The 110,741-nt window shown below is 38.3% G+C and overlaps 4 protein-coding genes across 8 annotated transcripts; all 4 read left to right on the top strand.

Moving 5' to 3' along the window:
• The first annotated feature begins 18,599 nt into the window (after positions 1-18,599).
• Positions 18,600-31,994, top strand: si:dkey-119m7.4 (uncharacterized protein LOC560629 homolog). The gene is made up of 10 exons (XM_052585761.1): positions 18,600-19,232; positions 20,300-20,403; positions 23,530-23,684; positions 23,995-24,163; positions 24,306-24,432; positions 25,902-26,008; positions 26,615-26,826; positions 27,564-27,672; positions 28,964-29,170; positions 30,737-31,994. The coding sequence occupies exons 1-10, from the start codon at positions 18,888-18,890 to the stop codon at positions 30,807-30,809; spliced, it is 1,608 nt and encodes a 535-aa protein (XP_052441721.1). The 5' UTR covers positions 18,600-18,887; the 3' UTR covers positions 30,810-31,994.
• Positions 31,995-38,186: 6,192 nt separating this feature from the next.
• On the top strand, positions 38,187-89,057 carry fynb (FYN proto-oncogene, Src family tyrosine kinase b). 5 transcript variants are annotated; one of them, XM_052586277.1, is made up of 14 exons: positions 38,188-38,397; positions 53,986-54,048; positions 66,724-66,989; positions 70,037-70,133; positions 73,513-73,611; positions 74,776-74,879; positions 75,169-75,318; positions 77,501-77,665; positions 78,140-78,295; positions 81,584-81,763; positions 82,953-83,029; positions 83,408-83,561; positions 84,410-84,541; positions 86,531-89,057. In XM_052586277.1, the coding sequence occupies exons 3-14, from the start codon at positions 66,734-66,736 to the stop codon at positions 86,737-86,739; spliced, it is 1,779 nt and encodes a 592-aa protein (XP_052442237.1). In that variant the 5' UTR covers positions 38,188-38,397; positions 53,986-54,048; positions 66,724-66,733; the 3' UTR covers positions 86,740-89,057. The 5 variants fall into 5 exon arrangements, with proteins under 5 accessions (XP_052442235.1, XP_052442237.1, XP_052442234.1 ...); XM_052586274.1 differs by lacking the exon at positions 78,140-78,295 and adding an exon at positions 41,597-41,696; XM_052586273.1 differs by lacking the exon at positions 78,140-78,295.
• Positions 89,058-94,079: 5,022 nt separating this feature from the next.
• Positions 94,080-97,679, top strand: ndufaf4 (NADH:ubiquinone oxidoreductase complex assembly factor 4). Its single transcript, XM_052585730.1, has 3 exons — positions 94,080-94,294; positions 95,076-95,155; positions 96,946-97,679. Exons 1-3 carry the CDS (start codon positions 94,162-94,164, stop codon positions 97,258-97,260), a joined length of 528 nt encoding a protein of 175 aa, XP_052441690.1. The 5' UTR covers positions 94,080-94,161; the 3' UTR covers positions 97,261-97,679.
• Positions 97,680-98,219: 540 nt separating this feature from the next.
• On the top strand, positions 98,220-103,741 carry gpr63 (G protein-coupled receptor 63). Its single transcript, XM_052585766.1, has 2 exons — positions 98,220-98,696; positions 101,877-103,741. The coding sequence occupies exon 2, from the start codon at positions 101,963-101,965 to the stop codon at positions 103,196-103,198; it is 1,236 nt and encodes a 411-aa protein (XP_052441726.1). The 5' UTR covers positions 98,220-98,696; positions 101,877-101,962; the 3' UTR covers positions 103,199-103,741.
• Positions 103,742-110,741: the final 7,000 nt, after the last annotated feature.

The following is a 110,741-nucleotide window of genomic DNA, read 5'->3' as shown; positions in this document are numbered from 1 at the left end:
TTAAGAGCTTAGATGGTATAGGGTCTAACATACATGTTGTAAGTTTAGATGATTTAACAAGTTTATACAATTCTTCCTCTCCTATAGTAGAAAATGAGTGGAACTGTTCCTCAGGGGGTCTATAGTGCACTGTCTGATGCGAAACTGTAGCTGACGGCTGAATGGTTGCAATTTTATCTCTAATAGTATCGATTTTAGAAGTAAAGTAGTTCATAAAGTCATTACTGCTGTGGTGTTGGGAAATGTCAACACTTGTTGAGGCTTTATTTTTTGTTAATTTATACACTGTATTGAATAAATACCTGGGGTTATGTTTGTTTTCTTCTAAAAGAGAAGAAAAGTAATCAGATCTAGCAGTTTTTAATGCTTTTCTGTAGGATATGCTACTTTCCCACCAAGCAATACGAAATACCTCTAGTTTTGTTTTCCTCCAGCTGCGCTCAATTTTTCGGGCTGCTCTCTTTAGGGTGCGAGTATGCTCATTATACCATGGTGTCAAACTGTTTTCCTTAACCTTTCTTAAGTGTAAAGGAGCAACTGTATTTAAAGTGCTAGAAAAGAGAGAGTCCATAGTTTCTGTTACATCATCAAGTTGTTCTGAGGTTTTGAATATGCGAAGGAATTCGGATACATCAGGAAGATAACTTAAAAAGCAGTCTTTTGTGGTAGAAGTGATGGTTCTTCGATACTTGTAACAAGAAGTAGAATTTACAATTTTGGCTATATGAAGTTTACACAGAACTAAATAATGATCTGAGATATCATCACTTGGCTGAATAATTTCAACACTATCAACATCAATTCCATGTGACAGTATTAAATCTAGAGTATGATTTCGACAATGAGTAGGTCCTGAAACGTGTTGTCTAACACCAATAGAGTTCAGAATGTCTATAAATGCTGATCCCAATACATCTTTTTCATTATCGACATGGATATTAAAATCACCAACTATTAAGACTTTATCTGCAGCCAGAACTAACTCGGATGTAAAATCACCAAACTCTTTAATAAAGTCTGTATGGTGCCCTGGTGGCCTGTATACAGTAGCCAGTACAAACATAACAGGGGATTTATCATTAACATTGGTTTCTCTGGATAATGTTATATGAAGCACCATTACTTCAAACGAGTTATACTTGAAGCCTGCCCTCTGAGAAATCCTGAAAACGTTATTATAAATTGAAGCAACACCTCCCCCTTTGCCTTTTAGACGCGGCTCGTGTTTATAACAATATTCTTGGGGGGTGGACTCATTTAAAATAATGTAATCATCAGATTTTAGCCAGGTTTCTGTCAAGCAGAGCACATCTATATTATGATCAGTTATCATATTATTTACAAAAAGTGTTTTCGTAGAAATGGATCTGATATTCAATAAGCCAATCTTTATCATTTGTTTATCCATATTGCATTTGTTTTTTATTTGTTGAACCTCAATTAAATTGTTAACCTTAACTTGGTTTGGACGTTTTTTGTATTTTCTAGTTCGTGGAACAGACACAGTCTCTATAGTGTGATATCTAGGTGAAAGAGTCTCTATGTGCTGAGAATTAACTGACCTCTGTGACGGGAGGCAGCTAGCAGACGGTCGGTTTGGCCAGTCTGTCTGCTTCCTGACCTGGGCCCCAGTTAGTCAAGTATAAATACTAAGACTATTTGCCATATTTCTAGACAGAAGAGTGGCGCCACCCCAGGAGGGATGAAGACCATCTCTTTTAAACAGGTCAGGTCTGCCCCAAAAGCTCGTCCAATTGTCTATATAACCTATGTTATTCTGTGGGCACCACTTAGACATCCAGCCATTGAGTGATGACAATCTGCTATGCATCTCATCACCACGGTAAGCAGGGAGGGGACCAGAGCATATTACAGTGTCTGACATCGTGCTTGCAAGTTCACACACCTCTTTAAAGTTATTTTTAGTGATCTCCGACTGGCGAAGTCGAACATCATTAGCGCCGGCATGAATAACAATCTTACTGTATTTACGTTTAGCATTAGCCAGCACTTTTAAATTTGCCAAGATGTCAGGCGCTCTGGCTCCCGGTAAACATTTGACTATGGTGGCTGGTGTCTCTATATTCACGTTCCGTACAATAGAATCGCCAATAACTAGAGCACTTTCATCAGGTTTCTCAGTGGGTGCATCACTGAGTGGGGAGAACCTGTTTAATGTTTTGATCGGAACAGAAGAGCGGTGTTTTGACCCACGACTACGCTGCCTCACCGTCACCCAGTTGCCCTGCTGCAGGGGCTCTGCTGGAACCGGACAATGTACAGGAATCCCTGAGCTAGACGCATCCAAAGCCATATCTAGAGCCCTAACATTCTTACTGTCCTCAATTAAAGTTTGGATGCGTGTCTCTAATTCTGAAATCTTCTCTGTCAGCCTAACTGTTTCCCTGCATTTATCACATGTGAATCCCTCATCAGCGACAGAGATAGATAAACTGTACATGTGGCAAGAGGTGCAAATAACAATTGTAGGAGAAGCCATTACTCACCGTGCTTGATGAAATATTCTTACTGCGGTTGTTTGATGAACTTGTGAAAAACTCATCAGCATAACAGTGAAAGCTAACACCATGTTTCCTGATGATATCTCCCAAGGGTAACATATAAAGCGTGAAGAGTAGCGGCCCTAGAACTGAGCCTTGAGGTACTCCATACTGCACTTGTGATCGATATGATACATCTTCATTCACTGCTACGAACTGATGGCGGTCATATAAGTACGATTTAAACCATGCTACAGATGGACTGATAACAAAATCTTGCAACTTAAACACTTTCATAATAACCAACCAATAAGCATTACACTACTACACCACATGAGAGAATCCTATACGGTCGCAGTACAAACAATGCAATGTAGAGCTGTAATCGGGCCTTAAAAGTTAGGCCCGACAGGACCCAAGCCCTACAGGTTTCGGCCCGAGCCCGACAAGTACATTTTGATTGACAGCTTTTTTAAAGCCCGAACCCGTTTACAGCCCGACATTATTCAAATGTGCGCACGCACACAGCTCTTTTGCCTTTTGCCAACAATGAGCAATTTATTCATGTTTTAACATAATTTACTCATAACTAACGTAGACTAGACCACTTGGAAGTTGGAATAAAGAAATAAAATAAGTCCTGTGTCACATCGTAACATCTTAGCATTCTAGACATAGGCTCATTTAACCTATAAATAGACCAACGCACCAATAAAAACGAGTCATTTAAAAAAAAAAAAAAATTAAGATAAATTTTAAATTAAGATGGGTATTTGGCAATAACGAAATTAAGATAAAGGCTCCGCCGGATTTGCTTTATTTAATAAAAGAATAATGCCAACATTAGCGTAAACACTCTGTCAACATTATGCATTTAAGACTAGTTATCATTTGAAAAACCTTTACTCACAGAGATTAGGCTAGGTCTATATGTTTATGTGGAGGAAAATGATTGAATCCACTGTAGATGTCTTCAGCGCGCTCCTGCGCTCACTGATGGTGCGTCATTATTCACTCATTATTCTCATTATAAGCATGGTCAAAACTTTTCCACACCACAGAGTTTGTTTTAGTTGCTGGTGCAACCAAAACGTAATCACCAGAGGCAAGCGTCCGTTACACCTGCTCAGCATTCATTTACGCATCTTTCTCGTGCTAATCGAAACACATCACATGACCGCTCGTTTACCTCGCAAACCGGAGCGCAAGCCCGAGCCCGGCCCGAGCCTGCGTAAGATGACCCCGACGGGTCCCCGACGGGTCCCCGACGGGTCCCGTCGGGTTCGGGCAAAGATCTTCAGCTCTAATGCAATGTCCATTGCTTTGCCACCAACACATTTACAAAGTTACCACAATTAACATACTCTTTTGGGTTTAATTGATCTCGGATGAGCCCCCATTAAATGTTACGTCCCTCTTAAAATGGTCTAGGGGTAAAAGGAGTAACATTCAAAAATTATGTGGTAAAACCTGTAAAACTGATGGAGGCAGCAAGAGACAATGCAGAGACACTAGTTGCCAACAAATGTGATTTAGTGTAAAACGTGAAAATCCAAATAACTACCAAAAAGAATATAAATCATTAAAGAGACAACCAATATATACAAATATTTACAACTCAGAAAATAAACAAAAAGAATACAAATAAACCCAAGAGAAAGAGGAGACTAGTGACGCCAAAAGAAAGAAAGAAACAAAACAAAAGCACTTCTAACTTATTTTAAACCTCTAACCTAACTAAAGAAAAGAAAGCAAATCTTCAAGCACCAGGCGCCATAAACTTCCCTATTCTCAACTAATAAAAAACCAAACATACAGGGGGTGGCGTTCACCTCTTACCTAGGGTGTCTAAACAGATCGAGTTACCTAAATGTTGCACAATGGAAGTCGCACGACATCTTTCCTATCCACCTTCCTCTTGGGTAAGGAGTAAACGTCTTAGAGCCTAAGCTCAGCAAAGCTCAAAGAGCAACGCCATCCAAGTCACAAAGTGACAAATAAACAAACAAAATAGCAAATCAAAAAGAGGTAAGGTAAAAAGAAAAATGTCAAAACAAACTAATTGAAATTTGGCATAAACAAAGAAACAAATCAAATCAAGAAACAAGTAACATAACAGCAAAAACCCCAGGAAGCAAAAAGGTCTCCAGTTCACTTCCTTGCACATCCTTTTATCTGATGGTGGAAACTTTACTGGCACTGGATAGGTCGGTGTCACATTGATTAATGAAGACAGACAGCTTCCAGAGCCAATCAGCAGACAAGGGAGGCACCTAAGAGATTGACAGCCAAGGAGGAAAAGAGCGAGAGAGAGAGAGTAGACACTCACAGGAATATTTATGGATGTAACAGATTAGTTATAATGCTTTTTTCCCCCTTTATCAGAGGGCGCGCGTTAATAAAGAGCACAACGCAGCCCCCACATGCAGACTCGAGCGGAGCTGATTATTTTATGAAAAACAATGATTAACCATTCAGTAAGATGCAAATTATCATGAAGCCGATGCAATTCGTTTTCAAGCACTTTATACTTTTTTTTTAACCTTGAAAACAGGATTTCCAGTACCCGTATGACTCTGTACAACGCGATAGTATAAAGCGTTGACTGTTTGGAAAGGTGCGCGCAGTCAGCGAAGGCTCCCAAGTGGAGCCAGGCGAAAGCATAAATCATAAATTATGGAACGGCAGGTCTAGCATGATTTGATACTGGAAACTAGATAAGCATCAACAAGTAGCGAAGGGAGCTCTTTTGTAACAGCTAAAAAAGAGCAGCATGCTCCTTTAGCAGTACGGTGTATGGTCAATACTCAAATTTAGGCAGCAGCATTGGCCCTTGTCCAGATAACGTTTAGCATTGATACGGGCAAAATTTACAATATGTACATTTAAGTATCAAGCAATTTATCGAAACACTAGTTAGCTTAAGCAGAAGCATATCACTGATTTTCACTAAGTTTAATGAAAGCATCCCCAATAGATGAGCCTGAATCAGCAGCCCGTTTTTATCGAAAGTTTGACAACAGATTAACAAGACTCGTTGGTAAATGTAACTGGTAGTGTTACCAGTGTGGTAATATGATAGCATGCCTAGCAAACATAACTGAACAGTTAGCCTTGGACAATGAGCAATGTCTAAAGCATGTTAGACAAAAATAGCTTTATGAGCAATACAAATGAAAGAAACTGCTTAGCTTCGTGAAGATGTCCAGAGATGAATTAAAGGTGAAATGGCCAGTTGTTCGTGGAAGCTTTGGTTCTTCTTGAATATCTTGCTTCTTCCACGGGCAAAGTGTCTATATTAATTGCCTGATCACTTCCAGTCCATCGCTAGACAAACAATAGAAGAATGGCATCTACGCTAATATTAGTCTGTTTCTTTCTTATTCCGAGGTCACTGTAGCCACCAGATCCAGTCTGTATCCAGATCAGAGGGTCACTGCAGTCACCTGGATTCAGTACGTATCCAGACCAGATGGACCAGATAAAGACCTTGTCTCAGATGACCACCAGGACAAGACCACAGGAAACAGATCATTCTTCTGCACAATCTGATGTATGCTGCAGCCTGGAATTTAACTGCTGGTTTCATCTGGTCAGAGGAGAACTGGCCTCCCAACTGAGCCTGGTTTTTCCTAAGGTTTTTTTCTCCATTTTGTCACCGATGGAGTTTCGGTTCCTTCCAACTGTTGCCTTTGGCTTGCTTAGTTGGGGTCACTTCATCTACAGCCATATCGTGGACTTGATTACAAATGAATGCACAGACACTATTTAAACTGAACAGAGATGGCATCACTGTATTCAATGATGAACTGCCTTTAACTTTCATTTTTGCATTATTGACACACTGTTTTCTTAATGAATGTTGTTCAGCTGCTTTTACGCAATGTATTTTGTTTAAATCGCTATATAAATAAAGAAAGTCATTCGTACCCTAGGACAGCTTATTTTCAGAGTAAATAATCATAGATCAGGTAATTTATTTCACCTCCCACTTAATGAAGCAGTTTGAAGCAACTTTTTTGTGGAAGTTGGTATTTAGGCCAGTGGTTCCCAACCTTTTTCAACTCGCGGCCCACACAACCAAACACATATGTTTATGCGGCCCACTGCAAAAAAATTAACTGACCCCGCTATTGTTGGGTTAATAACTGTGACGACTGGGTGAAGGAGGAGCTGGAAACAAGTGTGAGTCAACAACTTAATGAGAATTAAACAAACAAGAGTACAAAAACAATGCTGGGAAGACAACAATCCAAGATGGTGGGGAGACGGTGAGTAATCCGGATGGTGATGGTGAGTTGGCAGCAGGAGAGGATGGCACATGAACTGTGGGAGATCGAGCCGAAGGTAAGTTGTGATGCTTTGTGGAAGTGCAGAGAGTGGATGAGGTTGCGGGGAAAGACACGGACATCCAACGCAAATAACACAGATGCAAGAGATATAGATTAGACATGAAACAATGTTCTCACAAACACAAGACGTGAGACAAGCCAATATATAGGGAGTGTAATGAGTGACAGCTGCTGCAGATGACAATTAATGGAGACGCCCACAAACTAATCAGTGCAGACGCAAAACACACAGACTTCACCACAAAGTGCAAAACCCAGTTACCAACCGTGACACCTCTGGACAAACGCGTGAGCAGAGGGGACCACAACCTCAGATTTCAGACTGGGAAAGACTGGTGGCTGGTAACCTAAACTGCACTGAAATGGAGAAAGGCCCATAGCTGACACTGGTAACGAATTGTGAGCGTACTCCACCATAGAGAGTTGTTGACTATAGGAAGAATGATTCTTGGAGACGAAACATCACAACGTCCCCTCTAAATCTTGGTTGGCTCGCTCAGATTGTCCGTTACTTTGGGGATGATAACATGAAGACAAGCTAACTGACACTCCTAGCAATTTATAAAACTCTTTCCAAAATTTGGATATAAATTGAGATCCACTGTCAGAAACATGAAGCCGAAAGATGTGATCTAGGACAGTGACCGCTGTCTCCTTGGCTGTCGGTGATTTGGGCAAGAGAATGAAATGTGACGCCTTCGAGAACCGGTCCACTACAGTCAAAATGACTGTCATGCCATTAGAGGGTGGGAGGGCGGTAACAAAATCTAGTGCGATGTGGGACCAGGGTCTCAGAGGGACAGACAGCGGTTGGAGGAGCCCATCAGGAGGTCGGTTAGATGACTTACCACTTATCACGAGCCATACGTGGCCACAAGTATCATTGTTTAACCAACCCATTAGTTCGACTTATCCCTGGGTGACAAGCCACGTTAGAGCATTGACCCCACTGGACGACTTCGGACCTTAACTTCTCCGGCACAAATAAACGGTTCGGTGGACAACTGGGCGGAGGCGTTGCCCCGTGTAAGGCCGCCTTGACTTCGACTCGACCTCCCATACGAGTACTGAGACCACTAATTTCTCAGGTAAAATACACTCGGGAGTCACCGGGCACGCGGAGGTATCAAAAAGACGTGATAAAGAATCGGGTTTGACATTTTTGGAACCCAGGAGGTACGATAAAGTAACTTCAAAGCGACCGAAAAAAAGTGCTCCCTGTTCCTGGCACAGGCAGGACAGGAATGTCCAGGTAATGTGCAAGGAGTGAATCGATGAAATTACCTTCGGCTCCGAAGTCCAGAAGAGTGTGACAGTCGTGAGTGTGATTCTCCCACCGCAGTTTCACTGGAAGGAGAGTCAGTGATGTAGTTGAGGACTTCCCAGTGGAGATCCCACCCGATAGTAGCCTCAAGTTTACCACCGGGCTGGCTCTTTTACCGGGCAGGAGAAGATGGTATGTCCTGAGCCGCCACAGTACAGACATAGTCCTTGGGACCTCCACAATTCTCTCTCCCTCCGGGACAGCCAAGCTCAACCCACCTGCATGGGTTCGTGGTCGTCGACGGGACCGACCGCGTTCTCTCGACTCGAGCGCCCCCTGTCCGGAGAGATTGTATGGTGCGTAGGACTGGTCTGACGCCCCAGGCGATTAATCCGTGCATCAACTCGTAAGGCTAAGTCAATAAAGCCGTTGAGAGTGGGGGGCAGCTCGAGGAGGTAGATCACCTTTTCAATACGGTCAGCCAGCCCATGCAGGAATCGATCCCACTGCGCCGCCGTGTGCCAGCACCCAAGAGGAGGCAGCCCTCTGAGTGGAGTGGGCTCTCGCCCCTAGGGGGTACAGCTCGCCTTGGCATTAGTACAACAAAGCAATGGCATCCACTATGCAGTGGGCCAATCTCTGCTTGGAGACAGCCTTCAATTTCTGCTGGCCTCCAAAGTAGACAAGGAGATGCTCAGAGATTCTGAAACTCTGGGTGCAGTCCACATATATGCATAACCCTCTTTTGGGACATAGCAACTCCAAGGCTGGTTCTGCCTCCTCCAGGGGCAGCACTTGCAGATTCACCACCTGATTTTGGAAGGGAGTGGTGGGAACCTCAGGCATGTATCCAGACTGGCGTCTCAGGATAATGTGAGAGTAGGCCGGTCCAAACACAAGGCATTTTTTAATTCCCAAAAATGCTTGGAGGTACCCGACCTTCTTGATGGAAGAGAGTGTGATCAGAGCACTGGCTTAAGAGACAGGAACTTCAGCTCAAATGAATCAAGCGGCTCAGAGGGACCCCTCTGAATTCCAACAGGATAAAATAGAGATCCAAGGAGGGTATCAGGGGTGTCCTAGAAGGATTCAGTCTTCTGGCACCCCTCAGGAACCTAACGATCGTGTCATGCTTTCCCAGGGTACCAGCCGTCCACTGCATCGTGATGTGCTGCGATAGCAGCAACCTATACTTTCAAGGTGGAGGGTGACAGCTTACGCTTCAAACTTTCTTGCATGAAAGAAAGTACAACTTTAATTGAGCATCTCTGGGGGTCTTCTCAGTGAGAAGAACACCAATTCATGAACAGACTCATTCCTCGTAGAGGAATCACTCTAGCCTGAGTGATAATGTCTACCACCACTGGGGCTAGGTCACTTAGGTCTGCTGCATGGTGCCTTATGGTGCCGCATTGGCCAGACAATTGAGCTCCCCTGAAATGTGGACTTGTGGACATTGGCAGAGGCGTAGAGAGTACACAACTTCATTACTTGTCTCAGCGTGGAGCAGAGCTGGTGTGGCGGACAAATGAGGGTGTCCACAGCAATGAGCAAGATGAGACACAGCCCACAATAGAATGGTGACAGCTGGAGGAACACATTGGGGGAAAGGTGCTGTATGGCCTCAGTCTGCTTTTTGCATTGCTGAGAGCTGCTCGGCACAGCCCTTGACAGCATTGCCACAAAGGCCAGCCTGGGAGATGGGAGCATCAAGAAAGCACACTTTGTCAATGTTTCTCATCTCAACCAGGCTGAACCAGAGATGGCCCTCCTGGACCACCAGAGTGGACATCGCCTTCCTGAGGGACTGCATTGTGACTTCCGTCACCCAGAGGGCGAATTAATTTGCCATACGCAGCTCCTGCATCAACCTCTGGCTAGTTCTACCCTCGTGCATTTGTTAAGGCCTTGGCTTGGTGAGCTTTCAGGATTGCCATGGCATGCTGGGTAGAGGCTGCTTGGCCTGCAGCACTTTATACTTTGGCAGCGAGAGCTTCCGACAGATTATAGGCTTTGGACGGGGGATGCGGACAATTCCTGTAAGTGGTGGCGCTTTGCTGGCACAGGTGCACCGCAATCACTCTCTCCTCCTGGGGAATCCCGACACACACCCTAGCCGCCCCGCCATAGAGGGTAGGGAGGATGTCCCCATCCACCTCTAGGAAGAAAGGAACCAGAGCCACGTTGTGAGCCGCACCCTACATAGAGGAAACCAATTATCCATGTGTTTATTCACCTCCAATCTGAGGCTCACAGCTGCTAGGGCAACCACTGCCATTAACTCTGGGTCAGATTCAGAAGTGGCGACGACACCCGAGGTGTGCAGCCCTGCTTAATCTTCATCCACAGAAATCAATAGACCATTCCCCGATGCTGCAATCGACATCTGACCACCTGGCAGCACACCAAATTAAATGATCCCAGCCCAGCAGAATCACTCAGCAGCCGCACAGGACAAATGTTGCAGAAGTAGTGAGAGGTCCGTGGTCTGTGGGACATGGCCCGGCATAGAAGCTCTCACTGTCATGCTCAAATCTCCCAGAGCACTAGCCGGTGATGCTCTGCTCGTGGCAGAGAAACCAGGATGGGTAGTGACAGAGGGGTCTGCTCCTTTACCTTTAAGAATGGAGAGACAGTGCAGTCAAGAACCATCCACGAAAATGTCTTCAGCATGCTGAATGCCCAGACAGTTATGCCTTTTTTCTTTGTGTGAACATTTGGGCAGCGGTATGCAAATATTCCCACATCATGACGTAGATGTGGAGGCATATTAGAATGAGCCGTTTTTGGTAGGAGCGGTTGATTCTTAACTTTTATAAAGAATATTTTTTTGGATTTGAGACTTTATTCTTTGCAACAGATTTTCTTTGTGCATCAAGAGATTGTAACACTACAAAGAGAAAGAAAAATTGAAATCGCATGAAATGAACCCTTTAAATTCAAATCTTTGTATGGAAACATAGATATTGTTTACAATGCATGCAGCCACCTGTTATATTAAGAGGTATGATGTTTCCAGTCACTATAGACAGTTAGCGAATCACAACACACCAGGCCAGCTAACCAGTTTGAGCCCACTTCCAACCAGGAAATCAAAAGCCAGTTTTTAGTAGAATGGAAAAGGGGTGAAGAATAAAGCTAAAATATGTGAAAAAATAAACAGACAAAAAAAAAACTAAGCATGAAACCATGTTACAGTGCACTCCAGAAACACAACCAAGCCTTTGAAATAAGCTGGTAGACAACCCATTTAAAATTAGCCATGAAGTTATTTTAAAGTAACATAAATCACAATAGTTGTTTTGCCAGTTACCATTTTTTGAAGCAGAAACTGCAACTAAAATTAAAGGGAATGCCAAATGAATTTTTCATACGAAGAAAACAATTGATTGTTTTAACTCTAGATATAACATCTTAATCTAATAAATACTCTTCTTTTACATAACCTCATGTTATGCAGTCTACCCTCTTTCATAAAGTCACCAGGATGATGTAAAGCCTTGGATAACACTGTCAACTGTTTTCATTTATCCATGTTACTCAAACTTGTGCAATGCCAGTATTCTTCAGTGGATATAACTGCTGGAGGATGTTTATTATTGTTATTGTTGCCAAACATTTTTTTTTAATCATTCTTATGGTTAGAGATTTAAACAAACTTCTGGCCCCATGTACTAAACTTCTACACCCAGATTTTATTAATGGTACATGAAAATGTGAATTGTTAAGGAGAGTGCTCTTACTTTTTTTTAACAATCTGACTGATAGTTTTAACCTTGGTAAAAGACATAAAAAAAAGTTTTGAATTTTGTTATTTAAATGTTATTATTTTCTTTTCTTTTATTCTCCTCCTATCTGTCTTTGTTCTCAAATATTTTGCTGCACTGAGATACTGAATCGGCAGCACTGACTGTAATGGTTTCTAAAGAAGGCCCTTCTGTGGGGATCTTATATTTCACATGCGAGACACGAGATGAAAGGCTCCACCGGCAATGAAATGTGAGAAACGTGTCCAAAGCAAATGCCTTTGGGAGATGCTTCAAAAACATGTGAGCAAATTATGAACATTTACACGCACACATAAAGCTCTCTCACGTGCATGTCTCACTGTTACACAAGCAGCAGGTTTGTGCGCAGGACCGTGAGGAGCAGAAACGTTTAAGAAATGGCACAAAACACTCTGATATATGAATTGCTACCACACCCAGGAGGCTTCCTGTTGGCTTTCTCTATTCAGCTACAGAGATATCAACTGGAGATGATTAAATCCTTGTCATCACTACTTGATCTCAAAACAACTTGAACTCAGACCAAACACAAATCCAAGGTTCCTTCTCAGTATTCATTTAGTTGGGCTTGTTTTACATTAGATACATTTGACTAATAAGTGTACTCGCAGTACACTTAAAATAATAAAATACATGTGTACTTACATATGTAGTTGCTCGGTTTATTGACTGATTGATTAAGTGTAGTTTCCTCAACAAATTCTTATTTTACTTATGATTTGTTCACCCTTGTGTTGTTTTAAGCCTATTTGCTGTTATTTTTCTGTGAAACATAACAGAAGAATCTTCTCACAGTTCTTTCCGTACATTGTTTTCATATCCATAAAGTTTCAAAGAGGACTGTAAATGTATTGCAAAGGTACTTCATTCAAGTCTTCTGTAGTTATATGATAGCATTCTGTGAGGAATTAAATTTTCTAAATTCACTGAAAATCTTCTCCTCACTATAGATCACATTTAGTTTGCATTATCCACTGTCCAGATGAAAAACAACTTGGGCTACAACATGATGCTTTATGGGATTAATAAATAATCTTTAAAGGGGGGGGGGGGGTATGATATGACAGCATTTCAATTTTGGGGTGAATTATTCCTTTATGTATGCATGTATGTATGAATGAATGAATAATAACTGACCAACCTGTGTCTGTGTATGAGTGATGTTTAAGTTCCTTTATATGACCAGGCCACTCGTCCCCTCTTGAAATGTGATCACGTGTATGTATACATAAGCTACACATTACTGCTGTTTTGTAACTCTTGCATAAAGCTGAATCTTGCCACATGGGGGCAGCTTGAACCTCATTGTGTAATCTCGCTAATTTTATGACAGCTATTTTATGATAGCTAATTCATATTGTCTGCATATGTGTTATTCTGCAAAACCTTTGCCACTTAAGCATTTGCTGCTTTTGGGGTTGGATACAGGTAGGGGTAGGTTTGTTTATGGGTAAGTAACAGTCAACTACAGTAATAGTTTAATTATGGAGGTATATAAAGATCAGTTATAAGAGGTTGGTGAGTGAGTTTAATATTATTTTATTCCTTAATATTCTCGCTAAATCAAAACATATATGTGCTTGGGCATTAGTTTTGTTCAGCTTATAGGAAGGTCAACATATGTGACAATAAATAACTGATTTTTTTTTTCAAACTGGTTCATTGAAATAAACCAAAAGAACTGAAAACAACTTTTTCTCTATTCCTACAACAATGCATATTTTAGAAAGTTTTATAATTATTATTATCATTAGAGAGCATTATGTTTTGTGTTTTTAAGAGTCAAAAAGTAAGTTGTAGCAAACACTGACACATGTAGTCTGTAGTCTGTCTGGCATTCAGTCAGAGAGGTTTTATCTGATGGAAACAGCTCTAAGCTGTGTCACAACTACAAGTCTTAACAACTTCTCAATTGTTTAGCAACAGAGGAGGCTACAAACATCTCAGTCAAATTTTAATTAGGTAAGCTTTTCCAGTTTGGCCTCAGGGGGATTTCTGAAATCCCATCCTCTTTTGCCTTAAAGCAACTACTATAATTTGCAAAGGCTGAAAGCAGAACAAATATAACTATATTAATAATAAAATAATATAAAATAAATAATACATTATATTGGTAACAAAATAATCCAAATAAAAATTATAAAAATTGGGGCATACTATTTTATTGGGACTCTCCATAAGCTTAATAGTGTTTAAACTGTACAAACTGTATTTTACACACCTACACCAACCCTACACTGAAACCAACCCCTTACAGAAAACTTTGTCCATTTTAGATAAAAAAAATAAAAAAATAAAACAGTTTAGTAAATTTAGTATGTTTTTTTTAAAACCTTTTGAAATATGGGGACACAGAAAGCATCCTAATAACCGCCTGCATATTGTAAGACCCTTGTCATACCCATGTCATTATACAAATTCTCATACAAATCCTCATAAACCACACACACACACACACACACACACACACACACACACACACACATAGTTAAGCTTTTATCACTGAGAAGGTACATGGATACAAGAGCTGCACCTTTATTCCGTCTTATTCATAAGCCTTATATGACTGACTTGCAGGGTAGTTGGTGTTAAAAATTCCAGTATAATTATGTCATGTCCACCAGACATTGATCATAACTGACAGATTTTTTGTTCATAACTGTGCAAATAGGCTATAGCATTTCCCAAAACAACTAAAATCATCAAAGAAAATGCTACAAGAGGGGTATATATATATATATATATATATATATATATATATATATATATATATATTTTTTTTTTTTTTTTTTTTTTTTTTTTGCATATCTTAGATACAGATTGATTCATTTTAATGCAAAGATCTTTAACCCTGCTCCTGGAGACCCACTGGCCTGGAAAGTTTATTTGCAAGCTGCTTTACACCTTGTTGTGATTTTTAAGCAGTCTCGAAGACCTTTATTAGCTTGTTCAGGAGGGTTTGGTTACAGTTGGATCTAAACTCTACCAAGAGCAGGTTTAAAGAACTGTGCTTTTTATGTAAATGACTCGTGGGTAATCCTTGCATTCAAAAGTACAAAACTATTTGAAATAAATTATTGTGGGTGCAAAACATCTAGTTCACAGAACCTTAACTGTAAGAATTACAGCAGAAATACCACAGGAAATATCATAAACAATTTGGGAGACTTTAAATATTGATTTGGGGGAAGTTTGTGAAAGAATTCTTTGAAAGCACATTACTTAAAGGTCACTCAGACCAGTTCTGACCAATCCCTGTACGATCATTGTATTTATTTGTCTTTAGGCTGAATTCTGAGCATTTTTACTCCAATCCTTAAGACTTCTTGTGAATATGCTCACTTTCAGTTGGGTCATTAAGAATGAACCCTCTATGTTAACTCACAGTATCAGTTACTTATTCTGTATTTTGAACTTGCTTAACCAAATCAGACACAACTTCTTCTTCTTCTTCTTCTTCTTTTTAAACAAACTTTTCTTTGTTACAAAAGGTGCTTGGATGCCATGTGTTTTTTGTCTTGGAGATCTTGTTGCTCCCTATTAAATTACCTGAACCATTTAGAAATAGGACTCTAATCAATCGGGATTTGAATTCTTTTAACACACTCTATAGTCTCCGTCACTGGGTGACTTTGTTATCCGACTTGATAAGTGTTTTCTCCTGAAAACAAACTGAGAAATTAACCTGACTGAAACTGTCACCATACTGACAAATGCTAAAAAAGAAAGTACTGTAGGGAGTACTTGATTATTTACTGTATATTTAATTATAATTACTGACTCATTACTGAAATTGCAGCATGAAGAAATTATGCAACTGCTTTGTTTGACTTTTTTTGGCTGCCAGTTTTATTAGCTGTCTTGTGTCAGTAGTAGCACAATCAAAAAAGAGCAAATCAAATTGTTAGTGAACATGCATATTATAATATTAAACATGCTCCATTGCAAGACATCTGAAGCATTACATCAATCAAAAAAAAAAAAAAAAGCTTAACAAGGTGTTTACAATAAAATTGTAAATGATCATTAATCATCATGTAAATTAGGTCATCCTTTAAATGCAACCTATTTATTTACCCTCTTCACTTGAAACCAAATAACTGATTACACATACAACATACTAGAGAAAGCTGACTGCAGAAGTGGAGGAAATGAGTGAAATGTCTATATTAACAGTTGCCCTGGGTTTACGAAATGGCATTAAAAAAAGATAGTTGTGCATGCTAACCTTCCTTATTTCTTCTTCTGTTGTTTGTTGCACATGTTAATGCACTGCTGCTTCTCACTGGTAAATTACTATTGTTGGTTCCTTCGTGCCTTCTTGAATATTTTAAGTGTCACTCAAAGCAGGAAGTAAGTTGCTTTATGCATATTAAAATGATCTGTAACTAAAACCTAGTAAAGATAACTAATTATATCTAAAGTAAACTACTGGATTTTACAGTGCATGAAAAGTTGGTGCATTTACTCTCTGTTTACCAAATTCTCTTAATTTACGTCCATTCTGTACATTTCTAAAGCTTTTAAAACAGAATGCAGCTGCTGTAAGTTTTGACATGCTGTATTCCTGTTAGAAGCTCCTGTGTTGACCAGCCTACGACAGAGAAGGTCTGTTTAAGTACTCTGAACGCTGAAGTATAAGGAAGTATTTCACCCCTGCTGAGAGGGGCTACAGTGCGGTTCCTGTTGACCGGCATTCCAGTTCTCCTGTGTCATTCGATTGTAATTCACAACCATTTTAAAGGAGTTATATAATATAAATTAAATTTGATATGTTATATAACGTTTACTAATGGTTAGAAATGGGAACCGTGTTGGTTTAAGAAGAACTTGCTCTGAACTTATTTCAATTTTTGATGTCAGACTTTTACACATGCCTACAATATTCTGCATTCAGAAACTTGGCCCAGCTATGACGTAAAAAAAAAACAGATATGGGTTAGAGTTCATTATTCCTGAAAGTTTGTCAAACCTCATGATTATTTTCAACAAGAGAACTTGAGAGCCGGTTATGGTGCAGTTAAAACCATTGTATTTTTAACCTCAAAATCAACTCCACAAATTGCGAGTGGTCACTGCTCCTCATTTTACAATCAAAGGGGCTGCTTATATAAAAAAGCTTAGGTCTCGCACACTTTGGAATGACTTATAAAATAATGACAGAATTTAAATTTTTGTAATTGTTTTCACAAGAAATGTGTATCTATTACATCTATCTCTTGTTTCACATCACATCTTACATTTATTTACCTTCGCCCTCGACTGACACAATGCCTTGGAAAAATGTATGTCAAAAAGTTGGTCAAAATTGTTGGTCATGATAGAAACAATGCAACAACCAGGTGATTGGTAGCTGATGATGTAATAATAATTTGATAAATGTTGATGGATTTTCATATCTAGAGATTGAAGGTCTGCGTTTTGAGACAAAGATGAAAACATATATAACATATCCTCCCATAATTGAAGAAACACCCTTTCATTAAGTCAGTGTGGAAGGGTGGGTGGCTTAGCCCACACGCACGCCTCTCTGAAGAATGCTGAAAAACAGCAGCCACATGACTCCCCCTTAAATCATTTCATCTCCCCCTCTATGATCCTGCTAGCCACCATCTTTTGCATTTTTCTCAACATCTTCTGTCTAATTGACCTATTTCATCCTCAAACTCTTGACCCCCCAAAAGAAGTGACAAAATAAAGGGTAAAAACACAGGTAGAGAGGCAAAGAGAGGTGGATCATTACAGAAGAATAGCCTCAGTTTGTGTGTTTGCTTGGTCCTTAACTGGGTCCCTGTAATGCATCTCATAACAGATCATTCAATTAATATAAAATAATTAGTCTTTCGTTAGATTAATCTTATATGCAATTAAGTTCAAAGAAAGCACTTTTGGGAAACCATCACAACAAAGAGTTAGCAGATATTAAGCAGACAGTCTACTGATACTCTAATGAGATTTAGTTGTCATGCAGGTGCAGAGTTAGTTATTGTACACAGATTGCTCAGAAGCGACCATCAAAATAAAGTGTTACTAAAAAGTTATCTTTCATAGTTTAGGATCTTTACTTAAGGGATTTTGGTTCCTGCCTTTAAAAACCCTAGTCCCTTCAGTTATTGTTTTTGGGTCTACTGGTTTCCAGTCTCTACGGTTTCCAGTCTCTACTTTGGATTATTAAAGACTTATTTGTGTTATCTCCAGCGTTTCTTCGTCCCCTCCTAGAGGAAGATAACTATTGAATTCATAAGCAGCAAATGATGAGTTTATTGAGGAAAAAGTCATAGTTAATAGTGAGAAATTGTCCCCAAACTAAAGTGTGACCCCTAATTCTTATTTGTAAAAGAATCTAGTTATGTTGGAAAGAGATGACAATGCAAAAATCAGACTTCCTTTACTTTCTTTTGCACTTCCTCTGCTCTCTCTCACCCACAGACATACAGTTTGTGAATGAAAGTAAAATAAAGAGGAAGAAACAAGTGCAGGGGGGAGGCTGGTGAGAAGAGGAACGAAACGGTGCCTTTGAGTTTGTAATGCAGATGGAGAGAGAGTGTGAAAGTAATTCTTTCCTCCTGTCAAAGATAATCCCTGCCCCTTCACTCAATAGTCCCTCCCCCTTGTGCTCACTGGCTCATTTCAGATATCTGGGTCACTCCCAGCCCTCCCCTCCTTATATTTCCCTCAATCAACCCAAACAGTCAGAACTCCGCTGCTGAGCTCTTCGTCTCTCCTTCTCCCTCCCTCCCTCTCTTTGCTACAGGTGTGAGGAGACCTACACCAGCCATTCCCACGCGCCTGTCCCTCCTAGCCATACCCATTTCATAGCATTAATAATATCATAATACCGACCTGACATCATCAGGAGCATTACTTATATGTGCACTAACACACCAACTTCTGCCGTATCCTAAGACTCGTGGGCCCAGTCATCATCAACTCAATAGATGCTGTGTAAGTTTTTAAGAAGTGACATTCAAGGAAAGGCAGAATGAATTTTGACGAAGTCCTGGACCGGATTGGAGGGTTTGGACGCTTCCAGAAGACGCTTTATGTGTGGATCTGCCTGCCACAGATCTTCTTGGCCTTCCACATGTTGGTGTCTGTCTTCACTGGGGCTGTGCCCCCTCACCTGTGCAGATCCGAGGGTGGCGGCCCCAGGCTGGGCTTCAACTTCAGCATTGCTCCTGGGGAATCCTGCACATCCGGTCAGGATGGCCTTCTGTCCCAGCTTAATCACAGTCTTCCAATTACTGAGCATTCGTCCACTTCAAACGGCTGCATGGGGGGATGGGAATTCAGCAAGGAAGTCTTTCTCAGCACTGTTGTCACAGAGGTGAGTGCTAATCTCAAAACATCATGGTTGTATAACAGGATGTGGTAGTTTTGTGATGTAACATGCACAGCGTTGCACTTTCTTAACACATCTCTCTTTCTGGTGTTATCGGTGCCGGTCATGTATTGTAGTTTAGATGTTTTGGGGTCTAAGTGCATTGAGAATTTCTGGCCTCCCGTGGTGAAGGCATCTCAGATGGCTTCATTAAAGTGGTGTAGCTCACAGGACTGCAAGACAGACCAATGGAACTACATTTCTTTTTGCAACATGTGACCAGAGAGATGGGTTGCTCACAGCAGGGCATCCTGGCAGAACCTGCTTTGATTTACGAAGATTGGATCTTTGCCCAACCTCACAACGGGGGCTGACTATCTGATATGTCTCTCTGCTTTACAGCTGCAGTGTTTTTGTGTGGGTGGGTGGGGGGCTTGTGACCTCGAGGACAGAGTTTCTAAAACAAACTGCTTCCAAGATCCTACCAAAGGTATTTTTGTGGTGAAGACAGATAAGAGTTAGTTCCAAAATATGATGCTGGAATAATTAAGTAAATTTATTCAGAAAAACTGGTTGTCACTATTGCAGTATTTCATGGCCCATCTTTATTATATATATATATATATATATATATATATATATATATATATATATATATATATATATATATATATATATACTGCTAAGGTACTAAATGAATCTTTTAGGGGTAGATAAGGTACAAGGTTGTCCCTTTAGAGATACTGCAACAGTGACACACTGTTGTATTTCGTAAGGGACAGTTTTTGCACTTTTTACTGACAGGGGGCTACTTCAGTCCTTCATCTAAATCCAGTTTAATAACTGATTTATATATGTTAATAAGCTTGACAGTAGTAAGTCTAGATGGATGATCAGCAGGCTACTGTAGCAAATGGAGAACTGATTTTGAAGAAAGCAGGCCATCTTGACCAAGCTGGTTAGGACTGATAAACCACCTTGGACTGACAACAGCTAGCCATAATGTTCCACAAACCACCTGATTATTATAACACTGATTTATTTTATTTTGACCTTGTGACCTTATTTTACAGTGGGACCTTGTGTGTGAAAATGGCACTTTGAACAACATTGGATCTTCTATCTATATGTTTGGGCTGCTGGTTGGAGCTGTTCTGTTTGGCGCCCTCTCTGATAAGTAAGTAGAAGAATCTCAAGGTAATTTTCAATGCACAAAATCTCTCTCACACATCCCAAACTTTCCATTCCAGTGGGGGGTGGGGGTGGGAGGGGTCGGACAGGATCAGAAATTCAAGGACTGATATCAGGTTAGGTTAACCGTTCTGATTGACACAAACTGATTTATGATCTGCGCGTGCCTGGACAAGAGCTTAAACACCAGGTTTTGGAAGTTTTACATAAACAGGTCTCAGAAAATCTCTGAACACACCCTTTTAATAAGCTGACTAATATGTCTGTAAGAAAAACAGTTCATGCTCTGTCACACTTCTGAGACGGCTGGGAAGGCTTCTGTCCTGTATGCAGACTTCTATTTCTGGTTTTATTTACTGATATTTATAGAGAGAAGTGCTGATTTGACTAGTAATGTCTTGTTCTAGAGCCAAATCAGATGAATTCTGCAGTATTGGAAATGTACTAGTTTTAGAAAGCGGATCTAATAAGCAGCACATGTTCACATTTCAGAGCTGAACAGACAATAGCTGCACTGTGGTGTGAAAACATTAACTGCTGAATGAACTGAAGGGAGAATGTGGGATGGAATGCTCTAAAATACTGGAAAGTCTACAGATGTTTACATGAGACCATCCACTGTATGTGGTTCTAAACAGGTTTTTCTTCACGACCTAGATTATACATTGAATCCAAAACAGAACTAAAATAGTTTATTGCTTAAAATTGAACTTTGATGGTTTCATGCTCTTGGCAGCCAACAATTCAGCACACAAACAATGTTGCGGTTGGCACAAATCACACTCCAAAAAATGCTGGGTTAAATACAACCCAGAGCTGGATAAAATATGGACAAACCCAGTGATTGGGTTGTTTTGACCCGACGGTTGGGTTACTACGCAAAAGATTGAGTTAAACATTTAAACCCAGTAGCTGGATTTGTCCATATTTTACCCAGCTCTGGGTTGTATTTAACCCAGCATTTTAAGAGTGCATGTTTATCAACAATGCAAGTAAACACATATTTTAATATAATCTGGATTATATGTTTTCATTTCAAAATCAGAATCAGAATCAGAATCAGAATGAGCTTTATTGCCAGGTATGTTTACACATACGAGGAATTTGTTTTCGTGACAGAAGCTCCGCAGTACAACAGAATGACAGCGACAGAACATAAAACACATAATAAAAGAATAAAAAATACAAATATGTAGACAGTGAATGACAATATACAAATGACAATTGTAGGCAGGTATATTACAAAGTGAAGTTATGTATGTACATATATATTGTGTGCAAGATTTAAGTGTATACTAAGTATGTGTGTTAGATAAATAAAGTGTGTGTGTATATAAATATAAAGTGTAGTGTGTTCGCCATTGTTGTCAGCTGTTCATAAGATGGATTGCCTGAGGGAAGAAACTGGTCCTGTGTCTGGTTGTTCTGGTGCTCAGTGCTCTGTAACGTCGACCAGATGGCAACAGTTCAAAGATGGAGTGTGCTGGATGTGAGGGGTCCAGAGTGATTTTGACAGCCCTTTTTCTCACTCTGGATAAGTACAGTTCTTGAATAGATGGGAGAGTTGAACCGATGATTCGCTCAGCAGTCCGGACTACTCTCTGTAGTCTTCTGAGGTCAGATTTAGAAGCTGAGCTGAACCAGACAGTTACTGAAGTGCAGAGGATGGATTCAATGATGGTGGAGTAGAACTGTTTCAGCAGCTCCTGTGGCAGGTTTAACTTCCTCAGCTGGCGGAGAAAGTACAACCTCTGCTGGGCCTTTTTTACGATGGAGTCAATGTGAATGTCCCACTTCAGGTCCTGAGAGATGGTGGTTCCCAGGAACCTGAATGACTCCACTGCAGTCACAGGGCTGTTCATGATGGTGAGTGGGGGGAGTGCAGGGGGGTTTCTCCTGAAGTCCACGATCATCTCCACTGTTTTGAGGGTGTTAAGCTCCAGAAATCATATAAGTACTCCTTGTTACAGACTGTAGCACAAGGCACTTTTGTGAATGCACACATTAAAAACAGCCAGTCTGCCATGAAAATCCTCTCAAATATTAGGGTTGGATGCATGGCCTTTGAAGATGATAAGATTTAAGATGTTACTGTTTGCATTTTTACATGTGGCAGGCTATTTTACTCAAAGCGACATTGCATTCAGGAGGTATTCATTTGATCAGTCCAGTCATTACCTGGGAATCAAACTCATGGCTTTTTTTGCTATATTGTCAGCAACCATTATAGAACAGACCAGACCAGTATGACCCTTTTGAAAAATAACTTTAGAGTAATACTCTAGCATATTTTTAATGGATATCATAAAAACATTACCAAAGTGTGAACTGAATATAATTTTTCCACATACAAAATTATATTGTCTCTGGAATAAAGTTTAACGTTGCATGTGGCGACTAGCATTTATGGTAAACATAATGTTCATTGAAACTTGTATGTCATGTGGTGAAATATACACATTTGTAATGATGAAGTTGCTTATTATATGTGACCATGGACCACAAAACCAGTCATGGGGGTAATTATTCTGAAATTTAGATTTATACAACATCTGAAAGCTGAATAAATATGCTTTTCAAAATATAGAAATATTGAGAAAATCGCCTTTAAAGTTGTTTAATGTCGCTTCCAAATTAACTTCCTAGCAGGGCATATTACTAATTAAAAATTAAGTTTTTATAAATTTATGGTAGGATATTTACAAAACATCTTCATGGAACATGATCTTTACTTAATATACCTAATGATCTTTGGCATAAATTAAACATTTACCATTTTGCCCCATACAATGTATTGGTGGCTCTTGCTACAAATATACCTGTACGACTAATGACTGGTTTTGTGGTCCAAGCTCACGTACAGTATAAATAAATAAATATATATATATATATATGTATATATATATATATATATATATATAGGGAGAGAGAGAGAGAGAGAGAGAGAGAGAGAGAGAGAGAATATGATATGAAGTACAAGATCACAATCAATAATCTGTTTTTCGCAAGGGTAGACCCATGCACAACTATTTTCTAGTAAATATATTACTAAGTGAGCTTGGTCACACAGTAGTGTATATATGTAATGACGCACAGTTTTATGCTGTTTCAGGTATGGCCGCAGAATGATCATATTGATTGGTTTAGCAGTACAGGCCATCTTTGGAGTGGGGGTCGCTTTCGCCCCAAATTTCTACATATATGTCCTGCTTCGCTTTGTGGTGGGCATGACGATTTCCGCAGTAATCATGAATGCATTTGTGTTGGGTAAGTAAGAGATCCACTGAAGGCCCCAATATTTTGACTTGTTATGCTTTGTAAAGATTTCTGGAACTAGAGAAAATAGTCTGTCAGAAATAAATTGTATTGAGCATTTTTATTTAAGCAGCAAGAGAATTTTCTTAATAATAAGAATATGTATTATTTTGCGTTGCACTGTGGTTGAGTCAGCTGGGTCTGCGATAATATTTAGTCTGAGACAAGGCCTAATACAGTGTCTAATTCCACTGGGATTTTCAGGATTACTGTGAGTGTATCCTATTGTCCAATTTGTGCATTTTGTCTTTTCACTCTGCAGGCACTGAATGGACGGGCCCAAAAAACCGCATGTTGGCAGGTGTCATCACAGACTACTTCTTTGGTTTTGGCTACATTCTGCTTGCAGGGGTGGCCTATCTCATCCGAGACTGGCGTAAGCTGCAGTTGGCCATATCTGCCCCAGGCTTCCTCTTCCTGTTCTACATCTGGTGAGCTGCAAACATAAAAAGGCCACAATGTGTCTTGTGACTTAAGTGTCCGAAAAGGACCAGGTGCTTAGGAGGCTGCTGTCGCATATGTTCTTGCATGTATTCTTGTTATATATTTATGTTTATTTTTGTGAATTTTCAGGGTGCTTCCTAAGTCTGCCCGTTGGTTAATGGCCAATAACAAGCATGAAGAGGCGCTGGATCTGATTCGTAAGGCAGCACTTATTAATGGCAAACCTTTGGTAGACGATGACATTGAGCTCTGTCAGGTACGGCATACTCTTAGTTTCATGTAGTGGAGAAAATATCTGAATCTTATTGCAGCTTATTCTGGCCAAGAGCTGCCCTGACAAGAAGAGACAATATTACTAACATGTAAATTGAACAAACTCAAAATTTGTATAAAACTTATTTTCAAAGAAGAATTATAGCATCTGTTCCACTTAACTCCTCCTGGGCTTTAGGCACTGCCCATGGGCAAAAACACATGGGGTTGGATTTAAATGTGAAATTCAGCTAAATATATGTATTTTTAAATAGTTAAAAATGTGTCAGCTTTCGTCATAATTTTAAAACCTATATGACTTTCTTCTTTGGAGGACAAAAGAAAAATAATGCTCTGATCACTTTTTATCCATGCAATGCAATGAATGGAAACCAGAGCTTCCAAAAAAAAAAGCATCTTATATACCCAGGATTTTCAAACAATCCTTAGAACCTGCTTCAGACAGTGTTTAACATGTGATCCTGTGGCTCAGTGGTAAAGCATTGTGTTAGCAGTGCAAAAGGTTGTGGGTTCGAATCCCAGCGGGGAAAAAATGTATGATCTGAATGCCCTTCAAGTTGCTTTGGATAAAAGCGTCTGCTAAATGTATAAATATAACAGAGCTAAATTACCTCATTAGTAGGTTACTGTACTCCATGACCAGAGCTGTTTGCATCTAATAAGGAGCACAGCCATGATGTAGAAACTTATCTTTTCTTCCATATTGTGATATATATCTGATTATTGAAAAAGTTGTTGATTGGAGGAAGGCAGGTCTGAATACTAGCTTGCTGACAAATATAACATATGGAGAAGTCTGGAAGTAAGGATAGAGATGATGAATGGCACATCTACCACTAACCTTAACCTTTGAGGCCACTCTGTTTGTTCTTGTGAATTTGTGAACTTTTGTCTGTATTGTTACTAGATTCACTGTATTCGACTTTGAAAATGAATCTGAGGACTCAGATAAAGAAAGATGAGTTAGAATACAATGAACTAGTACTGCATTTATGAAACTCCAATTAGTTCTTTTGCATCCTTTTTGTGTTTTGCGGAAGTCCACATTTGTTATAAATAAATGTAACATAAATGAATACACTGAGTACTTGTTCTGTGTACCATAGAAAAAGTTATACAGGTTTGGAACAACTTGAGAGTGACTAAATATTTGGAGAATTTTTTGCTATATGTCTGAAATGTTGACACTTTTGATCACCAGCTATAGGTTAGCTTGACAACACCCAAAACAATTTGGACCAGCTAGAAACATGTTGCAAGTTTTGCAGTTTTACATTTTGTAAAACAACTAGATTTTCCAGTAGGGCTATGCACATTTTTTTTTTTTATATTTTATCTGTGATGTAACAGCTCTCTTCAGAAAGAAATATTTAAATCATTCTTAGTCTCCAACTTGTACTACAGAGTTATCTAGTCTGAGAATACTTGAAATGTGTTTTTCTTGTTTCACAGAGCCCTAAAAACTCAGAGATACAGCAAGAACTGAGGAGGTACACTGTCGTCGATTTGGTCCGAACACCCAGAATGAGGAAACAGTCCCTAATTCTCTTCTACTTGTGGTAAAAAAACACAAAGCTAACTGCAGAAACCCAACATGAATTCAAATGAGTGATTCAGAAGTTGGACAATATGACCCACTTTTCCTATATTCAAACTTCAGGTTTAGAATTCTCAATCTAAAAATGAAAAAAGAAGAAAATATAGATGAATTTGCCGTTAAATTAATGAGAAAAGGAGTTATGTGTATGATGTGTTTTCAGTAATTTAGCCATCAATAAGAGAGCTATTAACAACATCTTCACTGGACCTGCAAATTATGTTATGAATTTGTGAGTAATGAACTTTATGAAGGGATGGATGACTCTAAAATTTTCAGTCTGAAGAACACTTTCTATTTTTTGCCTTCAGAAGTAAAAGGTCCAGTTACATGACTACTTCATATCAAAACACTATAGCAATTTCTGTTCACAAAAACTGTTGAAGAAATTTCAGGGCTTTTCGGGAGTGGGATTTCCAGCATTTTCTGTTGTGGCTCTCGTTTCCCTAAGTTTTGCATGTTTCTCTTTTATATTTCATAATAACTAAAACCAAAACTTCTGCTATAGTTCTGAGCTTGGGCCATTCCCATATTCATTCGTTGTGATATTTGATTTTGTTTGTTACAGGTTTGTGAATGTCCTGGTGTACTATGGGCTGTCTCTGAATATTTCAGACTTTGGTATGAATATCTACCTGACGCAGATGATCTTTGGCTTGGTTGAGATGCCAGCACGAACCATTACTCTCTTCACCCTAAACCGCTCGCGCAGGATATCCCAGTTAGCATTCTTGGCAATAGGTGGCCTGGCCTGCCTTCTTACCATATTCATCCCAGATGGTAGGTGAAAAACCAAACCTTTACTTAACTAAAGCTCTAAAATCATGTGTACTTTTAACATCCGCCTTTTAATTTGTGCTGCTGATTATAATCGATTTTGTTCCAGTTAACTTTATTTTGCATCAATCTTACCAGACTAAGTTTTCAATCTTCAGAAAACTTTAGTTACAGTCATTATACCTTTGACGTTAGTGTTTCCTTGGATCAACTAGTTTTCAGAGACTAAAAGAGCCAAGAACTGCCTATTCTGTAGCAGAAACAATTACAGATTGGACACCAGCTTCGGTGGAAAAGTAGCATGAAAGAAGAGCATCAACATGTTTTACTAGGCACTTCATCCCAATATTTTAAGGAAAAGGGAACACAAAATCCATAACATTTTGTCAGCACTGTCTGATGTCAGAATAGTGGACAGGAATTTCTGTGCAATAGATGCAATCGCACCTTCAGTGCTTGGCCCCTAATAAACAGACCACAGGCTCCATTTGATATAATTTTGTCATAGCTCCACAGTGTTCATGCCATTGTTTGCTACTAAGCCACATTTATCACATGTATCACAGTTCACAAACTGTTTACATAACTCACTAACTAAAAGTGATGTCATGATTCAAATGAGGATTAAGAATGAAGATTTGTGTGTGCCATTTCCCCTCAAAGCAATTGGAAAACAAAACCAGAAACTATCTCTTTCTGTCATAACAAACCTCATCCATTCATGATTGCTGTCTTCACAGATCTGTCTATTGTTCGCACTGTACTTGCCATGGTGGGCAAGTTTGGCATCACCGCCTCGTTGTCCATAGTGTACATTTACTCAGCAGAGGTATTCCCAACAGTCATCAGGTACGCAAGGTCAAGTGTTTTATAAAGTGGCATATCTTTATACTTTAAAGCTGTATGACTTTCTTTCTTCATTTTCAATGTTGCTGTGGCTCAAGTAGAGCATTGCAAGGTTGTGGGTTTGATTCCCAGGGAGCACGTTAGGTAAAAAATGTTAGCCTGAATGCACTGTAAGTTGCTTTGGATAAAAGCGTCTGCTAAATGCAAAAAAATGCATTTTTATTTTTGGATGAAATATTTATTTAAGAGGAACACCATCTTGGTTGGAAGACCTGCGATAAAAGCTTAAATCATCTAAGATCAGTAAACTCTCCCAGACTCAACAGGCTGGTTTAATCAGTTTTTTTTTAGGGCATTGGCACGACACACTACCCAGCTAACAGAATGATGTTATAAGAACGTTCTCCAAATACTGAGTGTTGGTTCTGGGAACATAAAAAATGTCCAGTGTTCTTGATTTTAGAGGAACATCATACCTTTTAAAAAAGTTACTCTAATGTCAAGAAAACTGACATCTGATGTTCCCAGAACCAACACTGAATATTTGGAGAAAGATATTATGACAATGAAACTTGTCATAGCTCTGAATGGACCACTCTTGCTAACAATTTTGTAATTTATGGCCAAACGTGCCCCGTCAGATTTTTGAGCCAAGTAGATATTGAATGCAGCTTTCAAAAGACAAAAAAATTGTGCTGAGCCAGCGACAGACGTGTTTTTACAACACTGCGCATTATAACCAATCACACACGATTCTGTTCAGCTTATGAATGCAATGGCCAATCAGATGTGTTATCTGATGAGTCATCGCTTATATCGGTGCTTTCTTCACTCGCTCGCTGGATGAATACCTCTTTCTGGTGAATTCTCTTGTCAGAAACAACAAAGTGCAGATATGTGTACGAATCTTTAAGATATTGATTGCACAGTATAAACAGCTTGAGTGATTTTAATGGGAACGCTTGAACTCTAGACTGTCAGTGAAAATGTTCTTTGCTCTCTTTCTGTACAATGAAAGATTAGTAGCCTAACTTGCAATGTTTTTATTCACAGTAACTTTCAATGATTAATTCACATTTAATAGAAAGTCAGTCGTATCAAAAATATGTTATGAGATGACACCCAAACCTGTTACTTAAGTTAACGAACAGGTTTTTATGCATAGTCAATAGATTACATTATTAGGCTATTTCACCATCGCATATTAACTAACATATTGTATGAAGGTATCACATGACGAAACCAGTGTTCAGTTGAGATGTGAGATACAGAAACATATCTTTCTTTTTCTCAGACAAAATGGCATAGGCATGGGTTCGATGTGCGCACGGGCAGGCGGAGTGATTGCACCCATCATCTACCTCTTGAGAAACATCAGCCGTCACGCCCCCATGGTAGTATTCGGCCTGTGCCCGCTCGTAGGTGCCGCCCTCACTATGTTTCTGCCTGAGACAGCACATAAGCCCCTGCCAGACACTATAGAGGATGTGGAGCACATAAGGTGAGACACTGCAGACGTATGAGTACCTGCCCAAATATATTAATCTGATCACACTTTATTTTGGGGACCAATTCTCACTATTCACTAACTACAGTATTAACTACTACTTTTGCATCAATTAACTCTAATAACCACATCTAATTGTCTTATAATCTAATTAATTAGATATGTGGTATTTATTAAATGCTAATGTTGGATTTCAATCAGCCATCATGATAAATGTTTTTGGAGTCACTTTGATTTGCATATTTGACCTGTTTTTTTAACATGTCAGGTCAAGTCACCTTTATTTATATAGTGCTTTTAACAATACAGATTGTGTCAAAGCACTTGACTGTATTAAATTGGAAAATCGTGTGTCAATAATGCAAAATGACAAAAGTAAACACTCAACTTTCAGTTAAAGGCAGTTTATCAGTGTCATCATCCAGCTCAGTTCAGTTTAAATAGTATCTGTGCATTTAAGTCCTTTTACTTGGAAAGCAGTAGCCTAACGTACTCAGAAAATCCAGTAGGGTGGGTTTTCCAGGAAATGCATGTACTCCACATGCATGTATAACCTTTATTAGTCCCCCCCACCCACCAGGAAAGAAGTGGTGCACAAAGTTATTTTTATTGTTTCTCATTAGAAAAAGTCTTTCATTTAAACCCATGACATCACAGTTCAAAAAAATGCGGTCCTGAAATTCAACTGATACTTCACTCATTCAACTGTAATATGCAACAGAAAGTTTGAGACCATAAATATTGATAGTCAAATATTTTTTGTGCCCTTCCACTATACAGTATGAAGTCAGAATAGATTTACCAAACCCTTGAACATTTAATGGCCCTTTAATGGTAGTCAGTTTATGGATGAGGACGTGTGCAATTTTGTCAAGTGACACCACATTTATTATGCATTAAATCTCTTTGTTTATATAAAATGTGTTTTTCTGACACTTATAGTATAAAAACAGACATGCTAAAATAAAATAAAAAAAGATTTTCAACACATTTCTCTCAGTTGTACTGATAAACATTTTGATGTGCTATACCTTTTTCAAATAAATAAATAAATAAATAACTTGGATGGAAACGTATCTGCTGTTGATAACGAATGGTTTCCTCCCTAATCTGCACATTCTCCCCCAAATCCACACAGAAATGCTAAAAACATCAACAGATTGCATCTGGGCCTTGTTTTCATTTCCCCTTGGAGATTTCATGAATGTGAATTCCAGTAGTTTTATTAAGATTTGAACAGGTATTGGGAGGTTAATTTCTTGCTGTTTTGTGTGCTTTATTTGGACGCTTACAGTAGGGGATGCTAAAATATTGCCAGCACCCTCACAAGAGACATGTTAATAAAACATTTCTCTGCCTAAGTTTGGAGATTTTTCCCCCTTTCCTGTTTTTAATAAGGAAGGCTGGATATCACATAAACCACAAATCAAAACAACTAAGCTCTTTAACCGCCAAGAAAGCCACATTCTTTTATTATGAACATATTTTATTCAAAGCAGATCACAGTTAAACCTGATACACGTGAAATATGGTTGATCTTTGCCCTTGTTTGCCTTACAGCACTACGGCTGAGAAGTCACAACACGCTTTGTATGAAGAGTGTCCCAAACAGAGCCCCGACGGCATCCTCTGAACTCTGAGCCTACAGCAGACTGTTTCCAAAGAACAGAGACTTTTCAATGTGTCTTTTCCAACCATTCTCTCCAGGAGGACTTGAACATGAAGTGCAATCTTAGAAGAAAAAAAAAGTATAATGCTAAAAATAAAAGCTGAATAGTACATCTTTGTAGTTGATTTACCCCTTAATGGAACATACCCTAGTAAAAAACTAATACATTTATTTAATATGAAGTATACAGTAGTTCAAACCTATAAACATATTTACTGACATATAAGACGTACTGATATAAAAAAATATAATTAAACTTTATTTGGAGTACTACTTGTGCAAAATGCACATTGCTTAATGTTAAGCTTAAAATATTTCTCAATTTAAAAATTGTAAGAAAAGTACAATTGCATGGAATTTTTATTAAATACATAAATGTAAATATATTTGTAGTATGCTTAGCATGAATTATTATTATTAGCTTTTTTTTTCAAATACATTTAAGAATATCTATTTTCTTACTAGGTTAATAGTGCCTTAAAGGTACATATCATTACTTTACAAGTACACATTAGTCCCTAAATGGAACATATCAGTACCTTTTAAAAGGGTACTGCCCCAGTGACAGAGATCTGTCCATTTTATTTCTGAGGCTACGTTCACACTGCAGGCTGAAACGACCCAATTCCGATTTTTTTGCCCCTATGCGACCTGTATCTGATCTTTTCATGACAGTCTGAACGACACAGAGCCGATCTTTTCAAGGTCCCGTTATTCGCACTTTTTTGAAGCTTTGATTGTGTTTACAGTGTACAATAAAACATGTGTTCATGTTTCACGTGTAAAAAAACACAGTATTTTTCACACAATTCACCTATCTGTATACCACTGGTTTCACTTTCATTAAAACGGGCTGATCTCTTCCTTGTTCTATGAAGCCTCTCCTTCAGAAATACGTAACGGGTTCTGATTGGGCCAGCGGTTCCTGTGCTGTGATTCGACAGCAGCTGAGCTCACACTGCCCTCCTGGTAACGTGATTGGGCTAGAACGCATGTGCTGGAGATGTATTTATAGTCACAGGAGCGTTTTTACTGACGAGATGCGCATGAAAACCGCATTCGTTTTTTTGCAGAGCCCTAACATCTAGTTAACAAAGCTAAACAGCTTTGCCCTTTGTGTAATAAGTTACAGAAACTGTTAAACGTACCAACTTAATAAAATACACTTACCGGTTGTGGTCCATAAACAGCGCCTTCTCCAGACAAAGAGAACTGCTCCATCTTTCAAGAATAATATTTGTACGAATTCGGCATTAAACTGATTGAGACTGAGGAAGCTGTCCTCAGCAAAATGTGCTTGCACATAGTTTTACATGTGGATTATAATTTTAACTCGGGAACACAAACACAGCTCTTCCTCTTCTCCGTCGGAGCGCAACAAGACCACGCCCCCTCTTTGTGTATTCCTGTGGGCGGAGGTTAGTCAAAACACTGTTTTAGTGACGTTATTACTGCAGGAACTAGAGGGCTGTAGTCCAAACGGGTCGTTCGTTGTAGGCGAATTCTGTTAAATAAAATATGTCGCTTGGCAATGAACTTTGATCTTTAGCATTTTACAGATATTATTTATACTCTAACAACAACATTACACACTAACTAAAGTTTAAAACATGGGATCACGAAGAAGGGGACCTTTCAAATGTGACCCAGGCCACTTGGATATGTGGTCCTGAATCCGATACGCATCCGATCTTTTGAAATGCAACCTCCGTCTGAACGGCCAGGCCACATGTATCCGACCCGTACGTCATTGATACGCTACAAACATCATAATTCTGCGTTGAAGTAGGCGGGAACGAGAAGAGCCAATCACATCAGTATCCCACCACTCCTGGCTGCGACTCATGTTTCTCTGTACTGACATTGCTAACACTGCTCCACAAAACGCCATGGCCAAAAACCTTGCTCTCCTCCTTTTTTTTTATTTTCTTCTTAAAACGAGAAGATTGTAGTTGTGCTGGCTCCGTTGGGAAAAGAACTTTAATATTGCAAAAGAGCTCCGCTGTTGACTACACTGTTGTTGACATCCATGTTTAACGTTAGCTACTTCCGCAAACAACGAGTGACGTCGTTCACCGTTGAGTACTCTTCTGCGTATGCGGGTCACTTCTGGGTCATTTCACGTTCACACAGGAGACCACAAAAGGTCGCATTTAAATGGTAATGTGAACGCCCTTGCAAAAAAAATAGATATTTTTCAAAAAAATCTGAATTTAGCATTAAGCCCTGCAGTGTGAACGTAGCCTGAGAGTGTGGTATGAACGCGAAATGCAGTGCTAGCATGAAGGCAAGATATATACATTACTTATATTGGATTGGAAGCTGTTTTATCACAATTGTACAATAATATACATTTTAAGTTGTTTTTTATTGTTGTTGGGTTGAGTTTTAATTTTTTTTTTTTTTTTTTTTTTTTTGATAAATGGATAATTTTGAAGTCTTGCATTTTGAGACACCAGTTAATCTCCAGCTGTGTTTTATTCCGCTTGCCTGGATTGTGAACTTTTTGATTTGTGCGATTCTGCACCATTTATTTGCATTATTATTATATTTGTTTGTTTTTATATGACTAAATCATTTTGAGTTGTTTTGTAAGTGTGAGAGCTAGTAGTTCTGCAAACACACACACACACACACACACACACTGTGCACTAAATTCATGAGGCATTTCTTGCATTCTTTCTCTAAAGGTCATTCAGGCTACAGGAATGCACTGAAATACTCCTCACAAACTCATCAACACAAACTTTTTTCTGTCCCATCAATAGTTTTCCAGTTTTCACTGGGTGGAAGAAACAGTAATACCTGCTGGAATTATTACTGCTATTAACTTTTTTTTAAATATGTCAACCATCATAAAGTCCAAGCATTTCAGTGAACATTCATAATTGCTATTATTGCTATATTGCTGATATATGCTAACTATAATGGCATCAGTGAAACTGGTCACCTGGTATTTACGACTTGAGTAACTGGTTCAGAAACTGGTTCAAAAGAGCCTGTTTATTTGGCTATAAATAATTTACTAGCTGTTTCCAAACTTCTTAAATAATTGTACAATTACCAAAGCTCATAGTCATCCTTAAAAGAAAGGAAAGAATGGAAACAGAAAATAAACTGCTGCCTTTTAATTGTTTGGTTGCTTTTTTATTGTATTTTATTTATCTCTGAATGGTAAAACAGTTTGCAGGCCAATTTCAGCATTCACTTTCTCATATTAAAGATGTAGTGTTAAACAGAATTGCATTGAACCATTAGTTCAGGGGATTCAGTACCTTTGGGCCACAGACTGCAATTCTATAACTACACATCTTCAAGAACTGTCCATTTTTGGATAATTATAGCCACCCTCTGAAGAACATTAGTAGTTGAATCTTGAATATTTTTGCATGACCTGTTTTCCAAATTGACCAAACTAATATGACCTTACTGGGGTCTTCTGTATTTCTAAAATATTGGGAGTGTGTAATCTATAATGTATTTACCAAATCATTTCATTATATGCATATGCACTTCTGGGCTTTGAATATAACCTAAAAGTGGGTTTTGCCCATTAATGATAAATTTGAATTGTTTTATGCATAGAAAAATGTATAAATGTAAAGATTTAGATTTATGTCAAACATTGGTACAAATGTGGCTGATTTGCAAGTCACCAAGGTAAAGTAGCTGGCTAATGTTAGACAAGGTTTTTTGTAAAGTTGTAAATGAATTGTAATAGTCTGCAAGCAAGTCGCTGTATTCTGACTGTTTTGTGCACACACATTACGTGTCTCTGGTCATGAAACACTATCCAAGGACTCAAGACCACAACTGGCATCTCAATGAGTGTGTGACAGCAGCTGCAGCCGTCCCATCCGTCTGACACTGAAGCAGTGTGTTCTCAGACTCAAAGCCTTCATACAGAGCCTGAGTATTGTTTTGGAAACCTTCCACATACATTGGCAAAACCCAAAGTAACAGGTTTGTCTTCCTCATTCCAACATATGAAGGTGGTCCTGTGGTGGTATAAAACTTATAGGCCTATTGATTCTAAGGGTTTTTTTATTAGTATTTTTAATGGAAGCCACAGAATGAATGAATGAAGAAATAAATAAACATGAAAAATAATAAAACTTTAAATAATAAAAGATAAAAAAGCAAACTTTTTATCTGACAAATCTGACTTGAGTTTATATATCAGAATTCAGTTTTTTTTTTTTTTTTCAGAAGTCAGAATTGTTGGAAAATTGGAAAATGTCAACAGATTTATGATGGGGAATAAGTTCAAACTGATTTAAGATCAATTTAAAGATTTCAACTCAAGAGTTATCAGAAAAAAGTCAGAATTCTGAGCTTGTAATTCTGTTTATATTTCACATTTTTAACTTCCCCTCCCTCGGAGAAACAAAACCAGAGTCTGAATTGTGACATACAGACTTAGAACAGCAATTAAAAAGTTGTAATGTAAGATAATAATAACAGTATTGTGGGATAAAAAAGGTGCAGAAAATACACAATGATTATTTTTGTTCTTGTTCAGTGATCAGCATAGGAAATGGAAAATAGTTCATTGTTGGGATGTGGAAGAGCTCAGTGGCTTGAGAATTTATGATGAAGAAAAAAACACTACAAAAGGAGCTCTGTATCTAGGAGTATACCATATCTAGGAATAGACTACATACAATGACAGCTCATACTTCTGTCAAATGGAATAATAGTAACACATTTATGGTGCAGCTGCCTAAAGTCATCAGAACCTAAATGATAGCTATGTTTCCACAAAAAAAAAAAAAAATTGTGGCCATGTTATGTAAGTATGGTGTCCAAGTCTCAACATCTAACTACTGGGGTGCCTCAGGGCTCAGTTCTTGGACCTCTTCTCTTCTCTGTCTACATGGCATCATTAGGTTCTGTCATTCAGAAACGTGGCTTTTCATACCACTGCTATGCTGATGACACTCAACTCTACCTCTCATTCCATCCTGATGATCCGACGGTAGCTATTCACATCTCAGCTTGTCTAACAGACATTTCTTCCTGGATGATGGACCATCACCTTCAACTCAACCTTGCCAAGACAGAACTGCTTGTGATTGCAGCAAACCCATCGTTTCATCACAATTTCACCATCAAGTTAGGCACTTCAACCATAGCTCCTTCAAAAACAGCTAGAAGCCTTGGAGTTATGATTGATGATCAGCTGACTTTCTCAGACCACATTGCTAAAACTGTCCGATCCTGCAGATTTGCATTATTCAACATCAAGAAGATCAAGCCCTTTCTTTCGGATCATGCTTCACAACTCCTTGTTCAAGCTCTTGTTCTGTCCAGGCTGGACTATTGCAATGCCCTCTTGGCAGGTCTTCCAGCTAATTCTATCAAACCTTTACAATTAATTCAGAACGGGGCAGCAAGATTCGTTTTTAATGAGCCAAAAAGAATACACGTCACACCTCTGTTTATCAATTTGCACTGGCTTCCAATAGCTGCTCGCATAAAATTCAAGGCATTGATGTTTGCCTACAAAACTACCACTTGCTCTGCACACATTTACCTAAATTTGTTACTTCAGACTTATGTGCCCTCTAGAACCTTGCGTTCTGTAAGTGAATGCCGCTTGATTGTGCCATCCCAAAGAAGCACAAAGTCACTTTTACGGACTTTTAAATGAAATGTTCCCTTCTGGTGGAATGAACTCCCCAACTCAATCCGAGCAGCTGAGTCCTTAGCCATCTTCAAGAATCGGCTTAAAACACATCTCTTCCATCTTTATTTGACCCTCTAACTTTAACACTCACTATTCTAATTCTATTCTTAAAAAATCTACCTTTCTAATCTTTTTGTATTCGATTTTCTGTTAATTTATTATGCAATTGTATATGTATGTGTGTGTGTGTGTGTATGTGTAAAGACCTCTAACTAGCTTGCTCTATTCTTTTTTTTTATTCTATCTGTTTTCTTTATATTATATAATTTAAAATCCCATGCTACGTGTACTGTGTTAACCTAACTGAGACTTGTTATAGCACTTATATATCATTGCTCTTTTTGATTGCTTCCACTGTCTTCATCTGTAAGTCGCTTTGGATAAAAGCATCTGCTAAATGAATAAATGTAATGTAAATGTAAGTATGGGTAGGTTCAGGGTTAATGGGTAGAAAAGACAGCTTGTACAATATAAAAACCATTCATGTCCCCATAGGAATTCAAGTGTGTATGTGTGTGTACCTGTTTATAATCCTGATGTGGACTTAAACCTGAATACACACACAGACTCATGGGGACTTATGTCACAAGCTTATAAATCATACAGAATAAGTTTTTTTATTTATTTTTTTATTTATTTGAATATGTAAAAATGCAGAAAGTTTCCTGTAAGGGGCAGGTTTAGGTGTATGTAGAAATACAGTTTGTACAGCAGAAAAAAAACATGACACCTATGGAGAATCTCCACAAGGATAGCAGATGAGTGTGTGTTTTTCAGAGCCAATCTCTGCCCACTGCCGATTCTGAAGATTTCATGACGAGTCAAATACAGTACTGAAACAAAATACTTACCTCTAACCTAAACCCCATTTCATTGTGGTAAAATATGAAAACTGGTCGACAGATGGAAGCATTGAGCCAAACATCACTCTTGAACCTATAACGAAAAGACTGTGTGTGCAACCTCCATTAAACATCAGCACATCTAAATCTGACTGTTTAACTTACTATAACACAACATCTCATAGAGCACACAACAGCTTTTTTCAGGAATAAGTAGCTATGATTATTATCTTTTAAAATTGCATAGAAACTTACTCTGAATATAGACTAGCTAGGCCTAAATGCATTAGACACAGTGGAGTCATCACACTGAAGCACAACCTCGACTGTTTTACTGCTTTTTATTAAAAGTTGCAACATGATAAAGATATTCACATTATATATATATTAGTTAAAAAAATAAAACAAAGATGATGATGATGATGAGGGTGTCCACACCAACGATAACATTCTCTTTATTAAAAGCGTGGCTGCAGTTTTAAAGCAATATTTAAGTAAGTTTCAGTCATTAATGCATTAAGGGCTTTGTGGCTAAATGTTTACGGAGAGGCGTAACCTCATCTGATGGGATTTCTTAATGGACGGAGCGTTTTCGAGCCGCGATTTCCCTTGTAACTTCTTTTAACGCTACGCTTGAAAACGCATTGCGCTCCTCAATGAGTCAATAAAGCAACACATGTGTCGGTCCTTCGCCTGCCCTGTTTACAACCTCCCGGGTGGGGGCTGATTGACAACGGTCTCAGCCAATGAAAAGCTCGAGCTCGTGTTGGACGCATTCTTTTGGCTGAAGGAGATGTCAATCCAAACGCAACGGCGCCATTGAGTTTCATTCTGCTGCCGCTGCGCCATCATCATCATCATCATCATCATCGCCAGCCGGTCGCTCACAGCAGTGAATGATATCCGCTGTTTACTCGCCGTTCACTGATCGCCTGCTATTCTTTACACCATCACGGATATCTGTGTGATTGGTTTGTGTACCATGGAAGACATCAATACAGGACTTTAGGCTGTTATCTGGGTAAGTGTTGGCTATTGTAGTTTAATAGAAATGGAAGCGTGCTGCTCATTCAATGCATTTCAGTACATGCACTCATTCTTCTCATATACTCATACGTATAGTTATAATAAGTATCTGTTATGGGATTTGCCTTAAGGATGCTGCAGCTGTGATTTTTGTTGCATACTCTGCAGACACAATGTTGTTTACTGTTACCGATATTTTTAGATGGAGTCGATATTTAGTTGACTCTGTTATTCTGCTGTGTCGGCATAAACCAGCAGTCCACATCCTTCACTTCAGCTCAAACCCTCAGATCCAAGTTTCTTTATTGACCCCTACTGGGTTGTTGTTCTTTATCAGTGCTGTTAAACGATTAATCGCGGTTAATCGCATTTCTTTTAAATTTTTTTACATAATTTATATTTATTATGTATATATAAATACACAAGCCTTTATATAAAAAAGTTTATATATTAAATGTAATAATATTTGATATAAATTATATGAATATAAATATATGTCTAAATAGTAAATACAGGTAAATATTTTCAAAATATATATGCTGTATGTGTGTGTATTTATACATAATAAATATACAAAAAAACGTACATATTATGTAAACAAACATTTTTGGTGCGATTAATCATTTGACAGCACTATAACACTTATAATGTTCAGACACAGCATTGACTGTTCCTCTCTTATGTTATCTTTTAGCCTATTATTGCGCCGTCAACAAAAATAGTTATAAACAAAAGTCAGAAAAGGATCAGTGTTGCATGTTTTCAAGAAGAGGTCTTGGTGGTCTTTTGCTCTGGAACGAATAAGTGTTTTTGAACTAATCTGTTGATTAAACGGTTCTTTGACTTTAAAAGACACTTGTCATTTCCTACAGACATAACCTCCAAAAAGAGTATCTGAAAAACTCACACCTCGTGGTCAGCCTGTCTGGACCACTACCAGTGACTCATTTTGGACACAGGTGTAGGCCTACTCAAATTTGTGTCCAGTTCAGTTCTCTAGATTGTCCCTCCCTAGCATCCCCTGCTCAGATTGTCATTAATCTTTATTCCAGTTGTTTATTTGGTTTGTTTATTATGTCTTTGCTTATGGGCACTCTGGCTATAGATGTTTTGGGCTAATAACCATTTGACTAATCACTCTGGAGCCAAAGCTTCATTTCCAGTTTCACTGGCAAATATATCAACACTATTTGATGGGGTCTTAAAGCAGTGTTCTGCTTTGAACAGCAATACAGATGGTTCAACTCTGATTCTGAGGCTCAGGACTGTGGCTGTGTCTTAAAAGTTGCAGACAGCAGTTTTAAGCATCATGTGCTTATCTGACTCCGAATGTGTTCTCTGCCCAACATGCCAACCAGATAGTTAACTAATTGGGGTTCAATCATGTTCTGGTTTATTCTTGTTAAATGCACTGACCCGGTTTAGAACATCAGGCTTTTTCTTCAATCTGTGACTCGTCGTGCCGTTAATGGTTCTGTACAGAAGCGTTGCCTTTTATTTTTAATGTAACCTCTGAAGAGCAATAGCTGTCACTCAGAGTGAACTTAGTGATAACATTCTAACGTAATTGTAAATGTAATAATTTATGATTAGTACACTTCAGTAAAGGGAAAAGTCCTAGCTGCTTATTAGTATGTCTTTTAATTAACATATTGGCTGTTTATTAGTATTAGAAAGCACATATTATGCATGCGCATATTCTACGTCCCTAATCCTACCCAATACTTAAACTTAACCGATACCTCACTATTAATAAGGAGCAAATCAGTAGTTTAGGCAAAAGTTGTAGTTAATAGTTTGTTTATAGAATTGGGACTCAAAATAAAGTCTGACCTAATTCACTTTCTACTACTTGTGCACTTTATTTCAAGGCAAAGCATTCATCAGTTCTCAAATCTCATTGGCATGTGTGCACATTCAAATCTAGTGTCGCAATAATGTCTCCTTTTGTGTTTCATTACAAAAAGAGAAAATACGTGTTTGACACAATGACATAAATGTCGTTTTTGGGTTGTCATTTCTTTACGATAAAGCAACTTTGAATTGGATCTGTTTAAGTGGCTCTGTCGCAAAACTGTCTGTCGCACAGCATTGGTGCATGATCCCCAAAAATGCTGTCTAGGTAAGCAGCCTGTCTACTTTATGTCTACCGGGCAGTTTGTAGTCTTGATTCTTGTTTTGTTTGAATCGTTTTTTCCATCATAATCAGATGCACTCATGAACCTTCACACAGCAACCCACCATTATCCTGCTACATGTTATACACACTAACTGCTCCATCTGGAAAAATTAAGTAGGCTTAGTAGTGGGACGTGTGGCATCTCTTCTGGGGTTGGTGGAAATCACACACATACTGTCTTCTCTGGCTTTCTCTTCTTCTGTCTTTCTTTTGAACAAAAGTTAGTAAAAGAATGAATACTTTTCTCAAAATGTAAAAAAAAAAAAAAGGTGCACTCTTTTCATTCATTAATTTTACTTTGATTCATAACAATCATGTGGATACTAAAAGTAGAGTTTGTGAAGGAATCATTCTTTTGAGTTAGGTCATTTCAAGCAACCTGTTCAAAAACTTCATTAACCATGATTCTGATTTATCTGGTTCTTGAGTACAAGTCCTTTCTTGATTCAGTCGCATCATTTTTGGATTTAAATAACAACTAAATAAAAGATACTCATTCATGATTAATCATGCCACTTCAATCATATTGTTCATACAGTTGTACAGTTCATTGCATGAGTTCATTGCACTTTTTGTTTTCTTCATGTCATCATGATTTGCTTGGGATTGCATGTGTTTGCTACATTTTATCATCAGAAACGTTGCATTGATATTTGCTGGTGGAAAGTATATCCAGTTTGATATTAACTAATTATTTTGAAATATTAGACTTTTTTCTGGTATTAATCAGTTAATCCAGTACTTCTTGCTGAAATAAATCATGTCATTTCTTAGCATAAAGAAGACGTTGTATCGTTGTGTCCAAAAATAAAGCAGCTGGTCATAACATCAGTCTGCAGAAGCCTGGAAAGGTAACCGTGGAAACACAGACGAACGTTTGGAACATTCCAGGATTATATTTCACTTGCTGTTTTGACTGGGATGCACCTTTAAGCTAAAGGGTTTGCTGAGGTGAACACATCTTGTTTATTTCTAGATTGTATCGTTTCATCCTGTTTTGCTCACCCTGTGTCAGATTTGTGCTGTGTGGGGCTCATCTCATAGAGTCGTGCTTATGCCATCAGACGTCGCCTTGACTGCCCCGCCTGCAATCCAGACGCGTTCTAGAGAGGAAGGTAAATGTCAGAAACTTTATTATAATATTGCAGGTGAAATGTCACAAGTTGAGGAGAGGAGATGAACAATGACAACAGTTTGTGTGTTGGGTGTAGGGAAGGAGGTGCAGTATGAGATTCGGTTTAGTGCTGTAAATAATGAGCATGGCCTCAAATTTCTCTATTTTTGTTTCGTTGTTTTGCTTTATTTCTAAATTTCAATTGGGGGATTTCATCTTACATTATACTCCAGGCTTCACCCAAATTACTAGAGCACATTTGCAGATGCATAGTCCTCAAAAATGACAATTGCATTCTCTTAAGCTAAAAGACATAAGATGAAAATTGTGTACATGTTGAATGTTAGCTTACTTAGTCTGCTCAAGAGCATGATCTCTTTAAGTCCACATTTATACAAACCAGAAACTGAAACTATGCTTCTAACCACAGGTGGAGGGCTGTAGTTCCAACCGCACAACTTTGTGGTGTTGTGACGAATGTTGATTAGAAGTTTGACTTTGGGAAAGAAAGTATCGTTGAACTATGTTGGTAACGATGAAATTTGCTTTTGGAAAACACCCCTGAATAGTCAAAATAACGACTCCACCTGTCCTTCCTTGGGCGACAAACGAATTCATCTGCCATTGGAAATATCTGAGTTACTTGTCCTTGCATATTAAATTGTGATAGGCAGTGTTGGGGGTAAATCATTACTAGTAATGCACGTTACGTAATCAGATTACCTTTTTCAAGTAACTAGTAAAGTTACGCATTACTTTTTCAAGGAAATATCTGAGTTACTTTTTAAAATAAGTTCTGGCTAGTTACTTTGTTTCCCTTGTATTGACTGACAGATGTTGTGTTGCCATGTTGAGCTAAATCGGGAGTAAGTGCAGAGACGCGCTGTGTGAATGTAGTCCTAGACTAAATATGAACATGTATTTACTCATCTCACTTGATTCAGTATTCCTCGAAATTAATAAAAACAGTCAAATGCAAACTCAGAATATTATACAAACCTGCAATAATTAGATATCTTAAATAAGACAAATTATAATTTATGTATTTAATCCCATTTTATTAACCAATGTCTTTGCTGTTGACCTTCGAAGATCCAATTCAACCATAGCCTACTAGTAAGCAGAAATGACAATTTTGTTATTGCTGAATAATGTTGAACTTTCTTCTCCTGTATCATATTCTTCATGCAATTTGTTTGAGCGACACCCTCTACTATACAGATGTGAATTTACATTTCCTTCAGCCTGAGGCGTATACGTTTCACTTTTGTTGTGAAACGGCTTTTACATTTGTAAAAAGAAAAAACAAGCCTTGCCAAGATTTAAAAAGTAACACAAAAGTGATGTAACATTACTTTCCATTAAAAGTAACAAAGTAAAGTAATTCGCTTTTTTAAGGAGTAACGCAATATTCCCCAAAACTGATCAAAAATGTCAAGCTTTGAGACTTTATCCACCAGGATTTGAATGAATTCATTTTCTTGCATACTCTTCTGAGAAAGTTAATATCCAAGACCGTTTAATCAAATGTTGGTACTTTCTGTTTTAGGATTAAATGGATCTTTTAGGTATTCATCTTCTGATCCAGCTGTTCTTTCTGTTTGAGGTTGACCAGTGGAAAGTCTCGAGTGGGTCAGGCTCTTTTTCACTCAGCTGCCCAGCCCCCACCCTCTGCTGATGTCATCACATATCATCACGGCCCACGGTGCACTGCTCTGCCCTTGCGTAGGGAGCCTGTGCTTGCTCTCTGAGAGAGAAAGAACATCAGCTAGTACACAGAGGGGCTCAACAGTTGGCCACTTTGTAGCCTGAGACCAGAAACGTACTTTACACAAGTATTCAAATGCAGCTGCGAAATGCTTGGCCAGGGCATATCAAGTGTGCTGTCCCACTAACCAAACGAATCACGCTTTTGCATCTGTCAGATGTTGTTTTTCAGGCCGTTTGCTATAAACATGAGTGTTTAATTTGCTTGAACGAAGTAAGTGGTGTATTTCAGGCCATCAGATTGTGCCTGCTAAAACATCTGTAATAATTCATGACATCATTTTCAGAAAGAGTTTAGAAGTTCTGTGTAAAAATACCATTTGGATAAATAAGTACATTTCCTGTGAAATTTACACCAGTCAGTATTGCATTTTCATTTTACAGAATGAATATTGAGGATAATATCATAACCATAAGACTTTGCTTATGATAAGCTTTGGACTCAGTTAGGGATGTTATAAGTATCAAGAATTAAAATAGTTATATTAACAGTAGTATAGTGTAGTGACTGATGAAATGACTAAAATGAACTTCCTGGTTAAGATGCTTTTTATGTTTATGTTTGTCCTCAGTAAACAAATTGTGGAAAATAATAAAATGTTTCTGTCTTGCAGTATACATGCATCCAAACAGACCTGCTGATGTCTATTGTTTTGTTGGTATTAATCAAACAATGAGGAAAAAAAAAGAGATCAATACTTTACTTTCATGCCATTCTTTAATAAACATTTAATTAATAGCAACTGTGACAACCAAAGCTGTTAATTGCGTTTGACTGTAATTAGCTCAGAATGAATGTTTAAAATAGTTGAGGTTTGGTGGATGTAACATTTGGCTTTTTGTTTTTTGAAAAACACATTTTAAAACTCGAAACTCAGCTGTGTCTTTCTGTGCTGCATGGTTTAGTTACACACATCCACACAATTGATGGGCAAATGTGGTTGCAGTTCGGGTATTGCTTGTGTCTGGATCAAATTAGATCAAATATATGACATGTCTTGGTGGGAGCTTAGCTTCCTAAATTCAAAATATTAAAATGGATATGGTTTTGCCACTTTGTCTTTAGTGATATGGTGTGTCATTATAAGAGAATCTGTGTATTTGTGTGTGTGTGTGTGGCTGATGGTGATTGCTGTCTGGGAAGCAGACTTTCTAAAGGAATTCAATTAGCTGGAACCGTTTGCTTCCTCACATTCCCCAGGGCCAAAGCTGAAGCACAAAAACACAGCCACGTTCTGTCTCTTATCAAACACCCTTTTCATCTGAACCGCTGCTTGTTTGGATGGCAAATATTAGGCATTAACTGAATATATTTAGATTAACACTTTAATAGTACTAAATGGTTTAGCATTAACAGGACAGTGGTATCTTAAAGGGGTCATTGGATGCTACATGCACTTTTACAAGCAATTTGAACTGAAATGTGTGTTAGCAGTTTGTGTACACAACCACCCTATAATGATAAAATCCAAACAGTGTTTTTTTATCTCGTTAAAAAATTTCCCCTTTCTCAAATCGAGCCAATCTCGGATGCATGAGTGACTGTCATCAGTCCGCCATTGTTTCACCGCTGGAGCAGATGTAGACAAGAATGTCTTCTAAGCGATTGAGGTGTTGTAATAATTAATATAGCATAGTTATAATTTTCTCACGATATCTGAGCCCCCGAAGACGCAGTGCATTTGTTTCTGAAGGAAATGCGCCCAAATCTACCTAAATCTTCACACGAATCATTCCTGATCCAGCTTCACCTACAGAGCAAGGGAGTTTAAGGTTTTGTACTGAATCTTTGCAAATCGCCTTTCCTTATAATTAGCAAGTTTCACAATGAATGCGGCTAAACAATCTCTCAGAGAGAGGGGCGGGGTCAGCAAATCTCATTAACATTTAAAGGAAAATACTACAAAACAGCTTGCTCTGAAAAGAGAAGTTTTTGACAGGGTCAAAACAGTATTGTTTTACACTACCACTGAGAAATTTTAACCAAACTATGTTACAGACTTTTCATTAAGACCCTTAATAAACATATCAACTTGTGGAAAATTGGCATCCGATGACCCCTTTAAGTAGTAATGCACAGCTAATCTTTTCTTATTCTTGTTCACTTTCCCATTGAGAATGGGTAGCAAATTTCTATCCAGATACATTAGATCGGTCGTGGGCCCTGTGTCTCACCTGGTTGCCTGTTGACAGAAATATTAACCAAAGTTGCCCAGCAACATTGCTCAAAGTTGCCCCATTTATCATCAGCTGAATTCCATTTAAAGCTGCAAGAGTCAAATAAATCAAACAATATCATGTTGAAGTCCAGATTAAAATGTAAAAAAGTTTGAAAATAAATACTATTTAAAAATAATAACAATTAAGGCTAAGTATGTGGCGCTTGAACACCACTGCGAATTCAAAAATCTGAATGGCTGTTTAAATCCTTTAAATGTTTCAGAAAGTGGGAGCAGTTTTGTTTACAGGGTAAGGGCTAGAGCTGTGCGATTAATCGAAATCGAAATAAAATCGCAATTTGAGTGTGCGCGATTTCTAAATCGCTTTATAGTGCGATTTTCTGCAGCCCCGACCTCCCGTAGTATGTTATCTGAACCAATCAAAATGCAGCGCACCTGAGTGGAGTGCGAGAACAGAGCAGACTGGGCTTATGCCTAACTCCAGGTTCACACACACTGTCTGTCTGTGATCGTTTTCGAGCTCATGTTAACGGAACAGAACGTTTACACTACACGCGGTAAAAAGATGAGAACACAAAAGGTTATAAATAGAAAGGTGCGAAAAGATTTAATATCTTGTGTGTGAGCACAGAGAGAGTTGTTAGTGCACAGGACACTGGTTGAGCGAGAGGAGACACGTTGTAAGGCAGCATATATCTGATCCTTAGACAGTCTATGATCTGAGCATGCGCATCTGGTTTTGTTAACAGAGCAAAGGAAATCTGCCTGCGAGTCAGTGATGCGCGGGTTGTTCCAAAATGAGCGGGTGTCTGCGGTCGCCCGTGGTTATGACTCATTCAAAAATATTTTTAATGATATTCGGGTCGTGGTTGGTCACATTAGACACATTTTTGAAATACATAGGCCTACACTTTATTTGCTGAATAACTGGCACGAAGATGACGCACGAGCTCAGTCTGCATGTAGAGATGGAGGCGGCAAAGAAGACTGCTTGGGGAGCAATGTCTCTGTTTTTGGTAAAACATGATTTTGACGACGTCATTAAGTTTTGTTTTATAGAAAACTCTTTTTAAAAGATTTTCGTTTTGTATAAATTGTATCTTAATTTTGATCAATGTTTTATCAATCAGTTGCCCGTGTTTAATAAATACAAAGCAAATATATAGCTTAGCAGACAATGTAATAAGGCTCTGCCACGATCACTTGCATTGCATGTGAACTAAACTCAGCTTGTGCCTCACAGATTTGAGAAATATAGGCTATATATATTACAGACAGCTTGAAATGTCTTCTTTTAAACGAAAATATTCAAACCAAAATAGATGGGCTACTTTCTGATGATGTAATCCATATGAAATGTGCATTTCTCTCCGGCATTCATGGCGAGTCTGCACTGTCAACTTCATCTTTGCAGCAACACAGAAAACACCAGTTTATTACTAAACAATTAAATTTCTACTTGCATATTTTCGAACCAGCAGGCCATTCTGGAATGAGCGAGCGGATCGGGATATTCAGAAATGCGCTCTCCGCTCACTAGCTCTGTTCGGAACAAACCCGAGCCTCAATGACTACGTTTACATGCTGTTAAAATTCGGGTTATGGTCAGTTTAAGGTCACTATTTGGGTTTCTGAAACATTCGGGATAACCCGTTTACATGCGTGAGCAGAGAGAGTTACTCCTGTATACATGGAATGTGTAATCAGTCGCCAATATCCCGATGTAAACAGCGACGCACGGTTAGCGTCTGGACGTAATACGCAATATGCGTCATTTCCGATTTTTCTTCCTGTATCCAAAGACTCAAAAGACCAAGATTCCTTGCGAATAGAACATGCGCAGAACACACATTTTGATGGGGATATGTCGAAACGCGTTTACAAGACCAAATATTCGGGTTAGAAAAGGGGTACCCCAGGTATAATATCCCGGTTTTTAAAAACCGGGATATGAGCATATCCGGGTTTTTGCCGGTGTTTACATGGCCGTGCGCGACCGGGTTATTGCTAATATCCCGGTTTTGAACGGGTTATTGGCTGCATGTAAACGTAGTCAGTGTCTGCTGACCTTGCAGAAACATACAAATAGACATAGCCAGACTAGACTATTTTAGTACAAATCATGAGCTTACTGATGTTTTTTTTTAAATTCTTGACAAAATTGTAATATATTAAGTTTTTTTGTTTTGTTTTGCCTAGTTTGTTTTGCCTAAGTCCCTATGGCCCAATGACGCAACGATGAGCATTTACTGCTTTTTAAAAATGCGGGTCAGGAAGTGGGTCGGGTACAATATATTATTTAACATTTTTTGCTTTCCGAGTTGCTGGGTGGGTTAGTTGAAAACGTTGGTTGGGTGCGGGTTATTCATACATTGACCCCGCGCATCATTGGTGCGAGTGGATAGATTCGCACTTGCGCATTATTTTTAATGTGCTTTCGCATTACAATAATGCAATCTCATTGCTGCTTCTGAAACGCGTACACATAACTGTATACGCACTGCAAATGGAGTCCGTGTGACCCTTGGCCAATAAATATATTGGGCAAAACATATAACACCTGAGGCACCGCTACAGTGAGCTCTATGACCAATGCATGGCAAAAAAAGAAGAAAAAAAATCCTTGAACACGGTTTTATTTTATTACATTTGTTTCCATATGTCTAGACATTTTGTTTGACATCTTTACTTAGTGATTATTTTGACTTATGTCTGTTTGTCTGTATGACATCTGATAAAGCTCTCATTGGTTTCCTTTTGGAAATATGTTTACAATTTATACTGAATGCACTTATGACTGTAAAGCATGTCTGTGTGTGTCAAAATCGTGATTAAAATCGAAATCGCAAAATTCATCTGCAGACATCTGCTGTCAGAGATTGAATGTGCGCTTTCATTTAGCGCGTCTCCAATCACACGTTCCACCATGCACCTCTCATCCTTGCTTGAATAATTTGTAATAAAAAATTATTCACTGTATTTAGAAATACTTACAGTAACAATATTGCACATATTCCATATTGTGATATATAGCATTAATGAATACCAGCACAGGTCTATTTAAAGCCATGCTTTGTGAACAGAACTGCGTTTGACTACTGGTTGACTGTCATACAGTGCGAGGGAGCTGCACATATATGTTTTGCAGCTGCTAGCGTGTTCCGGGTTTTTCTTGTGTGGTTTTATTAACTTTCAGAGAAGCAGATATGATCTCTGTTTTATCTTAAGGTTTGGATCCGGTCACTGTACACCACTGAAGCTACTTCAGTCAGTTTTGTGGTCTGCTCACAACTCAAAAGCTTCCATCTGGAAATTAAGATTTGATGGATGAAATTGCACCTCATTGAACTTTTGTTATGTGAAACGTGAAAAGACTTTGCTTTCTTTGATATTTACTTCAGATACTGTTTTGTATGAGTACAGGTGGTAGTAACAAATACTACATGGGCTTGACTTGTATTTGAACTTTTGTCCCTTCCATTGGTATGCCATCAGCGTCAGTGCTAGGGATGTTCGTTTTAACCATTTAACCATTAAATGACCGTTAAGAATTTTGACCGATTAATAAAATCAGTTAAACGGTTTAAAAAGTTTTTTTTTCAGTAATTTATCAAAATATTTAAAAAGGTTTGGTACATTATTCAAATAGGCTACGCTACACGTATAACAAATTGTTTTTTAGAGAAAATAACAAAACATAGCCTATTAATAAGTCAAATTTTATTATTATATTTAGAAACATGAAATGTTTAAAAGCATTATAATAAACACTTTAAACACAACTATGCTAACAAATCCTTTCAATTAACAGTAGCCTTTTAAAAAAAAATAACAAGAATAAACATATAGCCTATAAGAAGTTATAGCAACATAAAAGTAAAGCCAAAACAAATTCATTTAAGCTAAAACGAAACTAAAACCAACGTTGGGTCACTCAGTCACACAAAATCAAATGTTTTCGTGATGTATATGAATGCCAAATAATTAATTATTACAGCCTACTTCACTCGCGCTCCAGTATCCACATAAATCAAAATGTTTTGCATAACATCATGGCGGTACGTACGGTGAACTGATTAACAGCACAGATTTTATTACATATATAAACTGAGCAGTGTGGGTTTTTTCCCATATGTTTGACTGACTGTATTTTATTGTGATAATAAAAAAGCTTAACTGTATAAACGCATGCGTCGCTAGCGCAAATACTTGATTTTTTTTTCTTCTTACAGTGGAAGCAACTTCTCCTTTCATTCATAAAGATAATAGGAATTGTAAACGGTTTGCCTTTGTTTGTATACAATCACAATAAAAACAAATCTTTGTGGGTAAAATAATCCTAAAGAAAAATAGAATGCCCCTTTCTGCCGTCTGTTTCCTTTGTCGTTTAGATAAGATTGTGTATTGAACTGCATGACACAATCTTTTAACACTTTGTTAAAAGACAAAATGCCATTTTCTGTTTGTTACGATTATGTTAGGAGATGGATGTTGCATCATATTATGTAAAATTGTTCTACTTCTAGCTAAAAAAAAACATTGGAAAACTAAGTAAATATTAACCATTGGTTAAAATTATTTTTATATCATGGTAATGGAACGGATGACTGCTGTAGCTAGGAAGAGCCTTAGGCCTTATTTAGCCTTGTGGTGACCTTTTATTAAAGGTGCAGTAGGTGATTGTCTTCAGAAACAGTTTTTGTTATGCTGGTTGAATGTCTCTTCACATAGCAATCATTAAGTTAAGTGGTATAAATGTATTTATCTGTATTTATATATTCTGTGGAAGGCGTAGGACCAAGAAATGTTCGTCCAATCAAAATGCTTGGTCCGAGTGTTTTAATTGGCTTTCCTTCCTGCCTGTCAACATTTGTATCTGCATTCATCTGCGCACCCTGTTCACGCAGACAGAGTACATCATCATCGCGTTCACGCACGCTGTGCAGACAGAGCTAGAATGGCAGACAAACATCAAAAACCCAATCCTGCAGGGAGGGTGGGACGTTTGCTTTCAGTGCTATCAGGCTAATGTTTGCGTTTTCCAAGATCTCCTACTATACCTTTCATTTTTTTATTATTAGAGGAGTGATCAAGGAAACTTTTATTTTTTAATTATTTTTCACTTTTCCTCTCTTGTGTGTGAAAATAATATTGGGTATTAAGTTGAAGTAGTGAGTATCTGTTGAAGGCAGGATTTTATATCCCCTAATCTATGTAACTTCTGTACTATTAATTATGTAAGTTGCAAAACTGGCATCATGTGTTTTGTGTGTCTGTATGTTTTTATTTTGCAGTGATGTTAAATGCATTTAAATAAATAATACAAAAATAATTAAAAATAATAATTAAAAACACTTTGTAAAAAGAAACCTTTTACATTCTTTACTATGGTAGGCGTTTCTGCCACTGAATCTCAGTCTGACATTTTACTCAGAATTTTGAGATATACACTCGGAATTACTAGTTAAAGTCAGAATTGTAGGATATAAACCAAATAATAAACCAGATTATTCCAAAGAACGTTGGTATGTTACTGGATTTAATGATAGGCTTTATTCCTGTTAAACTCAGCTACGTCGAGTGTTTACATTATACAGACCCAAACAAAAGACATCTGTATGCTTCTGCTCTCTGGAGGTTGTTTGTGCATAATTCATGTTGTGAATTGTCTTGCTGTGTTTTCGATCATTTGTACGGGTGTGGGCATGTGTTGTTCGCAGGCAACAGTGCAGCTTTCTGTTTTCAGCAGTGAATATCCCGCCATGCCACTATCAGTCAGTAAATAACCTTCACTTGATTGTGAGAAGCTTTTTTTTTTCACTCTCGTTGTCTATGGTCTGAGCTGCCCTCTGACATATAAAGCGTCTATGTGCGTGTGTGTGTGTGCGTGTGTGTGTGTGTGTGTGTGTGAATGCACAACAGCCTCAGGACTGCATCTTCACGAGAACCCCACATGATGATAGAGACAAACTAATAGAGGATAGAAAAGTAACGTAGTGCATGCTGGGAGTTCACTAGACCTAGAGCGAGGAAGACTGCACATGTGGAGAAAATAAATAGCATAATACCAGTGATTTTAAGTTTTTAAATTAGTTTATTATTTTTTTTTTTTTCAGTGCTCTTTCATTTAGAAATTGGACTATTTTAATTGGAGTATTTTTAGGGCTATCAGAGTTGATGTATTAAATTACATTATTTGTTTAGCACTATGTTATATGTTGACATTAAAACAGATTTGTTTTGTTCTGTGAAATAAATCTTACGAAAAAATTTTGTTTTTATTATTATTATTTTATTTATTTTTTGTTTCATATTAGTTAAGTAGTACTTTCTCCCCATAACTGGTAAAGACCAACATTTAGTGGCATGGTCAGAAATCAGAAACTCATAACAGGAATGAAAAACTGCTACAGAATTAAGTTCAAAATGCATGATTCAAGCAGCCCTCGTGTAACAGAAAATGAAAAGTTGTACAGAGTGAGCGCTTCCTCTAGTTTACATCCAAGCTGATCTATAAATACAGCAGAACCCTCAATTAAAGATTTCCCTCTGCCTGCACACGTTCAGTCTCTGAACCCTTAGCTTCTTTTGGTATCTTTTGTGAATAAAAGGATATTAAGGCAGAGGACCAAATGTTTTACTTTTTATGTGACACAAGGCACATGATGTCAAGTTTTAATGTCATTGTCTGCTGTAACTTCAGTTTGGTCGGACAAGTTCTCAGCTACAGTAAACACCTCACTTTAGATAAAATTCACTACAATAAATAAATCAAAATATGATAATGTAGTACCAAAGTTGTGTGATGCTATTTTCTCTCCTACACTAATGTAGACTGTAATATATATATATATAAAACAGTCTACATTAGTATAGGAGAGAAAATAGCATCACACAACTTTGTACATCACACAACATTGGAACAAAATGATTGTAATATTGAACAAATCTTAATTTATGGTTGTTTCAACCCTTTTTTATGAAATCATGCCAACTCAGCGTTACAGAACAGATCAGATGTTGTCTCTTTTTTTTTTATAATAATTATCTTTCCAACAGTGGCTGTTCATTTAAAAAAGATCCATATACTCTTAAATCATTGAAATTGTTAATTCACGTTGAATACCAAGTTGGTTGTTTTTTTCTAATTAAGAAAATGGGTTTGTCCTAAATACATCTCTCCTTGAAGGTTAGTTTTATGTTGCTCTCTGGAGTGTCACACTTCTCTTCTGTTTTGGGTGAAGGCTATCATCTCAAACAGACTGCAGAAAAGGCAGGCCGTATTAGCACCACGTTATGTTAATTATCAGGCAATGTTGATATCTGTCAGTCTAGTGTATGAGAAAAGCTGTCAGTGTCTGTCACATTGAAAATGTCACATAAATGTCATGTTGTCACATAGGGCTGCATGATTATGAAATCATAATGGTTAATTATTCCCTTGAAATTGTAGTTGCGATTATTAATTATGATTATCACAATTAACATTGAATGATGTTTATACCATTGTTTGATGCAACCGCATGCCATATTTTATTAATGAAGTAAACAAGCTGAAAATAGTCTAACTAATCCGAATGGTTTCTTCTTTAAATTCTAAAAAAGTAAAAATATGAATGGTATTATAATGTTATACTAAAACCAAAATAATGGAAAAATCCTTAAGATAGCATGTAGAAAGAAAAAAAGGTATCTTAAGTGTGCAGAATAACATAAGTGGACTTTACGACTTTACGATTACGTAATTGTGGCATCCATAATTGTAATCGCAATTAGAAATTTGATTAATTGTGCAGCCGTAATGTCACATGAATACGGTTTGGGGGATTGTGCAATAAATATTGGCGTTATGGCATTATGTGAAAAACTATTTTGACAATTCATTGACATAAACTTATTATTAAGGTATTTCAATTATTATCAAGTGGATTTAAAATCAGAAAATGGTTCACTTATTCAGTATGCATGACTTTCTCTGACCTTTGTGTACATCTTTCACATGCAGTAAGAGAAGGAATGGTCAAGACAATGCAGCCCTACAAACAGTGAGAGGTCAGGATAAGGTTGACTAGGGCTTCATCTGTTTGCGAGGGGTTAGACTGGGTGACTAGTATCACTGCGTGATGTAATCTGTCCCTAAAACCAGCGGCTAATACCATTGAGTGTGGGGATATAGAAAGGTTGATTGTGATTAAACTGTCCTAGAGTGATTGACATTTTTCTTTGATTATTTTCTGGCTGTTGTTCTGCACAAAGGTCTATAATCCAGGTCAGAGCAGACTATAAAGCTGCTGTTTATCACATATTAATATTAATCTGTGTCTCTATTTCTGCTTCTCTCAGGATTCTCTTCTGAACACAAAGCAATGTGGAGGAAATAAGGCCCGTTCTGTGCTTTGAATACAGGTGAGAGTAAAACACTGCATCAGTTGTGTGGTAAGCAGGCTTACATGAAATCAACAAAAAATTGACCAATATTCAGTATTCTGCGTTTTTTGTGGCTCTCCAAGGATGCAACAACAGTGTTACACCGTGCTTTAAACTGTGTTGTGTGCATAAATGACTGAATCAATTGCTAATTCATATATTTGCACATTTTAATATACAGTGTGCTTGCACATCAATTATGGTCAAGTTTAGGGTTGGGGTGAACTTTCCTCTTTTCCCCCTAAAGCTTCATTCACACCGTGTTTTTATTGCAGTTTGATCATTATTATATTATATTATATTATATTATATTATATTATATTATATTATATTATATTATATTATATTATATTATATTTTATGTTATTTTATTATATATATATATATATATATATATATATATATATATATATATATATATATATATATATATATATATATAAATATATAAATATATAAATATATATATATATATATATATATATATATATATATATATTATATATATATATATATATATATTATTTATATATATTTTTTATTTTATATTTTTCTTTTCATACCCCCTACTCCTTTCTTGTTTGTTTATTAAAGATGATTTTACCTTTAGGTTGCATATTTAAAATGAATTTATTTCACACTTATTACTAAAAGTCTATTAACATATTTACTTACATATCTTTTGAGACTTACTGACTTAAAAACTAATAGTTACTTTATTTGGAGCACTACATTGTGCACATTTCTTAATATCAAGCCCTACATGTGTTTTAATGTCACTATTGATGAGGATTGTATGATCTTTGGATAATGTCGGTCTTTAAAGTGTACCTGAAGTATACTTGCAATAGTACTATTTTAGCACAATGAAATATACTTTTCTACATCTTTAGCTGGACTTCAGCAATGCCTCCACACAATTAAAGTGCACGGACTACAAAATTACTAGAAAAAGTACAATTGCAGGGGATTTTTATTAAGCACATAAATATTGAAATGTATTGTTAGTATGCTGGGCATAAAATAAATGTATTTCAGATTCATTTAAGTATATTTGTTATTCAGGAGGGAACCATGTTAGAATTCCACGTATGTTCCCCCAAAACAACAGAGAAAATACTGTGAATACAGAAAGTTTGGGCCAGTAAAGGTCTATTTTATGTCTTAATTTAGATTATATATGCTGTTGAATAGAGTTCAGTGTAGGGTGTGTCTTCTCTGTGTAAAGAAAACATAATACTCAAGAGTGTGTGTGCATGAAGTCATATGAACTGCTGAAAACTGGAGTGTGTTTAAATGGACCGTGTGTCTGCTTTTGACTCTGAGAGAAGATTAAGTGTGTTTTCGTGAGGTAATTTGGGTTAGCGAAGACATACTGAAGTGATTAGACTCTGTGGAATGTCTGTGTGTGTGTGTGTGTGTGTGTGTGTGTTTGACGTTTCAGTGACTCGCGGTAGAGCTGCTTTCTGCTGTCCTATGCCCCTTAGGTCTCTTTCTCTCCTTGGTTCTCTTTTTCTAGTCTCTGAAGAGAAACACACAGGTCAGCGCTTTAAGCCCAGGGCCTGCTGGGTAGTGTCAGTGGGTGACTGCACATCAAAGATGTATGGAGTGAGCATCTCAGCAGGCCTGACACTCCTACTGCATAATAAAGAGACGCCAGGGTCTGCTCGCATTAAAGCAGACCTCTGTGGCTCCAGGAAGCACTTTCTGCTTCGATGCTTGAGCATTACACACTAGAGCAGGATGAAGGGAGAAGCAACATCGCGTGCGGATAGAAAGCGTAAGGTCTGTGCTGGTTCAGTGTCATTTCTGTGCTACAAGCGTCAGTGAAGATAATGCTCTGACATTGGACTGCTAGGATGAACACTCATATTTTAGTTGTCCAAATGACTTCATAGTAAACATTTCAGTTCAGTAAAAAGAAATACCAGATTCTAAAACATATCACATTCCTAAGGCCAGACAGAGATGATTTATGTTTATTTGTCAGCTAAAGTATTTCATGGCAGTTCATCTCAAGTGAGTGGGAAACTCTTTCAGTTCATCTGGCCGTGGGTTTGACACCAGCATGTGAATGCAACACCCTAAATAAAAACTCATACCTTCCACCGTAACCACCTACACGAGCGCTCACCTCAAAATATCACAGACGTTCCTGTAACCCACACAGTCTCAGTGGAGCTGCAGTTTCACAGTGTGTCTGCGTAATTAAGAATGAAGCCTTTAAATGCAGTGCAGTCTGTCACGTTCTGCGCTGTGGCATCTCTGAAGAGGCTTTATGGGGCAGCATTAATACCTTTGAATGGACAGATGAGGATTGGATAGGCCCAGCTGTTCCTGTTCTGTTGTTCCCAGTCAGAGCTGTGACACACATTGTGCAGAGACACTTTTCTTGGTTCTTGTTTCCACAGAGTTCACTCAGACAGAGAATGCAGCCTTACAAAGATCCTTTATCTGACCGGTGACACTTTTTTACCTTAGGACACTGTCGAGCATCCCTCTGTTTCTAAATCAACACACACACACACGTTTGTTTTTGTGAAAAGTGGGTTCATCCCATAGGCATAATGGTTTTTATACTGTACAAACTGTATATTCTATGGCCCTTCACCAACCCTACACCTAACCCTAACCCTTAGAGGAATCTTTGTGCATTTTTACTTTCTCAAAAAAACTCATTCTGTATGATTTATAAGCGTTTTGACATGGGTTTGAGATGGGACATGGGTTATGTCCTCATAAGTCCTCATATGTCCTCACACACACACACACGCACACACACGCACACACACGTGCACAAATCCCTTCACCGGCAAGCTTGATATCAAGATGCAGGGATGAGATACCAGCTAAGTCATATTTATCAGTGTTTTGAGAAAGAAGCATTTAAGAAAATCTAAAATAATAATAATAATATGTAATAAATGTAAAAGTATAAAAGTTTGGAATATTTAAGATGATTTAATGTTTTTAAAAGAAGTCTCACCAAGGCTGCATTTATTTGATTTTAATATGCTCAATTTGGTTCTCAGTTATTATTAGTGTTTAATTATTAATACATTTAGTTAAGGATTATTTGACAAATTTTTTTAAATGGTGTACATGAATGATTTAGTGACTCACTCAAGACTTGACTTGTTTTATTAGTGGAAGAATCAGCATTTTAGAATGAATCTTTGATTAATTCAATGACTCACTCGTAAAGACTTCACTTTCATCAATATAAATCAGTGTTTTTGACATAAATTTGGTTACAGTAGGGACTTCTTTATTGCATTAAACATGGGATTTTCTTTACATACAGTTGGCTTTATGCGAAATATAATTTTTCAATAAATATCACCAGCGCATATTGTCATAAATGTGAGAATTTTACCCGCAATTATTAAAGAGGCCATAAGACAAACAAAAAACAAATCAAAACATTTTTCAAAACGGTGTTTAACCACAGTGCTAGTTGCGCTAAATTTTAGCTGACCTCCAGACTGCTTTTCTCACATCAGTGGTTGGTGGTGTACATTAGGGCCGGAGGTGTGGGTGGGGGTAATCTACAGTAGTAACTATTTCTGTTCCTTATTTTGAATCAATCAGCTAAGCTGTGATTCAGCTGTTCATAGGCCTGTGGTTGGACATGAAGGATTGTGGGTAGGAACATGCCTCATGTGGCGTAGTCAAGCTAACTGTGGAACAGCATGAGATTTCAGCACTTATCACTTTCTAAAATATAAAATAACATTGTAAGTAACATACTGGAGGGGAAAATGTTATATATATATATATATATATATATATATATATATATATATAAACACTGCAGCAATGTTTAATACATCACATATTGAACAACCCTTTTTTTGTTATTATTGTATCTGTGCATTTGGGAAAATGGTATCACATTAAATGGAATTTCTTACAGTAGCACTTGAGCATTTGAGCAAAAGCAAAAGACTCAACAAAAGCCATGTTTTGTTATGTGTCAGTGATGCCAAGATAGTTGTTACATACATGCATACACATTTGTGCAAGCACAACTGCAGAAGCATCAAAAACAAAGCCACAGGGTTTGTGAGCATGCAACTTGGACGCCTGCACATGCTCATCGAAGGGTCTTGTTTCCTGAGAATTTCTGCTTCACCTGGTGTGAATGAACAGTGCTCAGATGTGTTTGTGGTGAAGAATCATCTACACGACCACTCAAAAGTGTGGCCTCTTTTTTTAATAGTTTTTAAATGAGCCTCTTATGCTCACCTCAGGCTGTTTGTACTGCAGTAAAAGCAGTAATATTGTATTAATACAGTAATAATGTATTACAATTAAATATTATTGAAATTTCCATTTATTGTAAGTTAGAATTTCGCATAGAATTACATCGCTACTGTATAAAAGTTTTAATGAAAAAAAAATATTACCTTTTGAAACTTGAACAGTAATTTATATGTTTCTTATCACCTTTGGTTTGAACTAATATGGTATATGCCATAAGTTTGGGAAATAAGTGGTCCATCTCCTCCCGCTGTACTGTCTCTGGGTGAGTTTAACTCTCTAAATTGACCTGTACGGTGAGTTACCGTAATAAGTTGAGCCGCTTCTGTGGTGGAAATCCATCCTGAGTGACTGAAGTAAGACCGCATCTCTGGCTGCAGTCAGCTTTTTCAATCTAGGCTCAGTGACATTTTTCATAATTTTTTCCCTTGCGAGCTACTACAGGGCTTCCTTCACAGAAACGTATGTGTTTGCTTACGGTAAGTAAAGATTACAGTAAGTTACGGTAATTTTCTCATGGTAAGCAGACCATTAAATTACCTTTAAACTTGCTATAATTCTGTGACCTCATGGACAATCGATACTTTTAACATGGTACTGGTGCCTATACCAATACTTCGAAAACAAAAGGCCACAAAACGATGGTGGGTGACATTAAATCAAATTAAAAACCCAAAATGGGAAGGATTGGCCATTTTTGTGTCCCTCGATCTCTGTTTGTCTATACTGACCGATAACATTAAAGGCCTAACCTATAAATAAATGAACATCTTTGTCTCAAGACTTCCACGAATCCTTATCAGGTTTTCCACGATAAGGAAAGTTTGTCTAACGAATCTGTCTTTAGGGCTAATGTCCTTATTAGGCTTTCGGCCTAATTAACATTTGAGACTGTAATGTGCTGACATTTTGTTTAAAGAGCTCTTGGCTGCTCCTGCTGCCCTCAGAAGAGAAACACCTCTCATGGAAAGTTTGTGTGTAGTTGTGTGTTCCTTTGTCATTGTCATACTCAGGTTAACCACATCCTCTTGAAAAAACACTGCATACATGCAACATAATCATAGCTGCAAACAATGGTTTTGAGTGTTATAGCAGCAATATACGCTGATCACCACACCTAGTGACTGCCGCTTTCATCAAATAGTGTTGCTTTGTAACTGGTGGAATTTTCTGAAAAGTTAAACGCCAAAAAAGGAAATCCGCAAAATTGTATGATCTCCCACACAGAAGAGCACCCTCTAAGTCTTGTCATTTGGTCAGTTTGATCTTGTGAATCTTTATCGCCCTGGGTGAAATTTTTCATATTTCATTTTGTTAGTGATATATCAGAAGGGGTCATTTTTAGTTCCTTATCCTACATTAGGAGGTCCACATGTACAGTAATCAGCATCATTGACTTGTAAATGTTGGTGCATCGTATGTGTCATCAGGTCATGTGGTTTCTGTTGCTTCATCGATTTTGAAACAAATCTTTTGTGCATCGTATAGTTTCAGTAGTAGGTGTTTTTCAGCCTTGAAGTTTTGAGTTGTGAAAGTTTCAGTAGCCTATGTTTTCATAGTACACCCATCTCTTTTATTTCAAACAATAAAAGAAAATTAAATTCCTCATGTTAAGGCTTTTTCAAGCATGTCTCCATCAGGGTTGTGGTGATAGACTATAGTATCAACAATAGTCCAAGATATCACTTGTGGATGTTAGCAAGGTGGCTTATTTCTTCCATTATATTTCTTTTTCCATGTTTTCACAGTGTTGCACATTAAAACCAATCCTACACTATTATGTTGAGCTTCTGAATGCAAAGGCCAATCAGATGAGTCATCACTGAAACTGCAGAGTTTTGTTGTTCAGAACACGCTTGTTAAAGGGTAAGTTCACCCAAAAAAGAAAATTGTTGGAGTTGACGCTGACTTCATACGTCATCCGTCCAGAGCTGCTTGTGTACATCTTTTGGCACAAGCTAGATTAAAGTGATTATTATTGTTTTGAATATGGATATTTTTCTTATAAAAATGCATCGAGTCACTAAAGAATGCCTTTGTTCACCCCCCGGAGCCGTGTGAAACAATTTTTTTATTTATTATTGGAAAGGCGATCTTTATTTCACATCTTTTGGACTGAAGCAATGCAACATCCACTGAGTGCAATGACAGAGCTTGAAAGAGCAAAAAAAAAAGTCATATAACTCTGAAAGAAGAAAGTCAAATACACCTATGCCTTGTTGGTGAGTAAAATGCAGCCTAATTCTCTCATCATAAACAACAAAGTGCAGATGTACATGCCATGTAAGTATAAGAGATTTATGCATCATACAGTGAAGACAGCTTCACTGATTATAACAGGAGTGTTTTTAAAGTGTGTATACTCTCACTAGAAGTCAGTGATTAGTCAGTTCTTTGGTAATGTGAATGTTTTTTGCTTGTTTCCTGTAGCTGGTTTTTGAATAACTGAGGAATTGTAAACCTTATAATTAGTAACTGACAAGGTTTCTATTAAATTGTTATGATGTAAAATACAAATTCAGTTAACAGTTAATTTCTCTGTTGTCACATCAGAATCAGTTTGGGTTACACTTGCTACATAGCGATGAACCTCAGGTCAGTAGCGTATCAAGTAGAGAAATGAGCAAAATTGTGATATTGTATCATTTCAAATATGAAATATACCAGTATTTTTACAGTGCTAATGTACTGTGCCCTAACCTCTTCACATTTAACTGGGATAGAAGGAAGTTAAGTACTGTAGCTTAAAAACACACTTCACCTCTACGATGTTTGTGTAACCTATAGCCCTTGGCCTTGTGTTTTGACTTGAAATTGAGGAAACTGTGGAAATCCAGGCATTTATCTGGACCGCGCCAAACTTCCTCTTTCTCCTCACAACCAAAGCAGAAATACATTTGTACATGAATTGGTGATGACGTGGTATCATGTGTTTGAGGGTCATGTGATGACCTACATGTGTAATCACTACCACATGTGTGAACATCAATCTATATCTCTGGCTTACAAATTGAGCCTTCATTGATCTTTATGTATGTGCAGAGTTTAATTGGTTTTGGATTATGGAAATGATCATATGTCAGCCATATGTATGACTAAGATTTGTTGTAGAAGTAAAGCCAGGTGCCCTCTTCAAAATGTTCTTTCATGATTCATTTGTCGCAGACAGATTTTGAGAATCGCAAAAGATTTGGTAATGTCCTAATTGTCAGTGTTAGGAATCTTATCCTCCAAAAATGTTTGGTTCACAGTTTTCTCATAGTTGCTTCTCCTCTCAGTTGATACCTATCAAATGTATAGTGAGGCAATATGTCCAATGGCGTCAGAAAATGAGAGATGTTGATAATAACATGTATATATTTTTTTAATGTATTTAGTGTTGACTACTGTATGTGGCATGGACATAGTATTTCATTCACCCCAAGTTTCCTCTGAAGAATAAGCAGTCCACAAATTCCCAATTTCGCCTAGCTATGCCAGACCCCAGACACTCAAGCGTTTTGTGCAGTTATCAATATCTTATGAGCTACTGTGCATATGGAAAAGAAGACATTGTAGGTTAGAGAAAGTCCTGTTTGTTTCTATCTTTAAACTTTGGCTAAGAGCCCAACACAGTCAGTTCAGAGGTTGGAGGTGGGGGGAAACCGTGGATGCAGCTGCATTATTAACACAAGGTCATCATTTAATCTTAGAGGGCTTTATTTCAGAATCCATGATGACCCCCTCTTCTGGATTTGAAAAGGCAGCTGTGTGATTTCTGTTTGTGCTTTTGCCCTAGAGATGATGTCAGTGGTCGATCTGATGTTATTAACTGCTAATAATCCACCCCACACACATCTTCTCAATTTTTCACACCAATTTTAGATATTACTTACAAGAAATCTGAAATTTATCAAGAATTAATTTGTCTAAATGTATAAACGCATGATATAACATGAAACACATACAGTATATGCTTTTTTTACTGTCATAAAAAAGTAACGAAACTGGATACCTGTAGTGAAAGCTTTCAAATGAATAATTGATTAATAAATGATTATATGTATTTTATCTGCTCCGTAATCCACATTCGCTTGTTTTTCCATCAACCGGTTAGAAATGTACAGCAGGGCATGCAAATTTGGTCAGTTTTTGGACAGACAGAAACTGCACACAGGCTGAATGTAAATATAAGTCTCTGTAAATCCACTCGCTGACAGCAGGTGGCGCTTGTGGACAAGCTGAATTACAGCCGTTTCCCAAGCAGTTTTGCGCCTGTGTCTGTTACTTAAAGGGTTAGTTCGCCCAAAAATGATGTCACATGGACTACTTTGATGATGTTTTTCTTACCTTTCTGGACATGGAGAGTAGACCGTACACACAGCTTCAATGGAGGGAGAGAGAGCTCTCGACTAAATCTAAAATATCTTAAACTGTGTTCCGAAGATAAAAGGAGACCTTACATGTTTGGAACAACATAAGGGTGAGTTATTAATGACATAATTTTCATTTTTGGGCGAACTAACACTTTAAAACTGTGCTTTATGCTGGACAGTATTTTTATTTATCCCAGTAATCTAATACGGTTTTAATGATAACTAAAAGATGAAACCGTAATACTAACCGTGGGGAAATGTATCATGATTTATCATCAAACCGGCAATCGTTACATTGCTAATCTATGTCTATCTAATATGTTACATATCTCCTTATCTGGCACAAATCTGAAATGGAAATGAAACACTGAAATGTAATAAACTAATGCCTCACACAAAGCTACCCTATTAAGATATGGAATATATCTCATGGGTTATTTGTCATTTTAAAGTCTGTTTTGTCAGGTTACATTTATTCAAAGTCTATGGCTACATCCAGCTTCAGTTCTCTCCCTCTATATGATACTGAGTGCATTTGACACAATGGTGCCATGTTGGCTTCATAGCTTCACCTCTGCTGGGTAACGAACATGTTCCCTTGGTGTGTCAGCTGGTGTGAGAGTCTGAGCTCAAACATGAGTGTGTGTTGGAAAGCTGTACAAGGATGGTTGCTTCCCAAGCAATGACGGAAAGAAAATGGGACAAGGTCATTACTATGGTGGCAACTCACATTCCATGATCCAGCTATGAGCAGAATTGCCACTGCACTATGAATATGTATTTATGAGCTGGGTATATCAATAAACATCAAAACTATGTCATTACTGATTAACATAGGCAGGTCAGTGGAGGTCAAAGTCATGTTCTAGGTGATGGAAATCCTTGTTTCCTGGCATTCGTGTGGATTAACACTGCAGGTTTTGATGCCCAATTCAGATTTTTTGGTTACATCTGACTAAAATCTATTCTGGCTATATCTATTTTAAAAGTGACCCATATCAGATATCTGCATTTACCCTATACACTCGGTAGACAACATACTGACCCTGAAACTGGGTTGCCAGGTCTGCAAAACAAAATCTATCTTAAAAACTATCCCTTTCTTTTCCGTAGCTTTCCCTTACTTCATGGAATCCCTCCATTAAAATCGTGTTTTTGGCGGGGGAGGTCACTTTAACCCGCAGACTAAAAACAACCTGTGACAACAGTGTAGAAGTATTAAAGCCCAATACCACAAAAAAGCAATGGGCTTGGCAACACTGATCAGGAAAAGCATCCACCTGAGTTGACCTCATTCACCACTGTCACTTTTTTTTTTTATGAAATTTTACACGAGTGCAATTTCATACTTTTTGTTTTTGGAGTATTATTGTTTTTCTGCCAGTCTACACAGTTCAATGCAACAGTGGAATGCAATCGTGGTTCGACGTGGACTCTTCGGATCAGTTTCAGTTCTGCAGTAATGAACAGCCATAATCTTGACGTTTCAACCTCTCTCACCTGCTGTCAGTATTTCTTTCTCTCTTTTCTTAACAATGAAATATTCCTCCATCTCTGCAGACTCTCTGCCCTCTGCCCTTTCATCTTTTCATTTCTCTTTTTTCCTTCCCATCTCTTATTACAATCGTTTCCTTAATAAAGCAGCTCACTTGTCTTCTTCAGAAACTCATTAACCTCCTCTCCTCTCCTGTTCCTCTGGTCCTCTCCTCATGTCTCGTTCCCTCTCTGTCCTCTTTTCACATCTTTTGGTCTAGTCTCCAATCCTTATGTTATCTTCTTTCTTCTTCTTCTTGCCTCACAATCTCTATTTTGTCACATCACACGGCTCCTCTTCTCTCTTCTAAATGTGTCTCATTTCCTAACATGTATGCTTTCACATTGATTGATTTTTGTTTATACCTTTTTAAATGCCACGATAAAACAAAAAAGACTAAGTAATTTCTTAAAGACTAAGTAACCGAGACAGATTGCAATCAATAGAGAAGTGGGGATGTGGATTGTGAAGATTTCAATCAGTTTTTAGAAATCATACAGGAAACAATGACTCAGTTATCACGTCAAACTAGTCAGTATGAAATATACACAACCTTCCTTGATGCAAAAAAACAAAACATTAAATTAATATAATGAATTAAACTAAGAATTATTTATGTCTTTAGGCTTCTGTGTGTTCGTTTAGTATTCGTTTTGGCAAACTCCATTAAGTATCATAAACATTATATTGTACCGTTCTTTTTTTAAACACTACTGCTTTTATTCCTCTTCACACAAATTTTGATTCCAGGGCAAATTACAGACTTTTTTCTTGCACGATATTATGTAATGACCTAAAAAGACTTCCTTCATGTTGAAGTTAGCACCACGTCTCTATCTCTCCTCTCCTGACAGGGTGAGTTTGCTCAGCAGCTCACCGGATGCAGCGCTGCACTTGGGTTAGAGAAGGGTTAAGTGTAGGTGGGATGTTATTTTCAGACGTGGTAAAGCATTAACCTTTTAGCGTTAGTCACCAAATGTTTCATTTCAGAACTTCCTCTATATGAATAACAACGTTGTTAGATTTACGTTTATGGCTATGTTACGACATACGTGTAATGTTGCAGAAATGTCACCGCAGTCACTTTTTCAGTAAATCCTGTGGAGAGCTTTGGGGTTCAGGTTTGCAGTAAGCTGTTGTTTATGGGCATCCTTGAACTGTAAATGAGATGATGTGGGCTAAACCCCAGTTAAGACACTGGCAGCCTGCAGGTGGTTCTGCTTAAGGGCAAGAAAGGCATTACATATACATGGCAGCGGTAGACAGATTTTAAAGGTAGAGAAAGGGAGCTCCGTGGATTAGCGTAAGACATGCTCGGAGGTGTAAGAAAGTGACAGTGACGCTGCCGAGCGCTAGTCTGCAGGCTGACGCACAGCAGGGGTCCGTCTCACTCAGAAACTGAGAGGATTCACTCTTCCTCATGTTCCTGTCATAATGAGCACAAAGTGTCCCAGTGAGTTTATCTTACATCGTGTGTTTGTGAGAGACGAACAGCTCCTGTAAGAACACTGAGAGCCATGTGTTCAACCCTTTGGCACAACTATTCAAAATTCAGAATGAAGAACATTAAACGATGAAATGAGAAAACTGAAATCATTTCTGAAATCAAAACTAAAAAGTAATATATGTATATTTTTTTTTGGTTTTGGTAAATCCTGCCCTAAAAGTCGTCTTCTGTGTATTGCATCCCCTTCTCTAGTGAAAAAGAACACTTTAACATACTTTTATTACCTAATATGGAAATAATACACTGTAATATAATACATTTTTAATTTAAGTGGCCTTTAATCTTCTTTTGTCTTATCTGCAATTTTTTTTTTTTTTTTTTTTTTAATATGCTTTTAAAATTTGAAGTACTCTACAAGTGCACATTCAATAGAATTAAGCACACTTCTATTTCACAAAGATCTTGAAGTTTCCTGATGGGAGTTTATTGTCCACCGGACAGTTCAGCTGTTGTGCTGTTGATGGATCATGGGCAGAACTTCCGAGCGTGTCTTTAAATAGCTGTACTGATGAATGGAAGAACTCTCTCTCTCTCTCTCTCTCTGTCTCTCTCTCTCTCTCTCTCTCTCTCTCTCTCAAGTGGAGCTTGCTGAGACAAAACGAGAGAGTTTGTTTATCCTTCATAATAACCTTTTCATGTTAAGATAGTACTTTTATATACAGAAAGATATTAAAAAAATCTATATGCAAAAACTAATTCTGTAGCTCTCACGTTATTCTTGCACATATTTGGCGTGAGAACAAATATACATTTCCTAACTCTTTTCAGTGTGTCTTCTTATTTTTTTGTTTTTTTTTTAAATCCATGATCTTAAGCTGCTGTTAACTTTCTAAAGAAAGTCTGCTTAGTTGTGTTGAACAATTCAGCTCATCACTTGAAATCTTAATTTGAAATCTTACAATGCATTGTTTTTAGACACTTATTCATTAACTTTGCTGAAGGGTACTTGTTATTCACACGGGTAGTTTATTCCTATCTCTCTCTGTCTCTGTCAGATCGTAGAGGATGGGCTGTGCACAATGTAAGGACAAAGAGGCTGCTAAGTTAACGGAGGACCGGGACACCAGCTTGTCTCAGAGCGGAGTAGGTTATCAGTATGGTGTCGACCCCACACCACAGCCGTACCCCGGCTTCGTCCCCGGGGTCACCGCTATTCCTGACTACAACTTCCATAGCGCTGGGGTCGCTCAGGGCATGACAGTCTTTGGAGGGGTCTGCACATCCACACAGCAGGGGACGCTCCGCACACGAGGAGGCACAGGTAGACTTTCTTAAAGTCCCAACTACACAAACCTCATAACACTGTTTGATTGAGTGTCTCTTTGTTAAGCTTCTCAAACAAGCTCAGTGTTTTAGTCGTCTGTGATGACCATATCAGAGTGGACCCTTCTAACTACACACAGAGACACTGACAGAAATACATATACAGTACAGTTGGGTCATTTACTTAGGCTCATGGTCAAAAAGAGTACATGCAATAAACTTTGTCGAATCAAACAAAATATTTCTTGTTGAAGCTACTTTTTGTAATGTCTGTTTAATGCTTTACACAACAATTACTTGTTTCTTTTGTGAGTAATTTCTCAGCCAAATGTGATGTGCGATTAATTTGCGATTAATTAGATTAATTAATCACCACATCATGTAATTAATTAATTAATCGTTCACCAGCCCTAAAAAAGTTAGGTCTTTTTTTATATATTATTAAAATTTCCTCACATTAAGACGCACTTAAAGGTCCTTTGGGGACCCCAAAATATTTATTTTATATTTTTAAGAGTGTCTGGTGATATTTTTTCTTAGTTATAATAAGAAGTTGTGGTGGGACACATCAAAGAACTTGACCTTTAAAAAATAATAATAATAAAATTGTCAGTAACCATAAGCTTATCCTTGGGGGTCCTGAACTAAAAATTGAAACCAAAATTCCCTTGATCTTCTGACATATAAGAACTCAAATCTTCTCGTTTGTCTAAAAACAGCTTATATTGAAGGCAGTCTGCAAAAACGTCAGCTTGTGGAATGTGTCACTGTATGATGTAACAGTGTGGCTAAGCCCCGCCTCCACAGAAGAAGATCTGTGACATGATCGGTTAGCCCCACCCTCCAATTCTCACGTGTAGTGTTAACGAGAGAAACGCAAACGCGCAGGTCTACACTGAAATGAAATGATACAGATGCTCCAAATACATCGAGATGCTGTTCAGTGCCAAGTTTTGGTAAAACTGTTTGCGTTGCCTTCCTTTTAATCCCAGCGTTAGGAAAGAGTGATGCGTTGTGAACACACTATTGTAAAGGCCCCGGTATACTTCAAACTAATTTATTTGTCAGTTTGTTACTTTATTTTATTAGTGCTCATTTATTATATTTATATTAAATTTTAATTTATGCATTTAGCAGACGCTTTTATACAAAGCGACTTACAGTGCATTCATGCTATCAATTTTTACCAATCATGTGTTCCAGGGGAATCGAACCCCAAACCTTGCACTTGATAGAGCAGTGCTCTACCAACTGAGCTACAGGAACACTATTATATTAAATTATAATAAACTTAATAAATTGTTACACCTTTTTATATTTTATGTGATGTCATGATTTACTTTTGATAAAAACAAAGGTTGTTTGGCATTTCATTTACTTTTTACCCTTTAAATTTGCTTATTGAAAGAACAACAGAAGCAGCAGTATGGTGTAACATTTATTTCAAACACGTATTTGGTACTCTTTACTTATTCCTTTCATTCTTTTCATGGCTTTGGAAAACCTGTCTCGGATGTTTCCCTGCGGCGCTTTTTGCATAACTCTGGGTCATCGACACCAAACTTAGTTGCTATTTCTTTTAGGAATGAAATACTTTTTCTCTGGATCTTTAAAGTCTCTCCGTTAGTGATCGTACAGGTGCAGATATATCTGAGCAGCTATTTGAAACTCCTGTGTATTCATGTTGCTAGTGACTTGGAGATGTTGCTCTCTCTTGCCTGACCTCCGTTGAATGAGAAACGAACTGAATAAATAAATAAATAAAAAATTTAACGTCAAAGAAGGTGGAGTTTCAGAACACACCCACCGATTGCGTTACCGCCTTTGACCAATAGAAACTCAAAGGTGTTTAGGAGTCAAAACAAACTTACCCAGATAGTTTGCTTTGGTCTGCTGTTTCAAACTTCTGAAACTGAAAAACAAACTTCGTTTCGGTCTTATTTTGTTCGAAATGACGTTATATCCGTTCGTTCTTCGATTTCGTTTGAAGTATATCGGGGCCTTAAGTAACTGTTTTTCTTACATCATCACTACTGCTGTTTTCTGTTAAACAGATCAGTTGATATTAGTATTTATGCGTTTGTAACCTAAACCACTGCAGCGTCCATCTGTGCAGGACTCAGTCTGTCAAACATACACAGGTGTTAGTCAGTCACAGCCGTTGGTGTTTACTTCTGAGTCTACAATCCTCCACGCCTGTTCAAACAGAGCCTTCTGATGAGGGAGGTTAAAACAGGACAGAAAACTGCTTATTACTTCAAAATTACTGGGTTTTTTTTACATCATAAGGGGACCTCAGAGAACAATACAACATAAAAATACTGCCAGTTCATTACCCCTTTAAAATATTTGTCATGAGATGGCCACGATCAGTAAAGAACTTTAAAAGATGGGCTATCACTTACGATCTGCGGCTTAAATCGTCAGACTGCTAAATGTTGAATGTGAGCCCACTGAGGTTGATTGCTTCACATTCCTGTCTTGCTGAATATGTGCTTAATGACAGATCCTAGGTTTGGGATCCATCTAATGAGGGGTTTGGTTTGCTTGCGTCTCATTAATCTGGGTCTAGTATGTCATAACCAAATATCTCAAATCTTGCGAGAGTCATTTGAGGCACTGTGAAATCAAAATGACAGTAGTTAAGAAGACTTTTGTATTGCCAGACCGGATCCCACACAGCTTTGTTTATAACGTCCCGGTGGGAGAGGTGTAGCTGTCAGCTCATCCCTCTAAGATACTTTTAGAGACATCATTCTGTGCTGTGTATCCGTGTGCTGGTCTTTGTGTGTCTGGACTGGGGTGGATTGGTGCTCTTGACTCTTGAAATGGCTCCTGCAGACCCTAATTGCAGGTCTAGAATGATATTTGATCTGTCTGAAGCGTCCACAGACCAAAATGGCTTTTTCTTTCCTAGTGCTCATGCTGCACTGTTATTGTCCCTTTCCAGTATAAAAGTATGCTTTAATTTGTTCTTAATCCTGATGGTGCTGATGTGCTCTCTCTCTCTCTCTCTCTCTCTCTCTCTCTATCTCTCTCTCTCAGGTGTGACTCTGTTTGTTGCTCTCTATGACTATGAGGCCCGTACAGAAGATGATCTCAGTTTCAGGAAAGGCGAGAAATTTCAAATCATCAACAGCACGTAAGTCTAAGACTTGAAACATGAAGTGTGTTCGAAATGGAAAATTAGGTCACTCCTTATGAAATTAAACTGAATAATATCACAGCCCCGTTAAGGCTATTCAGTTCACTCGGCATCTGTATTCCTAACACCCCCATACAGCTATTTTCAGCCATGCAAGAACAGTTTCTATGCACTTGAATGGAGAAAAACAAAGTCTGTGTAACTATTTGAATAAATTGTTTCAGTTGTTTTTAAAGTCAAGGCGACTAGATTTAACCATGGTGATATTTTCATGGGAATTCGTACAATGCAATTTTTTTTTTTAATAGAAAATAACTTTTTTAACTGTAAGGTAGCACTTTTTTTCATAGCTATATTTTTCCCATTAATACATATATGAGTGGATTGTCTTTGCTTCGTACAGTCTGTACAAATAATAACAGTATGCTACATTGTTACATGCCTGATCATTAAGTATGCAAATGTTGACCAGTTATCATGTTGCAAATAAATACTGGTACTGTAGGTTAAATGGTGACCAGTAAGGTAATATGTTTGATAGAGATGTTAAAGGAAGAGAGTGTAATATGCGCACATCCAAAAAGCTTTAGGCAGGTTCTCCATCACATGGAGTTCTTCACTGACAATAAACAAAAATCTGCACTCTGCCAATACTGCTCTCAAAAAATAAGTTTATTAAAATCACAACGTTTCCACCCTAAGGTCTTCATAAAGCAAACAACGAGTGATCAGAAGAGTACATTTTATCAACATGATCTATCATCACACCTGACACAATTCATCAAACAAATTACCCAATCATACAGTAAACGAAAGTGAAAAGGGAAAAAAAAAATCTAATAAAACAACAACAACAATCAATATATACTAAATATCCCAAATCACAGTTGGAACAGTCAAGTCATCCCTCATACAGTTGAATGGCCTAAAGAACCCCATTGCCATTCATTTCAGTGCATTTAAACATAATTTTGTCTATATTTTGGTTTGGTATTTGATATTTTTGATATTTGGTTTTGGGAGTCCCCAACAACAGGTTAGCATGCATGCAAGGTCAAAATACACTTTCAGTGTCTTAAAATATGCATTTATTTTTACCTCACTTGCTCAACTATTCCCAGACGATTCGTTGATACATCTTAATGTTACATGGGATATTACATCATAATGATACATCTTTCCAAACTCCTCCTTTGCGTGACACTAATCTGTGGGGATTGGTCAGATTGATTGGATCAGGCCTGTAATGCCTGATAAAGCAGCGTTAGTGAGCGCTTTGTGTCCAAAACCAGCATTTTCATTCAGACCTACGCGAAAAAAACCAACAAGTGGGCAGGCAGTATGCTAATGTTTCATGTTGACGTCAACATGAAACGACTTGGGATTTGTTTTAATTTGGCTTTAATTTCTATTAAGTGAGTAAATTAATAATTTTAAGAGTGCTTTTTTGGCCCTCCTATATAAGACTTAAGTAGAGTACAATGGGGCTAAAGGTGCCTTTGATTTTCTTTTCTTCTAAACCAGTAGATGGCACAAAAACATGGTGTAGCACTTTCCAAAACGCTTTTCAAGATGCATGTGTATATTTGTCTGGTCCTTGACATGATCGCTTGCAGCAGCGCAAAGTTGATTCTGTGCTTACTTTTTAAAATGTTAGAGGTTTAAGTTGCAAATTAGCATTGCTAAAATTAATGCGTATACTGTTTTTTGAGACAAAGGTTTTCTTAAACAAATTCAGGTTTGTTTAAGATAATTAAAGCAACAGTTTGAAAGTAACGAAAGAATATGTATTTGGGGTAAAAAGCACAGTAATTAACATGATAATTAATACATTCACTACCCCCACCTACAATTCCTGCCGGCCCGAGACTCAAACTCACAACCTTTAGATTACGAGTCTGAATCTCTAACCATTAGGCCACGACTTCCCCTTTGTGGACATGGCATGGTTAGATTCAGATCATAAACTGTATTATGTTGGGTGTCCATCTTAGAGATAATCAACATGTTTAGAATGAACATATCATATTTAAAAACATGTAAGATATAAGTTGTTGTTACTACTGTAAAAAGGCTATATTCAATTTGTATTGGATCTTCTTCAATACTTTCAGAATCATTAATTATAAAAATGATTTAGTTTCTGTTTCTGTATTTTAAAATATATTTTTTATATTAAATATTTTAATGACTTAAAATAGTACAAACGTTGCTTGAGTGATTGTTTTGAACATTATTTTAGCTGAAGTATTTGTATCAATACAGTGTGCCTTTTACCTTGTGTGTGGACCCCTCGCCACTTCATACAGTAACGTTATGTACACAAGTGCACATTCAATACAATTAAAGTGCACTACTTTTTCTCAAGGGTTTTTTAACTTGTTTATAGGAAATTCACACTGATTCATTCTTGTTTAAATCTACACATAAAGCAGTTGTTATGAATTTCATCCGATTTTAATTTGACCTCCTTAACTTCTAAATCCTATTTGTGCGTTCCTGGAGTGTTTAACAAAAGATCGCCCTCTGCTGGTGCTAATGTAGTCTCCACTGCTCCATACAGCATGTCTTCTCAAGCTATGCTATTATTATAATAACAGTCAGTGCATTAAAGTGTGTGTGTCTGTTTGGACACAGTGATTGGGAAAGATGAGAGAAGCTTTTCTTGGAAATTATATTTAATGTAAAGAGGACAGGCTATTGGAGAAGGAAGAGATTGGTTAGTGGAGAGGGGTATTACATAAAGGGCATGTTAAAGTGAGAGTAACGCGTTATCGAATAAATGGGACATTCACAGAAGTACAGATCAGCTGCAGGCAGATTGGTTTTCCACTCTGTGTGTGTGTGTGTGTGTGTGTGTGTTGTGGATGTGGTTTTGTTTACTTGTGTTGAAAGGTTTGTAGGAGAGAGATGTGAGACAATGGCAATATGAAAATAAATGAAAATATTCAAGGAAGAGAAGAATAGTTTTCCAAAAAGCACACAATTCTACCTAAAAAGACCAGCAATCATCTCTTTCTTTCTTGGGGTGTTTCTGTTTATTAGTCCATCTAAACAAAGGAACGAAAAAAACTTTAGTGATATTGACCTTTCAGACTTCTGCACAACATCTTGTTTTTCTGTGTATGAAGAGGTAAAAGTGTGTATAGGGTGTGTTGTGTCTTACATTTTAGTGAGAACACACTGAAGACGGATGAACAAACGTATAAATGGCTGCTGGATGAATGAATGAACTGAGAGATGAATGAATCGAGGTATTGGATGAACATACGGAAGGAGAGATGCATGAACATATGCAAGTCTACGAAGACTAAACATTCTCAAGTTCTATCATGACAGTAAGACATTGAGTTTTTTCTGTCTTTGTTTGTTTCAGTGAAGGTGACTGGTGGGACGCACGTTCTCTCACTACAGGAGGAACCGGATACATTCCCAGCAATTATGTTGCCCCTGTGGACTCAATCCAGGCCGAGGAGTAAGTGTTGGACTAAGTGTGTGTGTGTGTGTGTGTGTTAATCTGAACTAACTGCCTGTGTTAAGGGTGGGGGTAAAGTGATGTAACTCTGATCACTCCTACTAAAACCCACTGACCTCTCAGCAGGATCGTGACAAACCTCGGCCCACTCTAAATGAGTCCAGATACAGTCACATACAGGGTGGCTCCTGACTGCTATTGCTAGGAAACATTTGTGTTGTTGTTTGGGACAAATTAGAAAGACTCTTCCCAAAAACTGACCCGTGTATTACCATTGCATCCAACCATATCTGAAGATGTGATACGTGAAGATATCTTACCGATGTGAATCCTCTTTAGTGAAGATGTGAAGATTCTTACTGAAATGATTGGATTTTGCCCTCTCTATTTTAAACGCATCCCGATTCTGTCGCTGTTGTGCCCAAATTAAATTGCAAACATCATTTTTTGAAGCAAGTTTTCCAGTCACTCCCCTATTTTGTTGTTTTGACAACATCTAGTCTCGTCCGTTGGCAGAGACCACCATTGTTTGGGATAAATGTTGACATGTCAGACTATGAAACTTCTTTAAACAGACTTGAAAACATTTCTTCAGGAACCCACTGTACAAATTAACACACACACACACAGATACACACACAAAAATACACCTAAACAGCTTTAAGTTTGTTTCGCTCTTAACCAATTTAAAACAGAGCAGGAACAATTTTGCGAAACATGAAACTTTTAATGGTGGTGTTTTTTTCTTTGATTTCCTAAGTTACACTACGTATAAAAGTGATGTCAGATTTTTTCCCATTTATTTTTCAAAAGCCAGACTGATGTCAGCTGCTGGCTTTCAGTCGAACATGTGTAACTTTAACCAGAAGGAGATGTGTGAGTGATGAAAGTTTGCAGATGTTTTCTGATGTTATTTGTAAAGGCCTCTCAGATTGCATGTTAACATAAACAGCTGCAAAACAACCTTTCCCAGCCATCCCTTTTTCTTTTGGTGATTAAGTGTATGTATTTTCCTGAATAAAAATGATGAATAATGTTAATATGGCACATTTTCAGAAAGAATGCATTGAGCAGATCCAAACAGTCCTGGCTTAATGAACAGTGTTAAGAAATGCAGACTTGGAAGACTGATAAAGGCCCTCTTCATCTCTGTCTGTCTCTCAGCTGGTATTTTGGAAAGTTGGGCCGAAAGGATGCAGAAAGGCAGCTTCTTTCCACAGGGAACCCACGTGGCACCTACCTGATCCGTGAGAGCGAAACCACTAAAGGTATGAAACACCACTTACTGGACCACACTGCACCAGGACTGTACTGAAAGATGTGATTCATGAAGAGCTGAATTATTCCAATTCCAGTTATGATATTCATTGAAGTCTCTTCTCCAGATTGTACTTCTTATTAAGTCATTAGCTACACAGTCTTTTTGTTGGATCTTTACAACAGTTCTAGTGGAAAACAATGGGTTGTCTGTTCTCACACACTGCAGCATTTAGTGCACATCACTACACTATTGAGCACACTTCACAGTATTACTGCTGTTCTGTGTCTGTGTGACAGGTGCCTTCTCTTTGTCTATCCGGGACTGGGACGATGTGAAGGGGGACCATGTGAAACATTACAAAATCCGTAAACTGGACAGTGGAGGATATTACATCACCACTAGAGCTCAGTTTGAGACGCTTCAACAGCTGGTCCAGCATTACATGGGTAACACACTGCTCATTTCACACATTCAATACACAGATATCTCAGTATATCTCATTTCATAGGCTGACATGCTAAATGATTGTAAGCAATTAGAGTTGGCGGCATGGTTATATCCCATAATGCCATGCACTGCTCCAGTGAGTCAGAAAACTTCATCTGAACAGCTCTCGATAGGATTTGCTTTGTCTATGCTCCAGTTAACATATCGACTGTTAATGCATCTAGAATGAGTCGTATGGATTTTGGATAGGGTGTGCACTTTGCTTCTTAAATGACCTCCCATACTGAGCCCAGAGAACAAACATACACACAGATGCTCATAATAACACATGCTCATGATGACCTTAACTGTGTATCAGCATCAGCTGCTGTGTCGATGCTGCTTGCTTTAGCTGTTGACCGTCTTCGCTTTCAGAAGCAGAGCTTTGTGTTGGTCTTTGTAATGTTCCCTGTTACAGCAGTGCATTTAAAGAAGACTCTGGTGTCTGTTTCTTCATTCGCTTCGATAGCTTGGTCCAAAACTTAAAGTGATTCCACCGCCCAGCCCTCTCCCCTGGTCTCTTGTCACGCTCTATTATTTGGCGCATCTGAATCATCTGCAGAGCTTACACACAAATGTATCTCAAACTAAGTTTAAGGTCGCTCTGAGGAACTTCAGATATCATTATAGGACTCTGTCATTGTTCGTGTTTATTCATTTTTTTTATTATAGACATATGATAGTACATCTTTTCACAGGAGGACCAGTGGCGAATTATTCACTTCGTTCAGAAACACTGATTCGTTCACCGACATGTCACTAAAAAAATTGTAATTCATCATTCAAATGAATGGAGCGGTCATGTAGTCAAACTTTGAATCAGGAGAGCTCATTTCTTTTCCTGGAGATCCACCTTCAGCTCCAACACAACTGAACCAACTAATAATGATCTTCAGGAGCACTTGATAATTACAGCCAGGTGTGTTTGATCAGGGTTGAAACTGATGTTGATGGCTGATGAGGTCTGACGAGCTCAGAGCAGATGGTACTCAGTGAATGACTCCTGAAAGGATGCATCTATTGGTGCCAAGTCTTCTGTTATCTCAGCTTTAGGGTCCAGAGTAAACAGTGCCGTGGTGTTGTGGGAAAACGCCACACATTAACCCTTTGCTAAATGTCAAAACATGCCCAACAGGCACGTCCTACATTATGGCCAGTCAATATCAGGCTCAAACTTCAAATTTAAAGGCAGATTTTTGCTCCAAAATGAAAGTTTGCAAACCCAGAAAGTTCATTTTGGTTTTAAACTATATTAATGGTCAGAACATGGTAAATACTTAAAATTTTTCCAGCCATTTTTCCTGAACAAAATAAATATCTCAATAGAACAAAAAAAATATTTCTTAGTTTGTTCATGTTCTAATGAAGGTTTGTGTTGCCTGATATTATAAATTATAAATTACATTTTATTTGATCCATAGAAATACACATTTGATATTAGCTTGCGTTAGGATGCAGATGCAAATTGATGTTTATCAAAATCAGCCACCAAATTTTTTATTACCTAATTAATTATTCAGATTTTTTTTCCATTTTATTTTTATTATTAATCATTGGTCTTCTATTGTAGCATGCATTTTGATCATGATAATCACAGTTAAAACCTCATGTATAGCACCTCAATACCATGGTAAAAATGTAGGCTGTATGCTTTCTAGGTATTTGTATGAAAAACAGTAATCAAAATACTAAAGTAAAAATGCTCCTTTAATACAAGTCTACATTAATAATGAAATTCAATAGGAATACCCACATTTCTAACACAATACCATGGTGAGTTTAGTGTTACTGGAGTAAATGTGAAGTAAATGTTGTCGATTTGTAGATTGAAAAGTATTCTGACTGTATCATTGTGCCCAGTGTTTCTCCTTGTATTAGCTGTTTCATCTGGCTTTAAACTAGTTTAAGTAATTTGTGTTTTTGGCGGAATTCAATCGTGCAGTGACACTAAGTGATTCATAAACAAGAGCAGATGCCACTGAAAGAAACGTGCAACATGGGTTCACAAGCGATACAAATTGCACACTATCTGCAGGTGTCACGCTCAAACTCTACACTGCTTTCTTCAGGTCTTCTGATGCTCGTCTTTTCTCTCTCTCTGACACTCTGTGTATCTGTTCACGTCTGTGTGCACACGCTCAGAGCGCGCAGCGGGGCTTTGCTGTCGTTTGGTCGTCCCTTGCCACAAAGGGATGCCAAGGCTCACTGACCTGTCCGTCAAAACCAAAGACGTGTGGGAGATTCCACGGGAGTCGCTGCAACTCATTAAGCGCTTAGGCAACGGCCAGTTTGGGGAGGTTTGGATGGGTATGGCTCCTCCCACAGTGCTAAGCAACAGCCAACCAGGAGTGTGTTTCCCAGAAGCATCGTTAGCCAACTACTGTATGGTCACAAGTTCCATTGAAATCTATTGTTAATTACGGAAATTTGGGACCGCAGTTGCTTTTGGGAAACGCACCCCAGAGAGGGAGATGGAGTGAGGTCAAAGTTAGGGGTTGAGTTACTTTACAAGCATCTGGATATGTAAGCTCATTTATTTATGTTCAGTATGTGCTAATAAGCTCTAACAAAAGTATTTGTGAAATTACAATTGACAAGACATCCTTCTGGCTTAAAAAACAAACAATGGACTCTTTCAATGGACGTAAATCCATTTCTGAAATATTCAGACATTGTGAAGTGACGGACCCTCTCAGGACAACATGACCACACTCCTTCTCTCTCATTGCATGTTCCCCCGTCGTCCTGCTAGTTAACCCCTTTACCCCTCCTCCTTTATAGAGAGTGCAGATGGTTTGTGCTTTAATTTAACGGGTGTGTGCATGGTCTACATCCCTGAAACGGTGGGACTTAGCCATGACTCCTGGGAAATCGTACGCGAGTCTCTGACGCTGGACAGGAAGCTGGGGGCCGGCTGTTTCGCTGATGTTTGGTGTGGTAAGACCACTCTCTGATTCCACACAGATGAAGATTTCAGAGAAGCATTTTCATCTAATCCTGTTAGTTATAAAAGATTGGTTGCTCGCCACATTCTTATGACAATCTTCTGACATCCCTCAGCCATTTCATTTCCACATTTCCAGTAACTTTTAACTTTTATTTAATTTTAATCTTGAAGAATAAATGTTTTGTTAATATTCTGTGTGAGCAGATAATACTATATTTTCGTTTGCATGTGTGAACTATTTATATTATTAACTAATTAAAGGAACACTCCACTTTTTTGGAAAATAGGCTAATTTTCCAACTCCCCTAGAGTTAAACAGTTGATTTTACCGTATTCGAATCCATTCATCCGATCTCTGGGTCTGGCGGTAGCACTTTTAGCTTAGCTTAGCATATATCATTGAATCTGATTAGACCGTTAGCATCAAGCATCCCTTAAAAATGACCAAAGAGTTTCTACATTTTTCCTATTGAAAACTTGACTCTTCTCTAGTTAATTCTGTAGTGTAATTTTCCGCTGGTATTAGTACGCGATGTTACTACAGAAGAGTCACGTTTTCAATAGGACAAATGTAGAAACTCTTTGGTAATTTTTGAGCGAGATGCTAACGGTCTAATCAGATTCAGTGATCTATGCTAAGCTAAAAGTGCTACCACCAGACCAGGAGATCGGCTGAATGGATTCGAAAATAGTAAAACGTAACTGTTTAAATCTAGGGCAATTGGAAAATTAACCTATTTCCAAAAAAAAAAAAAAAATGGAGTATTCCTTTTATGAATTAGTTAGAGGGATTTTAGAGGGAAGTTTTTTGGTTTTAAATCTTCATTTTTGCCAGAAACCCATTTCTTTTGATCTAAACCATGCACAAGGATTAGATGAACATGTAAACCTGTCATTGCTGATGTAAAGTTTTTTCACAGGAACAAACCTTCCTCGAGGGACAGACTAGAGCTAATTTCTGCACACACATTTTTTCAAGTACTGATTTGTTTTAATAAGTATTGTAAAAGCTTTAGTGATTCTTCTACATGTGGTTACCATTCCAGTGAATGGAGGTAAGAAAAAGGACGGTAAGTATCAAGTTGAGTCATTGGTGTTCATCATGACTAATCGCCCAGGAGAGTGTTTCTTCTGTTCCACATCTCTATTAATCACAAGCAGTCTTGTTCAAGATAAGTGTGGTTGTGTGCTCATCTCTCACTTTCTCACTCACTTCCCTGTAGATCTGCATCCAAAAACATCACCTGAATCTGCCTATTATAATTATTGCCTTTAGGACACTGCTGATATTTCACTTTTAATGAAAAGAGGCACACAGATTTCACAGAAAACCAGGTACCACATCAGATGTAACCGTTTGAGTACCACCTCGTCATTGCCTGCAAGTAAACATGAGATGATGTTCGTAACATTTTCTTCTGTAATCTGAAGTTTTCCAAGTTGGATAAAAAGATATTCAGTGGACAGAAGAATGTAAAGCACTTTAATTATTATACGAACTAATCTTCGCCTGCCATTAGTCAGATTGTCCAGCCCAAAACTCTTGTCGCTGGTTGAGCCATGTGGCAGAGTTCTGGCTTGGTTGGGATCCTCGGATGTCTCTTTTAAAGGGGGGGGTGAAATGCTTGTTTTTACTCAATATCCTGTTAATCTTGAGTACCTATAGAGTAGTACTGCATCCTTCATATCTCCAAAAAGTCTTTAGTTTTATTATATTCATAAGAGAAAGATAGTCTGTACTGATTTTTCCCGGAAAAACACGAGCACCTGGAGGCGTGACGTGTGGTTGGAGCTAAAGAATCACGAGCGCCAGTAGGCTTTTGCGTTGAGAGCGTTTGGAAGCTGTGACATTATCGTGAGGACAAAACGATCCAAAACAAACCATGGCTAACAGTCAGATTCAGCGTATATTTATGATCCAGAATCAGATCCCGAGGCTGAAATTTAACAAGAGCAGCATCAGCAACGACGTCTTTTTGTGGTATGTACTGAAACTGTATATATTTGCTTAGCGGTTTTGGAAAATGACTAAGTTCCACTTTATGTCGTCTTTTTTTTTTTAAGCTGTACATGTGGAAAGTGCAGTTTGATGACAACATCGCATGTTGTTTACTTGATGTGCTTACGCGCCGATAGCTAAGTTAACAACACAGAGATATTTGAAGCAGTTTTACTCACCGCCTGCGGTTCCAACACACGATCGTGACCCTTGAAACAAAAACACTTGCACAACTCCGTTGATGATCTGTAAAAATAAACTCCATCCACTGGTCCCTTAATGCTGTTTCTTTTCTTTTTAATGCTGTTTCTTTTTTGGTAATCTGTGCAGGGTTGTCTTGTCCTGGCAACCAAAAACACACTCCTTTTGTGACAATTCGGGCTCTCGCTCTGATCAGTGAAGTCTGTTGTGCTCTCAGTGCTCTGCTATACGGGAGCGCGCGCTCTTCCGGCAGAAGTGCCCTTAGGACCCATATAAGGAAATTCCGCTCCATCTAACGTCACACAGAGCCATACTCGAAAAAAACTTTCCGAAACTTATGACAAACCAGAAGGAGTATTTTTGGAACAAAAATACTCCTTCAAACGTACAACTTAATTTTTGAAACTTTGTCCATGTTTAGCATGGGAATCCAACTCTTTAACAGTGTAAAAAACTCAGTATGCATGAAATAGCATTTCACCCCCCCCCCCCTTAATAATCTAGGATTCCAGAAGGTATTTTAATACCCAATAAGTTACGAACTTCAAATTGTCAAAATATCCACCATTGCAGTGTCCTTTAAAGGCAAGCAGATTCCAGTGCTGTGGAGGTTTTTTTATTTAAAAATTTATATCTGCTGAAATTTCCTACTATATCCAGCAGAAAAACAGCCACAAATCACAAGTACAATGTAGATCACACACACAAAAAAATTAGTTGCAATGTAAAAATATCTATGTATACTAAAAATAACATACTTAAGATTGCATAAGAAGCCATGCAGTCAAGCACACTTTTAACAAATTGCATTCAGCACAAATTTGCATTGATCTGCACAATTCCTAATTTAAGAGGGCTAAAACCATATAGAAAGTGAATAGAAATAAACAATGCTTTAAATGGGCACAATTCATTCATAGTGAATTCCCCATCAGTGTACTTGTGTGATAATGGCTGCTTTAATCGCAAATTAATTTTGCATGAACTTTTTTTGGTGTGCATGAAAGTCATTTTGTGGCATGTTCCTCTTGGAGCTTTGTGCATTGCCTTTGACTCTCTGCTGTGTGGTTTCTGTCAGGCACATGGAATGGCAACACTAAAGTGGCTGTGAAGACCCTCAAGCCGGGAACCATGTCTCCAGAGTCCTTCCTGGAGGAAGCGCAGATCATGAAGAAATTACGGCATGATAAACTAGTGCAGCTCTACGCCGTCGTTTCTGAGGAGCCCATCTACATCGTCACTGAGTACATGGGAAAAGGTCAGCCGTCGTTCTCATTGTAAAAGTGAAGAGTGGGTTAACTTGAGGACAGACATAGAATGTATCTATTTTAGCAACACTGATGGGTTTTGTAGGCCTGACTGAATGAGAAAAAATCCAATTGAAGATAAATAGGGATTGAAGGTTGATGTTCTAACCTTAAATTGAATTTGAAGAGCAGTAATGGAGGGAGCAGACATTTAACCTAATACTGCTAGAAAACCTAATGGACATTTGATGGAAAAATTCCTGAACTCCACACATACTGTATAAAGTGACGTGACATTCAGCCAAGTATGGTGACCCATACTCAGAATTCGTGCTCTGCATTTAACCCATCCGAAAATGCACACACACAGAGCAGTGAACACACACACACACTGTGAACACACACCCGGAGCAGTGGGCAGTCATTTATGCTGCGGCGCCCGGGAGCAGTTGGGGGTTCGATGCCTTGCTCAAGGGCACCTCAGTCGTGGTATTGAAGGTGGAGAGAGAGCTGTACATGCACTCCCCCCACCCACAATTCCTGCCGGCCCGAGACTAGAACCCCCAACTTTTCGATTGGGAGTCCAACCCTCTAACCATTAAGCCACGACTTCCCTAAGTTCCGTATGTTATTCGCCAATGAAAAATAAATTAAAACAAGGCCATAATCCACCCTCTCTTAGAAGTAACAATATTATAAGTAAAACAGTAGTCCCCAAACATTTAAATCAATGTCCATTTATTTAAATGTGTTTTTGTTTGTTTTGTTTATAGTGCATTAAAACCTGGACAAAGTTCAAAGTAAATTTTCTAATCAGTGTACTTGGCTGTTTTAAATATGAATTAATTTTGCATACACTTTATTGAAGATTACGCAGGTACACTCTTAAAGATAAAGGTGCTTAAAAGGTTCTTCACAGCGATGCAATAGAAATAACATTTTGGTCCACAAAGAACAATTCAGTCAAAGGTTCTTTACAGATCGATCTTTTTCTTACCTTTTATAACCTGAAAAACCTTCTTCTGGAGAACAGAAAGGTTCTCCCAGATTCTTCATGGAACCATTTAGCCAAAAAAAGGGTTTTCTATGGAATCGTGAAGCACCTTTATTTTAAGGAGTGTATGTGTGTACACATGCTTATATAGTAGCAGCATGTTCCTTGTTTTGCTGAAGCTAACATGTGCATGTTCTACGTTTTAGGAAGTCTTCTAGATTTTCTGAAGGGTGAGGAGGGACGGGCACTCAAGCTGCCCAACCTCGTCGACATGGCTGCCCAGGTACAGCCACTTCATTTAAACCTGATCTACTGTGGTCCCAAAAAATATTTAGATACTACAGCCACACTTAAAAAACAGCAAGCAACCATTTATTTCAAAGACAGATAATAATAGGTATGGGACTTAAAATAGTTTTTGGTTGCCACTGTAAATCAATGATGTAACAAATAAAGGATGAAATAACCCTGCTTTAATCACTCCGTCTGAAAAGAATGATGTGTATGAAGTTATATTATATTGTTTTATTATATGTAGGTACCCTATAATGCTGCGTCAGCACTGTAACACACATAATGCAATATTTCTTAGTTTGACCTCACGTAACGTCAGCACTAGGCTTCGCTCAGCAGATTTCAGAGTAAGTGTTTGTGTTTTCAGGTGGCTGGAGGTATGGCCTACATCGAGCGAATGAACTACATTCACAGAGATTTGCGCTCTGCTAACATTCTGGTTGGCGATAGCCTGGCTTGCAAGATCGCTGACTTTGGCCTGGCCAGACTCATTGAGGACAATGAGTACACTGCCCGACAGGGTAAGAAACACACCATCTGGACACATACATGTATGTATTGTTTAGGATGCTGTTGCCCCCCACCCCCATCCTGAAGAAAAAGTCTTTCATCATGTTCATCAGAAGTAGAATTGTGACCAGTGTGGGGTTGGCAATCGAAAATCAATTCCGATTCCAGAATTGGATAGAAGAGGACAGCAAGCCTTTTAGAAAAGTTACCTGAAATGTCACAATTTATTTTCAATAAAGTGGCCAAGAAAAAGGAAGATCTGGCACGATCCCATGAAACTGTCTTGAATATGAAATGTTCATCGCACACAAAGTTCTGCCACCAAACTGCCTGCATTGTTTGTGCCGAAATCCGCCATTTCTGAAAGCAAATTGATTTACAGATTAATTAATCTTATACAGCAAAGAAGTCACATTTGACGTGGAAATGAGATTTGATTGGATTGTGAAAAGTGAACTGTTATTATCTGTAAACACAGTATACATCAGCAGAAAAGAAAAGTTGTTTCAAAAGAGCAGTAGATTAATTCAATCTTGGTGAAAGATTGACTATACATATTTTACATAGTTTTAGAATATTGTGATCTGATGAATTAAACAAAATAAGACAACACAACGCTCCAACATATATTGTGTAGATTAGCTGCGTCCTTGCAGACCTTAAGGACCTTTCCCGGTCTCTAGTCTCTAATTATTTCCTGTCTCTTATTCTTCTGTCCATGTGAAAGATGTAAACAATATGTTTATTTTGATTTCATGATTTCAAAGTTTTAATAGTTGATTGCTGACCTTAAGAAGAGATATTCCTGTGCATGTTTATTTTAGCACCTATCTTTCTTTCTCCTGTGTCTGTATCTCAGGGGCAAAGTTCCCTATCAAGTGGACGGCTCCTGAAGCGGCTCTGTATGGGAAGTTCACCATTAAATCTGATGTCTGGTCTTTCGGAATCCTGCTCACGGAGCTGGTCACTAAAGGCAGAGTTCCATATCCAGGTACATTCCAAAACTGGTGCTCTGCGTGATCCCTAGAAGTATTGCAAAATTAATATAAACTTATGTCATGAAACTCTAGATGATGGGTTGACTGATTAACTCAGTTTGACATATTCATTATATATTCATATATATATTCATTATTCATTATTATGGTTTTTGTTTCATCAGCAGCCAATGAGCTTGCTGGTTAACATTCAAATACTTGGCCAGTTTTTTCCATAGCACACTTAAGAAACCCTCCTCCTTCCCCAGCTCCACCTGTATAGACCAGCTACGTCGTTTATTCATATTTACGTGCAGCAGCAGTATTTCTTACATGCTCACAGCAGCATGTTGTAGATGTATTGGCAGTAGAAGGTCTTGGTACTTGTTCTGCTGCAGCAGAGAAGCAGATCTATTCCACCAAAACCAAACACATTAACATTGCCTTGAATATTATCTCTCGAAGAGATCATGTCAGAACTAATGTGACCTTCAAAAACCTTCTTTGCTGTTACATAAACCAATTTCTGAGAGGCATGCCGAGTCTCAGACTTTATTTTTCCATTTTATTTCAAACTCCGCAGTTTCCACACCTTTCAAAATTTCTCTCATACTCTTAAAAGATTAGATGCTGAAACTCTGATAGATGATGAATTACTGTAGATCTACACAAATTCTAGAAATTAAATCCAGTGATCTTGGCTGGAATGTAAGGCGGAGTGGGAGATGCCATTGTGTCAACGCAGTATTGCATTATCCACAGATGTTTGCAGGCGTTTCTCTCTCAGTCCTGTTGAAATGTGGTCATGTCCCTCATGATGATGAGTAATCTTCTGGCTTCAGAAGTGCACTTCTGTTCCAAGATCCCTTGTATTTAGAAGCAGGTCTGATTAACCCCTCACAAAGCTTCAAACGCAGTGATATTGTCTGGTTTGATTGACAGATTGATAGTCTGTTCTTATCTCCCCAGTCATCGTCGCAAAATCTATTGATCTCTTTTTTGTGTGTGTTTCTGGTTCAAAAGTGACGTCTTTTCAATGTCTCTGTGAAAATAAATCGTTCTGAAAACATCTTGGTAACAAAAAAACCTACAGGACATGGAGATAAAGGTCATGCTCTGTTTATTTGAGCATCCCAACTAGCTCACCATAGCAATGCTGGCTCAAACTACTAATGAAAGATGAGGGAGTGTTTGAGAATAGATTTTATTTCAAATTAACATTTATTTAAAATGTTATCAGTTGTATTTGGTGCCACTAATGGCATGGAAAGGACACAGCTTTAAATGGTTAAATGGTCTTAAGATGGATAGATGTCCATATGCATGTCTTCAGTGTCAGTGGTGGACCAAGTACACAAATCAAGTAAGAGTACAGAGTCCCTTGTAAAATATCACTCCGATAAAATGTTGGTACCTCTTTTATTCAAGTAAAATTACAAAAGTACTGCTAAAAAGTAAAAAGTACTGTTCAATGAACACGTGCATTAGTTATTCTAGTCAATAAGCACGATTAGTGCAGACTTTTAATATGTATTCTTCTGCAAATAAGGAAACATTTTATTTTATTACCAAAACTTGTCACACACTATCAAAACATTAAACTTCAGTATACTTAAATATAATTCTATGTTACTGTAAATTTAAGTCTGCAAACAAGTAAAAATGACCACATGTACCAAATAGTGAGGAGAAATCCCGAAACCCTTAGATTTCCAAATGAAGACAGATTATTGTTTGTGATGTGTTTTATATTTATTATGTGTATACAAGTTCAGCTGCAGCCCTAATCCAATTGAAGAACAGGAACAAGCTAATCAAGTTCTTTAGCGTTACTAAATAGTTACAGGCAAATGAGTTTGATCAAATTTGGACGGTGTACCTCGAGAGCCAGCTTAAAGTAAACTCCTTTATAGCTTTATCTTCCTAGGTGGCATCCATAAAATCTCTCAGATGATCATACTGACAGTATTGTTGTGCTAAGAGTCTCGTGTCATTTTTGCTAGGGATGAATAACAGAGAGGTACTGGAACAAGTGGAGCGAGGCTACCGGATGCCGAGTCCCCAGGACTGTCCGAGCTCCCTTCACGAGCTGATGGTTCAGTGCTGGAAGAAGGACGCGGAAGAGCGGCCCACCTTCGAGTACCTGCAAGCCTTCCTCGAGGATTACTTCACCGCAACCGAACCTCAATATCAGCCCGGAGACAACCTCTAAACCCAGCCTCCTGGGCTCATCCTCCCCGGGCCGTCTCAAGTGGCCTGGACTCCCTCCAGACCGGAGGCATGTACAGCTTCATGAGTTCACCTAAGCCTTTGTTACTCCCCTGCGGCTCACACACACACACACACACACACACACACACACGAGTCGACTGAAGACTGAACCGATTGCACAGACTTTCAACTTGAGGGGTGTACACGTGAGCGAGCTGGGGAGGCGAACAGGAGGAATTGTGGGTGAAAAGGCTTTTATTCTGAGTTGTGGCCGTACCCATTATAATGATATGAAATGATGCCTGTATTCAGTGTAAATATGAGATGCCTGTTTAAGGTCTAGTTTGTTTTCATTCAGGTTTTTTGTTTCGTAATCCCCACTCATTTTTTGTGTTGCTTTGCAAAGAAGCAGTTTTGGACATCTGTGAAGGGTTTAGGCGTGTGTCCGTGCATAAAACAAGTGTTGAATTTGAGAATGTATGTGGTTTATTCATTTTCTGCTTTGCTGGCGAGGTCATGTTCCAAATGGAGGAATAAAAATGCAGTCTTTATTATTCTAGTGGTTCTAAAATATCTCAACCTGCAGAGGAAGTTGGTTTCACACAATTTATTTAATTTTTTTTCATTACTTAAGATACTAATTTGAATTGACACCCTCTCCAAATGATTAGATGTTAACCGAATGTAACAAAGAATTATTTTACCCATCTTTGTACTTCTAGCCAGATGTTAAAGACTGCCATACATCAGAATATCTCCACACAGAAAATGCATCATTTAGTTTTCCAGCTATTTCTGACTATAGATGTTTTTTGTTTGTTTGTTTTTTTTGGCCTGTTACCGCATACTTGCATTCAGTATTTTAAAGGAAGTTACCAAGAATGTTTGAATCCAATATTCAAATCCAACATCCTGTTTTCTAGGCATTGAAACATACTTTACATGTATGTGTTTCTGTATGTACTGGAGTTACTGTAGTACATTTCATTCGAGTTACTGCCAGGAAACATTTGAGAAACTCTTTCTACTATCAGTTTTCTCTTTCAGAATCTTTTAGCAAGATTCTCTTTAGTTGACAGTAGTTGATACTGTCATGGAGGAGCAAACGTTTAAAGTGAATCTTGCTAAGTCAGAGGTAAAGTTAGCTAAACTTATGTAGGCTATTGTCAGAAAAAAAAAGTTATTTTTAACATTTTTTGAAGTACAACAGCATGTCACTGGGGCTGTACCCTCAAAAGAAAAGTGTTGTACCTTATCTATCTGGTGGTGGATGAGGAGATAACCCCTGACTATGTAAGCGCTTTGAGTGTCTAGAAAAGCGCTATATAAATGTAAGGAATTATTAATTATTATTAACTATTACCCGTGTTTTAGTATCTCAAAGTATTTACCTTTAAAGTGCCCCTATTATGGATGTTTTGAAAGTGCCCTTTCTTGCAGTGTGTAACACGGCTCTGAGTGAATGAAACACATCCTGCAATGTTTCCCCGGTCACGCTGTACACAAAGCAGCACTGCGCTCACAAACACTGCTTTATCAGGCGTTACAGGCCTGATCCAATCTGACCAATCACCACAGATTAGTGTCACGCAAAGGAGGGGTTTGGAAAGATTAATTGTTCAGCGAATTGTTTGGGAGTCATTGAGCAAGTAAGGAAAAAATAAATGCATATTATAAGACAATGTAAGCATTTCTTTATTTATTTTTTTGACCTTGCATGCATGTCAACCTGTTGTTGGGGACTCCCAAAATCAAAATATGAACCTTTCATAAGCCATAATAGGGGACTTTAAGGTACTACTACTGTTTAGGTCTAAGTAATGTATACAATTTTCCTGCTGAGGATACGCTCTTGAATTTGTTTATGATATTTGGACATGACTGCTAGTCTGAAACATATTTTGAGAAATGTGGTTTGTCAAGTCACTGACTGAGTGAGCAAAGCAGATGTCTTTGGTTTCGGACACAGCCTCATTCAATCAGACCTCCAGAGCTGCTCTCTATCCTCATGTGCTGTTTATTATGTTAGGACGCTTTTCAACTGTATTTGTTTCCATGTATTTTATTTAATCTAGCATAAGTCTATATGGAACTGTTTGGATTCGGATCAAGGGAACACTCAAAAGTACCATGTCCCTTGTTGGTTTGTACAGTGCTCATCAGGACGTCTTTAAACCCCTCTCCTGCATTTCACTTGCTTTGACAGGATTCTAAGTGTCAGTAAGCACCTAAAATTACCATTCCCATTTTTTTAACCTGCCATTTTGTTAACATTTCCCATTTGGAAATAAAAAATACAATATTTTACACTCTTTACAAGCTTTACTCGTCTTTCTTATTACCAATTAAATCCCTATATAAAAGCTGAGGTGGTTTCAAGCTGCATATTTATTTCTCTGCTTATTTTAACCGGTTGCAGCATTCACACTATATAGCAAGTAAAGTTTCCTTATAATATATTGTTGCTTCTATTAGGGTAATGTAATCTGAATGGCTAAGCAATGTAAATAAGATGGCATGGGAATTAGTAGCAAAAAATGACACAGTTTTCCGCTGAATAAATAAATGCTAACTGATACTGAACATGAATAAATATATAGAAAAATTAAACGCAAAATATGTGCAATGAGGACAATGCAATCAAACTCCAGTAAAATATCTTCAGTCCTCTTTGATGTCAGTTTCTTTCTGCAGACGATGAGGACATGGGGTGTGACAACATTTGGGCAGAAATATACAAAAATATGTTTAGAGGTGTGTCTCTTCCATTTGTTTAAAACAGTTATGTTTATGAAGGCCTAGAGTAGCTTTCACAATGTTAAAAGTAAAAAGTGATAGTGTGATGTGACCTGGCATGCCCAAGTAATCATTTAAAGGGGGGGGTGAAATGTTTATTTTCACTCAATCTCCTTTTAATCTTGAGTACCTATAGAGTAGTACTGCATCCTTCATATCTCCAGAAAGTCTTTAGTTTTATTATATTCATAAGAGAAAGATAGTCTGTACTGATTTTTCCCGGAAAAACACGAGTTTCTGGAGGTGTGACGTGTGGGCGGAGCTAAAGAATCACGAGCGCGAGTAGACTTTTGCGTTGAGAGCGTTTGGAAGCTGTGACATTACCTTGAGTAAAAAAACATCATCCAAAACAAACCATGGCTAACAGTCAGATTCAGCGTATATTTATGATCCAGAATCAGATCCAGAGGCTGAAATTGAACAAGAGCAGCAGCAGCAACGACTACAGCAGGACGTCTCTATAGCCCCTTTCACACTGCACGTCGGACCCGCAATATTGCCGGAACATTGCCGGAACATTGCCGGGTCGCCTTCTGTGTGAAAGCAACCACGTCCCGGGATTGATTACCGAATTGAACCCGGGTCGGGGACCTAGTAACATTGCGGGGTTCGACCCGGGACGAGCACTATGTGAACAAAAGCCAGATCTAATGCCATGTCGAAGTGATGACGCGCGACTCTTTTACCGGCTGTTTTGAAGGAAGATCAACGTTCGCGACAAAAACATATGTGCAAACTGTAATGAAGCAGAGATCAGTTAGTTCCTCACTTTCCGCGCTGACGCCGAGACCGTTTGCTTGCTTCAGTGAAAGTATAACGTGCCTAGCGTTGTCGACTCGTACATTACACGTCACACGCTGATGTCACGTGTCGTTACGGTATCTTCAAGGGTTGTGTGTGAAAGCACACACATATACCGGGTCATCACTGGCAGTGTGAAAGTGCTTATGTGGTATGTACTGAAACTGTATATATTTGCTTAGTGGTTTTGGAAAATGACTGAGTTCCACTTTATGTCGTCTTTTTTTTTTTTTCTTTAATGGTTTACGTTTGGGAAGTGCAGTTTGATGACAACATCGCATGTTGTTTACTTGATGTGCTCACATGTCGATAGCTAAGTTAACAACACAGAGATATTTGAAGCAGTTTTACTCACCGCCTGCGGTTCCAACACACGATCATGACCCTTTTTCGTTGGGATTGCATTATCCTTAAGAAATAAACGATATGCAAATCCGGCGTCAAACTGGGCCTTGTTTGTAAAACAAGCATCTTCGAAATGCAGGGGAACAAACAATGCTCGTTTTCACTCAATATCCTGTTAATCTTGAGTACCTATAGAGTAGTACTGCATCCTTCATAACTCCAAAAAGTCTTTATTTTTATTATATTTATAAGAGAAAGATAGTCTGTACTGATTTTTCCTGGAAAAACACGAGCGCCTAGAGGCGTGACGTGTGGGCGGAGCTAAAGAATCACGAGCGCCAGTAGGCTTTTGCTTTGATAGCGTTTGGAAGCTGTGACACAGATCCAGAGGCTGAAATTTAACAAGAGCAGCATCAGCAACGACGTCTCTATGTGGTATGTACTGAAACTGTATAAATTTGCTTAGCGGTTTTGGAAAATGACTAAGTTCCACTTTATGTCGTCTTTTTTTTTTTTTTTTTTTTTAAGCTGTACATGTGGAAAGTGCAGTTTGATGACAACATCGCATGTTGTTTACTTGATGTGCTTACACGCCTTAGCTAAGTTAACAACACAGAGATATTTGAAGCAGTTTTACTCACCGCCTGCGGTTCCAACACACGATCGTGACCCTTTTTCGTTGGGACTGCATTATCCTTAAGAAATAAACGATGTGCAAATCCGGCGTCAAACTGGGCCTTGTTTGTAAAACAAGCATCTTCGAAATACAGGGAACAAACAAAAACACTTGCACAACTCCGTTGATGCTCTGTAAAAATAAACTCCATCCACTGGTCCCTTAATGCTGTTTCTCTTTTGGTAATCTGTGCAGGGTTGTCTTGCCCTGGCAACCAAAAACACACTCCTTTTGTGACATTTCTCGACGCTCTTGCTCTGATCAGTGAAGTCTGTTGTGCTCTCAGTGCTCTGCTATACGGGAGCGCACGCTCTTCCGGCAGAAGTGCCTCAGGACCCATATAAGGAAATTCCGCTCCATCTAACGTCACACAGAGCCATACTCGAAAAAACTTTCCGAAACCGGAAGAGATTTTTTTGGAACAAAAATACTCCTTCAAACGTACAACTTAATTTTTGAAACTTTGTCCATGTTTAGCATGGGAATCCAACTCTTTAACAGAGTTAAACTCTAACAAAATGGATTCTATATTCAATATCCTCAAATGAGCAGAACATGACTAATAGGAAATCAGTTGTCGTTAAGTTACGTGTTATAATCAGTTACAATTCAGTTCAATTTCAAATCATTGTAAGACATCATTTACCTGTTGAGAGTGTGTGACAGCATAGCTGAGCTCCAGGAATTCAATAAAGAGCTGCTGTTAGTTACAGATTTGAAAAAAAAAATACATAAAAGTAATAAAGAATCCTCATAACACAAAGAACTGTTTCCACAGAAAGTGGTTCTTCTGGACAATATGTGACCCTGAACCACAAAACCAGTCTTAAGTCTGGATCAAAATGATTGATTTTTCTTTTATGACAAAAATCATTAGGATATTAAGTAAAGATCATGTTGCATTAAGATATTTTGTAAATTTCCTACTGTAAATTCAGAAAAATGTAATTATTATTGTTATTTTTAGTAGTAATATGCATCATTAAGATTCCAGATTTTCAATAGTTGTATCTCGGCCAGATATTGTCCTATATTAACATCAGTGGAAAGCTTATTTGTTCCGTTTCATTTAAATGATATATAAATTTCAATTTCAAAAAAGAAAAATTGACCCTTATGACTGGTTTTGTGGTCCAAGGTCACATATGGTTTTAAATAGAACTGTTACTAGCCTACGTGTAAAGAACATTTAAAGAACCATGCTTTTTATTTATTTTTTGTTGTTGTTGTTGTTGTCTATGTGCTTTTTAGATGACACATATACAATAAAAACTTTTTTGTTAGTTTAAAAAAAAGAAGTTTTTATTGTATATGTGTCATCTAAAAAGCACATAGACAACAACAATAACAAAAATAAATAAATAAAAAGCATGGTTCTTTAAATGTTGTCATCTGCATGTGTGAAACTAAAACTTGACTATACATACATGATTACCAAAAGTACTCTACATTTTTCGTCAAGCACCAGGTCTGACACTTTGATATTGGGTATTGTAACGAATTGTTTCATATTCATCATCTAAACATTCATTGTTTTTCTGTCTCAAGACAAGAGTGATATCTAGTAGTTAATTCGGTAATTATCCAAACAATATGTCTTTTCTATTCTGTCTTATTGGTTGTATATTTATTATGTATATATGAATACACATACATACAGTATATATTTAGAAAATATTTACATGTATTTACATCTAGTCTATATATTTATATTATTTATATTACATATAAATTTTATATATAAACATAGCATACATTTTTCTTAAATATATACATGTATGTGTGTGTATTTATATAGACATAGTAAATATACACTACACAAACATATATTATATATATTGTTAATGTTAATATTGTTAATAATAAATTAAAATTAAATTTAAACATTTAGCAGAACCTTTTATACAAAGTGACTTACAAAGGCTATCAACTTTTACCTATCATGTGTTCCCGGGGAATCAAACCCCCAACCTTGCACTTGATAGCGCAGTGCTCTAACAATTGAGCTACAGGAACACTATTAATAATAATAATTGTTAATCACATGTTAATCCTATTTCTGTAAAATGTTTGTGAAAATTAAATGTTATGTAAATCTCCCAAGAAATTCTCTACAGATACCAAATACTTTGACAATCAATATATAGTTAATACACTTCTGCTAAGGCAAGGATTTTGTGTTTGCATATTTTTCCCACACCAAGCCACGCCCCTCCATAAGCCCCTCCTCATAACTAAAGCCCCGCCCCCCAAAATCTCACTCTTAGCTGAGCTCAAAAGTTGGCAGCCCTTCACTATACACTATGCACTTATACAAAGTGTAGGGGCCTACTTATGCACTACTGTATGTACTCTAGTGTATGAATTATATAAGGTTATTTTGTCGTTCATAATCGGAATCTGATAGCCCCTCCCCCTTCCCTACGCAATTAAAGCTGCGACAGTTGAGTGCATGATTTGTCCAACATTCACAGTTCATTTTCTCGGTTAAGTGCATCACCCTGGTATTTAAAGTGCACTTTTTCTGTTTGGAATTTTCAGTTATGCACCACTCGCAATATTCATACTAATAAACGTCATAGAATTTGAACGCACCTATAAACAGAAAGAAGTAGATCCGGCTACAATGTTCTTCCGCAAGACCACGGCTATTATCTATTATTATATCTGCAGCTTTAAGAAACAAATAAACAAATCTTTGTGTTGACCGGGGTAGCGGCCAGTCGGGGGCAGTAAAGAGCGGCCAATGCCTTTTAGCACCTTTAACAGAAGAAGAGGAACGTCCTCTGTGTAGAGATTTCAAACATGGGCTCAAGAGTAACACGCCTGATCAGAAACTTTAATCTAGAGAACCGAGCTCAACGAGAAATAAGCAAAACAAAACCTACAGCAGCACCTCGACATCCATCCAGCAGAAGTCCAGGAGAAGAGCTCCCGGGTGAGAGGCGTGTTAGAGCCGGCTAGATTACTGACAGTAGACCGTCAAGATCCTTCTGGGGTGAAGGATCAAACCTCGTGTCTTTTAGAAGAAATATGACTTGTGGGTATGGTTTATTACAGCGATGAGGGGAGATTAAATATCCGCTCGAAGACTGCCAGAGAGATTCGTTCTTTAACTTCACATTTAACGCGAATTATATTTATGTGATGGTGTTAATGAACCTGCTTTGCACAAACATAAATATGTGAACACCTCCTTCTAATAAAGGGGTCTGAATAAAGTTAATACAGTGACAACAAATCTTAATGATTGTCATACAGTGACAGCCCCTCAGGTGTTCCCTTTCTATTTGTCCTTGAATATCGAGACGAAATATCTGAACTATTATTAATAGTAATGAAAATAAATTGATCATGCTTTTATAAAACATTCTATCTAAGTGAAGACTGTCATTGCTGTAAAACAATATGACAGCAACTGGTTTATTCGACAAGGAAACTCTATAAGCACACTGTATATCATAATGAAGTTTAATTTGTATTCTTGTCTTTTCATATTGTTCATCTACTTTAGTGTTTTGTTCACAGTGAGGCCATGTATGACACATTGATTTTAAACTTGTTTTACATGCTTTCATTGAAAGGTCGCAGTCTGATGCAGATTCATAGATAGCTGTGCCAAAACCCAGACCCATATAAAGAGCATGTGCAATGAATTCTGTCCAAAAATAAAACTGCACTGTTACACACTATATGCATGATCTGTGTTTCTCTGTCAGGAGAGGTTCACCTGAAGAATGATCCACTGCTGTCGATGCTCAAGGACGTTTATGTGGAGTCTAAAGATCCAGATCCTCAGGTTTGACTTTTAGGATCTTTTGACTTACAGACCAATTAAAGTCAGCAGCAACTACTGGGCTATTAACAAGACGCATTCATTCATATTTATTAAGTTGCCTTTTAATAAACTGTCTCAAATTTCACCAACAGCAACATTTCTTAAAATGGATCAACAGCATAGTTATAAAGAAAGGGAAAACCACAGGGCACAGGGTCTAAACCACTTCCATCCATCGTCAAACCAAAGAATGTACTTCTGATGTGCGGCAAAAGATAGCTGTCCTTCCCAAAATAGAAATTGCCTGAAAGAAAATAGCTAAAGCTTTGATATCCATCATAAGGGCAATAATAAAGAGGTTTTCTCCAATCATCATTAATTTTAAGAGATTAGCAAATGGAGGTTGCAAAAAGTATTGAATAAAAAGGGTGCAATAATTGTGGCCAGTGTGTATTAGGGGGAAAAAATGCATTATTTTGTTTCACCTTTGAAGTAACAGCAACTCACTTGTTTTTGCAAAATGCAAATGTGCACTTGACTTTAGATTCATAACATTTACAAAGTGTAGAATTATGACAGTAAAATAGGTTATGCGCTGGGGAAAACATATCTCGAGTGCATTAAACAACACAAGCAGTCGGTCAGCACCTGCACAGCCGCCCACGTGCTCCTGAGCCTCTCTAAAGCCTTTCATTCAAACTGCTCTTGTGCTTCAGACAACTTGGGTCGTGCATATTTCCCCACTTCAGTTTCCTTTGTGGCCAATTTCAAACGCTTCGTACTGGGATATGTTCAGGCCACATAGAAAAGTACCTGCATTTGGTGCTTGCTGGGTGTTAATTTTGTACTCTCAATTATGTCACAACTCAATATTTAGTAAGAATGATCACTAGTTAACTAGTCAAATAGAAAATATAAAAATATTACTCTACAGATGTATAGTATGTCTGAATTATTACTGTGGCTTAACCAGAGCTATTCATTGATTTAGATTAATTTAGATAGCTTAGACACTGAAAAGTTCAAGCATATATTTGTTAATAACTAAATCCCACAGTGTGACTAATACTAGAGAGACGCTGCCGGGTAGAAATAATTCACACACACAATTGCTCTCACTAATGCATTCATATAAATGTAATCTTTACTGTGCTACTGTATCTGTATCTGATTTTGCACGAGCAGAAATCTGTGAGAAATAAAACAACCCAAAAGAAAAAGAACTGATAAAAATGAGCTGTTATATATAGGCGGCCAGTCGATGAATTGCAGTTTTAGTCACTCAGTGTTGTTGGTTTCGTGAGAGAGCAGAAGGTTGACGCTTGGTAATAGCAGTTGCTCTGGCCACGTGATGTAATGCTCAAATCTTATTGGACGGCAAAATGTTTTCACTTTGTCAAACTTGAAAGATTCTTTGGACTGGTAAAAAAAAAAAAAAAAATTTCTTTTTGTGAATATTTGCGGTCTTTGTGGAAGCATCCATAGGAATCTGTTGTTTTATTCCGTCATCACGTCCGATATTCATTTTGCTTTTATCGCACTCAGTGTGCAAAGGCCTCAAGCCATTTTTTCTTTTTTATAACATATTAAAAACAATCATGCTCCGATGAGGGAAAAATAACAACATTCATTAGTTTTCATTAAAAGTAACTAGGTAATGCAACTATTTACTTTTTTTTTTTTAGGGGGCAACACAATGTTGTAATGCATTACTTTTAATTAATTTATGTTGCTTTAAACTACAGTATAATAAAGAGGTGGTGTGCACTGCCCTCTGCTGGTGTGGCTGACTCTGTGTCTGTGTGCTGCAGGCTGAAGCAGGTCCCGAGGTTAAGAAGGTCGAGGAGGACACGCAGCGCAGGGCACTGAAGTACAGTCTGCCGGGAGACCCCTATGGTTTCTGTGATGTCACTGATGTTCCCAAAGGCAGACTGTCGCTTGTGGAAGCTTTAACTGCCCTGAACAATCACAAACGCCTCCCTAAGACATGGACTCCAGAGAAGCTGGCACAGGAGTACTCTCTGGACCCGAAAGATGCCAAAGCACTGACTGAATTCTTTTTCCCCTTTGACATCAAAATCATTCCACCAAAAACAGAGGAGACCCAACAGATCAAGGATTCTTAGCACATATGAACACTGTCGCATACAGACTCGAGCCGTCTCTGAAACACGCACAGTATCTATCTAAATAAATGTTTTGACATGTTGCTTGTAGTGTGTTTGTATTGTTTGTTTTTGAAGAGCCTGTCATAATTATTTATTCATTTGTTGTCTCGTTTAAAGCATGGCATATGTATTTTAGTAATAACTAAGCTAAGGTAATGTAAACATTCCTGGACTGGAAATCTTATGTCAGCCAGATCAATTTCTAATGTAAAACATCAGTACGGATTATAATTTGTTTAATATGAAGAAACTGGCTCAGAAATGCATTGTTTATGTGAACACTGCAGGTTGCATCTGTTTTCACTGACAATAAATCACTTGCCCCATGTATTAGTCATTTTGATCCAGTGTACTAAATAAAATTATTTACGCAGTCATTTTGCTCGTGAATATTTCTCATCAATACTTCTTTGCACTCCCAGTTATTATCAACAGTGTGATGAGTTTTGAAATCATTTTGTGTGATTTAATTTTTATGGTTTACTATGAATTATATAATCAATGTTATGAGAAACTCATTTATTTTCAGATGTATTATGCATTAGTTTAATGGGGAACACGTGCCATTTGGTCTGTCCCAGATTTACACTCTCGGACCAGCAGATGTCCTCAGCGTGCGTAGTTCGAGTGAACCATTGGGTTTCAGCTTCAGAAGATTTAATTCATCTGATAGCTATATCAAAGCTTTACTGCTTTGGTTATGTTGTTTATTTCATTGTGTTTTATATTTCAACTAACTGCTCACCGCAGTACTACCGCGGTCGCTAGATTCGTTCCCACCCCGCAACCAAACCCAGCTGCATCGACATCGATGATTGGCCGCGGTGAAAACTCCAGCTGGCGACTCCTGCATTTTCATTGGTTAACGGTGTGTAAATCAAATCTGGCGCTGAAATGTAATTGGCTAACTTCGAGTGACGCGGTACTCGGTGAAAGCGGACAGCACGAGCGACACGGTGTGTTTGGGATGCATTTGCGAAAGGAGAAGCGGGTACAAAATGTATCATGCATTGCTCTCTTTTTAAAATAAGCGCTTGCACTCGACAAAACATTTAAATTTTAGGTATGTTAAGCTCAGGGATTTTTTTTTTTTCGTTTAGATTATTACGAGGTTAAACATCTGGTTTGAAACTGGGGTTTTCGGATTGATTTACATCCCCAACACGGCAAACTCTAATGTTTTTATTTTTATTTGACACGTTTATTTTTTTTTTCAACCGAAACCGTGTCAGCCTGGTTTCATACTCGAATATCTCACGGATGGACGCGTATTGTAGGTAAGAGATGTGTGATGAACATCTGGCGAGAGAAGGACGTGTGTCTGAAGCGAAGCCTATGATGATGTGACGGATGCGGCATTATAGATTTCACAAGAGCCACAGAAGAGAATCAAGGTAAAACACCAGCTTATTTAATTATTGTGTTTTGAAAGCAATATGTAAGATAAATATCATTGGGATGTTCTCTGTACTTAAAATTTCATCCATTTTACATCAGTTGATCCAATTGCAAAAGGTTATCTTCCAGATATGTTCTGTTTTGAGGGATATTAAAATGTAATGTATAATTAAATTTTTAAATTACAAATTAATATTTCTTAATTCAATTATTGCAGGGAAGATTTTCACTGGATGAATATAATATCAGTACAACAAAACTCATCTCGTAAGATTTGTATGAATCTTATAGCTATTTCTAACCTGTTCATGTGAGATGAAAGTCTTTGGTCCATAGTATCTGGAATTCAATGAGCTTCATCATTGAGTATCTTCTTCTAGCCCGTACCTTTTCTGTATGATTATAGAAGAAATGCAGGAATTTTCTAGGTCCCAAGCATCAAACCGTCTTGGACTACGTGATTGTGGTTCAGAATGGATGGAAACATTCTCCAAGCGTAGATGAAGAGACACTTAATCATTTTATTCCTGTTGCTAGGATCCACAACTATTCAGTGTACGTGACAGGACCAGGTTGTCTCTGCTGTCACTATGGTTTCGGCTTCTACTGTACCACTGATAGTCATTAGTCTACAAGATGCTTTCCACTTCAGTTAGACTTGTGCTTTGAAACAAGCCTGTTCCTTTCACTGCAAAACAGCTCCCCTTTAGAATCTGAGTCATGTGACTTAACCCAGATAAACCAAACGTTGTGGGGGCACTGGGTAAAATCAATTTTTTTGTTCCTATGAGGAAAACAACTTATATCATATGACAACATATGTGTGTGTGTGTGTGTATGAAGATAATTATGTGTGTGAGTATGCATGGGTGCTTGCATGTGGGTGGATGAGTATCTTTAGCATTAAAGTGTCTAAACACCATTGCCTTTTTCTCTTATTGTTTTGCCTAGTTGCAAATGGGCAAAGTGGCACCTTGGAAAACATTTAGACTTTGCCTTTCTAGAGGAACCTTTTGACAAGACAGTATGCTTTCTTATTGTCTTCTAGTTCAAATTTACATTGTAAGTCAGGGCTATTCATCAGGATAATGAAAAACAAGTCCAGACACTTTTATTTTAGCCTTTTACATTTTGAATGTAGTATTCGAAAATATATTCTGACTCAAAATTTAGTATTGAATGAACTGTGTTTTATGTAGGCTATTCTATATAAATGTGCCTATGTTGCTTGGCAACTGCAATCCGGCTTTAGTTAAATTAACTGTTTATTCAGAGTTTTAATTATACTTTTCATTTTTGAAATTGATATTATATTACAGTGAATATGGATTTTCGTTCAGCCCATCTGCTGTTTTTGTTTAGACTAATTAGCACATATAATCATTCATTAGGCTGAAATACAAGTTTATAACTTCATAAAACCTTTGTGTGTGTTTCAAAACTTGCATTATTTGAATTAGAGAGTTTATGGACGTCTTACAGTTTGGGATATTAACGCAGATAACGTTGGTTTTGTTTCACATTCTAATATCAGAATTCTCCTAACTTTGCCAGATTTAGCATTTATTATTCCTGAACAACATGGATAAAAATACTGCATTTTTATAGTGAGCAATTTATAAGCAAAAATGCTTGTTTTATTCTCTTATTCTGTATAACAAGGGTGGAAGAAACATTTTTTTTTTTAGTTTAATACTTCAATGCTTTACCAAATAAATACATAAACAAACAGAAAACAAATGGAAAATACACAAATCTTAGAAATATTAGTCACTAATTTTTTATCCTGTCCTCAGAGTGGACAAATGTGGACATCGGATACCACTATAAATGACTGTGCCCTCAATTACTGCACTGTTAAGGTTTGGGAGTTGATTTAGGACACAGGCTTTGACTTCTAAACTTTTGTTGTGATGGAGAATTGCCCAGTGTTATCAGAATAAGCGACGCAATTGGTGTGAAATCTGATCCGCTATCGCATTAAATACGTCACTCATGAATCATCACGCTCTTGATAAAAGTGGATAAAAAATAGCTAAAGGTATGGGCTCATTAGCATCAACACCAGCACCATCCAACTCTGCATTAAAGGGTTAGTTCAGCCAAAAATGAAAATTATGTAATTAATAACTTACTCCTCCGTTCATCTTCGGATCACAGTTTAAGATATTTTAGATTTAGTCCGAGAGCTCTCAGTCCCTCCACTGAAAATGTAATTACAGTATACTGTCCATGTCCAGAAAGGTAAGAAAAACATCATCAAAGTAGTCCATGTGACATCAGAGGGTCAGTTAGAATTTGTTGAAGCATTGAAAATATGTGTTGGTCCAAAAAATAACAAAAATGATGACTTTATTTAGCATTGTCTTCTCTTCTGGGTTTATTGTGAGCGCGTTCATAAGACTGCAGTGACGCTGTTGACGTACGACACTGCTGACAAGTTATCTTTGTTATTGGGGGAATATACTCAAAACCTTGTAAAAATTTGTAAAAAGAAATATAATTGAACTAATAAGCCCTCATATTTATTACATAATAATACTAGCCTGATATGTGATGATCGTCTTGCTATCGTCAAATTCCTCAGCTACAGGTGATATCTCTGACTATCATCGATAAGCAATACTGTCATCTATCGGCACAACCCTAAATCATATTCAACACTGCCCAATCAGAGATCCGCCCAATCTGGCAATCTTTGTTTTTGTACCATCTCATCCGTTTCCTGTACAGTAGAGTACAGAAGTCTTGCTGTCTTGTGTGTGTAGTATTTAGTGCAAAAAAAAAAAAAAAAAGAGAGAGAGATGGTGCCTGTGTGAGCTAAATGCACAGTGTATGTGTGGTTTGAAAGATCTGGGCCCTCATTTATCAACACTGTGTATGCACAGATGTATGCGTAGTGAATACGTAAGCAAAGTTTCGCTTAAAGTGTGTGATCTACCAACTTGTACCTAAATGTATGAATGTGTATAAATATAAGGACAAAATATAGAACCTTTTCTACACACTGTTGATAAATGCAGCCCTGGATACTATACTGAAAACTTGCACTGTATGTATGCCTGGTACAAACCAAAGTGTATTTGGGGATTTAGGTGATTGATTGTTAAACTTGATTGTCTGTGACACTCTTGCATGACTGATTTCCTAATTCCTCATTTTTTCTGCTTCCACAGGGTCTGCCTCCATGCTGAGATGTGTACTAGTGACCTGTCCGAGAAGCTGAGCTTGCTCTTCTTACCATGTAAAAGCAAAAAGAAGCATGCTTTATTCCTCCACTAGTCCACCTGTGGCTTCAGGGCAGCCTAGTGCCACCCTGTACCTCACGCCTCAGGTGCTGACCCAGCCGGCAGGTACAAGTGCCATGGAGAATTCCTCGGCAAAAGTCAACAGCTCGCTAGAGCTCCGGGCGCTATCAGAATACGTAACGCCTTCAACCATTTGGCAGGACCCTGTTCAGGGCCTGAACCTGCCCATTCAGGTGTTCTTTGGCCTGGTTATCATCTGTGTGCTGCTGCTGGCCTTCCTCGGAAACATGGTGGTCTGCCTCATGGTTTACCAGAGAGCCGCTATGCGTTCTGCTATTAACATCTTGCTGGCCAGTCTCGCCTTTGCCGATATGATGCTAGCGGTCCTCAACATGCCCTTTGCGCTAGTCACAATGGTGACCACGCGCTGGATCTTCGGAGAGGCATTTTGCCGCATCTCGGCCATGTTCTTCTGGATGTTCCTGATGGAGGGAGTGGCTATTTTGATGATCATCAGTGTGGACCGCTTCCTAATCATTGTGCAAAAGCAGGACAAGCTTAGTCCACGCAGAGCCAAAGTGTTGATCGCAGTCTCATGGTCTCTGTCCTTCTGCTTTTCTTTCCCACTCTCCATTGGCCACCCAGCCCTGTACAATCCCCCCAGAGCACCGCAGTGTGTTTTCGGCTACACGGTTGAGCGTGGCGACCATGCTTACGTTATGCTCATTATGCTGCTGTTCTTCTTTGTACCATTTCTGGTGATGCTGTACACATTCATGGGCATCTTGAGTACTCTCCGCCACAACGCGCTGCGCATCCACTCCCACCCCGACTCGGTGTGCTTCAGCCAGGCCAGCAAGCTGGGTCTGATGAGTCTGCAGAGACCCTTTCAGATGAATGTAGACATGAGCTTCAAAACACGTGCCTTCACCACCATCCTCATTCTGTTCTCAGTGTTCACCGCATGCTGGGCGCCGTTCGCCACCTACAGCCTGCTGTCCACCTTCAGTCACGCCTTCTACTACCGGCAGAACTTTTTTGAGATCAGCACGTGGCTGCTGTGGATCTGCTACCTCAAATCGGCCCTGAATCCTCTCATCTACTACTGGAGAATCAAGAAGTTCCGTGACGCCTGCCTCGACCTGATGCCCAAGTACTTCAAGTTCCTGCCGCCGCTGCCTGGCAATACGAAGAGACGTATCCGCCCCAGTGCTGTTTATGTGTGTGGAGATCATCGCTCTGTGGTGTAGTGGAGGACCTTTCTGAAGCCTCTTTTGAAGTTCTTACAGTACTATCTTATTAAGCTGTGATCTGTTTGGTCTTTCTTCGAACCGCAGGATGTTTTAGCTGTCAGAGATTGTTCAGATGAGACAGTTTACAGAGCCTGTACATTGAACTACTTTAATTGCACAATGTTTTTTTTTTATAGGATTTAGATCGTTATAGAAGTTTGTTCAAGTCAGGTGCTGCTATATTTGGTGAAAGTGTGCAATCTTCTGTTTTTGTTGCCATGAATGTAATACGATTTTGTGTGCTGTATATGTTTTGGTTTGTGTTGTTTTTTTCCTGGCTTTGTGATTCTGTTTAACATTTTCTATTTTAGTTTATTTTCGATTGCTCAATTATTTTCAGTGTGAAAATAAAGTAATTTTACAAAGATACGCATGTTCCAAACTGATAAGTAGACTTTGTGAAGAATACATGATTTTATATGTGGATTTTAAAATTGTGATTTCCATGACTGGAAGTGAATAAAATCATGGAGATTAATACTATTAAACCTCATGGAATTTGTGGTCATATACAGTACATTTTTCTAGTTATGACTTGTGTCAATTTCATTCAGATTTAATTCAGTTCATTTTTGATTGACTAATTGGAAAGGTCTCAGAAGTCTATCAGCTGAAAGGTGGGGTAACCCTATCGATATTTCTGTACAGTACAAGGTTGTTTTATATATCATTTGAACAGCGTCTAACCAATTGCTTGTTCCTGAGATGCCATTAAAAGCAAACAACCAATCAACCAGCTAAAGGATATGTTTCCCCTCTCAATGTAAAATGGCAAGCATTTAAGAATAAATTTGTAATATCTGTTTGTCATGGAAAAAAAAGTGCTCAGTTGAGACCGCTGTGTCCGTCTGAGCCTTTGTAGTGTGCCGCCTTCATTAACATGATGATTTGTTCTGAGGCTTGGCCAGGCTGGAGGTAAACCCTGAAGCTTTTTGAATCTGAAAGGTAATTTTTCCTTTACTAGTGTCCCTTGTGTGGTTCATTATTTCTCCAGCCACCACTAATGAGGATGCTGTGGGCCTTAGAAGCTCATGAGAACCAATGTGTGGAACGCTATTACTTAGCAACAGTATGTATTACTTGGTAACCAGCTTGTATTATTTAGTGTTTGTACACTCCGGTGGGAGTTTTTGTTTTTTGGAGATGCCTTTATAACAGTCATAATACAGGCTTTCTCATTTTTGTGGATTTGTAATGTCACAAAAAATAATTAGATGCTTTGAAATTACACCCTATCTTAAATGATTGTAGAAATATAAAAGTTTTAATATAAAGAAATATTATTTTAGGATAAAAAAAGATAATTTTTTGTTAGTTTAACCAAATGGCCAAGAACAGATATCAAGGTGTCTTTAATAAGGTTTCCATCTTGATAACAGTTTTAAGAATTTAACTTAAAACTTAATTTTAAAGTCATCTATGAATAGTGGTTGAATGTAGCCATGTTGTTCCCCATGTGTTTTAAACAAAGCACAACACTTATATTTGCAAATTTAATTGTATATTTATTTGCAGTCATTTTAGTTTTATAAAACCACATTTATCACTTTCACACAAAAAATAGAAGCAGCCATTTGTAAAATGAAAATAAATTCCTCTCACACACCTTTATGTTGGCCCAATTATCAAAAAGTAACTTGACACTGATTTTTAACTTGCTTTATGTCTGTCCATATTTTGTTATTTTACCATGAAATTGATCATGTGACTTAATTCCTGTATATTATATGAGTATGTTGTATCAGATCATATGTAATACTTGTTTATGCATTTATAGCTTTAGCGTGTTATATTGTGTTCTTTCATTTTTGGAAGTGTATATATATGTCCATTGGGAGATGGTAATTTAGATTTTTCTTATAGAGGTTTTCACACTCTCACTCTCAACTTCTATTGCTGTTTGACTCAAAAAAAGAATTTACTCATCATCTCCCTGCCATTCCCATGGCAACAAGGATGAAAAAGTGTTCAAGAAACCTGTCCCCGAACACTGCAAAGAAAAAGGAAAAATTACAAGTGCAAACGAGAGCAGTTGTGTGCTTGTAAAATAATAGCCATCTGTAACAACCATGTAATACAGTCCCTGCACCCTGCAAAGCTGCTTTAGTACATTTTCAGATCCTGAAGTTAACCATTTAGTAAATCATAGCTTTATTACACAGAAGCTATGCTATCCTCTGAGAAAGGGTGTTTTCTTTGAAAGCCCTATTGAAAAGTCAAGGTTACTGCACAGGCTTCCAAAGAAAACAACTAAAACTGAAACAACCATTACACAGATTCATATTTAATACTGTAAAGCTGCTTTGACATAATCTGCATTGTAAAAAGCTCTATATAAATAATGGTGACTTGACGACTACTTTGACCTTGATTCACCACATACTCAAACTGATTTTTTTAAGTTTTATAAAATTGTGTCCTTTGCAAAAACTCTTGCAGCTGTTGTACCAAATATAAGTTAACCAGTTATCTTCAAAAGGGGTGAGTGAATATGTTTTCCAGGTGGGAAAGTGCCCCTGCTCTTCAAAGCGAGAAATCATGGATGTCAAAAGTCTTTTTAATGGACAAATGAAATGCATGCAAAAACATAAATACACTTGTCGAGTAAACAATTATATTTCAAAAATAGTCAAATATATACATATACACATATATATATATATATACTTCCTAATGGGCTTTCAGAACAATAAGTGGAAAGGTATAATTGATGCCCATTACATGTAGTGCAGTGTTAATACTTTTTGTGAGAAAATATCCATTTTGACGACAGTACATTTTAATCAGGTTACAGGAATGTGGGCGGGAGTGAAATCATAATTATGTGGCTTGTTGTTTGTCATATTTATAGAATCTGAAATCATGAGTGCTCCTGTGGATATTTCATTTGGCTATCTTTCGGTTTATTTTCACACAAAATTAGGCAAATGGATTTAATGATGTGGTTGATTGGTGTAGCAGATTTATTATTTAATAGATTACTTAATTTGTGCCTTTGGTTCTATATAGCCTATATAGGTGTTATATTTACTTAAAGGGGTCATGGGATGCCCATTTCCCATAAGTTTATATGATTCTTTAGGGTCTTAATGAAAAGTCTATAACATAGTTTGGTTAGGATTTCTCAATGGTAGTATAAAAAACGCACTGGGTTACTATTGCAACCACTAAGATACAGGAACGAGCTCCCTTTCAGTCAGTCACGTTTAACGTTATGTCAGGGACTGACGAAATTGGGGATCTCACCTTCGAGTGTTAACAAAACAAGCCAATGAATATTGCCGTGCAAGATTTGCACCGCACACCCCGCCCCGCAGCACAGGTATAAAAGGAGAGCGCGTGCAGTCGCACAAACAGCATTTCACTTGGGAGCCGAGCCTTCAGCTTCCTGAGCAAATTGTTGTCAAGACAAGCCAATTGACGAGTGTTGGTGTTACGCCGCATCAGCAGGGGTTGCCAATGCTGCTGCCTTTTTTTCAGCATGCTGCAGCTTTCATTCTGCGGTAACTCTGCTACTCCTTCTGGGCGCTTCAACACTTCTGTGTTTAAATTACTAAAAGAGCAAATACTAAAAGAGCTCCACGAGTAATGGGGTGTCTTTTTAAAGATGTCTTTCCACTTGTGCATTTCTGGATGTGGGGCGTCTTTTTAAAGATGTCTTTCCACTTGTGCATTTCTGGATTTGGTCACTTCCTGGCTCCATCTGATGGTCACGATCGCTGCATCTCGTGCCTGGGCCTTGAGCACGCTGATGCAGCGTTCGTGGATGAGGGGCCCTCCAGGGGCATCCACTGCTGTGATCACGCCGCTCGTGTTGCTTCATATGAGACTGCTTCAGCGTTGCCTTCATGGCACACACCATGTAGCAACTCGCCCACCATCTTCTCCTTTGGAGTCAGAAGCATCTGAGGTCGTTTCGTGCTGTTCATGTCCCAGGTGTGCAGCTGACGAGCTGTTACGTCACCCTTCCGGGAGAGTGGCGACTCCACCCCAAGACCGTCCAACTGATCTGGAGACACTTCGGGAATGCTCAGGTAGACCTGTTCACCTCCCCGGACATGTCCCACTGCCAGCTGTTCTACTCCCTGTCCGAGGGGACCCTCAAAATGGATGCACTGGCACACAGCTGGCCTCGGGTCTACGAAAGTATGCATTTCCCCCAGTGAGCCTTCTCACACAGAGACTGTGCAAGGTCAGGGAGGATGAGGAGCAGGTCCTCTTAGTAGCGCCATACTGGCCTACTCAGACTCGGTTCCCAGAACTGATGCTTCTTAGGGGGGCAAGGAGGCTGGACCCTCCACGCCCTCATCTGGTACCCTCTTGTGATCTCTCCTTGGTCCTGACGACCTTGAAGCAGGAGCCCTTCGAGCCTCTGCAGTCAGTAGAGTTTAAGTTTCTGTCCCTGAAGACAGCACTCCTCACTGCATTGTCGACCATACATGCCTCGAATTAGGGCCGGCCAACTCTCACGTTGTCCTGAGACCCCTGCCCAGATACGTGCCCAAAGTTCCCACCATGCCCTTCAGGGATCAGGTGGTGAACTTGCAGGTGCTGCCCTAGGAGGAGGCAGACCCAGGCTTTGCTTTGCTCTATCCCGTTCGTGCCCTGCGCATTTACGTGGACCGCACAAAGAGCTTCAGGCTTTGGAGGACAGCAGAAGGGAAAGGCTGTCTCCAAACAAAAAGTTGCCCACTGGATAGTGGAGGCTATAGTCTTAGCATATCAGGTTTGACGCTTACCATGCCCCCTTGGAGTGTGAGCACACTCTACAAGAGCTGTGGCTTCGTCCTGGGCTTTGGCACGGGGCGCCTCAATTGCAGACATCTGTAGAGTTGCCGGCTGGGCGACACCTAACACGTTTGCGAGATTCTATAATCTCTGTGTAGAGCCTGTGTCCTCTCGGGTACTCGCCTCAGATGGCCTGTAATGCTAGACCGGCTTGGTGTCAATCACGCTTGCTGTGCCATTCCCCTCTATGGACCGGATACATGTGCCTAAGTGCTTAGTTCAGTTTCCCTCTTGGCAAACCCTGTAGAAGTTCCTCCCGCACCCTCGGCAGTCAGGCGTGGTGGAGCACTAGACGCCAGATCCAGCACTCGTGTGTATGCCCAAGATCAGCCCTTGTGCTGGGCTAGGTGCCGTGTGTACACCCTTTTGGGGTGATCCAACATGTGTATTCTTCCACGGTACGGCTTACCCCATGGTGAGTCTGTGTCTTTCCCTTGCAGAGGTCTCTCTGCCGTCTCTGCTGTGTAGTGATCTCACCCAAGGTGGCCTGAGTCTACCGCAGGGACTTCCATATGTAGCACTGCCCAGAGTGCAAATTACCCCACCATAATTGGGGGGTACTGCTCCTTCACTTCTTCTATGACCATCATGGTCCACTACCATATCAATCCCCACCATAATTGCCAAGAACAACATGTGTTGTGCAACACACATACAAGGTCTAAACATGCGACAAACTGATAATCAGTAGGCTACAAAATATCTCATTGTTATTATATATCCCAAAGAGAACTGTTTTGATCAACTCAAAAGTTATAAGTTAAGTGCACTGAAATACCATTCTAATAACTAGTAAAAGTAATACCTTTACAAGAAGCCTATTGCCTATTTCATGAAATATTGATTTGGTTTATTTTTAGATTTAATAAGACCTGGAGATAAGACCCATCCCTCTCATATACTGTATAAACAGAAACCAATTTTCCTGCGCTGCGGGGCGGGGTACACAATGCAAATCTCGCACGCCAATATTAATTGGCTGATTTTGTTAACACTCGAAGGCGATTTGTCTCTCTAGCGAGATCCCTGATTTCGTCAGTCACTGACGTAACGTCTCCATTGCCTACTTTAGGGAACGAGGGTTACATACATAACTGAGACGTTCTGCGTCTTGCTAGATTCTATGGGAAAATGGAAACTGAAAAAAAAACAGAAGCCTTTTTTCAATCATGCAGTGAAACTTTGGTTTGTGTAGTGAATTAAAAACTAACATATGACTTGGCAGCAGAGCTACACGAGCCTATGGTGACGAAGCCCGCCAAAGCCTGCCAGAATGGACAGGGCATCTGGCTAAATATGCGGGTGTTCGCCACATAATTCTCAGATTACCTCGACTGAAACAATGACTGAGTCATGCAGATACATAGCATGGCAAGCAATGCAGTACTACACCCAGGGGTCGAGAGCTAACCAGTGAACTAATTCCAGAGAGCTTGAGCATGATACGGCCATGGCCTCTGGACCACACCACTGGACCATGCCCAAGATACTCCAATGGGGCATTGAAGGCCCAAAGAAGAGCATGCTAGTGAGATGGAGTCTACTATCCATCTACAGAGAGTCTTTGCTTCATGACCGGAAGTTACTGAAGCTGACAAAGAGTTGTTCCGCCTATAGGGGTCGGAACGCTCAATGTAGAGTTTCAGAGCTCTGACAGGGCAGAGCAGAGATAACTCTCTGTCCTTTTCAGAAGGAGGAAGTGCGGAGAGCGTAATGACCTGTGCTCTGAACGGAGTGGAGAGCACCTTAGGTATGTAACCGTGCTTTGGTTTCAAGATGACTTATTTAGTTATTAGGCCCGAATTCCAGGTAGGCAGGTCTAATGGAGAGCACCTGCAGTTCCGCTATTCACTTTACTGATGCTAGTGCCAGAAACAGAGCAGTCTTCAGTGATAGCGACCGAATGTTGGCAGACTGTAATGGCTCAGGTCAGTGGGCATATCCCATGAAGGTATGGTAAGAGGGACTGTAGAAGATTTGTATTGGTCAAAAATGAATTGTTCTAGCATAATCCTTGTGAAGATAACCATTTACGTATCTTTGCTTTGTTTTTATTAAATATTTGAATGTATTAATTGTTATATTTCAATCCTGTCTCTCAATTTCAACTAAAAATGTACCATCAACAACAGACGTTGCATCCGTCGATCCATCGATTCTGCCATGTTTCCCATTGACACGCCCCCAACTCGGAAATAGCATCTTAAGATGCAGTATGAGTGTACTGTCAAAAGGGAACACCTTTTTTACCATGTCAACAACAGCTCTTTTCAGAGTAAACAGTTTACTAGCATTTTCCTTTAAATGTTAATGAGCTCTGCTGACCCCACCCTTCTCTTCAGAGCTGCTCTCTGAGGGACTGTTCACTTTAGCCACATTCATCTGAAACTTGCTAATTAGCACATTATTAGGAAAGGCGATTTGCAAAGATTCATAAAAAAAAAAAAAAAAAAAACTTCTGTAGGTGAAGCTGGATCACAAATGATTTGCACGAACATAGATGCATTTATGAAGATTGGGGGCGCAATCCCTTTAGAAACAAATTGAATCTACTGTGTTTTTGGCGGCTTAGATGTTGGGAGTAAATGATGACTGCTTTGTGTATTATTACATCTAAGAAAGAACACCTCAATCGCTTAGGAGTCATTTTTGTGTACACCTGCTCTGGCCGTGAAGCAAAGGTCGACACCAGTCCAGTTTGTGCTGAAACGCT

Source organism: Carassius gibelio, chromosome B20, assembly GCF_023724105.1.
Source record: "Carassius gibelio isolate Cgi1373 ecotype wild population from Czech Republic chromosome B20, carGib1.2-hapl.c, whole genome shotgun sequence".
Classification (NCBI taxonomy): Eukaryota; Metazoa; Chordata; class Actinopteri; order Cypriniformes; family Cyprinidae; genus Carassius; species Carassius gibelio.
Note: the sequence above shows the minus strand (reverse complement) of the source record. Positions and strands in the feature narration are given on the sequence as shown.

Coding starts and splice junctions, on each gene's coding strand:
- si:dkey-119m7.4 (XM_052585761.1), top strand. CDS start 18,888: ATGAATTTTGACGAAGTCCTGGACCGGATTGGAGGGTTTGGACGCTTC. Junction 26,827..27,563: donor TACCATATTCATCCCAGATG/GTAGGTGAAAAA, acceptor CTGTCTTCACAG/ATCTGTCTATTGTTCGCACT. Junction 29,171..30,736: donor GAGGATGTGGAGCACATAAG/GTGAGACACTGC, acceptor TTTGCCTTACAG/CACTACGGCTGAGAAGTCAC.
- fynb (XM_052586277.1), top strand. CDS start 66,734: ATGGGCTGTGCACAATGTAAGGACAAAGAGGCTGCTAAGTTAACGGAG. Junction 81,764..82,952: donor CACTGAGTACATGGGAAAAG/GTCAGCCGTCGT, acceptor TCTACGTTTTAG/GAAGTCTTCTAGATTTTCTG. Junction 84,542..86,530: donor AGGCAGAGTTCCATATCCAG/GTACATTCCAAA, acceptor CATTTTTGCTAG/GGATGAATAACAGAGAGGTA.
- ndufaf4 (XM_052585730.1), top strand. CDS start 94,162: ATGGGCTCAAGAGTAACACGCCTGATCAGAAACTTTAATCTAGAGAAC. Junction 94,295..95,075: donor TCCAGGAGAAGAGCTCCCGG/GTGAGAGGCGTG, acceptor TTTCTCTGTCAG/GAGAGGTTCACCTGAAGAAT. Junction 95,156..96,945: donor CTAAAGATCCAGATCCTCAG/GTTTGACTTTTA, acceptor TGTGTGCTGCAG/GCTGAAGCAGGTCCCGAGGT.
- gpr63 (XM_052585766.1), top strand. CDS start 101,963: ATGCTTTATTCCTCCACTAGTCCACCTGTGGCTTCAGGGCAGCCTAGT.